A 144,179-nucleotide genomic window follows, 5' to 3' on the forward strand; every position below is an offset into this window, starting at 1 on the left:
TAGAACTCATCAATTCTTGTACATTATTCAATAATTGGTCAAGTACCTGTGACCCAGGAGTTGCTGATGTGACATTGTCCTTAAAGAAATAATATTTTGCAAATAATTCATGACACCTGTGAAGAATTTTTGGGGTCCTAAGTGGTGGAGACAGATTGTGACTGTATTTACTGATTTTTACTAGAAAGTTGCTCAACTCACTACTTAACCCTTGCCTAAATGGTTGTGTGTTAGCACATACAAATTAAGTGTACATATCAGATTTAATTTGTAAGTTTTATTGGTTGTTATAAAAAAAAAAACTTTCATTTTGGCCGGGTGCGGTGGCTCACGCCTGTAATCCCAGCACTTTGGGAGGCCGAGGTGGGCAGATCACGAGGTCAAGAGATCGAGACCATCCTGGCCAACATGGTGAAACCTTGTCTCTACTAAAAATACAAAAAACATTAGCTGGGCATGGTGGCAAGGGCCTGTAGTCCCAGCTACTGGAGAGGCTGAGGCAGGAGAATCGCTTGAACCTGGGAGTCGGAGGTTGCAGTGAGCCGAGATCACTCCACTGCACTCTAGCCTGGGCAACAGAGCGAGACTCCGTCTCAAAAAAAAAAAAAAAGAAAAAGAAAAAAAAAACTTTCGTTTTAAGAGTAAATCTTAGAAGTGATAGCAATCAACTGCCAAATAATAAAACCTTGTTAATAAAATATTAACAAATCGAAGGAAAAAGCTCTGAGGTTTTTATTAAAAATTGTATACTTGTATCTACCTTTATTCTTTTAAAGAGAAACAGAAAGCCTTGTCTTTGATTTTTAATAGTAAATATGATGAATTTGTATTAAGTGAAAGAGGTTTTTAATTTCTACTTGTGTAAAACATTTACCTCCCTTAAATTATAGTCATGAAAATGAAGACAAAAATCAAAATACAGTCTCTGCCATCAAAGTCAAAGAACATGATCTTTTTTTATCTCCAGGTTAATTTTTAGTGTGAAAGCAAACTATCTTAAGCACAATCACATCCTCTTATAATGGTGAAATTCACCTTGTTTTGAGGAGAAAGGTTGCTGTGGAACTTCTTTTGAGAATTGTCTATTCATGTCCTTAGCCCACTTCTTTGTGGGATTATTCTTTTCTTGTTAATTGGTTTGAGTTCCTTGTAGATTCTGAATATTAATCCTTTGTCTAATGCATAGTTAGTGAACATTGTCGCCCACTCTGTGGGTTGTCTGTTTACTTTGCTGATTATTTCTTTTGCCATGCAGAAGCTTTTTAGTTTAATTAAGTCCCATCCATTTATCTTTGTTTTTGTTGTGTTTGCTTTTGGGTTCTTGGTCATGAACTCTTTGCCTAAGCCAATTGTCTAGAAGAGTTTTTTCGATGTTATCTTCTAGAATCTTTATGGTTTCAGGTCTTAGATTTAAGTCTTTGATCCACCCTGAGTTGATTTTTGTATAAAGTGAGAGATAAGGATCCAGCTTCTTTCTTCTACATATGGCTTGCCAATTAATCCACACCATTTGAACATTTGAATCGGGTGTCCTTTCCCCACTTTACTTTTTTTTTTTTTTTTTGCTTTGTCGAAGATCAGTTGGCTGTAAGTATTTGGCTTTATTTCTGGGTTCTCTATTCTCTTCCATTGGTCTATGTGCCTATTTTTATACCTTTCCATGTTCTTTATGCAGTAGATTGTATTTTGATTCTTATGGTTATTAAACACAGAGCCTGTAGCTACTTGGCTGTTGTTTGTTTGTCTAGACACAGGGTCTTGCTGTATTGTCCAGACTGGAGTGCAGTGGCACAGTCATAGCTCACTACAGCCTTAACCTCCCAGCCTCAAGTGATCCTCCCACCTCAGTTTCCCCAGTGTGTAGCTGGGACTACAGGTGCATGCCACCATACCCTGCTAATTAAAATAATTTTTTAGTAGAGATGGGGGTCTTCCCTTATTGCCCAGACTGGTCTCAAACTCCTGGCTTAAAGTGGCCTCCCTGCCTCGGCCTTCCAAAGTGCTGGGACTACAAGTGTGAGCCACCATGCCTGACCAAGCCTGCAGCTACTTGTAACCCAGTCCTGTAAATGCTCAATGGTCCTGGTCTTTGCTCTTTGGCTATGGCTGCTTGCCAGCTAGTTTGTAAGCTGCATTGGCTTCTCGGCTCAATACATTTATCTTACAAACTCATTCTAGAGCATAAAAAAGGTATATATTTTTTCTACCTACATACTTATGGCTATCAGCTCACTAATCCAGCTCAATTATCTAGATATCTTGTTGGTATGCATTTATTACCCATGGCCACCTGATCCAAAGTGCTGATGTATTTAGTATCTCTTCAATGATAAATTAATTTTATGTATAGCAAAGACTAGTTTATCCCCTAATTTGATTAAGAGATAGAAAATCAATTAATGACAAGCCATTCACTTACTCTGGTAACCTTAAAAGTCAGTCAACATGCATGTTCTATGTTCTTATTGAATTTAAGGTATTATCTCCAGGAAATTATCTGAATTGCCAAATTCACCTAGAATTGCTAGAATTAGGCAAACTTATGTTACTACATGTTTCCTTCCTGTATATTTTTCCTTCCTGCCCCCTCTCTTTTATTCTTTTTCTCATTTCATCTTTTGAATACAAAGTAAATAATGATTACATTCCATTTACATGGTCACAAGAAAAATATCTAAATTTCATCTATATACTTGGAAACACATCATTACCAGTCATAAAATGGGAGCTAATATTCATTGTAGTGCTAATTGCTCTACATGTGCTATTTCATGGCCATTCTAGGAGGAATGAATACTATCATTATGAGTCCTGTTTTGCAAATCGGCATAGAGAGGTTAATTAGAGTACCCAAGGTCATACAGATAGTAATAGTGACATCAGGATTCACTCAAATTATCTAACTCCAGAGCCTAGAGCCTAGGAGTGCTCATTCATGTACACACAAACACACACTCTCTCTCTCTCTCACACACACACATATATACTATGTATATTAACATTTAAACTTCATAATAACCTTTAAAGTAAGCACAAAAGTGTATTCTATACAAATAGAAAAACCGAGGCACAGAGAGATTAAATAATTTGCTCAAGTTAACACAATTGATAGGTAGACAAACTGGGAGCCCAAGCATTTTAGCTTCAGAATCTGTGCTTTTAACTGTTATAGTCTTTCTCTGTGAAAAATGATCATAGCAAAAACATGCCATTTCTAGCAATAAATATGTGTCTATATGGAGACACATTTGCAGAAATAGAATGTACCACAAATACACTTATTTTTGTTCAGAAGCATCTTTATTTTCCATCTCTATTGCCAATGTTTTTTTATTTTTGTAGTACTTTTCTTTATACACTTAAAGGTCTAGGGTACATGTGCACAACGTGCAGGTTTGATACCTAGGTATATGTATGCTGTGTTGGTTTGCTGCACCCATCAACTCATCATTTACATTAGGTATTTCTCCTAATGCTATCCCTCCCCCAGTCCCCCACCCCCCGACAGGCCCCAGTGTGTGATGTTCCCCGCCCTGTGTCCAAGTGATCTCATTGTTCAATTCCCGCCTATCAGTGAGAACATGCAGTGTTTGGTTTTCTGCACTTGTGATAGTTTGCTGAGAATGATGGTTTCCAGCTTCATCCGTGTCCCTGCAAAGTACATGAACTTATCCTTTTTTATGGCTGCAGAGTATTCCATGGTGTATATGTGCCACATTTTCTTAATCCAGTCTATCAGGCAGTTTCCCAGTGCTGGCAAAACCTGTACACATTTGTATTACACAAATTCCACATATGTTTCTGATTCATCCCAGTTATTAGTAATTAATATTTTTGCTGGTCTTTACATTTACATTTGGCTTATTTATTCTAAATGAGAATCAAATACAAAGGGAAGATATATTTGGGGTCTGAGAATGGAATTAAGGTGGATGGCAACTTCAATTTGTGAAATGATATTTAAAGAAAACTTAGTTAGAAAGATATATTAAAACACAGTCTATTCACACTCAGATCACATTCACAGTATGAGGTGCTAATTGATAAAAACATGACATTGATGACAACAGATTAATTCCAGATACAGTCTCCATAATATTATGACTAGAGGAGCAGTAATGAACTTTTCATTGTTATTATGCAGTAGAGAGAACCATAATTGTTTCACCCAGTGTGACTATTTGATTAATGTTTGTCATAGTCTCCATTCCCTACGTTCCATATTCACTCAGATACTAGGCCTGTTTTAAATCACTAGTGTATGCTCAATGTTGGGCCCAGAGAAGGCCCTCAATAAATAATGAATGAATGAATGAATGAATGGATGAATGAATGGAGGTATAATAGTGACTGAAACTTAAGTGCATAGAAGCCTAAATTCAATCCCCCACATACCACATATGAAGCCAATGGCACCAAGTTTAAGTTTATCTCACCAGATGGAGGGCCAAACTGGTACAGTAGCTCCTACCTTGATGGAATGGCTGAGTTATGACCAGGAAGACAACTGTGACCAGAGCTGGCAGCACCTGGAGACATTCGTCTCTATTTATTCCCTGATTCAAAATAAAAGAATCACTCCTCAACTGAAGCTATGACCCTGTGGATTACTCCTTCCTCCTTGACACTGTTTCTTTAGTTGGCTCCCAAGACGCCACATTCTCCTTGGTTTCTCCTATCACACTCTTCGCTCATTTGGGTTCTTTTGCTGGTTTCCCTTCTTCTTCCCCACTTCTTGTCTTTTCATTCTTTTAATAGTGTCTTTAGAAGAGTAGACTTTTTAAGTTTTAGGAAGTCCGATTTATTATATTTTTATTTTACGGAGTATGTTTTTGGTGCTACAACTAATAAATCTCTGCCTAACCCAAGATCACAAAGACTTTCTCCCATGTTGTCTTCAAGAAGTTTTACAATTTTCAATTTAACATTTAGGTCTATGATCTATTTAGAGTTAATTTTCATGTATGGTGGAAGATATGAATTGAAGTTCATATGAATTAGCCATTGAGAAAATATAAATTAAAACCAAGATAACTTATCACCACATATTAAAATGGCTAAAATAAAAATTGCTGACTATGTCAAATAAAAAAATAAAAATTGCTGACTCTATCAAGTGCTGGTGAGGATGTGGAGCAGCCCATACATTGCTGGTGTGAGTGCAAAGTGATGCTGCCACTTTGGAAAAGAATTTGTAAGTTTCTTGCCAAGTTAAACGTGCATTGCCATATGACTCAGCAATCTCACTCATAGTATTTACCCTCAAGAACTGAAAACTTATAGTCACATGAAAACATGTATATGAATATTTATAGCAACTGTTTTTATAATTGCCAAAACTGGAATCAGCCAATATGTCCTTCACTGGGTGAATGGACAAACAGTTGTTGACACATACAATGGAATACTATTCACCAATAAAAAGGAATGGACATTCAACAACATGGTTAACTCTCAAGGCATTATACTGAGTGGAAAAAGCCAGTTCGAAAGTTTACATAATATATGATTATATTATATGACATTCTCAATTATAAAATAGGGTGATGGAGAACAGATCAATGGTTTTCAGGGAAGGAAGAAGGGAGAAACATGACTCTAAGGAGATAGCATGAGAAGGATTTTTGGGGTGGCGGAACTTTTCTGTATCCTATTTTATATGAACCTATACATTTGCCAAAATTCATATAACGATACTGAATAAATAATGAAAAACTGCAAATCTAATAGAATTCTTATGCTCATAAATATGTTCAGTTGTGCCTTGGTACCTTCTTTTCTCTGGCAATCTACTCATATCTGAAAGTAAATGGAAAACTAGGAATTGACTGATCAAAATTGACATTACTAATGAAGTATCAGAGATATATATTAACTTGATAAGATTAATTTTAGTAGAAACCGGTTCTTCTACAGATAATTTTAGCTTCATTCTCATTCTTGTATTTATTCATCTCAGAAATATATATTGAGTGCCTACTATGGGCCGGGAAGTATTTTAGGTACTGGGATAGAAGAGTGAAAAAGCAAAGTCCCTGTACTCACATATCTTACTTTCTACTGGAGAGAAATGGACCAAAACCAAAACAAATAAAAAACACACAAATAAGTATAGGGAACATCAGGAGTAAGAATTCCTGTGAAGGAAAAAGCAGAATGGAGGGATGGAGAATGAAGATGGTTGGGAGAAAGAGAGAGTTGCTATTTTAGAGGCACTGGTCCTGGAAGGGGCACCAAGAAAGTGATATTTATCTTGGCAAAAACGTGACAGAAGATATGGCTATCTAGATGTTCCAGAAGAGGGTAGAATAAGGACTAAGACCCTGAGGGGATTCTGGATCTGAGGGGTTCACAGAACAGCAAGGAAATGAGAGCAGCTAAAGCAGCATTAGGAGGGAAGCTGTGGCAGTGTGGTGGCCATGGGTCAGGTCTCACAGTGTAGTCCATTTAAAGAGTGAGTGAGATGCAAAACCACTCGCAATTTTAAAGAACAGATCCATGATCTGAAATGTGTTTTAAAAATAATTGCTCTGGGCTGGGTAAAGATCAGATCTTAGGGTGGCAGAGAGATCAATTATGGTGCTATTGAAATTGCCAGAGTAAGAGATAATGATGACTTGAACTAGGTGGGGATAGAGATGATCAATAGGTTATCAAATTACAAAGCACATTAGCATAAAGACTTACATTACATAAATATCTCAGTGTAATAAAAATATTAAAATGCTAATTTTTGTTCCTCGATAGCCTAGTTAGCATTCTGTAACAAGGCATTCATTTTTCTCAGTTTGATTTTATTATGAAATTATTATGTATTTTTCTTATTTGCAGTATTAGGTTAAAGGATAATCTATTTTAAGTGGAAAGGTACAGCATATATCAAGATCTCTATAAAAATCCAAGGCCATATTTTGGAAGTTATATTAAATATAATAATGACATAAGGAGATATTTGGAAAAAATGAGATTGATGATTTTCTCCTTGTATCTTACTGGAATTATTTGAGGATAAATAGTTTTTTAAAACAAGCAAGACAAACAAGATCCTCCTCACTGCCAAATCAGTGAACTTCTCAATTTCAAAAGAACTCTTTAGCTACTGCCTAGAGCCATTTCCTCATTTTTGATGACAGCAAATGAGTGGTTCATTTTCTGTTTTACAGTGTTATGCCCTTCAGCAAATTCTGAATAAAACTGCTGCACTTGTTTGGTGAGAACTTTTTCAACATTTCATGCTGAACATATCCACTGTTCATAACCAGAGCAGATAAGTTCAAAGACTAAAGGCAACTTTCGAAACACAAATGCAAAATAAAATGAAAATATAATAATATGAAATCTTAACATTGATTTGCCAATGATCTGTCTTGAGTTGTTTATAAATCTGACCATACCTTTGCAGTGCCAACCCAGGCTGGCAATAAGACATTTAGGACCAAGATTCCGAACAATTCATGCATGTTTCACAGGCCAAAGTTCAACTCATCATTTAAAACTTTTACTCAAGACCTTATAGAATCAAGTCATGCTTTCTACAAGTCAAAACATCTGCTGGTGCGCTGTTCACCTCCTTGTAAACATTGCCTAATGTATGGAGAAAAAAAGTCATATAAAACAAGGTAGTCATGATAACTGTTCAACACTGTCAGCATAGTCAAGAGTCACCATTTCTCCTGAATATATTTGGTGCTGCTTCTATTAAGCAAAATACCTTCCAAACATAAAACTCTGCTATTTAAAATTCAGGCATAAAAACATTTTCCTGGGGCTAATTTATATTTAAAATCTCTACCAATGTCTATGTGTCAGCACTCAACCATGACTTCAGTTTACTGTCAACACACAGATAGACAAAGATCGTGCATAGACCATATTGATCAAATTATTTCTTATCAGAGTCTCATTGAAATGCAAAATGGTTAGTACTTAGAAAACCATATAAATCAATTATCCTAATCTGGAACTTGCAGACAGAATGTCAAATGAAATTTTAAGGTCTTATTTTATCTGCATGTGAAATTGAGAGCTGAGAAATATGAGTTTGCTAAGGATATTTTTGGTTTGTTAATGACAATAACAATGCATGCTCATAAAAAATTATTTTGTCAGGTATGAGTAACTTCTATGGACTTTCTCATTTTTAGCTCATTTATAATAACTTCTAATTCCTGACTTAAACTATAAGGTAGAAAAGATGACGTGGGAAAAGAGAAGAGTAGTTCAGATTCAGTGTTTGAATGTGAGGTGTCTGTGGGACTTTCAAGGAGAGATGTCCAGGAAGCACTGAACTTGTGCATGTCATGGTTTAGGAGATAAATCTGGGCTAAAGATGCGGGTTTGTGTCAAAGGATATTGGTGCTAGATGCAGCTATGTATGTGGAAAAATAAAGACATATGAGGAAGAAAAGCCCTGGGCACACCAATGTTTATGGGATAGTAGAAGGGAAGTCCCTGAAGAGAAGGGAAAATAGAGGACAAAAACAGGGCATGGTGTTAAGGCTAGGGAGGAAAGCGTTCAAGGAAGGGAGAATGGCCAACAGCATTATCAGAGGATGCTGAGACATCTGTCTCATGAATTTGACTAGTCTAGGTACTTCATATAAGTGGAATCAGACAATATTTTTCCTTTTGTGGCTGTCTTATTTCACTTAGCATATTATCCTCAAGTTTCATCCATGTTGTAGCCATATGTCAGAATTTCCTTTCTTTTTGAGGCTGAATAATATTCCATTGCACCAGTATGCCATGGATAAGAATTCTTAATGTGCATCTGGTAACCTAAACTTTATGGAAATACTGTCTAAAAAAGTTATTAAAAACTGAAAATTGAATTTTGATTGAATTGGTTGAAACAATTGGAAGGTATAGAGTCCTGAAACTACAAACTAATTTAGACAGTTTCTGATAAATAACATTTGTACGTTCTCTAGCATAGAACAGTTAATACTGGGAGAAACAAAACAATAATAAGAGTTTAAATTATATGAGTATATGATTATTCAGATAATTTTGGTCTTCTTAAATGCTGTAACAGTTTTTTTTTTCCTTTTATACCTTTATTTGCATACTTATCTGGTTCTTTTTTTTAGAAGAAATTCCTAGACATAGTATTACCAGGTCCAAAGTTGGGTGTGTGTGTGTGTGTGTGTGTGTGTGTGTGTGTGTGTGTGTGTAGTTTTTCTTTGCTTGTTTCTAGTTTTATGGAGTTTTCTTTTTTTTTTGAGAAAGACGGGTAGTGGTTGCACAACATTGTGAATATACTGATGCCATTGAATTGTATACTTTAAAATGATTAATTGTATGTGAATTTCACCTCAATGAAGAAAAATGCTGTAATAGTGGAAATTTTCTTTAAGCTTGGAATTGAGGTTGTATTTTTACTACAAATGTCATATCCCATGTGTTGGTATACAATGCTGGTACATTTATAATTAAATGGATTAATATTATAGTTCATTATTCATAAAAACAGAAGGAAATGAGCTTTTTAGAGATACCTTTGCACATATGGTTCTCTCTGCTCAGTATCTTTTCCAAAGTTAGTTCATCCTGCAAGGCACAACTTATTGCCATTTTCTTATAAGAGTCTTCCTCATCACATAAAAATAAGTGTTTCCTTCTTTTTATACTCTATTATAGCACTTAGCCTCTGCCTGGTTGGGTCTGTTCCCTCTGCTGAACTGAAGGTTTCTTGAGAACAGGATCATGCTCTCTTCCCCTTTGTATTTATCAATCACATAGTATATATACAGTCAATGCTAGTTATGTTAAAACTTACTGTATATAAAGCATTGAGAAATGTCCTTTGGTTGACAGTCACTGTTCTTGAAACACTTAGATATAGTCAGTATAGATCGACCATTCACACATGAACTCACTTAAGGACAAAGGCAAAACACTTATCCAATGCAAAATTATAAGCAATAGAATAAGTTGGTTATAACACAATTATCTGTAAAATACCATGGGTGTGTATCAAATTATTTCTCATGTAACAAAACACCAAACAGAAAGAATTAATGTGTGCGACCAAATATTGAGCCTTAGATGTGGCTAGTTTTAAAGATCTGAGGATAAAAACATGCAAAACAAGACATTCTGGAGATAGAAAAACGACAAAGGGAAGTGTGTCATGGGATCCTGGAAAACAGATTCTTATTAGGGAAGTGGGCAAAGATAATCTGGGTCTCTAGAAAAAGATTAGAAATCTCTGAAGATGTGAATAATGGCAAAATGCCTGTAATAGAGTTACAAATTTACTCACATCTCCACTCAGATTTGGAAAGAAAATGTTGTCTCTTCATTTCTCTGTACCAGTCAGATTGTCTCCATGATGTGCACCTACAGGGTAAGGAGAACAAAAAAGGAAAAATCTAAAATATAGTCCCATTTGAAAAACTAAATCCATTAGAGTATTAGTCCCTGGTAAAATGAGCAGTATCTTAGAGGCCCTCTTCTTCAGCCATTATCTAAATGGTATTTGCAGTTTGGGAGCATACAGCTTATTTGACATCACAGGGGCTATAGGAAGGGGTTACCTCCTAGGGCCTCACTGGTTTGTGCTGTGGGGCAGCACAAGCCAGTGAGGCCCTGATCTGCTGTATGGGCCAAGTGGCGGTGGAGCATCTGTGCAGTGTTCTCGCATCTGCTGAGAAAGTGCAAGCTGGGGGAACTCAGGGTGTGGACATTCTGGACTTGGTCAGGGCACAGTTTTCTTCCTGTTGACTTAGCCCCTCCTTAAGCCTCACAACCATTTGGCTACACAGCCCCTGAGCCCTGACTTGAGAGTTCTCTAGACCAACCTGACTCTCAGTTTACTTCCACCTGTCTCCCTCAGGGCACACAGGTACTTGTGAGTCCTATCTCTGACCCACAGGAGGCAGATTAAAGGAGGAAGCCACACTCAGGTCTTCTTTTGGTCTACTCTCCACCACCAAGTGATCTGCTCTATTGGGCCAGCCAAATATGAGAGCCTTTGGGGGCATCTCATTCCATGTCACACATCTTCTCCCATGAGGACTTCAGCCTGGAAAGAGGAGATCTAGACACAAGGGTCTCTCTGGCTTCCTCAATCTGCCATTCCCTTTCTCTTCCATTCAACTCTTTGGACCAACCAGACAAGATTTTCCTTCTTCCTTTTTGACTAGAACCTCTTTTTCACAAAACTCTGTGATTAATCTTGCTAGGCCAGCTTCTAGAAGTTTTAAATGGGAAAAAAGGGAATTTAGAAAATCCTCTCAGATATATAGTTTTCAAGGCTACTGTCTGTCAGCACACTGCCTTTTAGAATATCTTTCCTTCTCTGCGTTTTTGTTGAAATTCGCCTAATTTCCACTAAATTCCCAAGTCCGACTATGGGAAAAAAACATTCACAAGGAAATATAAAAAACATAAGCACATTAGATTTCTGAAAATATTATGTCCATATATTATACCTATCCCCCTAGAACTCTATTCTTTCTCTAACTGGAAAAATATATAGATTATACTCCTGTGCTCTCTGAAATTTTCCTTAAGAGAAAACTGAAGTTTGATTTCTGAACTTCTAATGCACTTTCTTTTCATTAATTTTTCCATGTTTATAGATTCTTTCTGGGTAATTAATGTTACATTCCTTAGTTTTCTAATGTTATAAAAATATGTTTACTTTTAATTATTAAGCAGTTCATATTAATTTGGGAATCTTAAAGATAAAAGCTAACTGAGTTAGTAAAAGTTTTGAATCAAATATACTAGCATTTAAATACCCTCTTTGAACTCCATTGGGTTTATTTATTTTCTTTATGACCAGTTCAGTTCACAATGCTGATTTTAATCCAAATATTTGCCTTCCAAGATGCTGGTTCTACCATTTATAATCCATACTGTACCTCTTTGTAGATTACTGCTTGGCATTGCTGCAAAGTGAAAGAGAATTTAATTTTCCTGATGCTGTTTGATTATATTTACCTACTGAAGTTTTCATTGTGAAACAAGCCCTATGAACATTTACAGAATGCATGTTTCCTTTTTTTCTAAACTCTTTCTAGTAGAATTGGTTCTACACCAGTTGTTTTTAAACAGTGGAAATATAAATGTATTTTTGTCAAAAGGAAAAATTTGAGAGTGTACATGGATAGCTTCTGAGAAGGTGGATCAAAAATTCAATTATGTGATTTCATCAAATAAAAAAGTAGTAGACACAGTTTTTACTCTAAGTACCAGTCATATCAATGGGAAAGGATATTTAAACTACAAGTTATAGACATAAATTCATTTTAATTATTGTGCATTTTCCCTTACTGTTCTATCAGATTACCATGTATAGCAACTTGCCATTCAGCAGTTACTCATTTCTAAGGTTGTAAATGTCGAGAAATACCAGACTATCACCCTGGACTCTGTAGTGTGATTGTTTAATGTGTATGTGGTTTCATACCCAAATGAGTCATTCTGCCAAGAACCTTGAGAATATCGGTCTAGTCTAGACATTTCAATCTTAATGATTGATACTCAGCTTTGGCATAAGATTATGCATCATTAGAAAGAGGATGTAGGTGTAAAATGGTTCTGTGCAAATACAAACATTATATACTTAAGCCCACAAAATCTTGACTAGTCATTTCCTCTGCTAAACCTTTCCATTCCCACTATTTTTTAAAAATCATCACTTGTATCACCAACTGCTCATCAGTAAACCTCATATCTCTAGAATAATCTCTGCTGTCGTATTTGTATTTCTAGCATATACTATGATGTCTGACTTAGTAGCTTCATAAAAATCTATTGAATGGGCCAGGTGTGGTGGCTCATGCCTGTAATCCCAGCACTTTGGGAGGCCGAGGTGGGCAGATCACCTGAGGTCAGGAGTTCGACAGCAGCCTGGCCAACATAGTGAAACCCCATCTCTACTAAAAATAAAAAATTAGCTAGGCATGGTGGTGGGCTCCTGTAATCCCAGCTACTCAGGAGGCTGAGGCAGGAGAATCGCTTGAACCCGGGAGATGAGGTTGCAGTGAGATGAGACCATGCCATTGCACTCCAGTCTGGGTGACAGAATGAGACTCTGTCTCAGAAAACAAACAAACAAACAAAAAAAATAACAACAAAACAAAACAACCTGAAAACCAAAACCAAACCAAAACAAAAAATGTATTGAATGAATACTGACTTCAAGGGACTCAGGAGAAAGCCATCTTGTATGTACCTCTGATATTTTCATCCAACACTTCTTTTCCTCAATCTTTTTCCTAGGTATTTCTACAGCTTCTAGGGTTTTGTCACTGTTCCTCACAATGTTCTCCTATTTTGTCAACCAGAAGATATAATAGCTCTGAATGGTCATATATATGTTACTGTTATCAGCGCTTTTGTTTTATAGGAAAATTGAAGAGAATTGGAGATTTTAAATTTAGGAGAGTGTCTTTGGGAATATCAGTCAATTGAGGATGAATAAATCTGCTAGTGATCATCATACCAATTCATATGAAAGTTTTAAAAAACTGGATATCAATTTCACCGCATGCTACTCTTTGGGGGCTCCAATCTTTAGAAGAGTTTGGACTCAACTTGGTAAACACATTTTGAACCCAGCACACCTCTCAAGAAACATCTTGATGAGCATGATATAGAGGGCATACCTTGCCAAAGAGTAAAGATATATATTTTATCTTTAATGAGAAAAATGCTGATTTTTCATGGGATAAGAACAGGAAATCCTTTTAGAATCATCAAGGGCAGCATCAAAATGGGAGATATAAGATGGAAAGTTTGATTTGCCTAGGAAGAGGAGAGTAAAAATGCTGTTTGAGTTTTGAGATTTGGAAAGAAAAAATGCCCACTGCTTTGCTTGAGCCAAAATCAAGGCTGTAAGACAGCTGATATGTTCAGTTGTTAAATTATAAGCAATTCTATACTGGTTGGTATAATAGCTGCTATATTTACCCTATTCCTTTTCCTGGAAATAGGAAAAGGAGTAAGAGTGGTCTTTGGGTTTGGGGATTTGGAAAGAAAAAATGCCCACTGCTTTGCTTGAGCCAAAATCAAGGCTGTAATACAGCTGATATGTCCAGTTGTTAAATCATAAACAATTCTATATTGGTTGGTATAATAGCTGCTTTATTTGCCCTATTCCTTTTGCTGGAAATAGAAGAACTTCCAGTTAAGTAACTAATTGGTGAATGCTCAGGAACTTCCAGGACCCTTTCCCAGCACTACAGCTTGCTTTAGTCCTGTTTCATCTATACCCAGATTGTGTTAGCCCAGCTGGAACATTCTGAGTTTAGGCCTGCCAAACATGAGGTGGTAGAGTTCCTTTCATGGCAAACCAGCACCCAAGATAAAAAGCAGGGCTTCCGAGGACCCAGCCCCAGCCACTCTGCCAATGTCCAAGCCTGAGGTCAGCTTCACCCCTTACAACTCTAGTGCTCCACCAGAGGGATTCTGCAGCCCCCCACTTCCTCAGGCATAACTGCCATCATATTTTGAAACCATCTGCCTGCAGAAAACAGCAATCCATGTCCATAGAATTGGTCCACCACAGCCAAGTCCTCATAGCCTGTGCTCTATACTTCACACCCGTGAAGCAACAAGGAGTAGGAAGATCTTCAACCTAAACAGCTGAGGTGACTTTGGGGAACAGTCTACCATGCATAACCCTGGGAGAGGCCTGTATCCACCCAAGCCTAAGTATTACTGGTAACTTGGCCCACAACTTTCCAAGGCTAAACTTTATTCTCTTTGACAGGCAGGGCATTGAGACAGGAACACCGCAGTCTGGACTGAGACATCAAACATGCAAAAGCACCTGTGAACTGTGGAGAGTTAAGATATATTACTTCTTCCTGAAGTGTACTTAGACAAAATATTGAAAAATAAATAATCATGCTCTCATTTGGAAGAAAATTCTTTGCTGTCTGTTTTTTTTTTTAACATTGATCAACTTTCCTCTTGATCTCAATAATCTATTGCCTTTTTTGTCTAGCTTTTCACTATAACACCTATTTCTTAATGGTCATTGACCTCCCAAAGATGTCCATGACCTAATCCCAAGAACTTGTCACTATATGACTATATTATGTTACATGGCAAGAGGTTATTAAGGTTGCAAGTAGAATTAAAGTTGTTAATCATCTGACTTGAAAACAGGGAGATTATCTTGGATTATTTGCATGAGCCCAATCTTTAAAAGCAGAGAAACTTCCCTGACTTTCTGGCCAGATAGAGAGACTTGACAACAGAAGAATGGCCAGAAAGATGCAACTTGAGAAGGATTCAACCCACCTGTTATGGGTTATACGTTTGTATCCCTTCAAAATTCATTTTGAAACTTAATCCCTATTGTGATGGTCTTAAGATGTAGGGCCTTTGGGGAAGTGATTACAACATCAGGGCTCTGTCTCTGAGATAAATGGGATTAGTGCCCTTATAAAAGAGGCTTCAGAGAGCTGCATAGTTCTTCAATCTCTTCTGTCAGGTGAGAATACAGGAAGAAGGTGCCATCTTGGAAGCAGAAGATGCAAGTCCTCACCAGATGCTAAATTTGCTGGCACCTTAATTTAGGACTTTCCAACCTCCAGAACTGTGAGAAAAAAATTCAATTATTTATAAATTACCCAGTGTATGGTATTTTGCTACAATAGCAACAATGGACTAGGACACGACTATTGCTCACTTTAATGATGGATGAAGGGGACCATGAACCAAAGAATGTGAGCAGCTTTAAAAGGTGGAAAAGGCAAGAAAATGCATCTTCCCCTAGAGCCTCCAAAAAGGAATGCAGCTCTGCTGACACTTTAATTTTAGCCCAGTGAAACTTGTGTTGGACTTCTAACCTATGGAATTATAAGATAATTAATATGTTTTGTTTAAGCCATTACATTTTTGGAATTTGATACTACAGCAATAGAAAACTAGTATACCAACTATCCCTGCCCCAACCCCACCAATACCAAACGAAATAAGTTTATAATACTAATGACACTACTCTCTTAGGCCGCATTCTCTGAAGCAAAGAAAGATGAAAGCTGTCCCTCTGAATTATCTTTCATTTGGGAGACATTTGTTTTGTTGTTGGTCTCTGGTCACAATAGCCAAGATTTGGAAAAAGCCAAACTGAATAATGCTGTGGTGAATGGGCTTGCAGATATTTCTTGAATATAGTGATTTTATTTCCCTTGGATATATACCCACAGTGGGATTGCTGGATTATACAGCAATTCTTTCCTAATTTTTTGAGGAACCTCCATACTGTTTCCCATAATGGCTATACCAATTTACATTCCTATTAACAGTATACCAGGGTTCCCTTTTCCCATATCCTTATCAACACTTATCAGGGATGAGGTGATATCTTATTGTGGTTTTGATTTGTATTTGTATTTTATGATTTTGATTTGTATTTGTATTTTATGATTTTCTTGATGATTAGTGATGTTGAGAACACTTGCATATATAGTATCTATTGGCCATTTATATGTCTTCTTTGGAAAAAAAATGTCTGTTGAGGTCCTTTGCTCATTTTTATGTCTCTTATGGTCCTTTGGCCATTTGTATGTCTTCTTTGGAAAAAATGTCTATTGAGGTCCTTTGCCCATTTTGGGTCATTTGGGCTTTTGCTACTGAGTTGTATTAGTTGCCAATATATTTTGGATATTAACCCCTAATTGCATATATGGATAGCAAATATTTCCAATGATTTTGTTGGTTGTCTTTTTATTTTGTTGATTGTTTGCTTGGCTATGCAGAAACTTTTTATTTTGATGTAGTCCCAGTTGATTATTTTTGCTTTTGTTGCCTGTGTTTTTGTTGTCAAATCCAAAAAATAATTGCCAAGACCAATGTCAAGGAGCTGTTCCCTTCAATTTTCTTCTAGGAGTTTTATGGTTTCAGGTATTATATTTAAGTCTTTAGTCCAATTTGAGGTTATTTTTGTGCATGGTATAAGATAAGGGTCCAATTTATTTTTTTTGCACGTGGAAATCCAGTTTCCCTGTTTCCCCAACATTTATTGAAAATTAATGGACCATATATGTAAGGGTTTATTTCTGAGCTCACTATTCCATTCCATTGGTTTGTGTCTGTTTTTATATCAGTATCATACTATTTTGGTTACTATAGGTTTGTCATGTAATTTGGAATCAGGAAATGTGATGCCTCCAACCTTCTTACTCAAGATTACTTTAGCTCCTCAGAGATATTTGTGGTTCCATGTGACTTTCAGAATTGTTTTTTCTATTTCTGTGAAAAATGCCATTGGGTTTTAATACAGATTACACTGGATCTGTAGATACTTTTGCGTAGTATGGACGTTTTAACAATATTAATTCTTCCAACCCAGGAATGCAGAATATATTCCCATTTTGTGTCTTCTTCAATATCTGTCATCAATATTTTATCATTTTCAGCACACAGAACTTTCACATCCTAGGTTAAATATATTCCTAAGTATTTTATTTTTTGATGCTATTGTAAATGTTCTGTTATTTTCACATAGTTCATTTTTAGCATATAGAAATGCAACTAATTTTGTATGTTGATTTTGTATCCTGCAACTTCACTGAATTAATTTATTAGTTTTAAATTTGAGGGGTAGAGTCTTAAAGGTTTTCTCTATATAAGGTCATGTAATTTTCAAACAGAGATAATTTTGTTTTTTCATTTTCTCTTTGAATATCTTTTATTTGTTTTTCTTGCTCGATTGCTGTAGTAGGACTTCCAGTACTATATTGAACAGAAAGTAGTGAGAGTAGGCACCCTTGTCTCAGGTTCCTGATCTTAGGAGAAATGCTTTCAGCTTTTTACTATTAAGTATGATGTTAGCTGTGGACTTGTCATGTATGGCCTTGTTATATTCCTTTTATACCTCATTTGTTGAGGATTTTTACCATGAAAAAATGTTGAATTCTATAAAATGCTTTTTCTGCATCTATAAATGTAATTATATGACTTTTATCCTTCATTTTGTTAATGTCGTGTGTTGCACTTATTAATCTGCATATATTGAACCATCCTTGCATCCCAGGGGTAAATTCCACTGGTCATGCTGTATGATCCTTTCAATGTGCTGTTAAATTCAGTTCACTAGTATTTTTCTAAGGATTTGTGCTTCAAAGTTCATAAAGAATATTGAACTAATCATTTCTGATAGTGTCTTGTTATTAGGGTAAGGCTGGCCTCATAAAATGAGTTTGAAAGTGTTCATTCCTCTGCAATTTTTTGTAATAGCTTCATAAGAATTGGTATTAATTCTTCTTTAAATATTTGGTAGATGTAAAAAACCTGCAGATGTACTGCCTGAATCTAATACAGAAGTTGAAATTATTTAAAAAAATTTTTTTTCTTATATGTTTGGTAGAATTCTACAGTGAAACCATCTGTTCCTAGACTTTCCTTTTTGGGTCATATTGCTTACTGATTCAGTGTCCTTACTTGTTTTTGGTATGTTCAGATTTTCTATTTTGTCATGATTCAATCTTCATAGGTAGTACATTTCTAAATATCCATTTCTTCTAGGTTATAGAATTTGTTGACATAATTGTTCATAGTAGTCACTTACAATCCTTTGTATTTCTGTGGTATCAGTTGTCTGTCTTCTTTTTCATTTTCGATTTTATTCTTTGATTCTTTTCTCTTTTTTAATCCATCTAGCTATAGGTTTTTGAATTTTGTTTTTCTTTTCAAAAAACCAACTGTTTTGTTGATCTCTGTATTGTTTTTCTAGTTTCTATTTCATTTACTTCTGTTCTGATCTTCATTATATCCTTCCTTCTTCTAACTTTGGGTATAGTTTGTTCTTTTTCTAGTTCCATGGGGTGTAAAATTAGAATATTTGAGATATTTATTTGTCTTCATGTAGGTATTTATTGCCACAAATATCATCTTAGAAATGCTTTCGATGCATACCATAGCTTTGGTATGTTGTATTTCCATTTTTGTTCATTCAGAAATTTTTTGATATTTTCCATTTTGATCTTCTTTGACCAACTGATTGTTCAGTAGTGTGTTATTTAAATTCCACATAATTTTACCTTTTCCATTTTTTCTCCTATTATTGATTTCTACTTTCAAACCACTGCGGTCAGGAAAGATACTTGATATAATTCCATTTTCTTAAATTTGTTAAGGCTTGTTTTGTAGCCCAACGTATAATTTATCCTGGAGAATGTTCTGTGGGCACTTGAGAAGAATGTGTATTTGCTACTGTTAGATAGAATGTTCTGTTTATGTCTATTACGTCCATTTTGTCTAAAGTACAGTTCAAAGCCCAATGTTTCCTTATTGATTTTCTATCTAGTTGATGCATCCATTGTTGAAAATGAGGTACTGAAGTCCTCTACTATTATTATATTGCTGTTTATTTCTCCCTTCAGATCTGCTAATATATGTGATATGGTTTGGCTATGTCCCCACCCAAATCTCATCTTGAATTCCCATGTATTGTGGGATGGACCTGGTGGGAGGTAATTGAATCATGGAGGCAATTCTTTCCTGGGCTGTACTCGTGATAGTGAATAAGTCTCACAAGATCTGATGGTTTTATAAAGAGGAGTTCCCCTGTACAAGCGCTCTCTCTTTGCCTGCTGCCATCCATATAAGACATGACTTGCTCCTCCTTGCCTTCTGCCATGATTGTGAGGCCTCTCTGGCCATATGGAACTGTAAGTCAATTAAACCTCTTTATTTTGTAAATTGCCCAGTCTCAGGTATATCTTTATCAGCAGCATGAGAACAAATACAATGTGCTTTATATATTTAGATGCTCCAATATTAGATGCATATATATTTACAATTGTTATATTCTCTTAAAGAATTGACTTCTTTATCATTACATAAAGATACTCATTGTCTCTTATAACAGTTTTTGACTTAAATTCTATTTTGCCTGAATAAATATAGCTTCCCTCTTCTCCTTTGGTTTCCATTTGCAAGGAATCTTTTTCCATCTCTTCACTTTCAGCCTATTTTTGTCTTTAAAGGTGAGGTAAGTCTCCTTAATCAGTATATAAATGGGTCTTATTTGTTAAAATTCATTAGAACACTCTGCTATTGATTAACTTAATCTGTTTATATTTAAAGTAATTTTTGATAGGTAAGAACTATTTAAATCTATTGGCATTTTGTTGTTTTTGGATTGTTTTGCAGATTTTGTTCTATTCCTCTTCTCTGTGTTCGTGATTTTATAATGTTGTATAATGGTATGCTTTGATTCTTTTTTCTTTATCCTTTGTGTATCTACCATAGATATTTTTCTTTGTGATTATCATGAGACTTATATAACACTTTTTATTGTAGTATAGTATCAGTCTATTGTAAGCTGACAATAACTTTGATTGCATGAAACAACCCTACCCTTTATTCCCCACCCTACCTACATTTTATGTTTTTTGATGTCACAGTTTACATCTTTTTATATTGTGGATCCATTAACAAATTATTGTGTCATTATTACTTTTAATGCTTTTGTCTTTTAACCTTTATACTTAAAAGTGATTTACTCACTATCTTTACAGTATAAGAATGTTCTGAATCTGACTATATATGTATCTTTGCCAGTAATTTTTATGCCTTCATATGACTTCATGTTACTAATTAGCAGCATTTTATTTCAGTGTGAAGAACTCCCTATATCATTTTTTTGTAAGGCAGTTCTAGTGGTGATAAACTCCCTCACTTTTGTTTGTCTGGGAGAGTCTTTATCTTTCATTCATTTCCATGGGACAGCTTTGCTGGATAAAGTATTCTAGGTTGGCAGTGTTTCTTTTTGTTTTTGTTTTTGTTTCTGTTTCCTTTTAGCACTTTGAATATACCAACCCACACTCTTATGGCCTGCTAGGTTTCTGCTGAGAAATTTGCTGATACCGTTAGATTCCTAGATTCCTCTGTATGTCACAAGGTTGTTTTTTCTCTTTCTGCTTTCAAAATTCTCTTTTATTTTTTACAGATTATGTGTCATTGAAGACCTCTTTGGTTTGAAGCTGCTTATAAACTTTTGAGCTTTATATTCCTGGATATCCATATTTCTTAGCAAATATGGGATGTTTTGAGCCATTATTTCTTTAAAGAAGGTTTCTGCCCCTTTCACATTCTCTCTTCTCCTTCTGTTACTCTCATAATGTGCATATCATGCCACTTGCTGGTGTCCTACAAATCACTGAGGCTTTCGTCACATTTTACTTTTTATTCCTTCAATTGGATAATTTCAAGTGACTGTCTTTGAGCTCACAGATTCTTTCCTCTGCTTGATCAAGTTTGCTGTTGACACTTTCTATTGCATTTTTCATTTCATTCATTGTATTCTTCATTTCCATAATTTCTGTTTGGTTCTTTTTCTTGATTTCCATGTCTTTATTGACCATTTAGTTTTGTTCATGTATTGTTTTTCTGATTTGTTCAGTTTTCTATGTGTTCTCTTGTAGCCCACCAAACTTTCTTAAAATAATTATTTTGAATTATTTGGCAATTCATAGACATCCATTTCTTTGGAATCAGTTATTAGAAAATTATTTATACCTTTGGTGATATTGTGCTTCCTTGATTCATGTTTCTTGTTCCTTGCATTGATGTCTGCCCATTTGATGGAGCAGTCACCTCTTCTAGACTTTACAGACTGGTTTTGGGGAAAAAGACCTTCACATGGAGGTGGGTGCAAGAATGCCATGTAGGTGGGGTGTGACAATTCCAGGTTTGCTGAAGGCACAGTCTCTGTGCAGGTCTGTCAGCTACGGTCAGCATCAGCAAAGGTTGCAGTGGTCCTCAACAGCCAAAGCTCTGGGTGTCTGCAGTGGTGGCAAGGACCATTGGGATCCTTGATGATAAAGGCTTTTGGGGTCCACTTAATCTCTTTTTCTCCCACAGGGGAAGTTGTGGCCAAGGGGATCACTCTGGGTGCCAAGGCTGGCTCATGGACGCTCATGGGGCAGTGGTATCAGTATCTGATGCATGGCATCTTTGGAGTGTCACAGAGTTGGGGTCTAGAATGTAGGCATGAATGGAGGAACTACAGCTCCAGAGTCTGTGATAGTTGGTGGCATGGGTTTCCAGGGCTACTGCAGCAGCATTGGTAATATTGCATGAGGCTTGGGTGCTTATGGAGCAGCTAGGGAGCTAGAACAAGAAAACAGGCATGTGCAGAACTACAGCAGCTCTGGAGTTCAGAATGTGGATGCTCCTGGTGTGGCAGTGACTTGCTGTCCTGGGCACATGTGCTCACAAAGCTGTCACAGAGCTGGGGTCCAAAGAGTGGGCATGCACAGAGCAACCACAACTCAAGGATATTGGGTACAAATAAACCTACTGTGGCAGTGGCTCTGGTGTCCTAGGAATAGGCGCTCAGTGTGGCCATGGAGCTGGGATCTGGAGCATGGGCATATGCAAGCAGACTGCAGACTGTTGTTGCAAGGTATGGAACAATATGCCTATGCACATACCTGCTCTAGCAGTGGCTCTGGTGTCTATGATGCAGGAACTCAGAGAGAAGCCATGGAGCCAGGGTTAGAGCAACAGTAGCTCTAAGGTCTGGGGTGCCAGCTGGCCCACAGCAGCAGTGGCTTTGGTGTATGAAGCATGTACATGTGTGATGCAGCCATAGAGTCAGGGTCTGGAATGAAGGTATGCACACAATGGCCACAGCTCTAGGGTTCCGGGTATGCATAGGGTTGGTAGGGCAGTGATAGCCCCAATCCTAGAGTAGCAGGAAAGTGGCTCCTTCTTGGCTAGAGGGTTGGGGAAGCAGCTCCCTCTCCCAGGAGGTGCACAGTGTCAATTGTTGCTGGTTACCTTAGTGGCAAAAGCTGAGGCATCCTCTGTGTAGCAGGCCACTGTGATCCATGCAGATGAACATTAAGGGAACCTCCATTGCCAAAGCTATGGGGAATCCATGGCTGTGGCAGGGTCTACGGAGGTCTTTAATGGCAAAAGCTTCCAGGTCCTCTGAAGAGCAGGCCACTGGGGAATGCAGTGGCACCTGATGCATGACTGACATTGGTAGTCCCTGCTTTTCTTTGTTACTAGCCATCTTCAGATGTCTCAAGTATACTGCTCTCTCCAGCAATCCTTTCTGTGCTGTTATTATCTGTTTTTTACTTCACTATGTTCCCACAGGTTTTTATTTGTACTATTAAGCCCTTCCAGGGCTATTTTCATTTGTGAATAGCGGTCTGTTGTTTCTGTGGGGGAGCAAAGGCTGGTATCTCCTACTCTACCATCTTCCTGATATCACTCTTATTACTTCTGTTTTGAAGGAAGCAGCAAAGTATGATGCGACAGAAATTAAAGAAATCAAACTAACAGGCTGATTTCATATCCTGACCTGGTACAGAGAGAGCTTAAAAATATTGTCAGAAAGAAAAATCAGGAATATGGTATCACTAAAGTTTGCTGAACAAGTTAATTACTTGGAATTACCAAGTAGATTTATAACCAGAAGTGATTTTTTTGAAAGATTAGATATTTCCTTTACAGACTGAGAAGTAGGCACTATGACATGTGGCCTGAATCTAGGCCTCATAACAACCCAATAAATCCAAAACTGGGCATGCCTCCTGTTAAAGAAACCACATCTAACATTATCCCCTTCCTTTCCAAGCCTTCTGCCTCTGTGCTGCTCGTGCTTGTCACCCTCTTAGATCAGACAGTAAGAGCTATACCCTGGCTCCTAGTCTCTTACTCTTCTCACCAGCCCACTTCTAGCCATCAGTACTCTTTTCAGAAAACACAAATGTGATCTGATCTTTCCCCTGCTCAACATCCTTCAATTAGCAACTCGTCCATAAATAACAGCAGGTAAACTCTTGTGGTTGGGATTTAACTTCTCTAGTGTGTGGTTCCTACTTTGCTTTCCAGCCTTACCTCCTGTTTGTAATGTGCCCTCCACTACCACTAACAACTTCACCTCCAATATACTCTAACTGCAAGTGTCCAAACATTTCTTGCATCCTGCTGCCTCTGTACAGAATAGAACAAACTTGATATTTTTAATGGGAAATTCAGGGTTTAGTCCATCATTCACCAACTTTGACTTGGTACAAGTCACTTTCCCTCTCTCTTCCTTGATTTCATTGTCTATAAATAGGAAACTAGGAAGCATATATACTTTACAGCGTAGTAGTCAGAGTCAAAGGAGAATGATGGTGAAAGCGCATTTTAAGTTGTAAATTCACTTCTGGATGATAGTTATAATAAATATGGCCATTCCCCTTCCCAATTAGATACTTAGCTCCTGTAGGTAACTGCCTTGTCTTCATTTTGATATCCCAAATCTCGCAATAATATCTCCTCAAAACATGTGTGCTGAATTGAATGAAAACATTCTGTATTTTAGGTCCTAACAATTACAACATGCATCATTAAAGGTTTACAAGATACAGGACTATGGAGGACAGAATTCTCACACCCTCACAAATCAATTTTAAAGAAGCCTACAGATGAAAGACTCCATCTCAATAATATGCATTCTGTTTTCAAAAATTAATTAGGTCAAAGGAATTAGCACTATTATGATAGGTCTTATTATTACTACTTTTCTTATGCTATTTCTAATAATAATACTATTTACAAGGATCCTGGGAGCTACATAATAGGTAAAGTACAGAAAAAGTCAATGACTATTTTGTAGAAATTTTCACACCTTTAGCATTCATAAGATCCATGAAGTATTAGCATTCATAATTCATAAGATCCATGAAAAAGTTTTCAAGATGAATTATTTTTAAACTAAAGGGTAAAAAAATGAAGGAAAATTGAGAGGAAAAGAAGATAAAAAGAAGAAAGAAGCTGCCTTTGTTCATTCTTAATTGTATAATTGCATTGTATATTACAATTACCCTTTCTTTCTTTACAAATGGTACTGTCTGAGAAGGAAAGAATCGGAGAACATAGATTTCGAAAGCTAAAAGTTTCCTTATGGGTTATCAATTCTGCTGTAGTTTGGATATGGTTTGTTTGTCTCCCCAAAAATCTCTTGTTGAAATTTGATCTCCAGTGTGGTGGTGTTGGGAGATGGGGCCTGGTGGGAGGTGTTTGAGTCTTGGAGGTGAATCCCTCATGAATAGATTAATGCCTTCCCTCAGGGGTGAATACATTCTCACTTTCTCAGTTTGTACAGAGTTCTTAGTTCTTAGTTCTCACTTCTTAGTTCTTAGAGAGTTGGTTGTTAAAAAAGAGCATGGTACCTCCCTTCTTCTCTTGTTGTCTCTCTCACCATGTGATTTCTTGCACTCAGGCTCCCCTTCACCTTCCACAATGAGTGGACGGAATCTGAGGTCTGTACCAGATGCAGATGCCAGTGCCATGCTTCTAATACAGTTTGTAGAACTATAAGGAAAATAATCCTCTTTCCTTTATAAATTAGCCTCAGGTAGTCCTTTATAGCAACACAGGATAGACTAAGATAAACTCTGAACTCCTTATTTTTCAAATGAAGAAACTGAGGCATAACGATGATACAGGAATGGCCCAGTGGCTTAAAATCTAACAGCAGATTAACTTTCTGCAAATTGATTTGACAGTTATCTTTAAATATATATTCCTTCTAGAAAAGCAGACACTGCTGCTTCTGTCTCATATAATGGTCTCTTTATTTCCTATCGAGTCTCTCCAATGTGACAGGAAGTGGTTTTCCTAAAGCTATGATTAATAGCCTCTATGGTTTGTGAGGCACCGCAACTACAATGCAGGGAACAATACTCTAGTGCCCTCACAGTTTCTGAGCCTCCCACAGCTACTAATTTACTATGAGGGAGTAGTTTCTAACTCAAGAAGATTAGATTCTTCTTTATTATATCAGTATCCTTTTATTTTGTTAACCTAATGCCCTTAACATTTCCCACCATTATACTTCTTTCCTTTCTTTTATACCCAAAGTCCTTAAAATAAGTCGTGTATGCTTACCACCTCCTTTAACTTTCTCACTGTTTAATCTGCTTTTTGGCTGCTTTCCATATGCCAATATTCTGCACATCAGGGACTTTCCTTTTAGACGAATTCAAATGTATTTCCTTAATCTTCTCCCTCTTGATTCCTTGGTCATATTACACAAGTTAAACTATTGCCCTTCTTGAAACTCTTCCATAATTTGGCTTCTATCATCCTGAACAACAAACTTTCCGACCAACACTGACCACTCCTCTAATTATAACTTATCCTCTTGTCTCTTTTCTGTGGGTATTTCTAAAGCTTACTGGTCTTGTTGCTCTCTTCTCTTGGCAAATTTATCTATGCTGATGGCTTCAGTGACCATGTCAATGTTAATGATCCCCAAATCTTGGTCTTTATTCCTGATCACTCATGAACATTCTAATCTTATAACTCCACCTGTTCTCTTAGATCTTTGCTATATGCTAACTTATGTCTAAAGCCAAAGTCATTGTCATACTGACTAAATTGTGCTCCTCTCCAATATACCATTTTAAAAAACACTAGAAATTTCTTTTTTTATATGTCAAACATATAGTCATCTTTACTCCTACTTTAAAATGTATTTGAAGAAAGGATTATTCAATTGTATTATTTATTCTTTGTTTTCTTGGTAAATGCCTTCCTTTCTATTACCTGTTGTCATTACCTGCATCCATTCACCCACCCATCCATCCATCCACTCACCATCATGCCCTGGTTAATCTTCCTCCAGATAAACCTACTTATAAGTGATCTGTACAAAAAACCCGCAGTGCCAATTTTCACTTGATTAAGTATATTAAGTGTTCCTGAATATATTAAGCAGTTCCATCTGATATAACTGTTAGTTCTCATCTGCCTCTAACTTGAATTCTCTCTAAATTAAGCATCATGTGCCCTAGGCTGTGCTCTGTTACAAAAGGGTGGGATCGGTACAGCTGATAGCAGCTGCACTACGTCCTTTGTTTGTTCTTATTTGGGTTGGGAGCAGTTCCATGGGGAATAAAGAAGGTGGAGAGAAACATCCCACTACAATGACAGTTTATTTAATAATGTCCTCGTGCCAAGGTCATCCTCACTCTTATGAAGTATTAATTCAAAATCTCTAGTTGTCATTTCTAGATTTTGCCAAAGAGTTACTTCCCTTCATGAGGCACAGCTTCCAACAATGTAGAGCCCTTGGCTGCTTTACTTGGAGAGTCTGGCTTCTGTGCCAAATATATGTATCATTCTGTGTATTTTCTAGCTGCAGTCTCTTTAAAAGCCAACTGTGGGTAATCATCTCAGGGAATAGGCATCTATGTTGTAACCCTTGAAGAATGTTAGCAATCTTTTATTTTTCTCCATAATTTTAAAGTCTTGTTGTTTCATAAGCTTATTTATTCTCTGACTTCATTTGGCAAATATTGTTTGACAAATATTCTTGAGCTACTACCATTGGATACCAGGTATTTTGTTTGGTTCTGAGAATAAAATGTTAAATCTAATAGACCCAGACTGTGCCTTCATAGAGTGGGGAGGACAGATACCGGACAAACAATTACAAAGAAGTTTGAGGAGTATAATGAGGGAAGTACAGAGTTCTGTGGAAGCACTTGGTATTAGCATAGCTATCTCAGTTCCACTGCTTGTTGGCAGAGAGATCATAATAAAGTTGCTTAACCACTCAAAGGTTCATTTCCTCGTATGTAAAATTGTGGCCAATAATAGCACCTGCTTCATAGATTATTTTTATTAGGATTAAATTTTTTAAAAACACATTTAGCGCAGTATTTGGCACATAGTAAGTACCCAATAAATGTTAACTGCAATAATAAAATAACATTAATTTTACATTCCAAATCATTTTATTGCATTAATTTATACTTCTAAAACTTTAAAGTCAGTTTTTTAAATTCTCGGCAGCTATATTTTTTCACTTCTGACTCAAGGCTTTTAAAACTTCTTTATGTTTGTCTATTAATTCAGTTCCTCAGGCATTATTTTATTCAACAAATATTTATTGGGTGCCCACTATATACCAGACTCTGTGTCAGGCACTGATAATAAAATGCTGAGCACAACAAATAGGATCCTTTCCCTGAGGAGCTTACAGTCTACTGAAACGGATGGGCATTAAATAAACCATCACAGGAAGAAGTACAGGATCACAAATGGTCTCAACATAGGTGTAAGTACATTTAAAGAAAAAAAGATAATAGCCTTTAACAGGGCGAAGGCAAATGAGATTCAAGCTATAAAATTAGAACTAGTCCTAATGTCATGAAAATATTATACTTTCTTCTAAAGCCCCAATCCTAAAATAATAAGGATTAATCTTAAAGGCTAGAATATGTGTTTCCAATAAGCTACTTCTTTGCTCTATAAGGTAGCTGAAAAAAACATACTATTTATTACTATTTTGCAACGGGCTACATTATTCAAATAAGGACAGTTTAAACATGGTCACATCATTTAAAATGATAGCTACACTAAAACTCTGTTAACATTAGAAATATACTATTCTATTTCAATCCAACAATGCCAGCTGCAACATACATGTTTGTTTTGCCAGTGAAAACAAGCAGACACATTAATGAATACACTGATGTTTTATTTAATTTGTTTCCAGGCCCCAGCTCAAAGTGCTTTAAAATGTGGATTCTGGAATCTACCCTAACTGTGAAAACTGTGGCCAGTTACTTAGAATCTCAGTGCTCAGCTTCTTTATTTAGTAAAGTGGGGTTAACAATAGTATCTACCTGAAGTGTTAGAAGAGAATGTGACATGTGCCAGGTGTGGTGGCTCATGCCTGTAATCTTAGCTCTTATGGAGGGAGAGGTAGGAAGATAGCTGGAGCCCAGGAGTTTGAGACTTGCCTGGACAATATAGCAAGATCCTGTCCTCCAAAATAAGGAAAAAAAAGAGACAAAGAAGAGAATGTGACATGTATTGAGAACCCAGTAATACTAGGAATGAAATGGTAGCTATAGACGCTAAGCTTAATTTTTTTCTTTTTATTTTTCTGTTTTTTTGTTTTGTTTCTTTTTGTTGTTGTTATTTTGTTTTGTGTGTGTGTGTGTGTGTGTGTGTGTGTGTGTGTGTGTGTGTGTGTGTCAGAGTTTCGCTCTTGTTGCCCAGGCTGGAGTGCAATGCCGCGATCTGGGCTCACCGCAACCTCCGCTTGCTGGGTTCAAGTGAGTCTTCTGAGTCAGCCTCCCAAGCAGCTGAAATTACAGGCATATGCCACCACACCTGGCTAATGTTGTATTTTTAGTAGAGATAGGGTTTCTCCATGTTGGTCAGGCTGGTCTCGAACTCCCGACCTCAGGTGATCACCCCCACCTTGACCTCCCAAAGTGCTGGGATTACAGGCGTGAGCCCCCATGCCCGGCCTCTAAGGTTAAATTTTTAAAAATGAAGGATATGACTTAGGGTGACCAGCCTCCCTAAGTTGCTGAGGACTGTAGGGTTTCACCTGAGGAAGAACTTCCAGTGAGTCTCGTGAACCAATGATGAAATGTATGATGAATCAAGAATCATGATAAATCTAATTTGGGATACTTGAGGGTCATGAATTTTAGTCCTTGAATTTTGATTGGTTAACAATATTTTAGTGTTTGCCATATCCCAGAAGCACAAAGCCAGGGAATAATAAATGGCGCCTCAAGCACACCTAGACCAGTCTACTCCTTCCTAAAATAGGCAGAATTTACCACCTATGCTTTAACAAAGGCTTGAATAAGCATAGCATTTAGAGAGGAGAGTTAAAGGTAACAGAGAGACCACTGGTCTTTAGATATGTCCTAAGAGCATCACAATAGGTATAGAATGGAGAATAATGCTAAATTAAATTCTGGCATTCTTGCTTTTTTCTTATTCTTCTCATGGGAGGTATATATATTATCTGATGTATTGCTTCCTTTATAAACCTTGAACCTTAATATGGTGTCTAGCAAATGTTTGGTTTTTAACAAAAAATTGTAGAGTTGAATATTTCTTAAGGCTGAAGAGATAAACTTTTTATATTCATTTTTTTCACTTTACAGATCAGTGCCTATTGCAAATTTATAGATCAATTTAAAGAGAATTAGAAAGTTCCAAAGTTTGTTGTCACACAATTGACTTTGCAGGTTGGTATTTATTTTATCAAACATCACTTACATGCCCTTTACAAATCTAGCTTTGGGAAATTACCGTGGTTAGTTTTCTTAGCTCATGCTTCACAATGTACGCAGTTTTGCCAATTGTTGTAATGTCAATATGGGAAATATAATATGCTAAATACAGCTACTGTATTTAGCAACTGTTCCAGTAAAGCATTCTCCAGCTGTCTGGGAGTCACAATCCGTAGTCTTAAATAGATGTATCTGTCATCAGTTTCATTAGCTTCGGATTATATGTGTCATCTGTTGGTTTTGGGTGTAAACTGGTGTGTGCAAATGTTTTTCTCATAATATATTTTTTAAAAGGCACACAATTCCCTAGATATTCATTTTATTCCACAAATTCAGAATCCACAAATAATTTTGTATTTCAATTATATGTTATATTCTCATTTATTTGATCTATTATTTATTATCATCATCTATTTCATTTATTATATCCATTATATTTTCATTTCTGATGCCAGAATCCACCTGTGACTATTAAAGATGTAGAGAGGTCTGTTTGCCCTACATCATTCCCTAGTTCTTGCTGAGCATGTACTTAATGGGAAGCTGCAGCAGAGGATTGGGACAGCCTTAAATTGTTGGGGAAATGGTAACGGAGAGTCTATTTTCATCAAATTGAGAGGCTGAGTGATTAATGTACATGCAATAAACTTAATAGATTTGAGGCAGTTTGCACGGTAAGTACAGATGGGCTAATGACATACAAAAGTAAAAGGAGAAAATCTTTATTAAAAGATCCTACAACACAGAAATGCATAAGAAAAGACATAGAGTTTAACCCTGAGCTTCCTTGTTCACAAGGGTAAAAGAGAAAAACAGGACAGTTACTTCACTTTAATTGTTTAGAACAATGACTCCCAAATTAGTACTCCCTAAGGAAAGTTAAAGACAAGTAATTAGGACCTAGGTGTCTCTCATCCGTGAGACAAACAAAGCAGCTCCATGTTCACCTGTTTTCCATATTAGACCAGTTTCCATATTAACAGCGCTGGGGAATGAGAGAGGGGAAGGTTTAGTTTGTAGTACCTGAGATTTCTGGGGTGTAAATGTACATACTATGTCCAGTTTCAAGCTATCAACATGACATAACCAACCACAATGTTGGGAAGAGATGCGCACAGTTGACTCTCATGAGGTAAATTCTTGTCTGGATGACTGATTGGCCTCTTTAGTGCATCCACTGTGTAAATTACAATTAATTACCAGTGATATGTTGATCACTCCAAGTATATCTCTGGCTTCTCTTTCTCTCCTTAGCCTTTAGAATCATTTTCTAATTAACTATTGGATATCTTTATTTTCAGGTTCAGCAGACAATTTGTACTCAGTATGTCCAAAACCAAATTCACTCCCCCATATACACACATATACTCCTGAATTCCCTCTCTCTTAATGGCATCATTATCTGCCCAATCATTGACAAGGAAACATGGGAGGTATCCTAGAAAACTTTACCTTCCACATCAGTTGAGCATCAAAGACTATTTTTTTACCCCAAAAATACTTGTCAAATCAATCCTATTCTCTCCTTCTTTATCTGTAATCCTTTAGTTCAGACCTTCATTTTTGTATTATAATAACCTCCCTACTGGTTTGACCTTTTCCCATTCATTTCCAAAATTTTATGAAATTTTTATGAAAATTTCCAAATTTTCCCATTCATTTCCAAATTCATTTACCAAATATGGTTTGTATAACAAAACACTCATTGAAAACTACTCAATGAAAATCCACGGACCTCACAGACACTAAAATGTTTTGCTACAGTTTTCTTCCAGCCTATTTTTTCATTTTCATCTGCTAATGAATCTCCTATAATAAAGATGTTAAAAAATAATTTCTGCTCCTTCTCAACCACAAGCTTAAGACAGATATCACAAATTAATCACAGCCAAGCTTTCACATGGAATAAGGATATAGCTTCAGAAATCTCATCATTCAACCATGGCTTTCAAGCAGCTACCTACACACTCACAGGAATTTTTTTTGTGAAAGGCAGCATACTTGGCACCCATTTATCCTCTCTTCCACTTTTTATACCATAACAATACTTGTCATTCAAATGACACACCATGTGGAATTATGCCCTCATGCCTTTGAACATGCTATTCCCTTTACCTGAATTATCTTCCCCATTCATATTTTTCATATATTTACCTTTCATCTTTCAAATTTTCTCTCAGGTGTCACTTTTTCTTTGACATTTCCATGACACCATCCAATCCCCCAAACTCCAAGGAAGCTAAACCCTTTATCCTCTGTGCATTATAATTATCTATAGGCTGACTCCTCAACTAGATTGAATTTTTGTAGAAAAGGAAAGTATCTAATTCATCTTTGTTTTCTTAATACCTAACATATTTCCCAGGACACAGTAGGTTCATAATAGATGATTGTACAATTATTGAAATATACAAGAACACACACACCAACCTGCCTCTAGCCCATTCCTCACCCCCAATTAATCTCCCTAGACTAATTAGTTTTAGATGTTTATAAAGTGTAGAACAAATATCAGATCCACCTTTAGTCCCCATGATGACTTTACTACTAGTTAAAGTAAGATGTGTAATTTGGTACTTCCCATAATAGATTGAACTGGTTAATTCCAAAGCATTCTGGCTCAAAGAGATGAGGAGAATCCAATAAGTCAATAAGAAAAACCTTACTTCATCAATAGGAACTAGATAGAAATATAACTCTAAAGCTCTATATCCTTTCTATGTCTTTTAAAAAGAAGCAAAAACATTGAGGCTATAAAATATAGAAAACATTTTTAAATCAGAAAGAAAGAAATATATACATTTCAGGAAGATTTTTCTACCACTGTATATAATGCTATGTCTAAATAGGATTTTCTTACAAACTTCTGAGAATTAGAAAAAATCACTTCTTGAGTATTCTTTGGAATTGTCATTTCAATGGTGATGAGAAACATGCATTTGAAAGACAATATGAATAACAATATGCTTTGTCTAATGTCTGCTCTCAGTATTTGACTGGTATACTTGGAGGAAATCCATGAAATATTTGACCATAAAATTGTCAACACTGCAAGAGGATTTTCCTTGCCTGATGTAAGGTTGCCAGATATTTAGTTTGAACTCAACTATATGGATAAATAAGAATCTCCATCTAAGCTATGAACAATTATTGTCCTTGATTTCCTATTCCACATCACCAGCAATGATCCTAGGTTCTTAAATATTCACCACAGAAACAACCTAAGTTTATATATTTTGCAGTATAGACTTTTTTTTCCTTCTCCTTCCAAGGCTCATTTTTTTAATTCATTATTTTCTCATTTCTTAAATCAGAGATTCTTAGGATGAGTTTATGGTGTCCATGAACCCTTAACACTACATATAAAACATGCAAAATATATGTATATTTTTCTTGGGAATAGTATAGTTTTAATATTTTTTACAAAGGTATGTGCACCAAAAAACCCATGAAAGACTGATCCATTAAAAGTTGCTTTCTGTTCAATATTCCCTCTTGAACAATATTTTCCTTTTATTATTTGCTATGTGCTCAATCTCTACAACTGTGAGAGCTTCATTTCCCATTTATATTTAGATGATATCCTGATTATGGACAACAGCTACCACACTCAGACTCGCTCTTAAGCTCCAGATCTGTATTTCTAAATGCTACTGGACTGACCCCTTAACCTCATTATGTCATTCCAAAATAATGACTGAAGGCCAATTCATTGGATTTGGCACTGGAAAGACAAGGCGGCCTGCCTTCAAAGACATTTTTATACAACTATCCTTTACTGAGCACATAATATGTTCTAGGAATTGTGCTAGGTATTTTACCTTAAAAATTGCATCCCATTGAATTCTCACAACAAATCTGTGAGGTTTACAGATAAGGAAATTGAGGTTTCAGAGAAATTACATAACCTACTTAAAATTATGTAATAACTTAGTTGGGAAGACCAAATTTGAATTGATTTTGTCTGTCTCTAGGGTCCAAGTTTTTATCACTATGTACTTCTTTTAATAGTTCATGGTTGGAAGCAGGTCATTGCGATAACATTTACACTATGGCAAGCACAGGATCACCTACTACTTAAAAATCCTCTGCAATTACCAGTGGCCTCAATAACCAAGTCCATACTCTTTAGCTCAGTTTATAATTTGGCCTCAACCTACATCTCAGTCCTCAATTGCCAGCATATTCTCCATCTACAGTCTAGCACCCAGTTACACCAGACTACTGATCCTTTCTTCAATACATCATGTTCTCCTCTCATGCTTCTCTGCCTTGTATATGTCATCCAGTAGGCTGGAAATTCATTTGTCCCTCTTGTCTTCTTAGGAGAATTATTTTATTTTCATAACCTATTCAAATGAGTGTCACCTTCTAAGTAATTCACTGAGGCAAAATTAGTGAATTTGCCTCCCTGTTCTCCTATAACACTTATGCCCTTACCATAGGGCTTGGATGTAATCATTTGTTTACTGATCTTTCTCCATTCCTAGATAAATCCCTTGGGGAGAGGAGCTATGTTAGGTTTCTCTTGCATCAGCGATGGTAGTGCATTACCGAGAACATATGGCAGGGTATTCAGTAAGTGTTTGTATAATGAATAGTATTCAAGCTTTATCTGCCTTTGATGTTGAGCATCTTTATAGAGACAGAAAACCTCAATATAATGTATCTTTGATATGGCCATTTTCTGTATACATAAATATCATTTAAGTAATATTACATAAATGCTCCACAAAATATGGATAGCTTTTACATTTTTATGTATACTTTTGACATTGTTTTCTAGAAGTTTGACTTTAACTCTTCAATTGTTTGACCAGCTGACACATATACGGAGAGGAAACTATTATATGGGGCTATGAATAAGGTGATATTTTCTAACTTGCTTGCTTGGTAAAAGAATTTTTTGTGTAAGAAATTAGATTTCAGAAAAGTCACAATTAAAAAAAGAAAAAAAATAAGAAAAGACTTGGAAGAGGTATGAGAAAACCCATGACAGTATGTTCAAGAAGAAGATGGCAATGATTAATGTTGGAGAGGGGTGCCAACGTAATACAATGGGAGAAACAATAGTCTTTTCAGCAGAAGTGCTGGGACAACTGGATATCCAGATGCAGAAGAATGAAGTTGTACCCTTACCTCACAAAATTTACAAAAATTAACACAAAGTGGATCAAATATCTAAAATGTAATAACCAGAACTACAAAACTCTTAAAAGACAATATAGAGACAAATTTTTATGATTTCAGTTTTGACAATGGTTTCTTAAATAGGACATAAAATTGATGAAATAACAAGCGATGATTTTAAAAAATTGGACAAACGATGATAAAAGTACAAGCAGTGATAAGCATAAGCAATTATAGAAATTACATAAATTGGACTTTATCAAAATTAAAAACTTCTGTGCATCAAAGAACACTGTCGAGTATAAAGAAAACCCACAGAATGGGAGAAAATATTTGCAAATCACATATCTAAGAGTCTAGTATCCAGAACATATAAGTAACCCCTACAACTCAATAATAAAATAACCGAATTTAAAAATGAGCCAAGAGTTTGAATAAACATACCTCCAAAGACAATAAAAAATGGCCAATAAACACAGGAAAACATGCTCATATTATGGAAATCAAAACCACAATGAAATATCACTTTTTCCCTACTCAGATGGCTACAATAAAAGGGACAACAATAACAAATGCTGGGAAAGATGTAGAAAAATTTGGACTTTCATATGTTGCTCATGGGAATGTAAAAAGGTATAGCCACTTGGAAAACAGTTTGGCAGTTCCTCAAAAAGTTAAACATATAGTTATCATATAACACAGTAATTTTATTCCTAGATATATACTTAAGAGAAATGAAAATACATGTTGTCACAAAAACTTGTATATAAATATTCATAGCAGCATTATTCAAAATAGCCAAAAATAGAAACAACCCAATTGCCCATCAACTGATGAAGGGAATAGACAAATGTGGTATATCTACACAATGAAATAATATTCAGGCATAAAAAATGAAGTATTAATACATGCTACAACATAGACGAACCTTGAAAACATGATGGTAAGTGAATGAAGCTAATCAAAAAAGACCATATATTGTATAAGCCACCCCCACCCCGGCCTTTTTTCTGAGATGGAGTCTCCCTCTGTCACTCAGGCTGGAGTGCAGTGGTGCGATCTTGGCTCATTGCAACCTCTGCCTGCCAGGTTCAAGCGATTCTCCTGCTTCAGCTTCCTGAGTAGCTGGGATTACAGGCACCCGCCACCATGCCTGGCTAATTTTTGTGTTTTCAGTAGAGACAGGGTTTCACCATACTGGCCAGCCTGGTCTTGAATTTCTGACCTCAAGTGATCTGCTCACCTTGGCCTCCCAAAGTGCTGGGATTACAGGCATGAGCCACCCCTCCAGCCTTTTATGAGCCTATTTATATGAAATTTCCACAATATGCCAATCCACAGAAGCAGAAAATAGATCAGCGTTTTCTAATAGCTGGCAGAAGGAGGAATGGGTAGTGACTGCTAGTGAGTATGGAGCTGCTTTTTGGGATGATGAAAATGTTCTGGAATTAGTACCGATAGCTTTGTAATCTTGTGAATATACTAAAAACCATTGAACTGAACACTAAAGTGATAAATGTTATGGTACATAAATTTTATTTCATTTTTTCAAAAAGTACTTTTTACATAGCATTGTTGTAAGACTAAATTAAAGAAAGTATGTAAAGTGCACAGGACCTGTAATCGATAAATACTAATTCTTATTTTTTTTTAAAGGATCGAATGGTAAAGATGGCTTTCATTCATTTGGGGGAATTAAAAATAATTAGTTTATATGAGATATGGAAAGAGGATACAAATCTGTTAAAATATTTTTTTAAAAATACTTCGTATAGGGCTAATGAATCAAAGGGACCACTTTATCCACATTTTCCTGACTAGTGAAATTTGCGCTAATGTAGGTACACCAAGCTGTACTTCTTATAAGTATCACTACAATAACAAACACCTAGGGATGGACACAGCACTCCATCCAATAACTGTGTGAACTCATTACCAAATTATTATTATGACTAATATGTTGGTTGCTATATCACATAACAGATATGAAAAAATACAATGTAATCACAACAACGTCAGAGTTTCATATCATCGATAATAGAGCTACTGGCTGTAGCAAAAATATTTTAAATTATCAAAGCTAACCTATAATCTTTTCACAGGTACAATATGTAGTGGTGAACATTTAACTTTAAATAGCACAGCACATTGTAAAAGTCACCCTATGTCATAAGAAGTGTATATAAATAATTGTTTATGATTCTACATCCCTGAAAAATGTGCATGCTGCACTAAATGTTTAATGTGTCCTTGACCAAAAGGGAATACAACATTAATTTTGTTTTGAGGACAAGTGGACTCCAGACAAAAATAGGTAACTTAGGTAGATACAACAGTTTTAGAAAATTCTGTTCCTGAGGTGGTGGGATTTTTAGGGAACTTACCTTTCTCAAGAACATAATTTCAAAAGACACTCTGTAAATTCATCAAAGTTTAATAATGAAGAGACACAATAAATGTTATGAAGTTTAGTGGGGGATACTTTGGAAGTGAATGCCAAAGATTACAATTTAGAGAAGACCACAACCAAGAAACAGTTCACAAAGTTTTAGTTGAATGAAAAATTTAAAAATTTTAAAGCACATCCAACTTCTTCAAACAATTTGTTTCTTCTGAGATTCCAGGTTTAATTTTGGTTATCCCATGACAAGTAGTTCACAACACTGGGAAAAGAAAGGAAAAAAAAAGAAAAAATATATTTTATTTGCATAGTACATATTTTTAATATTAATTTACATATCTAAGAATGTTTTCTTCTTAGAGCTTTCATTCTACTTTTGTTTTATATGTAATTAAAATTGAAGAGGATTTGACATCCCAAATCCTTTTTAAATGTTTTTCTGTATATGGTCAGCAGAAAACACAAAATATAGTGATCCTTCCACCTCAGTCTCCTAAGTAGCTGGGACTATAGGAACGTGCCACCACACCCAGCTATTTGTTTATTTTTCATAGAGATAGGGTCTCACTATGTTGCACATGCTCCAGCTATCATTTATTGACTAATTGTAACCTTAATGAAATAGTTCCTGATTTTTAGATTTACCTCCAATTTCCCCATCCCATCTTAAATACTACCACAAACTGTTCTGAAAACTCTTTCCTAAATACACATAAGTTTCCTTCTCAAGAACCCATAATTTCTCCTTGTTCATCAAATCAATTTTAAGTATCAATCCTAAGATACCCCATCAACTAATCTAACTTTGCTTTCTTATCTAACGGCATTTTCCCCATTCCCTAACGCATACCTTCCACTTCAATCAGACTAATTTTCTTCATTTCCTCAATATGTCAGATTCATACTTCTCACTTTATCATGTTTAATTAGAAAACCTACTTGCCACTTACTTAAATTGTACCCATTCTACAAGATCCATCTCATGCAGTACTTGCTTGTGCCATATGTTCTTCACAATAACTTAAATTTTATCTTGTATTGTTTAAGACGTTTAATCAATAAGCCACATTTCTCATGTAATTGAAGAATAGGCTGGTGAAATCTTAAGTGCTTAATCAATGTGCATTGAATTGAGCTAAATTTATATACTTAACTTGAATTTATATGCTTCAATATTGTACTGTTGAGGTTAAACATCTTTAAAATTACTTTCATATTATTTTATATTATTTGGTCAATCCCAAGTTTTCTCAGCTACAGAGCTCATGAGGTTGAGACCACAGTGAGCTGTAGTTGTGCCACTGCACTCAGCCCAGGTGACAGAGCAAGATCTTGTCTTAAAAATAAATAAAAATAAATGACAGATGAAAACTTTATTCCATCGTATGATGTAATTTTACATATGTGGAAGTAAATGAATAAGCTTTCATGCACAGAGCACTGGAAATTTTGATGTAGTTTATTCTGTCCAATATATAAAATTACCTAGGAAAGTAATGAGCACTTAGTGTAATTCTCCTGTTTTCTGAGTTCACCTATTGAGGAAAACTGAAGAGAGTTTTCATAGTCAAGGTTCAGCTGAATTTAAGTCCTGAGGGATGAAAACTAAAGTATATACACACATATATATTTTAGGAAACTTTCTTAGGAGATACACACACACACACACACACACACCTCCTAAGAAAGTCTCAAGGGAAAAAATGTCAGTGGGATGAGCCCTTTTAGGAGAAGCAGAATAAAAGACTGATTACAAATCAAAAAGCCAAAGAAGAAGCCACAGACAGAAATGGAGACAAGATCCAGAAGCCAGGCTGAAACAGGAGGGCAACAAATCAAGTCAGGAAATAACTGACATGAAGCACATCGGTGCCTTAATAGTGGCTGAATATGTGGGCTAGTTTAAAGGTGAAAAAGTCTCTTGATGCCATAAATATAACACATATTTCTAAAAAGAAATTCATTGAAAAGGGGGAGGAGAATTATTTTATTCCTTTAGAAAGTATAAGATCAAAGCACAGAGCAACATTTTTCCAAATCTGCTCAAAATCTTGCCAGACATGGTGTTATGTCAGTCCACTTCCACTTACAGAATTAGCCATAGTGCTTCTAATTATGACCACTGCAAAAAAAGTAAAAATACTAGTAAAATGTAAATTGAAGTGAAAGCTATTCATTTATAGGAAAGGTATCATACAAACTCACAGACATTCTTAGAACTGGAGATTTATAAAATTTAGGTACCAATCGAATATGCAATTGTTTCTTCTGCATTATTTGCCCAGGAGAACCAATACTTCACAAACTGTGTTTAGACTTTATTAGCTGAGCAAAATTAATGACAAGAGAATGCCACCAGACAATTTTGATAGTTGCTTTTCCTATCATGAATACTTATCTTTCAAAAGAGGAAGCAATGTTAAATAGGCTTAATATGGTTTAATCCTCTCAAAGACTTTGTAAGGTATGAATGAAACTTGCACATGCGTGTCAGTTAGGTTTTAGTACAGGAAACAGATAAGTTTCAGGTATTTCAAGTAAATAGGGATTTAAAACAGGGAATAAAATGCTTACTAAATCTTTGGGAAGGCTAGAGAGAGGCTCTAGGCTGGGAATTCAGAAATGTTTCCATAACACTGTAGAACTGACTTATTAGAGAAAGATGACCTTTGCTTCAATCAGAAAAGTGGGGACTTCAGAAGTCACTATAAAATTTATTGACTTCAAAAACACACCACTGTAGCCACAATTAAGAGATCAGGGAGCCACTACTGCTCACACCCCTACAGCCTCTCAAACCCTAGAACTTGGATGCTGGAACTCATCACAGAAAAATCATGTTTCCACAATCTCACTTATTAGCAGAAAACAATGGAAGCAGCAGGAAGATGACCTCCACTTGACTTTCGCTTCCAAATCTCAACAAGTGCATCTAATTGGATGAAACTTATTTACATTTGGAAGTTTAATGGCACAGGAATCGGGGAAATTTAGTTTTTAGCTTTCCAGCTGCTGTAGTATAGAAATACACAGTATGGAAAAGTGCAAATGGTTGCCAGTTGGCCATATCCACCATACTGAGATTCAAAGGTTTTAGAAATTTCTTATCCAAGGTCACAGAACTTGTGAGTGCTAGAGCAACAAACTTGAATTCAAAGATTTTGGCCACTTGCCCAGTGCTCTTTCCACTACATCAGTCTACAGCACTGATTACTCTCTGAAGACATTTGCCAAAGGAGACATATTTTCAAATCTTGTGCTAATTATATTTTTCACTGAAGCATTAATTCAGGCATCTGTGAACATTGTTACCTTTTAGTCTTATGTCAAATCTAGTTCTTCTTCCAAACTCAGACTTAATCTTATTTTACAGTAATTACAGTTAAACCAACACTGCTAGGGTTTAATACCTTTGAGTATTTTTCTCAGCAGGCTTGCTGCTTAATCCATTTAATGTCAGAACAACACAAACCTTCTTATTAAAATGGGGGAAAGGACATTATTAGAGACTGCATTAGTGGTTTTTTCTTCTTTGGGGTAAAACCTACCAATATGGCAATATTTGCACCTTATCTTTATTTTGTTTTCTGCTGACCACATACAGAAAAACATTAAAAAAGGAAAGATTTCAGATGTTAAATCCCCTTGAATTCTAATTACACATAAAAGTAGAATGAAAGCTCTCTGAAGCAAATATTCCTAGATTTGTACTTTAATATTAAAATAAAAAATATGAACTATGCAAGTATTTGGACAAAATGAAAAAATATAATGCCTCAGTAATATTCATATTCAATTAAATCATCACTTTCATTTCAAATGCACTTTAAAGTAATTTGGGGAACATATTTTTAAATGTACATACAATGACCTAAGTACAAAAATTCCTAACATATACCTTAAGAGAAAAATAGAAATTACTACCTAACACTTCTGATTAGACTTAAGCAATAATACTATGTTAAAATTAAAGAGGTGATTAAATTCATATAAATAAAAGGTACATATCATGATTGTAGTTAGAAGAGATTTGATTGCGCTCTTTAAACAAGGAGATAATTATTGTTCAAAAGTTGTTAGATCAAGTGGATCTAGTAGTTTTGTGCTAAGAGCATATAGAAAAGAATATAATAAAGAAACAATGTATGTGGTTGTTAAGGATCAAATAAAGACGTTATCAGAGTCTTGTGTAGGTTAGATTACATCAGTATCACAGATTATTTATCTCCACATATTCATTAGATACAGAATGTTAACTTTATAAGAGTTGGCAAATTTTTAAATCAAAAGGAACTATTGTATTCAGCACACAAAGCAGTGAAGGCTGTGATTAACCTCAAGAGAAGTTTGGGGTGCTTACTAGAGAAAACAATTGATCCTGAGATTTTTCTGAACATTTCTATTTGTCATTGGAATCCGTCTTTTGTAAAAGACTGTTTTCACTCCTGAAAGTCATTATGTACTCTCTCTGTGTACACACACACACACACACACACATATACACACACCCCTCTATATATAATATACACACATATAAATGTTGAGGGGTATATTAGAGAGATCACACAATAAGGCTTTTTCCTTTGCTTTTTACATAGGAAACTAAAATAATAAGTTCAATTTAACTTCTAAATTCATTCAGATTAGAAAGAAAAATAATTAAAAATTGTGATAGTATTTTTTTTTGTTGAAGGATCTTTTACATTAAAGTCAGCAGTATTATTTGGTAAGTGGGCTACAGAGTAGAACTTAAAAAATATATCCCTATCTCAGTTATCCCACATATTTAGTATCTTATAAGAAATGACCAGGCCGGGCATGGTGGCTCATGCCTGTAATCCCTGTGCTTTGCGGGGCCGAGGCAGGTGGATCACCTGCGGTCAGGAGTTCGAGACCAGCCTGACCAATATGGTGAAACTCCATCTCTACTAAAATTACAAAAATTAGCTGGGTGTGGTGGCATGCACCTGTAGTCCCAGCTACGTGGAAGGCTGAGGCTGGAGAATCGCTTGAACCCGGGAGGTGGAGGTTGCAGTGAGCCGAGATCGCGCCACTGCACTCCAGCCTTAGTGACAGACTCAGACTCCATCTCAAAAAACAAAACAAAACAAAAAACAAACAAAAAGAAATGACCAAAGACCATAAGTTGTAAACTACAGAAGTTGAAGTTACCTTTATAATGATTTTATATATATGTAATTATATATATTATTTAATGTATATATGTTTTTGTGTGTGTACTTGCTTTTTAAACAGACTTATGTTGGACATATATTTCAATGTCAAAGACAGTGCTTTTCATTATTCTTTAGGTAAAATAATGAGGTGTACATGACTCTAGTAAGAGCTAATTGGAAAATTATAATGTTTGACACTCCTTTACTGTTTTGTTTTCTTATTTTTTGACTATTAATTAAAAGGATGTGTAGAAAACATGAAAAATTAAGTATTAATTTCATGGTGACAGATATTTGCCATCTATTTTTTCTGAGCATAACATATAGTAATATAGAACTCAGAAATTACTGGCTTAAATCAATGCTATTGTTTATTACCAAATTAACCATTATTATTCTAGTCATCTACTGAGGAGTATAGTTTCCAAATAAAACTTAAATTGCCACTTAGAGACTTGACCCTAAAGATGTAATGACATAAAGTGCTCAGTTTTGAGAAGTATATTTCACTTTGTGTACTGATGGATTTTCCTCATCTTGTTGAGCAGATACTAAAAGGTAAGAAAAGGGCTATTAAGTTACAGCTATTAAGTACTATTTCTTATTATTATTGAAAAAAATATCATCTTTAGGTTGACTGATAATGACATTTCTTTTAGAAGGACTGAGTGTTTGTGTGCCTAAAAACCACGACCTACTTCATAATTGGCTAATACCTTCAGTATGAACAAACTTTTTAAGAATAAACTGCTGTATGTGAGGCTATTTCTTTTATCAATATTTCATGTAGGGCATGTTTATAAATATTTGAGAAAATTCTATCAGAATGTCAACCTTTTTTATATCCTAAAATAGGCAAATACTAATTAAAACAAAATGGTCTGGGGGATTGAATTACCCTCTACTGACCTCCATTTTTCTCATCATCTTGTTAATGCAGTTCTTACTGAAATTAACATTTGTCTGAACTGTTCAAGATTAACTTAAAAAAATCAAAGTTTGCATTTTATATCATTCATTTACTTTACATATACAATCAAAGCACTCTAACAGGATACAGATTGGTGTTTTTACTAATATAGGTGTATGTCGACTTTCTTTTATAGGGGAGATTTGCTTCAAAGAATTATACAAAAAACTGGCATAAATATGACCACTCACAAAATGTGTTTAAATAAGTAAATAATATGGAAAAATACAACACAAATATGTAATGAATATTTGAAAACCCTGGTTTCTGAAGAGTTTAGATATTGTTTACATTATAATCTACTTGGTATTTCTTTAAATACCAATGTATCCCAAAATAATTATTCGATTCACATGCTTTTCTCTGAAACATATTTGTTTATGTAATTTATTTAAAGGCTCAGATAACCAAAATGAATTCAACCTAACGCAAGGATTAAAAGAATGTAAGAGGTCTGTCCAAGATCTGGGAATACATCGAATCCTTCCTACTCATTTTCATCAGAAGCCCTCGCCTCTGTGAAGACAGATGGGAGCTCCATCTACATTCAGGCAGGAAGGCCACTCAACTAAAGTTTAAGGTTTTACAAGGAAAATTCCTACAACTTGCTTCAGGAGGGAAGGGTGGAGAACATTCTGTTTTACAGGACACTCCACCCTCAGCTATATCCCCTTGATTAATTATGTAACCAGATCTCCTTCATCAACTTACCAATCAGGTAATGGCAGGTATTTCTGATGCTTGGTATGGGGTCTGAGTGAGGAGGGTCCTAAAAATATTACTTATGCAGCTGTTTTGCATAGCATTAAAGTGAAAAGCTTTAACTTGCAGTACAAGTTAACATTTGTTCCAGACTTTTTTTTAAGCTATTATTTTAGCATGTAAGCCTTATAGACATAAATCCTGTCTACTGATACATTATAAAGTCTTAGAAAAGTCAGTGATTATATACAGGAAAGTAGATAAAGGAGAAATTTCAAATGCATAAGAACAAGCAAAAAGGTATTCGTAAGGTATTAGAAACTATTAGCATTTTAGTATAAATAACTGGTGAATACAGCAAAATGAATAATTTGTGGTTAGTATAAATCAGCTAAATTCTTGAAATGCACAACTAACTACACATATTCTTCAGCCCACGGAGGCCATACGATGGAGATTTGGGATTCTAACTTTGTTTTCAAAATGGAGAAGTGCAGAAACTTTGAATCTTTTAAAATTTATCTTCCATCTGTTTCCTGTAATATCAAGATTTAGAGCAAGGTCTGAAGCTTTATCTTACGTAAAAGCTGAGTGCCTAATATGTATCTGTCCTGACCTCCCATGGAAACAATTATCAGGCTTCAGATATTTTGTCTCTCAATTTTTTAACTTGAAAGTACATGGCTATTTATTTTTGCACTTATTTTTTGTTTTTATTGTGCAATTTTTCAACATATGGCAAAGTTGAAAGAATACCACAAATGTTTGTATACCTTTCATAATTGTGTATATATGTGTGTATATATATATGTGTGTGTATATATATGTGTGTGTGTGTATATATATATATATATATATATATATATGAATGTTGCAGCATGCATTTCCTGAGAATAAGGATCTTCTCTTTATTCTAGAGGTATATACCTCTACAGATGATAGAGGTATATAACCACAATACCTCTATCACCTGTAAAATCCCGATTCCAGGACACAACATAGATAAATTAAATAAAAATTTTTGTAGTGGAGCCAAGGATCCGTAATTTTTACAGTTCTCAAGTGACTACAATATGCAACAAATGTTGAGAACCACTGTCCACACATTAATTAAATTTGTTAAATATTTTCAGTAAAGAATACATTTTGTTTCTTAATATGAATAAGAATGATAGCCTTTTAAAGTTTAGCAAATCTAAATTATATATTTTAGGTCAGCATTTTACAATAATTTATATTTCCTTAAGCTGTTCTTATCAAGTTAATAATTTTCTTTGTTAAATAAATGTATTTTATCTTAATTTCAGTTCTTCTATATCATGATTTAAAATGCAGAAAGTATGTATTATGTAGATTTCAAATATATTTATCTCCAAAGTTAAATGGATTTTAGTAAAAATGATATTTATACATATATATTTTAATAAAATGTTTAATAAATTAGACATGAATCTTAGCATGTGAAACATAAAACTTTTTTATAACTTTCCCCATAATCAAACTTCAAATTCGTGAGAATTAAAAGTCCGGAAAGAAAGAAATCGAAATCCAAACTTACTGCATGTTAACATTTTAATAATGTACTTTCATGTGTTAAAAACCTAAATGTTTCTTGCAACAAAGCATTATCCATAAGTGAATAAAAATAATTTTGACTAATAACAAATTATTCCTATCTTGTAGTTTCTTTGTCAGAATTAAGATTAGCATTATCTATTAATTACTTCTCTGTGGCTTCTATGACACTGTTGTATCCAAGCAAGTAAAGAAGACATTAAGCATTTAGAAACAGCCCTTAGATGTCTATGTCTGTTCTTCAGTGTTAGGAGTAAAAGCAAGCAATGTGTAAACTGATTATTTTTAATAAATGAATCAGAACAGTTCAAAGTCAGATAAGTTATACATTTTAGACTGGGGCAGAAGTCACAAGACCCAGATTCTAGGCTATGATTAGCAGGGCACTTGATCTCTCTGGGCCTGAAGTTTCTCACCTGTTAAATGAAGGATTTAGTTATGCCAAAGGTCCCAAACTTTCTCAGTTCACAGCGTTCCTAGTGTCTCAGTAATTTTTTCATGGTGTTGCAAGCTAAAAGAAACACCTAACAGTTCCATTTATTAAACAGTTAAACCCAAACTTATGTTTGTCTATCCTAACAACTTAGTAGCTATTTAAAAAATAATATACATTAACATTTTTTATTCTTAATGGGATGTGCACATCTGTTGGGCACTTCATAACTTCTCAAACTTTGGAATAAACTTGGAAACCGCTACCCTCATTCCTGTTCTACAGTAATTTTCCCACAGTCCTTGTGTTTTATTACAGCAATTTACAAAAACACAGCCTCACAAAGATACGATGTCAAAAGGAATGAAGTACAATTTAATGTGTAGAAGTTCTGAACTACCTCAAGATAGTGGTTTGCACGGTGTCCAACCGATGTCACTGTGTTGGCCTTGAAAATTTAAAATATCCCATGATAGTGCCCCTGTGAGTTTGTTGTGGTGCTCCTGGGGTGCCTCAGTACATAGTTTAGGAAGCATGGACTACCCTCTGTAAAATACTTCATATAGCTACAATGTGTGTTGTAAACTGTAAAAGACAATTCTGAGGGCCTGAAGTAAGGAGCTGCAGAATTGAAGAGGAGATTAAAAAGTGATACATGCTCAGTCTGCATGAAATTCCCCTTCCTCCCCAGGTCACCTATAAAATGCCTACCTATGCCTCAAAACTCAGCTCAAGCTCCCTCAGGGTAACCTCCCCTTACCAAGTTAAATCCACCTATTATACATTCTCACAGTATTCATTTCACAGTACTTGTCCCAGTTGTAATTATACATTCATTTGTGTAACTATCTGGTTAATTCTTGTCTCTCTCATTAGAATGTAAGCTCTAAGAGGAAAGAACATGTCTGATATCACTACTGTAACCCACAGTGTCTGGTATATTATAGGGGCTAAAATCTTGCTTAGTGAAATGAACTGTGATAGAATAGGTTTAGCATTCATTTTGATTATTTTCCTTTATTCAAGAACAGCTGATATTTATAATAGCATTCCTAAAACATTTTTCTCATACTATTTCGCAGGAGAAAGAAACCCATACACATACAGCTGCATCTGAAACCTCAGAAAGTAAGCTCAACCCAATTGATTAAAAGGATGTTCTTTGGATAAGGTAATCAAATGTTCACCGACTCTTATAGCCAAATTAATTATTATGAGATAAAAATCACGTAACTACAAAAAAAAAAAAAAACTGCTCACAAAAAAGTTTTTAAATCTTTGCAGATGGACACAAACCATACTTTGAGAACCATGTTCCACAGTGCCAATACAGGAAGTTTCTAGATAATGGCAGCTCATTTTTTAAAAATGGCACTACACTATACTGTATTCACATGCCAGCAAAAAGGTTAAGGTAAGTTCATGTCACTATTAAAATAAAATGAATTCTGGGAATTTTGTTGATATTCAATTTTAATCTTAATTATGCAAAGATCTGTTACTTAACTAAGACTATGTAACATAATACAGCATATGACTTCTGGATAATGAAAATAATCCTAAAGTTAAACATAAAAAAATAAGGGTATGAAAGTCAAAATAAGGTAGAAAATGACTGCACCAAATAGCCAACAACCTTAAAAAGGGTAGGATTTTTTTAAATCACTAAATTAAGATTGGTTCATTGCATTTAGTACATCTCTTTTATGAAGAGGAGTTATAAGCTACAGAATCAATAAATTATGTTTTGATATAAATTTTTCACCCTTAAAGTTCCTAGCTAGGAGGAAATTATTCTTTTACACTTACACGTTTCAGATAGAATGGCTATAAGTAAGCACAGATAAATGAAGAAATGAAAGAGAAGGGAAAAATAGAGATGGTTGATTCTGCCTCTGCAATTGCTAATTCATAAACATCAAACTTTCCCAGTGTACACTGTCTTCTTTGGGAATTTGCTCCATCTTTTTCCTTAAACTGAAAGGTGGCTTACTGAGGCTATCACTTTCCTAAAGGTCTCCCCAATACTGCCTAGTTATTTTCTCTTATCACAGGATACAGGGTGGATGTCCATCTACTTCCTTGTTGTCACTTCCCAGATCACTTTTACTTTATGCTCTTCTAAAATTAAAACAAAGATCATCGACCACAAAACACAATTGTTCTTTTGTAGCTCATGCTAGAATACCCTCTGTTACATCTCCTTCATCTTTCTGATCCAAAATTTAGTAGCCTACTATATCTCACCCACTGTCCTTCTTTCCTCCAGCTATGGTAGAGAACTGCTCCTCCAACTTTATGTACATTTGAATCACCTGGGAGTTCTTGTGAACTTCGGGTTCTGATTTAATAAGGACACCCAAAGAGTCTGCATTTCCTGTAACTCTCAAAAGAAGCTGTGGAGTACTCTGAATAGCAAAGCACTGTAAGTGCTGTTTCTGTTAGTATCTAATCTATTAGTCCTAATCTCCCATTTATGCTTTGGCACTCATTCCCTCCTGCTTTCGCTATCTTAATATCTATCATTCCTTCACTGTTCCCTCAGGTTCCCTACATAGTTTATCTCTACCCCCTCTAAGCTGCTCAGTATCGCCCATTAAAGAACTAAACCAAAACTAGAAAACCCTCATTTAACCCTTCACTCCCCCTACATACCATCTGATGTGGATGAGAGCATCCACAGCTAAACTTGGAAGAAAAATTGTCTGCTTGAGGATGCCATTTTGTTATCTTCAGCTCAATCCTGTACCCACTTCAATGTTATTTGCAGGCCCATTACCCCAACACTGCATTCACGAAAGTCATCAGTGACTACACATTGAGAAAACAAGAATGACATTTTCAGTTCTCAACTAATTTGAATTTCTCAACAGCATTCAATATTGTTAATTACTCCCAATATTTTTCCACATGGTCCTCCATGACACAACACATAATAGTCCCCTTATTATCTATTTTCCTGTCTATTGTAAAGACTTCCCCCGCACACCAAAAAAGGTCAAGGAAACTCCTAGCCTTCAAGTCTCAATTCAAATCTGGCCTTCTGAAGCCTCCCCAACTAGGAAAATATACAGTCCCATTGGTTGTCTACCAGTTGTCTACCAGTTAATTGTAATTCTTAGCCACAAGTTAGCTGACCCACCGTCTCTCAAACAGGTGAAGTTAAGCTCAATATTTGGCATATCTTGATATACTTTGTACAGTCTAGCTACAATAAGTTTGCCTATGCACGAAGATGGCTACCGGCGGGGGGGGCGTCCTTACGTCCTACGTCATCACGTGCCGGGATGAGGGTGGGGCCCTCAAGGAAGATGGAATGGAATCCAGATGGGCGGGGGCAAGCAGGACGGGGCGGGGCTACGCGGGATCTGGGCGGGGAGGGGCGGGGCCGGTGAGGGGTCGGGGGTGCTCCTGCTATTCAGCCGGTGCGCGCGGCGGCGGGAGGCAGTGGCTGGGGAGTCCCCTCGACGCTCTGTTCCGAGAGCGTGCCCCGGACCGCCAGCTCAGACCAGGGGCAGCCGTGTAGCCGAACGGAAGCTGGGAGCAGCCGGGACTGGTGGCCGGCGCCCGAGCTCCGCAGGCGGGAAGCACCCAGGATTTGGGAAGTCCCGGGAGCAGCGCGGCGGCACCTCCCTCACCCAAGGGGCCGCGGCGACGGTCACGGGGCGCGGCGCCACCGTGCGCGACCCAGGCCAGGATTCTAAATAGACGGCCCAGGCTCCTCCTCCGCCCGGGCCGCCTCACCTGCGGGCATTGCCGCGCCGCCTCCGCCGGTGTAGACGGCACCTGCGCCGCCTTGCTCGCGGGTCTCCGCCCCTCGCCCCCCCTCACTGCGCCAGGCCCAGGCAGCTCACCTGTACTGGCGCGGGCTGCGGAAGCCTGCGTGAGCCGAGGCGTTGAGGCGCGGCGCCCACGCCACTGTCCCGAGAGGACGCAGGTGGAGCGGGCGCGGCTTCGCGGAACCCGGCGCCGGCCGCCGCTGTCGTCCCAGCCTACACCGGGTTCCGGGGACCCGGCCGCCAGTGCCCGGGGAGTAGCCGCCGCCGTCGGCTGGGCACCATGAACAGCAGCAGCGCCAACATCACCTACGCCAGTCGCAAGCGGCGGAAGCCGGTACAGAAAACGTGAGTGTCCCGAGCGCGTCCTCATCGCGGGGGCTGGGCGCTCAGGCACGCGGGTGCGGGAGGCAGCCCCACCCCGCCCCCAAATCCCTGCGATCCTGGGATTAGGTCCATTCCCGGCACTGCCCGTGGAATCGAGGTTTGGAGGCCGGCTGGGAGACAGAGGACTTGGATTCTCCCGTTTTCAATGATTGCATTTTAAAAATTGTCCTCCCACCCATCCTCTTCCCCCGCACCAGTGCATACACACCCTCTCACATTTGCAACTTTGTTCTTTCTGATTTGGTCCTGATTTGTTGACAGCTCTGATCTGCCTTGGGCTAATGGATTAGTTAGTATAAACCTGTCTTGAAATCTCCTTCCACTTTTAATATCCGCATGGGTTAGGTTAGAGGACGGTCTTAATTCTCATTCTTCGTAGAGTTTGGTAGGGCGAGATGTTTTAAAGAGCTAAACACATGCTGACTTTTACGAAGGGGCTGAGTGCCTCTAAAGGTACTTTTTGGTCCCCACCAACTGGCTTTGTGTTGCGCTCTTACTTACTTATTTGGCAGCAATTTTGTAGCGCTCATCGTGACCATATCGGTAAAGTGGATAGAAGTGGTAGCAGGTGGGAGGGGATGCAACGGACAGGATACGGTGGAGGATTTGTATTCTGCAGACATCTTTTTCGGAAGCTTGCTTATCACTTTTGGGGTGGCTTTAGGGTCTGTAAAATAAAAGATTTAGAACTGCATTTGAGAGAGGTTTTCATTCTTAACGTCTATCTCTAATTCTTTTCCCCTTCAAAGTTTTCTTCTAGTTGAGTGAGTACAAACTTGCTTTTGTCGTTGTCGGTTGATTTTGGTGGAATATTTGTGTGAGATGGCCAATTTTTTGTGTGTGTCAGAAAAAACTATCCGTGCTCAAAACATTACCTGTTGTGAGGTGGTTGTATTCATGTGTTTATTCCAATTTTTTTATTTCTAGATCTCTGAGTTACTTTACCTACATGTGTTTCAAGTTTTCGTAAACAATTTTAAGAACTCTTAAACGTCTTCTCAGACCAAATCAGAAGTGTGCGTTTTGCTTAGACTCCAACTATCACTAATGGGAACCAGAAAAATAACACTTTAAGATTTACATTTAAAACCAGTTATTGGTTTAAAGTTTCATTCTAAAATTTTAGTTTCCTTTCAGAATTTCAGTTATCATAGTTCTTCAGAACTATACTTATGAATTGGCATTAACAGAGGATAATAATCTATAAATAGACTGATTAAAATTTAGAAGTTTTATGGTACAGTGTGTCTTAAGGGAATATTGTCAAACCAGCAGTTTTCTACCTTGGCAGTTTGAGACATCGGTTTATAATACTTTTAATTTTGTAGAATGGTTTCTTATATTAAAGCATGTTTGTCTTATTTGACATTGTCATTGATGGTTAAAGTTGGGAGGCATCCCAAATGTCTGTTCTATGTGTTTATTAATATAATAATACACTTAGCATCATATATAATAGGGGTGTCATGGGTTTTTATGTGTATGGTGAGAAAACATGAAGATCTCCCTGATGTTTTTTTAAGATACTGGGTTTCAGTTAGGGTGTTATCAAAGGACCTGGATGGCTTTGTAAACAAAAACAAATGCCATAATTTTGTATTCATTATACAGTTTAACATTTATGGATTTTGGTTATTTTGCGTAAAATGTACTTTTTATTAGATTATCCTAATATTATACTTACTTAGTCTTTAATATACTTGTATTAATTTCCTATAATATAACAAAAGTATTTTTTCCATTCACCCACATTTTGTTAGCATAGATGTTTATCAGATCTCTGCTGAGCACCATATATTGCTTCTAATCATACAAATGCCTTAAATATTACCAGCTTGCTCTGTAAGAAAAGGCTAGTGCTGGCATTTTCATTATCAAGTGAAAGTGTTTATATAAATTATTTTTACCTGAATGAAAAATTGTTAACTTTATAATGCAGTTAATCAAAGTTTATTTTAGAAATGAAGTCATTGAACTTGGTATTAAATTTGAGTTTTAAAATTAAGCTACCAGTTTGTGGCCTAATGAGCCCCAAAACATGCCAACATTGGGGAAAATAGATCTTGTTTTGAGCTGAAAATGCTATCCAGACCTACTTAACTTTGACCTCTTAAATGAGAGCCATTTTATTTTATTTACAGATAAAATATGCTGTAGCATTATTGTAGGACTGTTTAAAAAGACAGCCAATTAAATATAAATTTTATGGAATATAAGTATTCCATAAAATTTTGGAGTAAAGTAGGTGACAATTGTAACCTGAAGCTCTTTCAATCTTGAGTTGAATTTATTAAGAAAAATCAACCCCCCCTAGTGGCGGCTCTCACATAGAAAATTATCTTTATTAGTAGGAAATACATTTTAAATGTATTCAATTTAATCCCACTGAAGTATCTCCAACATAGTAGACTCTCAATAAATATTTTCTTTCTTTTTGGAGTAATGAAAGTTGGGAAATTAAAGGCTCTGAAGCAACTTTACGTCCAATTCATGTTCCTACCTTCAAGAAGAAAATATCGAAGATAACTTTCATTATAGAATCTACTATAACTTTGCTTAGACTGTTGCCCCATACTGAGTAACCCTACTCAGAAAAAGAGAACAAATCCTGTGTTTATTTTATTCTCTTTGGAAATGAAAGTGTTTGTTTATTTTGTCTCATGAAGATAGTCAAAAAAGCCATTATAGAATTAAATAGAATGTTTTTCCCTAGTGATAATTTTGGATATATTTTTGTATTTTTAAAGTTTTAATCATAAAGAAAAAGTTGTAATGGATTTCACCTTACCTGTACATAGAAAGTTAGCACTGAATGTTGGCAAATAATAGGTGTTGAGAAAAGGGGATCTACACTTTAAAATGATACCAGCTGTAGTGGTGATTAAGCCATTATGAAGTGTCAGAACTGGAAGTCACTTCTGAGCCTTAGCTGATCTTTCTTTAAAATGCATACTGATAAAAACTTTTACTTTTATTAACATATTAATAATATAAAAGCATTGTCTTGCTATTCTTTTTAAATGTCATGAATTTCATATATGTAATACTGAATTGTATTACTTACATAATGCTCATTAAATGTTTTCTATAAATTTATGGTGCCATTTTTAAAATAGCATCTAAAATAAAAGAATGGGTCTTTTCATTTACACAATTATTTCTCCATCATTTTTCTTTCCAATAGCTTGATTTAGATAGCATATACATAGTAGTTATGGACACTTGCTTATTAGAACTATGAAATGAAGTAAGTGAAAGTGTTTAGTTATAGGTAACATTAAACGGCAAAAAGAGGAAACAGGTATAAATTGAAAGCACTGGATCTAAACTAAAAAATGAGGTCTAGTTTCTTCACTGTTACAGATCTGGGCAAGTTTCTTGACCAATAAAGCACGACAGTCAGCACCTGTACTGCTACTCTCACAACTAAAACAGAACAACAACAACAACAACAACAACAACAACAAATATATATATATATATAGTGAAGACTGCTAAAGATATAAATGAAACAGAAACGTAAATTCTATTCTTTTAGCTTACATTATCACAGAACAATCAATTCTCCCGTGAAACAGTAAGAGGCAGTATACGATTATGTTCTCAATTACGGCTACTGCTGAAATGTGCTACTTCACTGGTGAATAAATTTACATAGTACGTGCTTACTCATGTATTTAATTAAGACAGTTACTTAGAAGTAAATACCATACAAATCTTTTACAACAGTACCTTTCTACTTTTACGCTTCTTGTAAAATTGATATTTTGCTAGTGGCTTAATATGACAAAAGATGACTGTTTATTAGCACTTATTCTGATACAAGCTTGCCCAGTTCTTTACATCATTTTCTTCATTTTTATAATAGTACTAAAGAAAGGTAGTATTATTTAAGTTTATAGATAGGGAACTGAGATTCAAATTCAGAGTTGCTCAGGTAATGAAAAAGAGTTTGGATATTGGATCCCAGGTCTTTTTGCTTCAAAGCTTGTGTTCTTACTGACTTGTGTTCGTACTGTCCAGGTGAACAGATTCAGTGATGCATACAGTACAGCCATATCCTAGGGATTTTCACTGTTTCTTCTCAGATAGTGTTATGGCTGAAATAAATTATTTGTCATTTCCCATACATAATTTGTACTTGCTCATCCCCATACTTGTGTTTTACGTCCTTTCCTCTTAGAGTCTTTTCTCCTGTCTTATTGATTTGCTACCCACCTCCCTTCCTCCTTAAAACATTGTTTTTAAAGGCTGCATAATACTCTGTTGTACTAATATTCTATAATTTTTTAACTGTTTTTCTTTTGGGAGGAAATTTTATTCCCAACCATTTAATACTTTAATATTTCAGAGAATACCCTTGGGACATGTACATTTTTATGCAAATTTATTTTTTTAGGAAAAAATTCCTGTAAGGGAATTTTGGGATAGAAAAGTATGTGTTGTTTGAAGGTTGAACCAAATCGTACACTCCAAGAGATAGTATCAAATTAAGAAAAATTTACTAATTACATTCCATCATCAATCTGGGGATGTGACTATATCTTTGCATTTTTGCTTAAAAAATATTATTGTCAATTTCATAGGCAAAAGTGTGGTTGGTAATTAAAGTTGTATGTTGGGATCATGGTTATGTATAGGAGAAGCACTTGTATTTGCAGATTTTCTACTTAGGGTGTCCTTTACGTATTCATTTGTTTTGTCTTAAATTTTTCAGTCATCTTTTAGTTTGTTCTTTTTACTTCTTTCTATTGAAATATTGTTTTAAAATGTATTCCTATTAAATAATACTGGCAGATTTCAAAAGTCAATTATATATGTGGCATATCTTAAGTATAGCATGTGAGGCCTTATCTTTTGATGTCTTACTGTGGTAGTTAGGGATTTTAGTGCTCTCTTGTCTCACTTTAACCTTTTTCACCTTCCTCCATCCTCCCAATATATTTTATCACAATTTTGGATTATATACACATTAGCGTTGTATTATTTTTGACTGTATATTGTTTACTGTTTAGCTAAGTAATATACTGTGATTACATTTGCCTTCCTGTTCTATGCTATTATTGATTTCTTTTCTACCATCTTCCCGTTTATTTGCATCTGGGTTTAGCTGTCACTTAGGTTCATCGGAGACAGAGTTTGTGTTTCTGGCTCCTGCTTTTCTTGTTTTGGTGTGGTTTTCTGGAAGAGAAGGGTAGTTGCAGAAAGCTAGGTATTCTACCGTCACGGAAACAGAAGTGTCTTGCCTGTATTTAAGACCTGATTTAGATGCCACATCTCCATGAACTCTTTTACAGCACCTGTGTTACTGAGCAATATATTATGCTTGATTTTGCCATGTTATAAAATATATTTCCTCCTAGGAGGAAAAAGAATGTCTTTAAAGATAGGACTATTATTTGTCTTTGAAACTACCAGAGCTTCCCAGTACAGTACCATGCACTTAGTACATATTTGAGATGTACTAATTTAACAATTAACTACCACTTAAAATTTTTTTGGTAATGTTTTAGTGATTCTGGTAAGGCAGATACATTTTATGCGGGTTCAAGGGGGAATAAAAATGTGTATTTGCGTAGAAGAAGGGGGAAAGGGAAACAATGAGTTTTTCAGGATTATGGAACTAATAGTGGTTTCTAGGCCATATTTCATTTTCCTGATTTTCCCTGCTAATGTCTTGTGCTAGAAACTATGCTGTTTATATCTCATCATCTCTCCTCAGGTATAGCAAACAAAAGGGAAAGGAAAGAACTCATCACAATTATAGGGCAGCAGCAGGAGGGTGGCAGAAGATTTCTGACTCATTAAAAGTGGCTTCCAGCCAGAATTCTCAGAAGTTTTTGTAGATGTTTTTGACTCATATAGGGAAATAAAATATCCAGCTGTGTTCAGCCTGACAATGAAGTTGGGATCTATTTGTGCTGTGTGTCACCTCCATTACATTAAGCACATAGTTTATGATTGTAAATATTTGAAATTTATATTCAGAGATAAATACGGATGCACTGAAGCTGGGGGAAGGAAATGAAGAATGAATGGGGTTAAGAGTTGGGCTTTATTGGGTGTAGGTAGTATGGTAGGGGGATTTTACTGAGGAATACTTCAGATTTCCTAGCTGTTAGATGGAGAGTAGCACCATAGTGCTGAGAAACGGGTGCCCAACTCCAGGGGAATGTGAATGGAAGGGCAGTCAGGTACAGGGACTGGAAATAAAGATAAACAAGTTATGGGTAAGTAGACCAACGCAGTAAGAGTAGATTAAATCACCCCGAGGAAAAATCCGATAGAGCAAACTCAGTACTGTGAGAGGTAATCTCTTGTTAAACAACGTCACTTTAATCTTATAGGATTACTGAAACCATATCTTTGCATGTCATTTTGAGGTTTTATAATGAATATTATATAAAACAGTTATATTTATGAGTAAACTTGGTTAATTTTTTCAGCTTTACTTCAAACACTGGCTACGAATGATGAACCTTATAGACTTTTTTGATGGAGATGTTAAAAAGGCTTTCAAGATAGCATTCAGACTGGCATTGGGCATACTGTTGGGCCTGTTACCACCAGCAGTTAAAGCTTGCAGGGCTTCTAAACAGAAGCATGGCATGCAGTCAGCTGGAGTCTTGATTTCATAACAATTTTGATTACAGATTGGGACAAGATTTTTGAGGTAAAGGTTTCAAAAAATAAGTTACTCCTTTGCCTGACCAACATCATATGGTCTATTTCAGGAGATGTTTCCAGAGCTCCCAAATCCAATCTTATAGGGATGTTTATTTATATTTCAAACAGGCTTTTCCTTAAATAATGGTTAGCAGTGTCCTTTCTTATAGATTCGAAGACAATACAAAAGTAAAAATATTAGCATAATCCACGTCAAGTGCAGTTAATGTAAGATTACTCTATTTTTAATTGTTCTGTATATCTTCAAGATGTATGGATCAATATTAAATATTTTAACAAAATCTGTACATTTCTCACAAAATCAGTGAAAAAGTGGGTCAAATGCATTACCTTTGTTAGCTTTAACAATCTGACATTTTAAAAGCTTCAAATCCAGTACATCTGAATTGTTAAGTTCTGAGGGTACTTCTTAGCCCTGACCTTAATTCCTCTGTGTATTTGACTTTCTTCTATGACCTCCAAAATATTCTACCCTGGTTTTTTTCCTGTCTATCATTTCTTCTCTGTGTCTATGCCTCTTCCATAGCCCTATACCTAAATGTTGGTATTACTGAGGTCTATCCTCAAGCCACTTTTTTTCCTTTTCTGGTACAGCTCTCATTAGGAAATGTAGTTGTTCTTCCGAGCTACAAATCACAGAACCATTTGCAACCTCTCCTCACTCAATGGTTTCCTCTTCCTTACTTCCTATAGTGAGTTAGTTTAGTTCGGTGAACATTTGAGTCTGGCTTAAATCTCTCTTCAAGCCAGTCCTTTCTTAACCTCACTGTCACTGCCTTTGGTCAGGTTGTGATCATTTCTTTTCTTGGCACTTTTGGTCAGCAAACATTAATTGAGAGTCCACTCTATTATGCTGGGCATTAAGGATACAAAAATGATTTAAGCTTACATAGAAATAAGGGTGTTAGGCAAACAAGTATAAGCATTTATGTTACTTGACAATGGAAATTCGCTCTCATGTTAAATATTTTGTAAGACACATAGTAATACATTAGAAATGTAGACAATTTTGCATTATGAAAAGCAAGCCTCAGAATCTAGTGTGAGGCTGAATATTGCAAAGAGCCAGCACAAGACAGGCAGCAGTACCACATGGAGGGATACCTTTATGTCACTATTAGTTCTCCCTATGTCATAGCATGTTGCCTTGTTTCAGCGTTTGTGTCACTCTCTTCTCTCCAGTGTTTCATAATCATTACTGGAAAGCCACCAAGAGTGCAGGACTGGATTGTATACACACTTTCTATTTCTGTGAAGTTGTTTGTATGGAATATTCCTTAATGGAATCATTATATTAGACATTTGTATAAGAAGTCAAATGGGGCAGAGTTGCTAATCCATTGTGAGGTAGGTCAGGGAGGACTTCATGAAAGTGATCTACTTGAGCGGGGACTTGAACCCAATGGGACATAACAAGGAGGTTGTATGAAAGCACTAAACCACATGTTGTAACTGTAAGTAATTTCTTAGCTCTGGGGTAGAATAGACAAAAGCGGCTTCAATAGAAGAAATGAAGCCAGAGGGGTAGATGAAGCTAGAAAGATCATGAAGGATTTTGTGTGCTAAGCTAAGGAACATGGACAGTTCAGAGCTACTGAAGGAGTTTAATCAGAGGAGTGACACAGTCAGATTTATGTTTTAGAAAGAAGTTCCTGGCATCCCGGAATCCTAACTTCAGTGAACCCTGCCCTGCTTTCTGTATTCTCTATCACCAGAGTCAGCTTGGTGAAACACAGGCTGATCTTGTAAATCTCAGCTCAACACTTAAGAACAGATGCCTAAGTCCGATTTCTGTCGTTACTTTGTTGTCTCCTCTATCTTGAACATTTTTGCATCAGACACCCACATAGCTCACTTCATTTTACTCATGTCTGTCCTGAAACATCACATCAGAGAGACCTTCCTAGGCTATCCAAACCAGCATCACGTCTGTCACCCCTTAGTTTCTTACCTTGCTTTATTTTTCTTCTTAGCACTCACTGCCCTAAAAGTTATATATTTATTTGTTTATTTCTCCATCCTCCACCTAGGATGTAAGCTCCATGACAACAGGAGCTTTTGTATATTTTGTTTACCTGTAAGTGTTCTGTGCTGGGCACTTGATAGGTGTTCAGTATTTGTTGAAAGAATGTGGCCCCAACCATCTTTCTTCTTTTCTCTCTTTCACCCTGTGCTTCTCCCTTCATATGGGGGAATTCTTACAGTTCACCAATCCTTAGTTATGCCTCTTCATGAAATCCTGTCCCTCACTCAAGATCCATCTCAGATACCACCTTTTCTGTAAAATCTTTTTTCAAGCAGTTGCTGCTTCTGCTTAGCTCCCATAACACTTTTTGAATAGTTAGGAGAAAAGTGTTTACCTGGGCTGTACAGGATGTGACGGATATAAATAAATACTTGTCAGCAAGTTATTAATTGACCAGTAGAGAATTACACAATGAGGTAGACAAGCATTATAGGTAAAGTTTGAAATTCAGTTGGTTAAGTGGAGAAATGAAGTAATTAGGTGTGACTTGAAATTTGTTTATAAATGCAATATGATTAGGGGAAAATAGCTAGGGGAACCATCACCAATTTCTATTATATACACAGTTGTACAGACAATCTGGAGAAGGTATCTGTTGATACATACATACATACACACACACACACACACACACACACACACACATACACATCATTTTACCGATGTATTACCTTTTTTGTAGAAGTATTTACTTTTCATCTTCTTTCTGCCTAAAGTATTACTTCTCCACATACATCATTGAAAAGAAATTATCTAGAAATGTTTTGATTGGGTCATATTAATAGCACTATGCCCAGGCCAATTTCTACTTTACAAAAGCTGATATAATTCCATTTGAATTGTCAAAAATGTCTTTGTTGTAAGAAAACGCTGGATAATTACTTTTCTGGCTAACAGGAAGGTATAGAGGTATAAGGTATAAATTACTTTGGTTTTCCAGTTCAGCGTGGGTATCTGATGATCTTTAAATTCACTTTAAGTGATTAATGTCTGCTGTGAAATCCTGGCTGGGGTCTTTGTGTGAAGTTATTCAACTTTTCATTTCTGAACTCATGTTCCTCTTTGACGCATAAGTGTCTTTCTTCTCAGGTGAAAATCATGCTAAATTGTTTAGGGTTTCATTGAACTTTCTAATTGAGACACAAGCTACGAAAGCTAATAATTAAGTATAATTATTGTCTACATGTAAAAGCAAAAGTTGCCGGTAATCACCATTAACCTCTAATATTTGCCAACAAGAAATGTAAATAGCAAAAGTCAAATTTATTCTTCTTTTAATATTTGAGGACCACATTAGATGGCTGGAGGACCATCTGCAGGTGCCAGAGGGGCTTTGGGACATTATCTCTAATGAGTTGAAAGTAGATAAATACAGGAAGCTGGTGATATGAAGATAAATACTTTATTTAGGGTTGTCCCTGTTTATTGACAACATCAATGATGCTGAGATGCTTCCTGTGGAAGATAGCAAAGGAAGTATGATTTTCATATAATTTATCACAAATTTCTCTTTTTAATTTTCCACCAAACAATGGCTAATGCATCTGAGAGGGGAAAAAAATCCCAGTAGATCTGTTAATTGGGAATCACTGTGCTACAAATGCATGAAGTATAAGCAAACATTTTCCTATGATGAGTTCATAAGCTTTTTAATGAAATATTAGGAAGAATTTAACCCATTCCCTGTTTTTCTTAAGATGTGAAAGGAAGATTTTAGAAAGACTTATGTAAACTTTAAGTAGACTTTAAAAGTTTGTTGTGTTAGAGAAATATTTGAGGAGATGTTATAATGCAATAGAAATTTTTGCTTTATATTTTTAAAAGGATTTTTTATGGTATTTTGTTTGTTTTTCAGAGTAAAGCCAATCCCGGCTGAAGGAATCAAGTCAAATCCTTCCAAGCGGCATAGAGACCGACTTAATACAGAGTTGGACCGTTTGGCTAGCCTGCTGCCTTTCCCACAAGATGTTATTAATAAGTTGGACAAACTTTCAGTTCTTAGGCTCAGCGTCAGTTACCTGAGAGCCAAGAGCTTCTTTGATGGTAAGACAGAAGGGTTTAATTTGTCTACAATAACTTATAAAAAATACTTGTATTAGATATAGCTGTTTCTGTGTTAATAACTACAAAAATTAGCCGTATTTGGAAAATTTATTGCTGTATAGTAAAATTTCAGTGGCAAAGCCAGATTTATAAGTCTTAAAATCAATTTTCCAGTTTTATTCACCCAACAGATGCAGCCACTGAAATGATGCATGGTATCATTCTTTGAAAATCATATATTTAGAAGTTACACTCAAATTGATTATGTCGAATTCCAGTTTCCCTTCTACTTCAATATTTAAAAGTCTCTCTTTTTAAAAAAAAAAAAAAGATAAAACACCATCTTGCTGGATTTTCTGTGTTTTCATAGACATGTCATTTTATTTATCCCTCCAAACTTATGTATATTTCTAATCTTTTTTTTTTTTTTTTTCCGAGGCAGACTTTTGCTCTTGTTGCCCAGGCTTGAGTGCAATGACACGATCTTGGCTCACTGCAACCTCTGACTCCCGGGTTCAAGCGATTCTCCTGCTTCAGCCTCCCAAGTAGCTGGGATTACAGGCACCCACCACCATGCCCAGCTAATTTTTTGTATTTTTATTAGAGATGGGGTTTCACTATATTGGCCAGGCTGCTCTCAAACTCCTGACCTCATGTGATCTGCCCGTCTCAGCCTCCCAAAGTGCTGGGATTACAGGCATGAGCCACTGCGCCCGGCCTATTTCTAATATTTTACATTAATTGTATACCGACTGCAAGAAATATAATTAAAACATGTTTTTCACTAGAAAGAACATTTGATTGTAAGAGTCAATAGAATTTGATTTCATTCTCTATTGTGTCACTGAAAACTGTTTGTCATTAACCAAACCAGGTAGCATCCCCGTAGCTCAGTTTTCTCAGCAGTAAAGGTTAGGGTTTTGAGCTAGGCGGCTGGATGATATTTGTTACCGTTAAATTGCAATGGAAGTTTTTGTTTGCAAATGATGTTTCAGTGCATTTTCTCATGTAAAATTAATTTTTGATATATCTTTTATCTGTCTATAAGGCAGAAATAGATTTTTTAAGGAAATGGTCTTTTTAAAATATATAATTTTACTAACCATAGCAAGTTAATGATAAAATCTCAGTGGGCTATGTCAGTCAATGCTTCTTATACATTAATGTGCTTACAAATCACATAGGGATCTTGTTAAGATGCAGATTCTTGTTCAGTAGCTTTAGGTGTGTCCCTAGATTTTGCATGTCTAACAAGCTCCGAGATGATGCTGATCCTGCTAGTCTAGGTCACTAGGAAGTGCCTAGACAACACGTTTATAGATATTTGACTGGTAATTTGTGTTTAGAATATTGCAACAGTTAATTTCCCTTTAGATTTATGTTTACATAATCTGATGTGTTTCGTCTGAGCATCTTTTTATTGATTTGCTTGCTTGCTCTCCTATCTTTCTTTTGGACAAAAGCTATTTAGTTTAACAGTTGTGGTCTGGGCAATATACAGATTTGAGGATAGTGATTTCAGGAAAGATTATATATTTCAAAGTTTCATAGTACACAAATTTTCTCTGACCTATATAAAAAGTGTTTGAATTTTCAGTTGCCTCTATACCAAACCCTTCATCTTGGGAGAAGAGTTACGCAGTATTCAGTGATGGTCTGTAAGTATGTGTGTATTAGCTATAGTCATTTAGCTGACATAGTTGGAACTAGAACTCAGGTTTCTAGATTCCTTATATTGTTTTTCCTGACCAAATAATACCTATTTTTTTTCTGGGAACCGTCGCATAGGAAAGCACTGAGGATTTTTTCCTAGACCTGTGGTTCTTAAAAGTGTAGTATCCAGACAGGCAGCATCAGCATCACCTGGGAACTTGCTAGAAATGCTAATTATTGGGTCCAACCCTAGACCTATGGAATCTAAGGTGGTGGGACCTTTGGTGATAGGGCTAGATGCATGTTGAAGTTCAGGAGCCACTGCTGTAGATTGTAACTTCAGGCCTCCTCCCAGCGTCACGGAATGCTGTCCTGATCCCTAGCATTTACTCACATGCTGTGCTTAGTGCTTGACCATGTGGTGGCAGATTCTGTGATGTGTAAGACGTGGTTGCCACCCTTAGAGATTCTGGAGTCTAGAAGCCAAGGAGGCATTATTCCCTGACTCTGATAAAGCTTTATTGACTTGAGTCATTTTACCTTTCCAATTCTTGTTCCTTTGTAATGGGGAATCAAATTATATATGTTAAAAAGAAAAAAAAAAATGTATAGGTTTTTCCTCTGTTTAGAAGTAGTACACGTGTGTATCTAGACAGATACATATAAATGTGTGTGAAACACACATATATAAACAGATATATTTCTATATTTAATGTCTACATTATGTGTGTGTGTTCATGTATGTATACACACAGACACATACATGATTAGATAAGTGTCCTATTATTCAATGCTTCAAGTAAAGGAGATCTCACAGTCTATCTTATAAAGCATGTCATAGTTTAACACAGGGTTCATCATGGAATTGTTAAAAACTTTTTTCTCAGCTCTTCATTAATGAGTTTGTCTATTTTTTATTCTGGTTCAGTGTATTTGACAGTAGGATCTTATTACCTATTTGCATGATTCCTTCATCAACTACATTATCATTATCTTTAACGTTAGATTCTTTTCAAACTGCATTGTGCGTAAGAATTACCTAGAAAGCTTTTTAAAATGCAAATTCGGAGGCATGCCCCTGCTGATAACAAGTAAGTTCTGTGTAAAACCCAAGAATCAGTATTTTAACAAGCATGTTACGGAGTCTGAGGCAGTGATTTAGCCTAGCTTTGATTATGCCCTGAACAAGTTAATTTTTGTTTCTTTGCCTTCAGAATGACAAATGCAAACATACAAAATTTAAAGAAGTCTATAAATATTTTTGCTTGTGTTTTAGTGGTGTACATTCAGCCTAAGCAGTTTCTTAGATTGTTTGATACAGAAACATACAGTTAGATGGAAAATGAAAATAATAAGGTTTTTTTTTAATCCCCAAATTTCCTCCAGACTACCAGTGGTCTGGAAAGGCAATGCAACATTTCAGAGCACACAGAGAATGAAATTATAAGGGTAACCCTTATGAACTGAAAAAATGGTAGATGCAAACGAAGAGATTTGAAACATGCTAACAATGATTAGGATTTTTGTGTGCAGTTGGACCCACTCTTCCACTATTAGGGAAACAGTATAGCGAAGCGAAGGGAAGCTCAAAGTGAATAACAGGATGCAAACAGGGGGTGTGTAAATTCCTGCGGAAAGAACAATATAAACGAGTAATCATACAATCTTGTTAGAAAGGAAACTCAAGTTTTACTGTAACAATAGATATTTTTCCAAGAAAATACATCTATTTATTGCAAGTTTAAATAATCCAACTTGGATGGATCTTCTTAAAGTTTGGAACCATGACTATACTGCTGCTGCTGTCTGAAAAGCAACACTATAAAGTTTTAAGTACTACATTAATATCTATCCATTTCTAATTAATTAAAACATTTTGAAATATAACTGTAAAATACTTGAACAAGGCTTAGCAATTTTTCAGTTATAAAGTTGAAAATAGTTTCTTTGACATGATTTAAGCATTACATTTAAATATATTATCTCTGAGATGGAGGGTATTTTAAAAATTTAAGTAACAATGGTTACAATCAATAATAGTTTATTAATAGAGACTAGGATTTGGGTGGTTACAATCTAATCTTTGAAACTGGTTGATGTGAAGAGAAAGGATTGTTTCCTCCTATATCATGTCTCTCAAAATTGTTAAACAGTGTACACTGGGCTTGTTGATCAATCTAATCAGCGTTGTAATGTTTCATTCCTAATTTCAGCATATCTTTAATACAATTTTTAATGAGATTTCCTTACTATTTTTTGAAATGCCCATTATTATGTAAATATTTTGTTCAAATTATTCTGTTTTTATACAGCTGCCCCAAAATTGAGAATTCGGGAATGACTACTTTTGTTTTCTGTTTACATATAAACACCTAATGAGCCTGACAAAATGGAGCTTAGGGATCCGAGTTTCTAATTTCAAAGTCTTGCATTTGCAGCTGTCATAGGGAATAGTATTATTCTAGTTATTTTTAAAACAAGGTAATGTTAGGGAAAATCTAAGTCTTGAATCATTATACACGCTTAAAATAATCACCATTTTATAAAATGTAGAATTATTTACATGTTAAAATATTTTCATTCATTAAGCCTAAAAATGCTGTGGGAAGAGAGGATAATAGTTATATTATGTGATGATCTAACATTTATTTGACCCCATTGTTTATCATGGATCTTTCTTGACTTTATTTTAAATTAAAAATTACAAGTGCTCTGTTCTTGGTCTTCCTTTTGCAGATGCTTTAACAGTTCATTCCCAGTTCATTAGGTTTTCCAAAGAGAGCTATTGTGTTTATTCATCTTCAGCTTGTGCATTTCTCCGAATTTCAGTTGTTTTGGTATCTCTCTAGACCAGAACATTATTCTTGAAAAACAAGTATACGTACATGTGTATATGCAAAGAACAAGCTTGAACAAGCAGTAAAAATGAATTAAGTAATGCACTTCTAAGTGTTGATGTTTTATAAAATCTAATAGATTTGTATGTCTGCTTTTTCATTCATGAGAATTCTATAATTTCATCTGCTTTGTTGTAATTTTAAACTTTCTGTGTGTCAAGTAATTTACCAAAGTTTCAGTATCATAGTATCATAGCAAATGTTATTTCTTAATTCTAGGACTATCCAAAGTAGGTTTGTTTGCATAACAGTTTAGCACATTTGAAATCACCAAATAAAGTATTTGTTGAATTTGATTTACCCATGGCATTATCCATCTTAAATGGTGATTTAACTGTTATCTTTTTTCCTAATTCACATTTTAAAACATAAAACTCTAATTACAATATTCATGATAACTTTCACAGCTAAAACTATATAAACCTAGGTTCTTTTAAAATTTTAATTTATGGACTTCATACAATAAAACCCCCACAGATTTAAACATGAATAAATACAAAGAATAGTAGTGCATTCTTATTGAATGAATATACAAATCCTGGCTCTCATATTTAATATTGTGACCTCTTTGGTTCAGGAATTTAATCTCTCTTTTCCTCAGATATCCCAATTTACAGTATAAGATTTATTAGATTATATGAATAAATTAATATGATAGAACTTTATATAGGATACTTTTATCTCTGCTTTTGTTTGCTTTGACAACTATTTTAAAGAACACAGTGACAAATATCTGAGATTCAAACAATCTAAACTCATTGCATCATATATTATGTATTTTGCTGCTTTCCTGTCTCTTTTAAATTTACTGATTTAATGGATTTCTCTTTGATCATTACCTAGTCTTGCATGGCTCTAGAATCCCTGATTATTTGGCCATGAACAGGTCGTTAGTCATCATTTTTTTCTTTTTAGGGAGACTACCGTGGGCTAACATTAAAATCACCAACTTTCAGCAATTTTCCTTTTTTAGAAAATTTTCAAATACAGACATTTAAAAATCTGTAGTTAAGTCTTAAGATATTTCGTGAGGGTTTGTGATCTGGTTAATGGAAATGTACACCTTCATGTTATAGTGTTTTATAAAACATATTCACATATAATATTAATTATATTAAAGTCTGAAGAAATTTTTATTTGTTAATATTTGTATATTATTTTTAAATCTTGCTCTTATAGCCTTATGACTTTTCAATCAATGAATTTTAATGAGTAACTCAAATTCGTTTATTTGCTTATGGCTGGAGATTTAGATTTTAGAGTCATTTTATCGTCAGAATAACATTTTAAGCCATTAAAGTGAATAAAATATTCCAGGGGGAGAACATGTAGAATAAGAGGAAAAGTACCAAAGATAAGATGTTTTAAGGATGAGCAGGGGTGGTAAAAAGTGAAATCTGTGGAGTATGAAAGTATGCTAAGGTGATAATGAGTTGACTTAAGATACCTTCATTTGATGTGTTCTTAAATTGGAGAGCCAGAGAGAAAACTGTACATGAAAGTGAAAACTGAAATGAAATGAAAGTATAAACTGAAATGAAATGAAAGTGTAAACTGAAATGCAATGAAAGTGTGTACAGAAAAATAATAACACTAGAGAAGGTGATTTCTGTTCCTTGTTTGTCCATAGAGGCCAAAAAGCCATTCAGTTGTTAGCAGTGGGAGATTAAGAGGGAGACAAATGTCTGGGCTCTGTGGCTCATGCCTGTAATCCCAGCATTTTGAGAAGCCGAAGCAGGAGGACTGCTTGAATCCAGGAGTTCGAGACCAGCCAGGACAACGTAGTGAGACCTGGTCTCCACACAAAATAAAAAAATTAGCTGGGCTTGCTGGTGTACTTCTGTATCCCAGTTATTCGTGACACTGAGGTGGGAAGATATCTTGAGCCCAGGATGTCAAGGCTGCATTGAGCCATGGTCGTGCCACTGAACTTCAGGAGTGAGACTGTTTCACACACACACAAAAGACGGAGACAAGTAGTCTGATGGGATTGGTTGACATAAGGAACCTTAATGAATTGTACATACTGAATTCTTCATGTATTTTCTAGCCTGAAATTTTCTCACACAATTGTCAGTTTTACAGAGCATTCTGTTGTCAGCTGGATTTTTTTTTATCGTGTCTAATTTCTGTGTTATGGAGACATTTCATCTCTTTATCTCAGCATGGTAGAGGGAGATTGTGTTTTGTGATTAAAGCACTGACAGCAGGAGCTGTGGATGCTAGTTCAGTTAACGAATCTTGTGTTTTTTGATAGACTTTAACCTCACTGTTCCACAGGGTCTTCATCTCAGCATTTTTGATAATGATGCTTGCTTGCCCTAATGTATTAGGTTTGTAGTAAATTCTAAAAATGAGAGATCTGTGAAAAATTTTTATAATTAAAATTGTTACTGTTATGGAAATCATAGTTATTTCCTGCAGAATCCTGATATTTCACTTGTTTTAATGGAGAATTTTCTGTTTTTTTTTTTTTTTTGAATATGCATAAGGGCCTTTACGGACCTGGTATTAATATCAATTGAGAATCCCTTTGTTTAATTAATTTCATATTTTTTATTTAGAGAAGGAAATTTGTTAATAAACTGTTTTTCCCCTTTTGATATAATACATAATAATTTACTTACATATACTGTTTTCTTTTATCAAAAGTGGCACATATTCCAAATCTGGACACTTGGAAAAGTGTGATAGCTTGCTTTGGTGAGGATAGAAATTTTGGGCATTGTATGCTACTTGCTTTATTGGGATACATGTCAAATTTTCTGTTATTGCGCTATGTCTTAAGATAGGTGCTTCAGCTTTTGTGTTTGTAAAATTGTTATTATTTCCCGAAGACATTCACAATAATAACTGTGCTGAACAGCATGGAATGATAATTTTAAGAAGTATGAGGGAATTCAATCCAGAACATACGTGAGTTATTTTCTAAATCCTGAGGTTCTAAGTCTCTGTTTCTCAAAGAGTGGCACCTCATTCTCAGCATCACTGGGGAACTTGTTACCTATGCAAACTGTAGAGCCCTATCCTAGACCTACTGAATCAGAAATTCTAGAGGTGTGGCTAAGCATTGTATTTTAAGCCTTCCAGGTGATTCTAATGTCTGTGAAAGCTTAAGGATCACTGCCCTCATTGAGTATTTACATTATGTTACTTAAAATGCAATTTAAATACTACTCTTGTATATATGAAAAGCTAAGTGCAACTCATTCCCCACTGAAAAGGTCAATTAACTGCTCTTGTTCCATTTATGCAGAGATTTGTCATATAGTTATAGAGGAATTGTATAAAACTGAGTGCGTACCAATGAGTAACTGGAAGAATGTTAAACATCTTTGGAAGTCAGTTTTTATGTAAGAGTTTGGATAGAACAAACTTTTAAGGACTTTTTGAGCTGGAAAATGATGTTTCCTAGATTTGCTAAAAAGACAGTAACACTAGTTTCTCAACCTAGAATCATAAATATATAAACTAACATTTGCATTTTAAAAAAACTGAATATTCTTCCATTCTACCATGGTGATTAGAAATTTGTAGGCAGAAAAACAGTAGTCTCTCAGTATATTAGAAGGTACTAGACTATGTAGGCCTAATCTCTGTTTCCTAGGAATTTAGAATGTAACATAGTTTTCTTTAGTTTCTTCCCTCCTTCCCTCAAAAGAACGCTTCTTTTACAAAAGAAAACAGTGTATTGGAGTGAAACATGTATGTTTTACCAGTAGGTGTGTAGCAGAAGCTCCTTTTAGGTACACTTAATATATTATTTGGAAATACCCATCATAGCAGACTAAACTAAACTGGGAATGTTTTTCTTAAATTTAAGAAATACTGCGTTACTTAACCCTTTCTAATTTATAAAAGTTTATGTGGTTGGTTGAATTTTATAAGTCATAGCTTTGCTCTCCTTTATGTTTATGTCAATATGGGAATGGAATTGAATTTTCCCTGCCAAAGTAGTAAAGGGGATGGTAAATATTATGAAATTAATTGAATTTATAGCAGCAGTTAGGGACTAAAAGGGGATACGCTTTCCCTGGCAAGACTTTTATCATGTCATCTTTCTGTTTAAATGCAAACTATAGTAACAAAATACAAAATGTAGTTTACCACTATTCGGTATTCCTCATGAATTTTTTTTTCCTTGACCAATTCAAAGCATGTGACATGAAGAGATTTGGCATTTAGGGAGCAGGGGAAATCTGAGCTTAGATGTCTAAGGAAGGAAAGTACCATATTAGGAAACATGGATATGGTTAAATGCATGTGGGAATAAAACTTGAGTCATCTGTGGTATGACCATTTGATAATGCTGTGATGTATTTGCACTCTAAATTCCATCATTTGTTAGATTAAATTCTTATTTGTATTGTATGACTCCTTCATAGATATTTCAATGAGGAAATAGTGGAAATATTTTGGTGGTTTACTATCTTAACATTCTACTGAATGTTCAGAGTCTGATTCTCACACTTTGGAAAGTGGTACATATCCTCACTGATGGGGAAGATTTTAACAAATGCCCATTACGGTACAGCAGATACTTCCCAGCTGGTGACCTATTTTCAGATACTACATTTTGTTTCTGTGGACTGTCATAAATTTAATTCCAGTGGTGTAATATTTAAAGTGTCGTTATACGTATAATTTATGTAACAATTTACAGTTTTGAAGTATAGTTGATCCTTGAACAATGTATTAATAACATGAACAGCCAATTAATGTGTCTTTTGTATACGTATTATATACTGTATTCTTAAAGTAGGCCAGAGAAAAGAAAATGTTATTAAGAAAATCATAAGGAAGAGAAAATATATTTACTATTCATTAAGTGGAGTGGATCATCATACAGGTCTTCATCCTCATTGTCTTCATGTTGAGTAGGCTGAGGAAGGGTTGGTATCTTGCTGGCTTGGGAGTGGCAGAGGCACGTAAGTGGACTTGCATAGTTCAAACCCATGTTGTTCAAGGGTCAGCTGTACTTTCAAATGTGTCACATAGTTACCATAGTAATCCTATTAGATACTAATTACTGCTTTCCACTTAAAGATGATAAAAATACTCAGTTACCTCCTTAGGGGCACTTTAATTGTGAGTTTCTCATCATGGTTTGAGGGTGTATAAAGTCAGCATAGACTTCGTTACCTCTGTCCTTGATTGTCAGTGATTGATTCCAGGCATTACCCTGGTATTGTACATGTTATTTTAATCCTCACAAGAATTTGTCTCAAGAGGTAGCATTGTCCTCATTTAAAGATGAGGAAACTAAAGGTCAAAGGTGGTTAGCAAAGTGGGCGGTGGCTAATAATAGCTCACACACTGAGGTCTGGCTACCTGAGTTTTTGTCTAAGCTCTGCCACTTAAATCTCTATGACTCTGTGAACATTTTCTCAATCTCCTTAAGTCTCAGCTTTCTGATATATTGAAATAACAGTGTCAGTCTCATAGAACTATTATGAAGATTAAATAGGATATAATACGTGGAAAGTGCTAGGTGTACAGTGTGTGCCCAATATCACATATGAGTACTAAGTAAGGTCACTCCAATGGTAGGAAGCAGCTCTTGTGACAGTGTCTCATGTCACTTTCTTACTCATTGCTTTCTTTCTAATCAGCACAAGCAATATATACATGAAAATGAGTAGTATTGATAGAGCCTCTAGTAATTTACTAAGTTAGAGGTAGTAGGCATGAGAGCAAGAAATAGAAGAAAAACTTCATGCAGGGGTAGACATTACATAGTTTAGGCTGAAAGGCCGTGACATAAAATGTTTCCTGAAAAAGCACAGCAGTGTTTTTTAAGTGATTTTAAAAGTCCACCCTTCTCAGACTCATCTTTGCACAATATTTACTTCAATTATTTACCAGTGATTAACCTTAAACACAAGAGCAACAGAAATATTTGCATATTTGTTTTTGGTAGAAACCTCCAGTGATCATTCCCCCAAATGAACTTGTCACTTTTCCTACTTATGTAGTAGTTACACATATTAAATATCATCCTTCCAACATTTGGAATTATAAGCATTGTTGTTTAGAAAGAATTTGTTCTTTTTATTTTTTCTCTACTTCAAGTTCCTGTAATACTTTAATTAAACCCTATTCTGGTACTTAGTATTTTTGACATTGTTTTCTAGTTATTTCCATAGCTTATATACCCTACTTAAAGACAGGGTCTGACTCAAGTGTCTAATTACATTGGCTAATACCCCCAGTACAAGCCCAAGAACAAATTATAAATTACTCTAAGATGAATGGTCTCTTTCATTGCTTAGTCATCTTCTCAGTGATCAAGTAGTTATCTCTTAATATTTATGTTTTTCTACTGCCAATGACTCTAGGTGGAACTAATATCAATTGTGTTGATTAAATATTAATTTTAAGAGATTCCAAACAATAATTTAGATATATAAAGTCTGACACTGTTATTGTCCGTTTTTAGGCTTATTTCATAATGTAAGGGTTTGGCTTTGTTGTTTTCTTTTTAAAAGCAAGTGTTACTCATGCTTCATACCAGAGCTTTTAGAAAAGTAACAGAATATAGTTGACTCTGACATTGTATGGTTTTAGTGCATTCAAGCAAATGTGGCCATTAGTAAGCAAGCAACAACATAACTTACGGAATAGAAAGGGAGAAAAGGCCATTCTCTCTTCTGCCATTCTCTCTGTGTACAGATTAAACATTTCCTTTGGTCTTGATGAACTGTTAGGTCAGTTTACCTCAAACTGTTTTTTGGCCTAAGGAAATCTGTTCTCTGGCCTTTTGAAGTTATATTCAGAGACCGTGCTTTTGGCTGTTTCTTGCAAAGAGATATGTTTTAACTTCTGCAAAGGCCAGAATGGCATGAGATTCTGGTGTGACACATTCACTGATGATTTACCAGGAAATACACTGCAAATATGAAAGACTGCAGACAGGTTTTATATGTGGAACTCTGCTCAGACTGAGAGAAAGTCTAGTTATTAGTAAATCTCTAGTTTTTTCAGAGCTGGATTATTTTGTCACATAAAAATACAGTGAGATAAATATTAAGAGGACTGCCAGAGTCAGTTTTATTTAATGGTTTCTCTTATTCAAATATCACAGGTTAAAAAAAGGTCAGAAAGTGGCAAGTATCTAAAAGATTATGCTTTATAACCAAGCAATCCATAAGCTCTGAGAAATATTTCTACTAATTAAAGCTACTGTTTGTTGAACAGTATTGATCCACTATGTGTCAGAAACTTTACATAAATTCTCATTACTCTTCACAACAGCCCTGCAAGATGTGCTTTAAAATTTTTTTTTTAATTACCACCTCACATATTAGGAGACAGGCTCAAATAACTCCCACTTTTAGTAAATGTCAGAGGTAAGATTTGAGCGCAATTCTGTCAATTACCAATATCCACATGCTTTTAAGTGAGATAATATTTGAAATTGCTTGGCAAAATGTTTAAGTGGTAGCTATTATTATTTCTATTCAGCTGCGCTTCCTCCCAGACTATAAATACATACATACCACACACACACACACACACACACACACACACACACACACACACACACACAGTGAGAAAAAAAAAAGAAGAGATAGCATTATAACATGACACCTCCAATAGTAAGCATCCTATCATGCCATCAGACTTTCCTTCACATATATAATCCACAAGCAGTTAAAAGCTATACCAGAAAAGCCACTTTACAAGATGTAATACCTAGGAGTAAATATAAAGATACCTGTGCACATCTTTTTTGTAGACAACTTTAAAACATTCTAGCAGGACAAAATATAGACTTGAACAAATGGAAAGAAATGTATGTTCTTGGATAGAATGATTCAAGATTATAAAGACATTAATTCTCCATGAGTTAATTTATAAATTTAACATGAACCTATTAAATAGTAACAGTAATTAACAGTTTTTACCCAAATGCTGGACAAGAAGATTCCAAACATCAGAAATCCGTCTCTCAATAAGGTGTATAGTTGCTTTTTTTCTCCTCAACACCATCAGTTCCCTAATATTTAGATAAATATATAAAAATGTTGGATTCATTTTTATAGGTTACATTATGGAGAACTTTAGTCTCCTAAGAAAGGAGGTAGGAGTGGAGAGGAGTGTTTGTAACAGTGTTGTGCAGTTCTTTGAAACTCCTAAGTTTTGTGACAAAATTATATCGTGAACTCATCAAAAATTATTTTTAACAATCTGTCAGCTGACAACTTGACTAAATCCTTCAGTTTTGTTACTAGCATAGAATAAGGAGCTACCCACTGGCAACAGGATTACTTACCTAGTATTTATTATTTACCTTGTTTTACCCAATTACTAAAAATACCAGTGGATGCCAGTATTACAAATTGTCTTTGGTGTTCAGAAGTTTTCTATTATAGCTCTTTACTCTTGCTTACTTTTAAAACCATTGTTTTTCCTTTTTTTCCATAGTTGCATTAAAATCCTCCCCTACTGAAAGAAACGGAGGCCAGGATAACTGTAGAGCAGCAAATTTCAGAGAAGGCCTGAACTTACAAGAAGGAGAATTCTTATTACAGGTAAATTTTAGTAAATATAGTTTCTTACACTAAGGACAGTTGTAAATGGAAAATGAATTAATAAGTCTTTTAGTAATTCCCTGTTTACTTAGGATTTGCTCAATGTTTTTTGCCACTTTCATCTGAACTGCGATAGTGAATGATGCTTAATACATGAAAAAATGGAATTATAGTCATGCACCATACAATGATGTTTCAGTTAACAACAGACCACATATGCGACAGTGGTCCCATAAGATTATACCATATTTTTTACTGTAATTTTTCTAGTTTAGATACAAAAATGCTTACCATGTGTTAAAATTGCCTACAGTATTCAGTATAGTAACATGCTGTACAGGTCTGTAGCCTTGGAGCAATAAGTTATACTGTATAGCGTAAGTGTACGGTAGACTATACCATCTAGGTTTGTGTAAGTACACTCTATGATGTTTGTATGATGATGAAAATCACCTAACCACATATTTCTTTGAATGTGTCCCTGTTAAGTAATGCATGACTGTATATGAAGTAGATTAGTTAGAAGACCGGTCAACCCCTTCTGTTGTGTTAATATTTCTTCAAACAGCAAGAGCTCCTAGAGTATTTTAGAGGTTCTAATTTAAGATGTTGAATTTATATATATTTTTATGGAATGTATCTCTATTAAAATTGTTAAATGCATTTCTTAAATAGTTTAAAATAGTTCTTAACCCAAATTTCATTTTGCCAATATGTTATAACTTACATTTTATTTTAGCAACTGTTTGTGACTTATTAACATACTAAAGATTTTCTCAACAACTCCAATCCCTATTTTTATGCTTCAGAATTTAGTTTCTAATTTGTCTATGAAAGCATTTTGAATCTTTTTTTACTCTTTTTTTTAGAATTGATGCCATGATTGATTCTCACTTAAAATTCTCAGATAGTTATTTTGTTGAAAAAAGATAGAATAAAGATGTGTGCCATGTGTGCTGTCACCGCTATGTGATCGTTATCAGTTTCACCCACTGAACTGACTAGAAAAACTTCACCGTTGTTACAAAAAGTAACCCTAAGTTTCGGTAACTCCACTAGTTCATTCAGTGGATGGTGATGTACCTAATAATATAACATTTTTATTACAATTGTGTAATCACATTCAAAGTCCTGTTAGCAAAAATTAACTTAGGTTAAACAAAGTAAATCTATTAAAGCATGAGTCCTCCCCTAGCCCCAACTGAGGATCTTCATGTATATGTAAACCCAAACATAAAGACTCCTTATGCAGGTCATAGGAAAGCATTTTAATAATTGCTGTTTAAGATGATTAAACACACCTCTTGGGTTTTCTACTAAGGGCCTAATGAAATCCTGTATTTCAGGTGAAATAGACAAATATGTACTGATTGACGTAACACTTGGCAAGTTGGTTTAAATTATGGGCCATTTTTATTTTTTTCCCAAAACATTTAGGCAAATTGTGTACATACCCTATGTCAGGGAAACAGAATAACAATAATATGAATGCAAAGCTGTAAAGCTATAATTATATGGACTATATATATTTTAAATTATCTGCAAATTGGTAGCCCTTAAGAAGTTAAAATAAACTTACCTGTTTATATTGAATACCATTTGTAGATTGCTCTCTTAATAGGAAGACTCACATTCTCTATGATTTTCTTAGGATTGTGCTTATATGTTATCTTTTTATGAAGAAGATGACTAAAAACATTATAGATATGTGAAAATGGCTGTTTGATTATATACAATTGCATAATGACATCTGACTTTATATTGCAACCGACAGTCATCAGCCAATTACCACTACAGTGTGAAAGATGTTACCAGAGGTTCTGTATACCATATGGCCTAAAACTTTTGAGGAGAAATATTTTCCTTTGCTTAACAAAGGCATATGAAGAAAATGTTACAAAAATTTTTGTTAAAGGCCAGATGCGGTGGCTCACGCCTGTGATCCCAGCACTTTGGGAGGCCAAGGCGGGCAGATCACGAGGTCAGGAGTTCAAGACCAGCCTGGACAACATAGGGAAACCCCATCTCTACTAAAAATACCAAAAATTAGTTGGGCGTAGTCGCGGGTGCCTGTAATCCTAGATACCCAGGAGGCTGAGGCCCGAGAATCGCTTGAAGCCAGGAGGCAGTAGTTGCAGTGAGCAGAGATCACACCACTGCACTCCAGCCCGGGTGACAGTGCGAGACTCCATCTGAAAAAAAAAAAAAAAAAATTATTAAAAGTTTAAGACATCTTTCTAGGTTAGCTTCAATTTATTACTATTTTACAAGGAATAAAAATGAAACAATGTGAATAACTGTGTCTTTATTTACTTCACATGTTTATTTCATAAGTTTAAAATGTATCTCTTGCTATTTAATACTGTTCTTGTTAAAATCTTGCAGCTTTGTTTTTCAGTGACAGGAGTTGAAATTTTATATAACAGTATTGCAGTTTCTCTGAAATAATAAGTGAGCTTAACAAAATTTTCAGATAGGTTGAGTGAATCTTTGTGACTAAAAGAATGATGATCTCTTTTATTTAATTAGCATATTAATTCCTTCTGTTAATTTATTGAGACAAATCAATACAAGTAATAACCTTGGGTCTCCTGGTACTTGAGATCATTTGAGATATATAAAAATTGATATGCATCTATCCTTTCTAGATTTTTATTTCTGATAATAACATTTGTCTAAAGAGATTTGATAACTGTACTTAAATTATCCTTCTGTCTTCTGGCATGTGCACCAATGAGTTTATTGGAATGTGACTAAATTTGTTTCACTGTTTGAAAAAGTATGATGTTCTACAAAATAATATGAATGTGATCAATGGATAATCTTCCCTAGAAGCAGATATTTTCAGGATGAATCAGTGCAATGACGGATATGTAGTGTTACTGGCAAGAGAATTTAAGAATATTCAATTTTGGATGTGTTAATCATTAACTATTCAAGTTCTTATGGGTAGAATCACCATTGTTTATCCTAAGGGAATTGCCAGGTATTACATATAATATTTACAGTCAAAAACCTGAGGGCCTGCTTGTGGTTAAAGGGACATGGATGGAGCCGGAGGCCATTATCCTTAGCAAGCTACCACAGGAACAGAAAAACCAAATACCACATGTTCTCACTTATAAGTGAGAGCTAAATGATGAGAACACATGGACACACAGAGGGGAACAACACACACTGGGGCCGTTTAGAGGCTGCAGGGTGGGAGGAGGGAGGGAGGATCAGGGAAAATAACTGATAAGTACTAGGCTTAATACCTGGGTGATGAAATAATCTGTACAACAAACCCTCATCACACAAGTTTACGTATGTAACAAACCTGCACTTGTACCACTGAACTTAAAAGTAAAAAAATGGAACAAAACAGTCAGAACCATGCACCAATTTGGGATCGATAACACATAAAGGCAGCATGTCATGTTATTTAAGTGAGTACGCTTTGGAGCAAGACTGAATTTATCTCCTGGATCAGCCATTTTCTGGCTATGTGACCTTGGGCAAGTTACTTTTAAAGGTATAGTCCTTGACCTCAGTTTCTTCTGTTGTAAAACTGGAACATGGCACTTACCTCACTGGGTTTTTGGGAGAAGAAACCACTCAAATACATAAAAAATTTAGAAAAAGGAATACTAAATAATAGTTGTTATCTTTGTAGTCAAGTTCTCAGAAGTATAATATAGATCAAGAATCTTGAAGGTGGAAAGTAATTGGAGTGGAAAGAGAGACAGTCACTGTATTTCATTTATTTCATCTGATAATGAAGATATCGACTGGACTATATGTGAGCATCATAAGCACTAGGGCAAAGACTTGTTAACTCTTAAATCCCAGTACTTAGCATACATATCTCCTCTTGAGTATGTAATAGTTTATTACGTGTTGAATAAATGAATCACTATTATTTATATAGCTCTTTATAGTTCTCAAACCATGGTGATATAAATCTTTATTTGCTCATTTCTACAACCATATAACATTGTATCTTATTACACTGAGTGCTGGCTCTGTGCCAAGCATTGAGTTAGGTGGGATATCGTCATTATATCTACCTGATGAAGTGCCAGTTTTTGAAATAACACTGAAGCCTAAAAAGCGGTAAATAGCTTAACCAAAGCCACACAGCTAGTAATAGACAGAGACAGGAGTCCAGACAAAATCTGTCTGACTACACAGTACAATTCTTAAACTAAACCATACTGTGTTTCTCCTTACATGAAAAACAGGGTGTTAGAAGACATGAGCTGTGATCACATAGTAAAGAATAGATCAAGTACCAAATTGAACTCAAGGAGAAAATAGTGAGGGCTTGTAGAATTAAAATATATGATAATAATAAAGTGATCTATGATACTATTGTTATCTAAGAGGAGAATAAAGGTATTAGTTGATATTGGACTTGAATTATCCAGTAATAGGAAAAGAGACTATAACATCCAAACTAAAGAGTATGGGCTAACAAAAAATAATGGACCCAAAGCAGGCAAAACAGAGAGAAAAAGAAACATTATACATATGAATGTGCTGTGAACAAATAGAAATAACACATATAAAATGATAAATTTAGGTATATGTTCATAATGACATTAAATTTTACTGGACTAAATTCACTGTATGCTTGCTTTACATGTGTATTATATTTTAATTACATGTATATTATATATATATATATATAGTGTTTTCCTATAAAAGTCTTAAAATGTTCTGTGACTTAAAATGTTAGCATCAGTGCTTGAAATGTCTTTGTACAAGAAGAGTTTTCTATTAATGTTCCCAGTTTAAGAATCTAATCAACATCTTTGCCTCCTGTTTCCCTCTAAAAAAAAGCAGTGTGATAGACTATAGTGAATGATGTCTAGTTTGTTTTTTAAAAAATATATACAATATATTTAAAAGAGAAAATCTGAAACATGAGGAAGAAGATGGATTCCGTATTCTACCAAAGTTATTCTGATTGAGCATTAAATTTAGCCATTTTTCCATAGACAAATCAAAAGGTATGAATAGATATTTCTTAGTCCAGGAGTGTATGTTTTGGCTGTGTTTGTGAAATGTGATAATTTTAACTATTTTGAAGAGAAGAATTTTCAGAGATAAAAGTAATAACCTTTATCTGACGGTCAATATTAAGTCATATTACTAATTTTAGAACTTCCTTTCCTTGTAGGCTCTGAATGGTTTTGTATTAGTTGTCACTACAGATGCTTTGGTCTTTTATGCTTCTTCTACTATACAAGATTATCTAGGGTTTCAGCAGGTTAGTATATATTATTTATATCATTTATATTATTATATCATTTACTTTTTATATATATTTAGGACACAGTTGGCCATTTGTATTTATAAAGTATCAATATATGCTGTAGAATACAGTATGTATTTGTAGCTAATAATTTTTTCTAATATTAATAATTTACTGCACTATAATTCCTTTAAACCTTTATGTGATTCATGGTTACTGTGTTTCTTCTTTCGCTTATCAAGAATCTCATATATAAGAAACTTACAGGCACATAGGGTCTGGGGAGAAGATACAAAATTATTTGCTATCAAATAACTTATGGATAGCAGAGGATATATGACAACTATGAAATTAATGAGATGCTGTTAAAAAGTACAAGTAAAATCCTATGATTTATACCTTTAATTCTGATTTATGTGGATTATGGAAGTTATCCTAAATCAAATGGTATATAAGCTGACCTAAATAATGTGTAGCAGGTGGGTGGTCAAGAAAACATAGGAATATTGAAGTACTGTAAGCATTAGACTGGAAGTCATTGAAGGAAACAAACGTGTCTGACTTGTTTGATGTTATTGAATGAACAGTGAATAGATGGAATTATAAATATTTGATATATTTGAAGGACAAGAACATCTTTTATGGTTTGAGAACAGATTGTAACATTTGAATGCTTGCTATTCTCATATATCTGGTTCTCAAATTGTAATGTGCACAAGAATCACCTGAAGACCTTGATAAAACTTGGTCATCCCCGTCAGCCCCATTGTCAGATATTCTGAATCAGTAGTTCACAGTGGGGCCCATGAATTTGCATTTCTATCAAGCTCACAAGGCTGCTGGTCTTAATAAGTTATATAGACTAGAGCTTCGACTGTATTATATACCCAGTGGAAACCACTGAAGGGTTTTGTTACAGGGGATGTGTATATTTCAACTTGTGTTTCAGATGCAACTTCCGGAAATTGTGTAATGGTTGGCATCAAGAGGATTTAATACTAGAAGATTAGGTTCCTAGGAAGATTTAAGTGTAGATGACTAAAGTAGTGGTATCTAGCTACTACTGCTACCACAAAGTCTAAACTCCTGATTTCTTGCATTCTAAAGAAAATACATTAATGTCCATAGAAAAGCCTGTTTGAAGCCTAATGTATTATATAACTGTCTTAATCATGATTTGATATTGTGATTTATATTAGTAAGAAAATCAGAGAGATTAGCCATTTTCCAATCCATTTTTTTCTCGCATATACACATGGATTTTTTTCCTAAAAGAATATTCATATCTGACGCAAGTGGTAGATTAAGACCCCATTTTTAAAACTGCACCTTGTGACTTGCTCATGGGTATGCAGTCGAGACAATGGATCACTATCAAACTGTTTTTTAGTTGTTTAGGATAGAATAAAATAATATAGAATACACAGTATTATCTCATGTAATAATGGTAAGTGTTTTGTGAAACTTTTCCATGTGTTTATGTCTGTGCACACACCTGTGACAGATGGAAATGTATTTTTTATCATAACTTGCAGTTAAAAAAAAGGAAAACTCTGGTTTAAGCACTAAGGGCTCAGCACCATAGTAAATGGTGAGAGGCAAGAGGAGGAAAGTGGGTTTCATATGGTAGAGGCACAATCCCTTGCTCTTGTGGAGTCTACTTGGAGTGAAAATTTTATATGAAGAAAATTTTAGAGAACAGTGAAGGAAATACATAAAGAATACCATTAAGCTTAGAGAAGTCAAAGAGGCCTGGGGTGGTTAGGAAAAGCTGCATGGAAGAGATAAGAATCTAAAAACTAACAAATGGATATGGAACAGAAACAGATTTTAATATGTTGCATTTAAGGAATGGGGATGTGACTTATTTGAGCAAGAGCATTCATGTTGGGAACTGATGACAAGTAACTTTTGGCTTATCTGTTGTAGTGCCAGTCTCTCTAGCTTTTTCTACCTTAGGTTCTATCTTAGGTGACTAGGGAATTTTAGGAATCATTCAATTCGTATTCATCACCACTAGCAAGCACCCACTAATCTAAATAGGCTTTAAAATTAATTTAGCCATATTTTTTAATCAGTCCTTTTGTTGTATTCCTTGTATCTTTTTTCTTTAGTCTGATGTCATACATCAGAGTGTATATGAACTTATCCATACTGAAGACCGAGCTGAATTTCAGCGTCAGCTACACTGGGCATTAAATCCTTCTCAGTGTACAGAGTCTGGACAAGGAATTGAAGGTAAGAATTGATGGTACAAAAAATAGTGTTGGTAGTTTTTAAATATGAGTCTGTGAAAGGAGGCTGGGAACCTGTAGGGTCATAGAACTCCATGATAGGGAAGTAGTGGAAAGATGTAAAGTCTGCAATCATAGGCCACAGCTAGGTCACAAAGAGCCTGATGAGCTAAGGAATATTTTGGCAAATGAGAGCCATTAATGAGTTTCAGGCAACAGAGTATTGCCATAGTCAGTAACATATTTTATAAAAATAAGTAGTACCTTCATGAAAGATGGAAGGAAGGTACAAGGTTGATACCTGAGTGCATGTAAATTATTGTGTTTAAAATGCACCAAAGAAAAAAGTAAGCTAGCATATGCAGGTATAAAAATGCTTTTCTCAATGCAAAAAATGTTTTTGGAAATTTGTTAAAGTGTTAAGAAAACAAAAATGCGTTAGAAAATATGAAAATTGTTGACAGTGATCGCTCAATAAAAATTTTAAAAAATATGCAAGTTCTATCTGGTAAAAGTGATATTTAATAAACTTTTAGTTTCTTGTCATTAGCTCTTTTGAAAATGATTTTTTTGTATTCAGAACACAGACTCCAGTTTAGAAACTAATACAAATTTTACCTAATTCAAGTGCTTAATTTTACAGCAAAATGGAAAGTAAATTTTGTTTTGCCTTTATTTCTACAGAAGCCACTGGTCTCCCCCAGACAGTAGTCTGTTATAACCCAGACCAGCTTCCTCCAGAAAACTCTCCTTTAATGGAGAGGTGCTTCATATGTCGTCTAAGGTGTCTGCTGGATAATTCATCTGGTTTTCTGGTAAGGTACAAAATTTTATGATACTGGCTTTTACTACTGTTACAATAAAAGCTTGAGGCAAATTTAATTTAGCAAAATATAATTCAGCAGAGAACTATTCCCATATCAGGCAACCCTCAGAACCAGAGAGCTTCAGAGAGCTCACTTAAAAACATGGGCTGGAGCATTTATGAACAGAAAATGCAAGTGAGGTACAGAAATGGCTTGATTGATTACAGCTTGGGATTTGCCTTATTTGAAGATGATCTGATTAGTTGGCCACCTGTGACTGACTGAGACTCAGCTATTTGGTTACAAAAGTTTAATTCTACTGTTAGGCTTTCCGTTAGCTTATATAGTAAATGAAGTTGCAATTCCTTGGTAAGGACTTAAGGAGCAGAGGCATCTTCAGCCCAAATTTAGTTTAACATTAAGTTATAGAGAAAAAAAAGTTAAGCCAATTTTCTTTGGTTGTTTTTGATTTCAGCTTTAAAAATCTGCTACCAAATAATTTGATAAAGGAAGGTAACATTTTAAAGTAATTATTTCTGATTTTGACTGTCTTCTATAACTCAGAAAACTGCTCTTTAGGATATAGTAACAAAGATTGAGTGAAATAGCATGAAGCCTTGTATTTTGAGTATTTTAGGATTTTTAAGGTATGAGAGAATTATGTAGCCCTTTTTTAATAGGAGGATGCTTACCATCTTGGGATTGAATGCCTGCTAGACAGAAAAATTATGGCCTTTCCATATGTCTCAAATAACTGCCACATAGAAAAACGATTGTATATTCATGATTGTGGAATCATCATTTGATAGGAGATGCTGTTTTCTTGTTACAAAGTCTGAACACCTGCATAGGAGTTGACTGTAGGGAGCAGCTTAGGATTCCTCAGAGTGGACTTGTCTGTTATCTCATTGTATCCTTAGCTCATGTTACCAAGTACAGGAGAAGAAAATACAAAGTATATTGTATATTCTTTTTGTGAATAACAAGGAATTTGAAACAGATAATCAAATCTTAAATTAACATTACCAAGCAATGATTTTTGTTTATGTGTTTATTTCTGAAGAGGATTTTGCTGACCCAGAATCAGAATTGTGCTTTGAGACAGTTTTCCCAGTATTATTGCTCATGAACAATTAGTATGTAGAGTCATGTCCTGCATAATGATGCTTTGGTCAATAACAGACCATGTATATGATGGTAGTCCCATGAGATCATAATGGAGCCGAAAAATCCCTATCACCTAATGATGTCATAACATTGCTCACATGTTGATGGTGATGCTGATGGAAGCAAACCTGTGTTGCCAGTCATATAAAGTGTAGCACATACAATTATATATGATACATAATACTTGAAAATAAAAAAAAATAAATCACTATGTATTTACTATTAATCATTATTTTACTTTATTTTTAAATTTATTATACTTTTAATTATTTTATTTTAATCATTGTTTTAGAATAAGGTTAACTGTAAAACAGGCTCAGGCAGGTCCTTCAGGAAATATTCCAAAAGAAGGCATTGTTATCACAGGAGATGACAGCTCCATACATGTTATTGCCCCTGCAGACCTTCCAGTGGGACAAGATGTAGAGGTGGAAGATAGGATCATTAATGATCCTCACCCTGTACAGACCTAAGCTAATGTGTGGGTTTGTGTCTTAGTTTTTAACAAAAAAAGTTTAAAAAGTAAAAAAATTAAAAATTAAAAAATAGAAGAAAGCTTATAGAATAAGGATATAAAGAAAGAAAATGTTTTTGTATGGCTGTACACTGTGTTTAAGTGTTATTACAGAAGAGTCAAAAGTTAAAATTGTAAAAGTTTATGAAGTAAAAAAGTTACAGTAAACTGTGCTGGGATTACAGGCATGAGCCACTGCACCTGGCCAAAAGGAAAATATTTTTTATAAATTCAGCGTAGCCTAAGTGTATAGTGTTTATAAACTCTATAGTAGTGTACAGTAATGTCTCAGGCCTTCACATTCACTCACCACTCACTCACTGACTAAACCAAAGCAACTTTCAGTCCTGCCTACCTTGTTTACAATAAGTGCTCTTATACAGGTATACCATTTTTTGTCTTTTATACTTTATTTTTACTGTATATTTTCTATGTTTAGATACACAAATACTTACCATCATGTTACAATTGCTTTAAGTATTCAGTACGATAGCATGCTGTACAGGTTTGTAGCCTAGGAACAAAAGGCTATACTGTATAGCTTAGATGCGTAGTAAGCTATACCGTCTAGGTTTGTGAACCTACCCTCTGATGCTCACAGGATAATGAAATTGCCTAAGGACACATTTCACAGAACATGCCCCTTTTGTTAAATGACATGTGAGTGTATGTCTGAGGTGGAATATCTGTGTGCAGGAGGGTCTTTTCCTCCTTGTGCTGCTATTATTTTGATGTCAGAACCATCCCTTGGACCGGTTGATATTGTTTTAAGCAATTAAATATATCATGTTCACTTTTAAGTGCCTTTGTTTTCCCTGTCTTCTAAATTTCTTCCATATCTTTACTCAGTAGGGCTCTGCATTCTTTATATGTTTTCATGATGATTCATTTTAGTGTCCTAATAAAATTATATTTTGCCTCTATAGAAAAGATTATGAACTATGCAGTATGCTATAAGCTGTGATATAGTTCATGTATGCTTGAAAATGAATGTTTACTTTAGGACTTTATCACCATTCAGGATATATTGATTGCCTGGTGTACAAGGAGCTGTGTGAGGTGAAAATGATAGGGTAATGGCAAGCTTGGAAAATGATATAGGTTTTCATGTTATGACCATTAGGAACAAGGAGTGGTTCACTTATCCCTTTAGAATATTTTTCATATTACTCTTTGAGATAGATTTAATGGGCGTCCCATGGAGAGAGGAGTGAAAGAAACTAACAGTTCTCAGCTTCAGGAATATTTATGGAATTATCAAGAACGCTAGAGGCAGCCATAATGGAGCCTTTTAAAAAGGCACTATTTTATATTGTTAATTTTAATGAACTTTTTTGTTGTTGCTTTTTTAAGGCAATGAATTTCCAAGGGAAGTTAAAGTATCTTCATGGACAGAAAAAGAAAGGGAAAGATGGATCAATACTTCCACCTCAGTTGGCTTTGTTTGCGATAGCTACTCCACTTCAGCCACCATCCATACTTGAAATCCGGACCAAAAATTTTATCTTTAGAACCAAACACAAACTAGACTTCACACCTATTGGTTGTGATGCCAAGTAAGTGAGACTTTTTCACTTTTATTTTATTGGATGTACATTATGTTTCAGTAAGTCTCTCTTAGCATGTAAAACATACAGTGTATGTAATATTGTTTATTATTAGATTGGCTATTGTCTTATATTCTTCCAGTGTAGCCTTTTACAGTAAAATAATTTAATCAGGCTCACAAATCATCTTTTTAATTTTTTGCAATACTTGTCTCAAATGATGATGTTCTTATGTATTAGTAAGGTTTATTCTTCTGATGACATTTATGTTGGTTTGTTTTGCATTTTTAAATGGCACAAATGTTATTTGATTTCTAGCCCCAGGAGTTTTAGTAACTTTCAGAAAATTGTGAGCAAGAGTCTGATATTAAACATTTATATCATATCAAACATATCAGTGCTTTTCTCCTTTCTAATGTGAGAATGCAGAGAGGTAATTAGAAAAACCTTCTTCCCTAAAAATAGATTATAAAAACATTCCAGATTTTTATTAAAGATGTTCTGTTACCCATACATCTGCTCTATTAGATTCATTTTTAGCATACTAATTTCCATGGATTTATTCAGGAAAAGAAAATAGGCTGAAACTGAAATTTGCAATCATAAGCAAAGAAGAGCTGTTTACATGGATGTGTTTAATTTCACATCTACTTATGTGAAATTCTAAATGTGAACTAAAACATGTTGCAGAAACTAGCGTAAAACCAATGAATTTATCTTGGTTATTTCATTTATGTTAAATCTTAATCCATTCTTATTTTACCTTTTTTTATTTTAAACAGAGGAAGAATTGTTTTAGGATATACTGAAGCAGAGCTGTGCACGAGAGGATCAGGATATCAGTTTATTCATGCAGCTGATATGCTTTATTGTGCCGAGTCCCATATCCGAAGTAAGTTGTAGTTCCTTATGAACATGTCAGAAAAAAACGGCATATACTGTTGTACATGTTTCAAATTCTTACGTAATGTAAAGTGTTTAAGTAAAGTATATGGATAAACTTCTACTTAGTAACATATCATTATGATTAACCAGGGCTACACTCTTTGTTCATTAACTTGTCTACACCTGCCATGTAGAAATATTGTTGTTTAGTTATTAAAAAATGACCATTTTGGCCCATGAAGTTTTGCTTGGGAATTTTTTAATTACATCGTTATCAATTCATAAATCTATGTTAATATTGTAACAATAATAGTGTTAATAATTCTAGTTTAAAATTATAAAGTATTAGGCTGTAGGAAAATATTCCCTATTTAAAATGAAAATAATTTTTTAATCTTTTTTTCCCCAATTTATGTTCTCTCTATACTTTCCTGTGTTACTAGAATTGTCTGGTACATAATCTTCCCTTTAACATTTAAAATAATAAATTTAAAACAACTCTGAAAAACTATTTCCATGCCTCTTATTATTTTTTGTTTAAAATTTATTGTCTTTGGGGATAAAGGAAATACATCCAGAACTATGTCACAAGAGCTTTGTTTTAGGAATAATCTTTACTATATTGATTTGGGGTTTGATAATTTAATTTTTTAATTTTATTTTAGTGATTAAGACTGGAGAAAGTGGCATGATAGTTTTCCGGCTTCTTACAAAAAACAATCGATGGACTTGGGTCCAGTCTAATGCACGCCTGCTTTATAAAAATGGAAGACCAGATTATATCATTGCAACTCAGAGACCACTAACGTAAGCACAAATAATGTTTCCTGTTTTAACAGTTTCGTTTTCATAAGTCCTCTTATGTGAAAGCATAAAAATAATTCAAGCAGACTTTAGTCTGTAAATAAAAATTGAAAAGTTTAAGTAATTCATCTACAAAGAAGAGCACAGGTGAGAGACATTGAGAAGATAGAATTGACGAACTTGATTGAGCAGGTACATGTGCAGAGCTATAGAAAGAATAATAAAACTCTAGGGTTTTATCCTGGGCATATGAAAGACACATGAAAAGCTAGTGTCATTGGTAAAATAAAAGAAAAATATAACAATGCTTTATTTAGAATATGTTCTCTAAACCTAGCAGTGATTTTAAGAGTTTCTTGCATATGCTGCAGATGAGTCCTTTATCAAATATTTGTATTGCAAATGTTTCCTCCCACTCTGGAGAATTGATTTTTGTCTGTAGCTTCAGGTAAGGATTGATTCCCCCCAGCCCTTATACGTATACCCAATTGACCAGTAACATTGAAAAGATGATTTACTGAGAAGGTCATTGTTTCCCCGCTGCTCTGTATTTTGATCAGGGGATTTTGTCTGTGGTTCTCTGTCTGGATTGTGGTGTTCTGTTAATAGCTCCATTAGTGCAGTTGTCTATTTTGTCTAGCATTACACTGTCTTAGTTATTCTATCTTTATTATAAATTTCCATGTCAGAGTGTGTCATTTTGTTTGTTTTGCCTTTTTTGTTCTTCAAGATTGCCTTGGTTCTTCTTTGCCCTCTATAATTCCATATACATTTTAGAAAGCAGTTGTCAGAAAATCTGTTGAGATTTTGAGTGCAATTACCTTGAAACTGTAGATCATTTGGGGAGAATTAACATCTTTTTAATACTGAATCTTTGAGCCCATGAACATGATGAATGTATGTATGTGTATAAGTACCCATGGAAGTACATGAGTATGTGTGTACCATATGTATATGAGTGCATGGGTATGTGTGTACCTCTACAAATTTGTCCCTTCTGCCTTGATCAATGTTTCTAGAAGGCACTTTTTAAAATTAGATTTTATTAGTCTTTATTAGGATCCAATTTTTGGTTTATTGATTTTTTTTCTATTTTATACATTTGTTTTCAATTTTAATTATGTCTGCTCATTATTATTTTCTTCCTTCTACTTTCTTTGGGTATAATTTATCATTTTTTGCAACTTTAAAAAAATATATACTTATATATATATCAGTTTCCCTTTAAGTGCAACATTACAACCCTCATCTTTTGCTATCTTATTTTTATTATTTAATTGAAAATACTGGCTAATTTGTTTTTATTTTTATTCATGAATTATTTAGAAATACAGTGTTACTGTACTTTTTGGTGTTTGGGGATTTTTCTAGTTGCCTCTTTGTGATTGACTTTTAGCTTAATTCCATTGTAGTCAGAAAATATTCTCTGAATGGATTTCAGTTTTTTTGAAATTTGTGGTGACTTATTTTATGATCTAATACATGGTCTATGTTGGTAAAATATCCCATGTAATCCTATGAAGAATACATGTTCTGTCGTTTGGGAGTATCTTATTTTTATATATCAGAAGTCTAGTTTGTTAATTGTGTTCATATTTGTATACATTTGTTGATATTTTATGTGCTTCTGTTAGTTACTAAGACATTTTGTTTTCATTTATTACTGAAGGGGGGCATCTTTTTACATCTTTCTATGACATTTTTCTTTTATAAATTACATTTGTATCATTTACCTGTTTTTCTATTGAGTTGTTTGCCTCTCTCTTAGACTCTATTGGAGCTCTTTATTATGGATATGAAATTTTATAGTATATTAAATTATAAATACATTATGTTACAAATATTTTCTTTAAGAATTCTATTGCAAAAATACAAATACTTTAATATTAAGTAATTTTCATATTATTATGCCAATCTTTGTCTTTATAGCTTCTGGGTTTTATTAAAGAGGTTAGTTGTTTCAGATTCTTAACTTTCTAATTCCTAATTTTTTTATTTTTTTATTATTACTATTATTTTTGAGACAGGATCTTACTCTGTCACCTAGGCTGGAATGCAGCGGCACAAATGTGGCTCACTGAAGCCTTAACCTCCAGGCTCAGGCAGTCCTCCTGCCTCAGACTCCAGAGTAGCTGAAGACTGTAGGCATATGCCACCACGCCCAGCTAATTTTTATTTTTTTGTAGCGGTGGGGGTCTTGCCATGTTGCCCAGGTTTGTCTCAAAATCCTGGGCTCAAGCAGTTCACACACATCAGCCTCCCAAAGTGCTGCAATTACAGGCATGCACCACCATGCCTGGCCCCTAAATTCTCGTAGTCTGTTTTTATGTGTAGATCTTTATTCCACACAAATTTATTATTTTTTTCTTTTTTTGCAGGGTGTCAGGTAGGGATGTAACCTGACCATGGAATTAACTAAGTTATTTTTAAAAAATTAAATCATTTAAATATGCTTGTCTGAAAAACAATTTTATAGCACCAGTCATGAGAATAATTGAGGTGAAAATAAAATATGTCCCTTTCTGAATTCAATTACAATGTATTTTGCTTTATGTTTTTCTTTTTTTAATTATTTTTATTTTAAAATGTTTGATAGAATTTTTTCTAAGACTTTTGTACACAATTTTAGAGATGAGGAAGGAACAGAGCATTTACGAAAACGAAATACGAAGTTGCCTTTTATGTTTACCACTGGAGAAGCTGTGTTGTATGAGGCAACCAACCCTTTTCCTGCCATAATGGATCCCTTACCACTAAGGACTAAAAATGGCACTAGTGGAAAAGACTCTGCTACCACATCAACTCTAAACAAGGATTCTCTCAATCCTAGTTCCCTCCTGGCTGCCATGATGCAACAAGATGAGTCTATTTATCTCTATCCTGCTTCAAGTACTTCAAGTACTGCACCTTTTGAAAACAATTTTTTTAACGAATCTATGAATGAATGCAGAAATTGGCAAGATAATACTGCACCGATGGGAAATGATACTATCCTGAAACATGAGCAAATTGACCAGCCTCAGGATGGGAACTCATTTGCTGGAGGTCACCCAGGGCTCTTTCAAGATAGTAAAAACAGTGACTTGTACAGCATAATGAAAAACCTAGGCATTGATTTTGAAGACATCAAACACATGCAGAATGAAAAATTTTTCAGAAATGATTTTTCTGGTGAGGTTGACTTCAGAGACATTGACTTAACGGATGAAATCCTGACGTATGTCCAAGATTCTTTAAGTAAGTCTCCCTTCATACCTTCAGATTATCAACAGCAACAGTCCTTGGCTCTGAACTCAAGCTGTATGGTACAGGAACACCTACAGCTAGAACAGCAACAGCAACAGCAGCATCACCAAAAGCAAATAGTAGTGGAGCCACAGCAACAGCTGTGTCAGAAAATGAAGCACATGCAAGTTAATGGCATGTTTGAAAATTGGAACTCTAACCAATTCGTGCCTTTCAGTTGTCCACAGCAAGACCCACAACAATATAATGTCTTTACAGACTTACATGGGATCAGTCAAGAGTTCCCCTACAAATCTGAAATGGATTCTATGCCTTATACACAGAACTTTATTTCCTGTAATCAGCCTGTATTACCACAACATTCCAAATGTACAGAGCTGGACTACCCTATGGGGAGTTTTGAACCATCCCCATACCCCACTACTTCTAGTTTAGAAGATTTTGTCACTTGTTTACAACTTCCTGAAAACCAAAAGCATGGATTAAATCCACAGTCAGCCATAATAACTCCTCAGACATGTTATGCTGGGGCCGTGTCGATGTATCAGTGCCAGCCAGAACCTCAGCACACCCACGTGGGTCAGATGCAGTGCAATCCAGTACTGCCAGGCCAACAGGCATTTTTAAACAAGGTAAGGGTGTTATCAAACTGAATTAAATCTTTCAGTGATTCTTTTTACCTTATAGACATGTTACACATTTTTTATGTCAGCTGATTTTAATCGGTTATCTATAGCATTCATGGAGACAGCATTTTTTATTATATCTGTGACTGCCTTTTTTTTTTTTTTACAAGCCTGTACTTTTTCCAGTATGTTACTAATATATCATTCACCTGATTCATGAGGGAGAAAGATATCAAGGAATGAAGCAACATGAATGTGTCCTTAATATAAGATGACCTAAATTACCAGGTGAAATTAGTTTTTAGAAGTATTATGTTTAAAATAGATAATTTGGTTTATTCTTTCTGGATTCTTTAAAAATTATATGGCTATTTAAAAATTCAAACTTTAAAAAATGTATTGCACTTTTTAAGAATAATTTCTTCAAAGCTCTATTTTTTTATATATGTTTGAAATTGAGTTAAACTCAAATTTAAGTGTGCTTTCTTACAATGCCTCTGAAACCCCAGATTAATTATATCCCTGGAATTCAGTCCTAGGCACCTCCATGTTCTCTAGCTATTCCTCCACATTACCTCCCCTATCCTCATTTCATCCTTTAAGGTAGAATGGCTTTCTTTTCTGGCTTTCTTAAAAGAGGTAACTCAGCTGGCTTTCTGTCATGGAAATCAAGCTTGATAGTGCATTTTTGTTGTTTAAATGTGTCATCAGAATCCATCTGGCAGTGAGCACACTTTAAATCTAAAAATGATCACTTAAAAAAAAAAAGTTGGCATAATGTCAGTAACTGCTGTCTCTGGCCACTCAGGAATACATCATGTTTGCATTTATGCTTTTTCCATTAGAAAATATTTAGTTCATTTTAAAGTATATTTAAGTTTAGTTTTAAAGAATATCTTAACTAAAATTAAGCTCCTTGACCCCTGTTTACTCTGTATTAGAGTATAATAATTAAAAGTATGACCTGAAGCTTTATCTTTAATTGTATTTTCTGGCTTTTTTCATACATTTTGCTTGTCTAATCGTATATGAGCTTTTTAATAGAAAAGGATGGTGAAAATTTTTCTTATTCTCATTCCTTACATCCTTCAATTATATTAAAATTGAATAATATTCAGTTATAGTCTGTCTCACAAAATTGCTATGAAAGTATATTTTACTCTTGAGTAAAGCAAATTGTACAGAAGTTAATTCTGTAAAATTACATTTCGAATAAGGAGTTGCATGAGTACCACATAAGTTCTTTGCAGTGTCTTCCCCTTACTACTTTTCACTGCTTCTTTGTAAATAACCAAATAATTCTATAGACCTACATATGCTCCAGAGTACATGTTATTGAGCTAAGACACTCAATATTGAGCCACTGAGTAGCTGTTCAGCACTTGAAATGTGGCTAGTCCAAATTGAGATGTGCTGTGTGAAGTACACATTGGATTTTTGGATTTTGAAGACTTGGCTTGAAAAAAGAATGTAAAATATCTCATCTTTTATTATTGATTTCATGTTGAAATGATTAGTTTTTTCAGTAGCCGCATTACAAAAGTAAAAAGAAACAGGTAAAATTAACTTTAGAAATGTATTTTATTTAATCCACTGTAGCCAAAAATTTAAGTTCTGTATGTGGCTCACATTATATTTCTATTGGATTACACTGCTCTGTACAGTATGTTTAAAGAGAATGGCTGACATGAATTGTGTTATGAGTAATGAGAAAAAATCATTTAAAACTCACCATTATCTGGGCAGGTAATACTAACTTTTTATTTAAAGAATTTACAGTGTTGCCATTCATTGAAGATACAGGTTATATGATTTTTACTATAGATTTTATATATGTTTTGGAGGATCTGTGAAGTAATTAACATTTTGATTACTGAAGCCAGCTATTTAGGCTTTACAAAGGTAGCTTTTATTTGAAGCAATTAAGGATATGATTTTAATCTGTTTTAAAGTTTCCAGAACGTCCACTAACTAAAATATAAAGGCTCTGTAATCTATAAAACTCTACAGAGCTATACATCTTCATGTCCTTCCTTTTTATTTTTCTTTTTTCTACTAGCAGTTATAGAAACCAAATTCATTGCAGTGTAAGAAAACAAGACAGAGCATTTTCTTTTGGTAACTTGATTCTGTAATTAGAACTATGCTTTCAGTAGTAGTCATTAATTAAAAGTATATTATGAATAAGAAATCAGTTAAGAAAATCATACCTGTGGTGTAATATTTTAGGAATATTTAGAAACATTTAGAAAATCAGAAGCTGCCTTTTTTGGAAAAGTTTTGCATTCCAGTGTAAGATTCCTGAATATAATCAATTCATTGATACCTATAACTTGAAACCTGGTCAAAGCAAACCTACTTATGATAGAGAATATTTAACTGTAATTCGTGACTTGTGCTGTTTGACCCATCAATTCCTACCTGACCCAAAGGCAATCTGAAATGAGACAGCTGCATCACTCATCTGTACCATATTCAAAATTTCCTGTCAAATTAATGGAAAAACAGGTTATAAATGCAACTAATACATAATATGTCCTCAGTATGTCTTCACTGTGTGAAAGATTTAAAATTTAGCAACAGTAAAGGAACTTGAAGTTTACAACTCTCAGGGGTAAGATTTTAAAAATACACGTTAATGTTATTTAATGGCTTAAGATACTTGGAAGATCTATTCCAATAAGTTGCATCACCATTTTTGTTTTCAGTTTCAGAATGGAGTTTTAAATGAAACATATCCAGCTGAATTAAATAACATAAATAACACTCAGACTACCACACATCTTCAGCCACTTCATCATCCGTCAGAAGCCAGACCTTTTCCTGATTTGACATCCAGTGGATTCCTGTAATTCCAAGCCCAATTTTGACCCTGGTTTTTGGATTAAATTAGTTTGTGAAGGATTATGGAATAATAAAACTGTCACTGTTGGACGTCAGCAAGTTCACATGGAGGCATTGATGCATGCTATTCACAATTATTCCAAACCAAATTTTAATTTTTGCTTTTAGAAAAGGGAGTTTAAAAATGGTATCAAAATTACATATACTATAGTCAAGATAGAAAGGGTGCTGCCACGGAGTGGTGAGATACCGTCTACATTTCACATTATTCTGGGCACCACAAAATATACAAAACTTTATCAGGGAAACTAAGATTCTTTTAAATTAGAAAATATTCTCTATTTGAATTATTTCTGTCACAGTAAAAATAAAATACTTTGAGTTTTGAACTACTGGATTCTTATTAGTTCCCCAAATACAAAGTTACAGAACTAAACTAGTTTTTCCTATCATGTTAACCTCTGCTTTTATCTCAGATGTTAAAATAAATGGTTTGGTGCTTTTTATAAAAAGATAATCTCAGTGCTTTCCTCCTCCACTGTTTCATCTAAGTGCCTCACATTTTTTTCTACCTATAACACTCTAGGATGTATATTTTATATAAAGTATTCTTTTTCTTTTTTAAATTAATATCTTTCTGCATACAAATATTATTTGTGTTTCCTAAATCCAACCATTTTCATTAATTCAGGCATATTTTAACTCCACTGCTTACCTACTTTCTTCAGGTAAAGGGCAAATAATGATCAAAAAAATATTTATTACATAATTTAGTTGTTTCTAGACTATAAATGTTGCTATGTGCCTTATGTTGAAAAAATTTAAAAGTAAAATGTCTTTCCAAATTATTTCTTAATTATTATAAAAATATTAAGACAATAGCACTTAAATTCCTCAACAGTGTTTTCAGAAGAAATAAATAGACCACTCTTTACCTTTATTGAAATCTCCATGATGATAGTTGAATGTTGCAATGTGAAAAATCTGCTGTTAACTGCAACCTTGTTTATTAAATTGCAAGAAGCTTTATTTCTAGCTTTTTAATTAACCAAAGCACCCATTTCAATGTGTATAAATTGTCTTTAAAAACTGTTTTAGACCTATAATCCTTGATAATATATTGTGTTGACTTTATAAATTTCGCTTCTTAGAACAGTGGAAACTATGTGTTTTTCTCATATTTGAGGAGTGTTAAGATTGCAGATAGCAAGGTTTGGTGCAAAGTATTGTAATGAGTGAATTGAATGGTGCATTGTATAGATATAATGAACAAAATTATTTGTAAGATAATTGCAGTTTTTCATTTTAAAAAGTCCATACCTTATATATGCACTTAAATAATTTGTTGGGGCTTTACATACTTTATCAATGTGTCTTCCTAAGAAATCAAGTAATGAATCCAACTGCTTAAAGTTGATATTAAAAAAAAGACAACCACATAGTTCATTTACCTTCAAACTTTAGGTTGTTTTTAATGATATACTGATCTTCATTACCAATAGGCAAATTAATCACCCTACCAACTTTACTGTCCTAACATGGCTTAAAAGAAAAAATGACACCATCTTTTCTTCTTTTCTTCTTCTTCTTTTTTTTTTTTTTTTTTTTTTGAGACAGAGTCTCACTCTGCCGCCCAAACTGGAGTGCAGTGGCACAATCTTGGCTCACTGCAACCTCTACCTCCTGGGTTCAAGTGATTCTCTTGCCTCAGCCTCCCGAGTTGCTGGGATTACAGGCATGTGCCACCATGCCCAGCTAATTTTTATATTTTTAGTAGAAACGGGTTTCACCATGTTGGCCAGACTGGTCTCAAACTCCTGACCTCAGGTGAGCCTCCCACCTTGGCCTCCCAAAGTGCTGGGATTACAGGCATGAGCCACTGCACTCAGCTCTTCTTTTCTTTAGATATGAGAGCTGAAGAGCTTAGACACATTTTGCATGTATTATTTTAAAATCTGATGGAATCCCAAACTGAGATGTATTAAAATACAATTTTCGGCCGGGTGCAGTGGCTCATGCCTTGGGGAGGGCGAGGAGGGTGGATCATGAGGTCAAGAGATGGAGACCATCCTGACCAACATGGTGAAACCCTGTCTCTACTAAAAATACAGAAATTAGCTGGGCATGGTGGCGTGAGCCTGTAGTCCTAGCTACTCAGGAGGCTGAGGCAGGAGAATAGCCTGAACCTGGGAATCAGAGGTTGCAGAGCCAAGATCGCCCTACTGCACTCCAGCCTGGCAATAGACCGAGACTCCGTCTCCAAAAAAAAAAAAATACAATTTTTATTTCTTTTATTTTTTTTAGTAAATTAATGTATATAAAAATGGCTTCGGACAAAATATCTCTCAGTTCTGTGTATTTTCAGTCACAACTTTAAACCTGTAGAATCAATTTACGTGTTGAAAAAAACTTGTCTGAAACATTTCATAATTTGTTTCCAGCGTGAGGTATCTAAGGATTTAGACCAGTGGTCTAGATTAATACTCTATTTTTACATTTAAACCTTTTATTATAAGTCTTACATAAACCATTTTTGTTACTCTCTTCCACATGTTACTGGATAAATTGTTTAGTGGAAAATAGGCTTTTTAATCATGAATATGATGACAATCAGTTATACAGTTATAAAATTAAAAGTTTGAAAAGCAATATTGTATATTTTTATCTATATAAAATAACTAAAATGTATCTAAGAATAATAAAATCACGTTAAACCAAATACACGTTTGTCTGTATTGTTAAGTGCCAAACAAAGGGTACTTAGTGCACTGCTACATTGTGGGATTTATTTATAGATGATGTGCACATCTAAGGATATGGATGTGTCTAATTTAGTCTTTTCCTGTACCAGGTTTTTCTTACAATACCTGAAGACTTACCAGTATTCTAGTGTATTATGAAGCTTTCAACATTACTATGCACAAACTAGTGTTTTTTGATGTTACTAAATTTTAGGTAAATGCTTTCATGGCTTTTTTCTTCAAAATGTTACTGCTTACATATATCATGCATAGATTTTTGCTTAAAGTATGATTTATAATATCCTCATTATCAAAGTTGTATACAATAATATATAATAAAATAACAAATATGAATAATATGTTTTAATGTAAATTCTTTCTGGTCCACGTAAAGGAAATTATTTATTCTGTAGTATTATAACTATGTTAGATGAGGGCAATCTACAATACTTAGGGATATGTTAAGTCAGTAATTCATAAACTTCTTAGACAATTTTGCCCCCCAATGTTTGACCTTTATCTGGATATAAAAAACACTCTCAGTAGCTTCATAAATTAAAATGCTTCTGAAATGAACTTTTTTAAAGCCCTGTGTTATCAGTGTAGTAGTGTATCTTAGATTAAAATCCAAAATCCTATTTTAATATTTTAAGAATATTTCTGAAGAAATTCGAAATAACCCTTGTTAGCTGTATTTTGTGCTTAGTTTAGAAAAACCATTGCTGATTTCTGTCACCATGAATGACTCTAGCTTGTCCAATTTCACCAGCTCTACCAAACACCGACCCAGGGATGTTGGCCACTGACAGGGCTGGATGACATCTCTCATTTCTTTCACTGTCTGCAGATGACCTTGCTTCCGTTTTTACTAATAAAATCGAGGATATCATCCTAAGTTTGTACCTTCACCTCAGCAATTCCTCTATCCTTGGACTTACCTCCAGTATGTGAAGAGGAGAGGTTCCTGAACTCCAGGGTTAGCCCCCGTCCTCTCTCGTTCTCATGCACACAGCTTCGACACCTGCTTTCTGAGAGCTCTCCTTCTCTGTAGGATTTCCTGTGAATAGGTCCTCCTCCATCCTGGAAAAAAATTACTTGAACCTGCACTTTCTTCTCTATTAAATTACTTCTTTACCTTCTTCCTTTGTAACAGTTTTGATCTCCTGAGATCTGGTTTTGTTTTCCATCCTTCCATTATACTGCAGTGTTGCGGTTCACTAAACTTCTGACCATAGGCTCTTTCTCTGTGGCCCTGCAACCATACTGATTACGCTTTCAATGAACTTTTTTCTTCCCTTCCATGACATTAGTTGTCCTATAAGCTCCTATTATCCCTTTTCTTTCCTTTGTTAACCACTCTTTCCTTCTCCCACCTGGAAGCAGGCTTAGTTTTGACCATTTGTGGCTCTTTCTGTACATACTGTCTAAGAAGGAGTGATTCAATGCCTTACCTCTGATTGACATTTGTGGAGCAATTCTTTCCCTGAGAGAGCAGCATAGCATAGCCAAACTAAACACATAGACTCTGGAGTCAGACTACTAGGTATAAATCCTGGCTTTGCCACAAATAAGATGTCATTGAGAAGGTTTCTTACTTTCTCTTAGCCTAAGATGCCTTTTCTGTAAACTAAGGCTAACAGTACCTGCCTCACTGGGTTGCTGGAGGATTCAGTGATTTATATAAAATCACTTAGCTGCCAGTAGCCAAAACTGGAATAATTTGAGCAACTAAATAAGTGATGATAGCATTAGATTACAGCACAAAGAATAAAGTAAATATCCATGAATCCATACTGATATAAATAAAATGGTTGAAAACTAAATGGGGAAGAAGGAGCACATCTTTCCTATAGAAGAATCCCAAATAATATTGGTAGCTACTATGCCCTCTGATGCATGAGCTTAGTTCTTCTCCCCTGGAAGTATGAGTTAGACTTAATGACTTGCTTTCAACGAATAGAGTACAGACAGAGAAGAAAATAACTTTACATTGTTGAAATCTGGCAAGCACTACTTTAACCAAGTAATCAAGGTTAACATCACCAATGAAAAGTCATGTTGATATAACATGTATTATCTGATATGATACTTTGAGAAGTGTACATCTCAAAGCTCCCTGATTTTCTTAAAAAAAACATAGCCTCAGTCTAATTATGACAAAACATCAAACGCAAATTCAGGGACATTCCACAAAATTTCTGAGAGGATTTTTTAAAGTGTCACTGTCACAGAAAGAGACTGAATAATTATCACAGAGCAGAGGAGGCTAAGGAGGCATGATGACTGAATTTAATGTGATATCTCCGATTGCATCCTTCATAGAAAAAGGGCATTACTGAGAATCTGCAGAACTCTAAGTCTAGTTAATACCACATCATTGTTAATTTTTTGGTTTTGACCAATGTACCATGGTTATATAAGACGTTAGAGGTACCTGGCTGAAGAGAGTAAAGGAACTCTATATCCTTTCGACTTTTCTGTAAATCTAAAATTATTCTACAATAGATTTTACTTTTTAATAAAAGTACAGTTTTTTATTGCGCCATAGCAAGTATCTTTATGTCTCTCATTACTATTTTCCTGTATCTTCACAACCTCCTCTTAGTTGGAGGTAAAGCTATACATTGACATCAGTCCCCATTAACTACTGATTTGATGAATATCTTTTTTTTTTAATTTAAGTTCTGGGGTACATGTACAGAATGTGCAGGTTTGTTACATAGGTATACACGTGCCATGGTGGTGTGCTGCACCCATCAACCCGTGATCTACATTAGATATTTCTCCTAATGGTATCCCTCCCCTAGCCCCCCACTGGTGTGTGATGTTCCCCTCCCTGTGTCCATGTGTTCTTATTGTTCAACTCCCACTTATGAGTGAGAACATGTGGTGTTTAGTTTTGTGTTCTTGTGTTAGTCTGCTGAGAGTGATGGTTTCCAGCTTCATCCATGTCCCTGCAAAGGACAGGAACTCATCCTTTTTTATGGCTGCATAGTATTCCATGCTGCCAGTTTTCCCAACACCATTTATTAAGTAGGGAATCCTTTCCCCATTGCTTATTTTTGTCAGGTTTGTCAAAGATTGGATGGTTGTAGATGTGTGGTGTTACCTCTGAGGCCTCTGTTCTGTTCCATTGGTCTATATATCTGTTTTGGTACCAGTACCATGCTGTTTTGGTTACTGTAGCCTTGTAGTATACCACATTCTCTTTATCCAGTCTGTCATTGATGGGCATTTGGGTTGGTTCCAAGTCTTTGCTATTGTGAACAGTGCTGCAGTAAACATACGTGTTCATATGTCTTTATAGTAGAATGATTTATAATCCTTTGGGTATATACCCTGGAATGGGATTGCTGGGTCAAATGGTATTTCTAGTTCTAGATCCTCGAGGAATCACCACCCTGTCTTCCACAATGGTTGAACTAATTTACTCTTCCACCAACAGTGTAAAAGCATTCTGATTTCTCCATATCCTCTCCAGCATCTGTTGCTTCCTGACTTTTTAATGATTGCCATTCTAACTGGCATGAGATGGTATCTCATTGTGGTTTTGATTTGCATTTCTCTAATGACCAGTGATGATGAGCTTTTTTTCATATGTTTGTTGGCAGGATAAATGTCTTCTTTTCAGAAGTGTCTGTTCATATCCTTCTCCCACTTTTTGATGGGGTTGTTTGTTTTTATTCTTATAAATTTGTTTAAGTTCTTTGTAGATTCTGGATATTAGCCCTTTGTCAAATGTATAGATTGCAAAAATTTTCTCCCATTCTGTAGGCTGCCTTTTCACTCTGATGATAGTTTCTTTTGCTGCATAGACGCTCTTTAGTTTAATTAGATCCCTTTTGTCAATTTTGGCTTTTGTTACCATTGCTTTTGGTGTTTTAGTCATGAAATCTTTGCCCATGCCTATGTTCTGAATGGTATTGCCTAGGTTTTCTTCTAGGGTTTTTGTGGTTTTAGGTCTTACATTTAAGTCTTTAATCCATCTTGAGTTAATTTTTATATAAGGTATAAAGAAGGGGTCCACTTTCAGTTTTTTGTACCTTTGGTGTATATATCTGTTTTGGTACCAGTACCATGCTGTTTTAGTTACTGTAGCCTTGTAGTATAGTTTGAAGCCAGGTAGCATGATGCCTCCAGCTTTGTTCTTTTTGCTTAGGACTGTCTTGGCTATGCAGGCTCTTTTTTGGTTCCATAAGAAATTTAAAGTAGTTTTTTCTAATTCTGTGAAGAAAGTCACTGGTAGCTTGATGGGGATAGCATTGAATCTATAAATTACTTTCAGCAGTACGGCCATTTTCACAATATTTACTCTTCCTATCCATGAGCATGGAATGTTTTTCCATTTGTTTGTGTCCTCTCCTTTCCTTGTGCAGTGGTTTGCAGTTCTCCTTGAAAAGGTTCTTCGCATCCCTTGTAAGTTGTATTCCTAGGTATTTTATTCTCTTTGAAGCAGTTGTGAGTGGGAGTTCACTCATGATTTCACTGTCTATTATTGGTGTGTAGGAATGCTTGTGATTTTTGCACATTGATTTTGTATCCTGAGACTGCTGAAGTTGCTTATCAGCTTAAGGAGATTTTGGGTGAGATGATGTGGTTTTCTAAATATATGATCATGTTATCTGCAAACAGAGACAGTTTTACTTCCTCTTTTCCTATTTGAATACACTTTATTTATTGATCTTGCCTGATTGCCCTGGCCAGAACTTCCAATACTATGTTGAATAGGAGTGTTGAGAGAGGGCATCTTTGTCTCGGCCTGAAATTTTCTTTTTTTGTTGTGTCTCAGCCAGCTTTTGATATCAGGATGATGCTGGCCTCATAAAATGAGTTAGGGAGGAGTCTCTCTTTTTCTATTGCTTGGAATCGTTTCAAAACGAATAGTACCAGCTCCTCTTTGTACCTCTGGTAGAATTCAGCTGTGAAACCGTCTGGTCCTGGACTTTTTTTGGTTGGTAGGCTATTAATTACTGCCTCAATTTCAGAACTTGTTATTGGCCTATTCAGGGATTCAACTTATTACTGGTTTAGTCATGGGAGGGTGTATGTGTCCAGGAATTTATCCATTTCTTTTAGATTTTCTATTTGTGTAGAGGTGTTTATAGTATTCTCTGATGGTAGTTTGTATTTCTGTGGGATCAGTGGTGATATCCCCTTTATCATTTTTTATTGCATCTATTTGATTCTTTTTTCTTCTTTATTAGTCTGGCTAGCGGTCTATTTTGTTGATCTTTTCAGAAAACCAGCTGCTGGCTTCATTGATTTTTAGAAAGGTTTTTTGTGTCTCTATCTCTTTCAGTTCCGCTCTGATCTAACTATTTCTTGTCTTCTGCTGGCTTTTGAATTTGTTTGCTCTTGCTTCTCTAGTTCTTTTAATTGTGATGTTAGGGTGTCGATTTTAGATCTTTTCTGCTTTCTCTTGTGGGAACTTAGTGCTATAAATTTCCCTCTACACACTGCTTTAGCTGTGTCCCAGATATTCTGGTACGTTGTGTCTTTGTTCTCATTGGTTTCAAAGAACATCTTTATTTCTGCCTTCATTTTGTTATTTACCCAGTAGTCATTCAAGAGCGGGTTGTTCAGTTTCCATGTAGTTGTGCTGTTTTTAAGTGAGTTTCTTAATCCTGAGTTCTAATTTGATTGCACTGTGGTCTGAAAGACTGTTTGTTATGATTTCCATTCTTTTGCATTTGCTGAGGAGTGTTTTACTTCCAATTATGTGGTTAATTTTAGAATAAGTGTGATGTGGTGCTGAGAAGAATGTATACTCTGTTGATTTGGGGTGGAGAGTTTGTCTTGCAGATGTCTATTAGGTTCACTTGGTCTAGAGCTGAGTTCAAGTCCTGAATATCCTTGTTAATTTTCTGTCTTGTTTATCTGTCTAATATTGACACTGGGGTGTTAAAGTCTCCCACTATTATTGTGTGGGAATCTAAGTCTCTTTGTAGGTCTCTTGCTTTATTAATCTGGGTGCTCCTGTATTGGGCGCATATATATTTAGGATAGTTAGCTCTTCTTGTTGCATTGATCCCTTTACCATTATGTAAATGCCCTTGTCTCTTTTGATCGTTGGTGGTTTAAAGTCTGTTTTATCAGACTAGGATTGCAACTCTTGCTTTTTTTGCTTTCCATTTGCTTGGTAAATATTACTCCATCCCTTTATTTTGAGCCTATGTGTGTCTTTACATGTGAGATGGGTCTCCTGAATATAGCACACGGATGGGTCTTGACTCTTTATCCAATTTGCTAGCCTGCGTCTTTTAATTGGGGCATTTAGTCCATTTACATTTAAGGTTAATATTGTTATGTGTGAATTTGATCCTGTTATTATGCTGCTAGATGGTTATTTTGCCCGTTACTTGATGCAGTTTCTTCACAGTGTCAATGGTCTTTACAATTTGGTACATTTTTGCAGTGGCTGGTGCCAGCTGTTCCTTTCCATTTTTAGCGCTTCCTTCAGGACTTCTTGTAAGGCAGGCCTGGTGGTGACAAAATCAGCATTTCCTTGTTTGTAAAGGATTTTATTTCTCCTTCACTTATGAAGCTTAGTTTGGCTGGATATGAAATTCTGTGTTGAAAATTATTTTCTTTAAGAATGTTGAGTATTGGCCCCCACTATCTTCTGGCTTGTAGGGTTTCTGCTGAGAGATCCACTGTTAGTCTGATGAGCTTCCCTTTGTGGGTATCCCAGCCTTTCTCTCTGGCTGCCCTTAACAATTTCTCCTTCATTTCAATCTTGATGAATCTGATGATTATGTGTCTTGGGGTTGCTCTTCTTGGGGATTATCTTCATGGTGTTCTCTGTATTTCCTGAATTTGAACGTTGGCCTGTCTTGCTAGTTTGGGGAAGTTCTCCTGGATAATATACTGAAGAGTGGTTTCCAACTTGGTTCCATTCTCCATGTCACTTTCAGGTACACCAATCAAATGTAGATTTGGTCTTTTCATATAGTCCCATATTTCTTGGAGGCTTTGCTGATTCCTTTTCATTCTTTTTTCTCTAATCTTGTCTTCATGCTTTATTTCATTAAGTTGATCTTCAATCTCTGATATCCTTTCTTCCGCTTGATCAATTCAGCTATTGATACTTGTGTATGCTTCACGAAGTTGTCATGTTGTGTTTTTCAGCTCCATCAGGTCATTTATGTTCTTCTCTAAACTGGTTATTCTAGTTAGCAATTTGTCTAACCTTTTTTCAAGGTTCTTAGCTTCCTTGCATTGGGTTAGAACATGCTCCTTTAGCTCAGAGGAGTTTGTTATTACCCACCTTCTGAAGCTTACTTCTGTCAATTCATCAAACTCATTCTCCATCCAGTTTTGTTCCCTTTCTGGCGAGGAGTTGTGATCCTTTGGAGTAGAAGAGGTATTCTGGTTTTTGGAATTTTCAGCCTTTTTGCACTGGTTTCTCCCCATCTGCATGGATTTATCTACCTTTGGTCTTTGATGTTGGTGGCCTTCGGATGGGGTTTCTGTGTGGACACCCTTTTTAATGACGTTGATGCTCTTCCTCTTTGTTAGTTTTCCTTCCAGCAGTCAGGCCCTTCTGCTGCAGGTCTGTTGGAGTTTGCTGGAGGTCCACTCCAGACCGTTTGCCTGGGTATCACCAGCTGAGTCTGCAGAACAGCAAAGATTGCTGCCTGTTCCTTCCTCTGGAAACTTCACCCCAGGGGGGCATTCACCAGATGCCAGCCAGAGCTCTCCTGTGTGAAGTGTCTGTTGGCCCCTCCTGGCAGGTGTCTCCCCCTCAGGAGGCACAGGGGTCAGGGACCCACTTGAGAAGGCAATTTGTCCCTTACCAGAGCTCGAACACTATGCTCAGAGAACTGCTCTCTTCAGAGCTGGCAGGCAGGAATGTTTAAGTCTGCTGAAGCTGCACCCACAGCCACCCCTTCCCCCAGGTGCTCTGTCCCAGGAGATGGGGGTTTTATCTATAAGCCCCTGACTGGGGCTGCTGCCTTTTTTTCAGAGATGCCCTGTCCAGAGAGGAGGAATCTAGAGAGGCAGTCTGGTTACAGTGGCTTTGCTGAGCTGAGGAGGGCTCCACCCAGTTGGAACTTCCCCATGGCTTTCTTTACATTGTGAGGAGAAAACCACCTACTCAAGCCTCAGTAATGGTGGGCACCCCTTCCCCAACCAAGCTCAAACATCCTGGGTCGACTTCAGACTGCTATGCTGGCAGTGAGAATTTCAAGCCAGTGGATCTTAGCTTGCTGGGCTCCGTGGGGGTGGAATCCGCTGAGCTAGACCACTTGGCTCCCTGGCTTCAGCCCCCTTTCCAGGGGAGTGAATGGTTCTGTCTTGCTGGTGTTCCAGGTGCCACTGGGGTATGAAAAACAAACAACCTCCTGCAGCTAGCTCAGTGTCTGTCCTAAAGGCTGCTCAGTTTTCTGCTTGAAACCCAGGGTCCTGGTGGTGTAGACACCCAGGGGAATCTCCGGATCTGTGGGTTGTGAAGACCATGGGAAAAGCATAGTCTCTGGGCGGGAGTGCACTGTTCTTCATGGCACAGTCCCACATGGCTTCCTTTGGCTTGGGGAGGGAGTTCCCCGACCCCTTGCATTTTCCAGGTGAAGTGATGCCCCACCCTGTTTCAGCTCGCCCTCCATGGACTGCACCCACTTTTTAACCTCCTAAAACGTTCCTTTCTTCTTTGATCTGCTAACATCATCCTTATCAATGGCCGTTCTTGGTTTGTTCTCATAGCTTCTACACATCAACTATAATAACCTATTTTTCTGTTCCAACTAAGTACAGCCACACCTCAGACTTTGAGCATTTGTAACTGCCTTACCTCTATCAACTTAGTATCTCCTTTTCCAATCTTTTCTTCCTTGTCCAACTAGCTCTGCACCCTCCTTGTGCTCCTTGAGTATACGTTGTTTTTTCATAGTCCAGCAGCCTGGACCTCAGTTTCAGGATTTCAGAAATATTTTTGCTTATATCCTGGACGTTCTCACTTATTAGTAACTGCTGATCCAGTCCATGGCCCTGGCCAAAAACACTCTGTTTTCCTTATATGCAGTCTTGCTAGAGAAAGACACAAAACAGAAATAATTGGCTTCACCACAGTCTTATCATGTCAGTGGCAGAGACTGACAGTTGCCTACAGAGATATCTTCCCTTCCTTAGTAAGAGAACCCTGACTTTTCACTGGTTACATTGAGGAAATAAAAGACTACATTTTCCAGCCTCCTTTGTAGATATACATAACTAACATAACTTCTGCCCAAATATATGAAAGCAAAAATTTTGTATAATACTTCCAGGAAGGCTGCTTAAAGGGACTTAATACAACTAAAATGAGCAATTTTTGCCTTTCTGCTTTTCCTCTTTGTAACCAACACATATGTATCTAGAGAGCCACCAGCCACTTTGAACCATGATGACAGAAGCCATGAACTAGGATGGTGAAGAAAAAATAGAATGAGCCTGGTTTCTCATGACTTGGAACTACCAAACGGTCAATCCCTAGTCTGCCTACTACCTCTGGGCTTCCTGTACATAAGAGATAAACAGAGTCTCTGCCCCACCACCACCCCTAGGTATTTTCATCTCATTCTAGAATAACATTATCTCCAACTTGACTGAAAACAACCTGAAATAATCTTCAGTTTTCTACTTTATGCCTTTGTATTCCTTTCTATCAACTATCTCCTCAGATTTTCCTTACCTCTGACTTTTTGTTGCAAATTCTGCCATTAAATACATGAGTTTCTTCCTCTTTTTTTCTAAAATATGTTCTTATTATGATTTTCTTCTTCTATAATGGCAGAATATCTCCAGTTTTTATATTTTTATTTTTTCTGTTTTTTAATTGATATATAATAGATGCAGACATTTTCAAGGTCCATGTAATAATTTGATGTATTCATATAATCAAATCAGGATAATTGGGGCATCCATCATCTCAAATATTTATCTGCTCTTTATGCTAGGAACATTCAAATTGTTCTAGCTATTTTGAAATGTATAATAGTGCTAACTATATTCACCCTACTGATCTATCAAACACCAGGTCTTCCAACCCTCTTCTAAAAGTGAAATACAACTACCACTAGATTTTTCTTTCTTTTTTAACTTGCTATACATTTGAAAGAGCAGCTGGCTAAGACACTTTCTTTACTTCTTTACCAACCTCTGTTTCTTAAACCTTCCCAGTCTGAATTTATTCCCAATTTTCTAGGTACAAATGGCCTATTAAGTCAAGAAATCTTCATTCCTTGAGACTTTCTTACTTTGGCTTCTGTAACATTGTACTCTCCTTTTTCCTGATTTCTGATTTACTTTTGGCCCTCTTTCTGTAATTCTTGAAAATCATTAGTATAATCTTAAAATGCAATTATTAGACTAAGGAGGCCTGCCCCAGACTACACTGTGACCCTGACCGCACTTCTGACTCTCACCTGAAAAGCAAAACTGCCTCCATTAGGCGAACTGCCCTTCTCTCCTAGTCTCCTAGTAGACCTTTAAGATATCAAAACTTTCTGAATAAAGTTGGCCCCAATAGCTCTCCTGTGCTGTTGAGTTTAGACTTAAAACCCTATCCTAGGCACAGCCAGTCCTGCCTCCAGTTCTCACCCCCACCCACAGCCCCACCACCACCATCTTGGGCAGATCCAGACCCTGGGGGGTCAGTTTCTGACACTAGTCTCTCCATCTCCAGCAAAATTTCTCAAGGGGTAAGATGGGCCACACTCTATCTGTGATGTCTAAAGTATACAGTCAAGCATGAAACAACTCATATATTAAAAAGAACAACCAGAATTGTGGAGAAACAAATTCATATGTATAAGAATCTTATAATTCATACATTATAAGAACCGGTGGTTAATATATTGAAAAAGAGAAGAGTGATCTGTGATATGATTACAACCTTCAAATAACTGATATTCTAGCATGGAAAGTGAAGATTCTCATTTGGGGCCCAGAAATTAAACCAGGATCATTGATAAAAGTTAACAGACCTTTACCTTAATTTAAAGAAGACTATCCTTTGAAAGATGACTGGAGATAAAATAACCTGCTTTATAATGTAATGATCTTGTTTCTAGAAATGATCACTTAGAATTCATAAGAAAATAATTCAAAATTCTAATGTGTGTTATACTTTATCACTGCTAAGTATCCTTCTACTTCTGAGACTATAGAGTTGCATAAACTTCCATCTTAGATGTGATCTTTGAGATAATGTATTTTACACCCGCAGCATTATGTTTGAAAAATACAAAGGCCTAGAGACTGTTTTGTGCAAGTATCATTGTCTGTGATAAAATTATTTCATGAATTCTCAGCTTGGGTCTGAGTATTCATTCTACAGCACAAGAAGTTGGCTTTATTCTTAGGGAAAACAACATATTCACACAATTTTATTTTTAGCTTTGATAAATAAAATTTTTGTTTTCCTTTTATTCAGAATTATGGTTTCACCCTCCTTTCAGGTAAAGCGGAGCATCCCAATGCTTGTGGAATGTCTACAAATTTATCTTCAACTCTATTTTCCCACAGTCCTGTATGGTTACTTAATATTTTTTACTAAAAGGTTAATGTCCTTTAAACATTTTTAAACTACATATTTCCTGACATCTGACAGTATCAATATCTAACTTGGGGACTTCAGCATAAAGATTAGACACTGTGACTAAAACTTGTGTTTCAGAATTAGGTTAGCTTAAATTCTTTTTTCAAGTGTATTAATTTCTACTGTCTTTGAAGATATTTGTCTTCCTCCTTATGGAATCAACTGATATGTAGAAAATTCAGACTATCTTTGAATAGGAAGATTCACTGCATGTAGAAGAGAATAGAAAATCTTACCTTATTGTGAAGAGCTGTGGAGATTTTACCCTACTTTGAAGATAGCAAGTTAGCCAGTCACAGTTTGATGGATGCTGGCAAAATGACATGAGACTCAGAGGCAAAGGAAGTTTATTACTCACAGCAATAGCATTTGTGTTGATTCCCCACAAGGCAACACAAAGACAGCCAGGTGGCATCTACACATGCAATTCCAGGAGAGAAACCCCGAGGTTAGGGTTTTGTAATGGGCGGAATGCATACCTGATCCTTTGCTCTGAAGAGGGATACTATCTCTGTCTTTTAAGGCTGCTTACTATACAGACATCCTTGAAAAGTTTGCTCAGATAAAAACCAGTCCCTCTGCTCACAGGATGTGCAGAAACACGAGATTCATGGGGAATTGTCTCCATCTTTTATCATGACTGGCTCTGCCTGCTCTTTCAACTAAAATTGCCAGCCTATCCTGCTCTCTTGACTGCATCCCAGTCTAGACTGCAGAGGCAACTGTTATTTGAGATAAATAGCATGGCGAATCTGATAAAATTCTCTGTTCTCGAATTACACCACTCTTACTCCCCATGGAAAAACCTTTGAAACCCTGACTCGAACACTTGGCTCCAAGTCTTTATAAAAGGCAATATGCCGTGATATTTAAGATTCAGGGAAGTGTATGCTAGGTTTGAATTCAGGCTCTGCTCCCTTGCTAGATATGTGATTGAGGAGTTTATTTAACTGTTCTGTGCCTTTGTTTCTTCTTCTGTAAAAAGAAGATAATAAAATGGCCCTACTTCATAGGATCTTTATGGGAACCAAATGAGATAATGCATTCAACTTGCTCAGCACAATGACTGGTACGTGATAATTGGTGCTAAAGAATTGTGAGCTCCTGTTATTCGGTGAGTCTGTATTAGAGTAAAGCCAATCTGGTATAATGAAATACCAAAAAAAGCATTCTTTAAACTTTAGGTGTTTATTTGTCTAATGTAGGTGGCCTCTGCTCCACAAAGCAAACCCACGTGGTGAGGCAACTCTTTTTCATTGTCAATATGCTCCCAACACTGCCGTTTCTAACCAGGAGGAAGGAATGGGAGGGATGTGTGCAGGCCAAGGAGCTGTGAGAGAACAAGTAAGAGCTTGGTACATATCACTTCTGCTCACATTCTATACCCATGAACATATTCCCATGGTCACACCTAGCTACAACTATAGGCCTGACTACCATCTGTCTGTGGAAAAAGAAGAAACAGACTTTGGTGGAGAATTTAAAGGGCCCTCAAAACTAAGTAGCACCTCTCTTTTTTATTTGAATTTTGAAGCTTTTCAGAAATAACTTGACAAAGCATAAACAGATAAAGAAGGGGGAGAAAAAAGTCATCATTATGTTAAAAACACATCATCATTATTAAACATGTCACCATAACTTAGCCCGAGAGCCAAAGGAGGATGGCCCACCCCATTCCCCCAGCTCCAATCTAAACCTAAGAACATACTATTCTGGGATACTCTGACTGGAAAGAGCCAACCTACTTTCCATGTCACTGACTCCTACAATTCTAGATAGACAAAAGCGGAGAAAGAGACCAAGTTCTTCATACCCAGTACCATTGATAGATTTGCTTCACATATTTGAGGAATGTGGACAGTGGCTGCCACCCACTTTGGCCTTCTACCATGGGGAGAATTAAGTGATGATGAGAAGGGCTATTTCCCTACACCCCTTCACAGGACACGTGAAGGGTAGGCTCGTTTACTCAGCCCACAGCTCTGAACCTCTCATGGAAGGGGGAGCACGCAGGTCAGCAGGTGCAGGAGCAGGAGTGAACAAATGCTGGAACCAGCCAGTTGCTCCTGTCAGGCGGAGGCAGGTTCTGTGCAGGCCCTGCAGAAGCATCTAAGTGTGTTACAATGCTCTTTTAGCTCTGCCATCCAGGAGGGGGTATCTGTGACCCTGGGACCCCAGAGGGCATGTGTTACAATCAGGGCTCTTTCAGCGTTTGCCATCTGTGGGAAGCTACGCATTAACCAGCTCAGTGGAGGATCAGGGTGGCAGCCTTTTACACCCTGCCCTCTTGGTGCCCACGTTCTTCTCTGACATCCAGGAAGAATCAGGTCACACAAATGAATTGAAGGGTGGTGTATGTGGAGGATTGTATTGGGTGGGAGAAGTGGCTTGCAGTGGGCACAGGAGCTGGAATGGGAATGGAGTGGAAAGATAATCTTCCCCCGGAGTTCCACCACCCCTGGCCAAACTCTTCTCTAAAATCCCTCCATCAAGCCATTTATCTGACATCCGGCTGCTGCTTCTCTTCTTTCCTTCTCTGCCGCTCCTCTCTGCTCTCCTGCCAGTGGTGCTTGGGGTTTTTATGGGTACAGGGTAGGAAGTGGGGTAGGCCAGGGTGGTTTTGGAAAAGGCAACATTCAGGTGGGAAAGCAAGGATGTGAAGTTCTCATTTAGGGCTGCGGGTTCAGGCATGAGGGTGGAACCCTTGTCGGGGACCCCACCCTTTTCTACTTAGTATTTCTCTGCCTCCTGTCCTTTTTAATGAGTCAAGAGGCTAAGAAAACTTATCCTTCTTCATGGAAACCTCATAATAGGAAAAATACTTTTCTATCAAAAACATCACCTCCACCACCACCACCATCATCATCATAATTATAAGGCAAATTTACCGTTTTACCCATTGAGTAAAAACTTTTCCTAAGGGTTCTTTACATTGCCCATTATTCTATGAGGTGCAGAAGTCAGAGTTCAGACTTAAAATATACTTGTCCTTTCTGGAAAAATTCTGTATAATTTGCTTCCTTCTTGTACACTTCCAGGAAGCATAGAATTCAATTTTTTACTTATATGCAACAGCTTCCTTCTGCCTTTATTTCAGGCAAAAGTGTGTGTGTTTCTGCCTTACTGGTATTCCTACTTCATTTGTTACATCCCTCTTGATATCACATCCTTTTTTAAAGTTTTAATGTAAGCTGCCACATATTCTTTTATGGTAGGATTTAAATTATCCAAATAAGGATGCAGAAAGTAAATACAATGATGTAGAGAGATTATTGGAAGTGAACTATGCTATCCATGAGTGCTGTTAGATAAAATGTTGGCAAATAAAGCTTTGCAGCCTTTACAGGAGATGAATTGGCTCAGTGTAGAAGTAGTGCCTCAGTAATGGGATGATGGCTATGAATAATGGTTTCAATCCTGTCTTTCCAGAGGCTGTCATTTAACTTATGGTTATTTGCAATGTCTATGAAATTCTTTGCTTTTTGGCCTCTTTAATGTTCCCAGTCACAGTTGTCTTAAATCATCTGTTATTTCCTATTCCTATTATCTGTTTTCCTTGCTGGACCAGAGTAAACCAAAGTGACCCCAATTGGAAAGACTTGAGAGAGTTCACTGGGTGAATCCATGTGAAGCATCCTCTTAATACCTTTATAAAAATAAATGGGTGAGACTGTGGGGAGTTTGTAAGTCCTTCCTTTTGTAGGTGGGGTCATATTAAAACTTGAGTCATTATTACCAATTCTCACAGGGTGATGAGAAAACTCAAGTTACACACTTAGAGCTGAGGAAACAAAGGCTAAAAAAGCAAAGTAGCCTGTTCATGTCACACAGGTAGTGGTGGAGAGAGATCTAGGCTTTGCACCTGCTAATTAAGAGCTCTTTCAGAGAGTAGACCTAAGAGCATCATGTATGTGCTTTGCTCTGTTTTTCTGCCAGTTGCTTAATTCAGGTTATTTCGTTTACTCACTACATCCACATGAGGTTAATACAAGTACCCTAGTCTTACACATGATTAAGTTAGAAATACTTTTTTAAAAAAGAAATCTAATGTTTAAAAGGCAGTTTTTCAAAAAAGCCATAAAGATGACTAAGATAGCTGAGGTAGACAGAGGAGGTACTAAGCATGTGTGATTAAGTTAAGGACATTGAGATGGGGAGGTGCTAATATAATCATAAGGGTCCTTATAAAAGGAGGGTAGAGGAGGGGATGTGATAACAGAAGAAGAGGTCAGAGAGAGAGAGAGAGTTGAAGATGAAATGATGATGGCCTTGAAGATAAAGGGTCACAAGCCAAGGAATGCAGGCTGCCCCTAAAAGGTAGAAAAGGCAAGGAAACTAATTCTCCCTTAGTGCCACCGGAACACAGCTCTATCAGCACCTTGATTTTAGTACTGTTAAGATAATACATTTGGGTTTTTTAAGCCACTAAGTTGTGGTAAGTTGTTACAGCACCAATGGGACACTAATACAATAGTTACAGATCTTAAAGAAGCCAAGAGATGCATTTACTCCTCCATCGCTAGAGAAAAATAGGAGAGCTGTTTTCTGTACCTCTCCCTGGCTTTGATAACTTCTGCAGGGGAAGACCAGGAAGGTCTGGCAGCACTTCCTGTCCCTCCTCTCTGAAAGGCAATGGAAGGGCACCGTGGATCAACAAGGCCGAGAGGAGAGACAAAGAGGGCAAAAATCTTCTTTATCGAGCTCTCGGGCGAGGTTCACTGGTCCGCAGGGGGAGGGCCAGGGAAGTCACGCTGTGCCAAAGGGGCAGCGCGCTTTTATGGATGCTGGGTGAGGAGTGGGCGGGGTAGGGGCGGGGTCGGTTGAGTTTCGCACTTCTCAGTGTGACACGCCCTAGTGGGCATGAGCGTTAGTCGGGTTGGCGGGAACAGGAAAGGTAAACCCGGAAATGCTGAGTCAGGGTATCCGAGGTGGCGATCGCCATCTTGGAGTCTTCACCGGAGTCCAATCACTCTCCACTCTCAGATGCCTTGGGACCTACAAAAGAACCTCCACTTGACGAGGCTGACAGTTGTGCCTTCTGGGCTCCAGCCTTGCCTTGGTATTGCAAAGAAATGTGGAAGAATAGCCAACTCACAGTTTCATTACAGCCTTGCCTTGAACAGATGTTTAGCTCATGTCAGAAGCCAGGAAATGCATCGCTTACAGCCCCACATGTGTTTCTGCAAAAGGGTCCTGATAAATGTCTGGTCTTTGCAATAATCCTACTAATTGGCCCGATTCCTGGAAGAAAAATGGCTGTATTACAGTGGGTTAGACATTACATAAACAATGTCAGTTACACATCTTTAACTGTTAGTTCTGCATTTAAAATTAACAAAGCTATTTTGGGGACACTTTTTACAGCTATACATCTTAAGATGTTTGTATATGAAAAAAAAAACCAAGTTTGTACCTGTATCATCATGTTATCATCCAGTAAGCTCTAAGAAAAGACAATTAAAAGAGAAAAGTGACCCAAAACTGTCACAAAAGCTCTTCTTTTCTGGACATAGTGCAGCATATATTTGTTCATAACTTTATTTGCACAGAAATTTTACATCCATTATCAGAATTGATTGTGACTACTACACTAGAAGGTGAGTTCTTATGAAAAAGGGTGAATCCAACATTATTAAGTACCACACAGCTAGTAACTGGTATCTTTTTTTTTTTTTTTTTTTTTTTTGATGGAGTTTTGCTCTTGTTGCCCAGGCTGGGGCGCAATGGCGCGAACTCGGCTCACCACAACCTCTGCCTCCCGGGTTCAAGCAATTCTCCTGCCTTAGCCTCCTGAGTAGCTAGGATTACTCAAGTCATCTGACTTCCAAGTTCAAACTTTTAAAAATATCTCATGGTGGTCTTTGACAGGATACCATAAGTGTTGAACCATTGGTTTAACTACATGCATCAAGGATATACAATTTCCCTTAGTTTCTATGTTCAACTATGGGCTAATCCCAAGGAATAAGGCAGGATTACTGTTGTAGAATCTATTGAGGAGTTATTATTCCCATGGTTGAGGAAATTGAGAATAGAATGTGAGATAATTAATGCTTATTCTGTCTGAAGTGCCTCTCATTTGTATAGTAAATTAATATAACAAAATGTTAGAATGATTTAGCTATTTAGCTGACCAATCTTTCAGGGGGTTTCTCTCCTTGATTCAAGTGAGATATGAAATTAAATGTCTCTCATTGGACATCAGTGCCATCTATTATAGGACATTCAAGATGACTCTCTTTGTTCTTTCCAAAATTCCATCTTTTCTGGAAAATTATGTGTGCCTCTGCCACTTACAAAATTTACTCTTACATTTGTGTACGTATCAAAGAAAAAGCTTAAATTGCAAATTGGATATTTAAAAAGTTATGAGAATATTTCAGTTTAAAATGAAAACACAATACTTGGATAATAGACTCCCATATTTTCCTTCAATTTGCAAACTACAGCATTTAAAAATTCATTTCAAAAGTCAAATTACCCAATGTATTTTATAGTATAGAAAGGAAATTTCACTTCTGAGTATCACCCATGTGCCAGACATTTAATAGATAATAAATTTTTACCAGCTGTTTGGGGTTTTGAGGAGGCCATTCTTCCATTGTACACTTGTTTGAAGTGTAGATATACCAGAATTCTATTCTGGCCCTGGGCGTGCAAGAACACTGAGTTAATGTCCACTGTTCCTGTAACATTTTTCACTATGACATTTTCTTGGTGATTTTAATCTCAATAGTACATTGAGTCAATATCTTCAGAAACATTCTACAAAATGTTTTTCAATATGTGTTTTACAGAGTATCAATCACACAAGATGTTAACATGCAGATTTCATTATCAAATAAGTTTGGGAAACACTGGGCAAATAAAAGTTAATCAGATTCCTTTTCTGCAGGTCTCTAATGTATTAATACATGTTGTAATTTTCCAAAAAGTGGAATTTGGTATGCAATATTTTTCAAACTCATTTGACACTGAAACCATTTTCAGAGCTTATCACATGGTGCTAGCATTCCAAGGAAAATACTTAAATAAAACCTGATTTATGATAAAAGATCCCAGGCTCTTTTCTTGTATGATCCCTGTGGCCCAAAGTTCTTATTTAAGATAGTCTTTGGAATACAAATGATGCATCTGTCCACGTTAAACTTATCTGACATTTCTCTGCCTAAGCACGGAGATTTATAAGAATTTCCTATACTCTTCTACCCCATCCCCCAATCTAGCTTTTCACCGTGTGGAAGAGTTTAATGTTATCTCCACACCTAAAGTATATAATCTTTATAAGTGATATGGTCATTTCTCCACATCACTTATAAAGATATTCTTAAAATTTCTTCCGCTCAAAGTTGACTATCAGATAACTCTTTGTGGTTCAGCTCTATCATTTGGGCCATCTGCAGAAAGTGTTTCACTGAGGTTTGTTGTGTTGTGTTTGTCTTAGTTTCCTTATGAGACATATTACTCTATTTACTCTAGGGTACATAGTTAAACCTCTTAGAAAAGATCCATAGGCCTTTTATTTAAGTGTTAGAACTAAGAAAACAGCCTGTTTTCTCCCTAACAAATTGTAAATGATTCCCTTTTTATTTCGAACACCAGGAAGCTCAAAACCAAATCAGGACACAACTAGAGTAATGAATTATGTCCTTACATGTCTGCACAATTGTGTTATCATTTCACCTCTCACCAGCTTGTGTTAACCTGCTACTCTCCACTTTCTCTGCTGTTATTTTGCATTTAGATCTTCTGTTCATGCTACATACAATTTTATTTAATGTATTCTTGTTCTAATCAAATTCAAGTCCTTCTCCATCCCTTCTGCCCCCAACACACACACACACTTTTTGAGAATGATTTAGAAAAAAGAACAAACCAAAAAATGTAAAGAAGGGAAGAAAAATTATTCTGGTCACAACCCTGACTAGCTAGAAGCTGTGGTACTAGATATAACTGATGCTGAGAGAGCATTTAACATTCATAGTCAATTTGGAATTCACGTCAGTAAAGTTCATAGTAGCTGATTCTTTTTCTGATTTTATGATGGTGGCAATATACCCATTAAAGGATCTAGAATCTCCAGTTCTCCTTAATTGCTTTAGTTAAAAATCCATGAGAATTTTAAAAGTTTGACACAAACCATCAATACAGTTATGAATGGTGTAAGCTGACTTTTTGAGGCAAGCATAGCATTTCCTCACCACTTAAAAGGAATGCCCCTTTCATCTCTATGTAGAGCAAGGTTTTCTTCCTCAGCCCTATTTGTGCTACAGAAGTCTTCTGTGTAGAAAAGGCTGTCCTGTGCATTGTAGGACATTCAGCAGCATTCCTGACTTCTACACCTATAGATATCAGTAACACGCCCACCTCCAGGTGTAATAACCAAAAAATGTCTCCAGACATTGTTGAATGCTCCCTTGGAATTGAGAGGAAATCGCCCTTAGTTGAGAGCCACTAATAGAAGAAGGAGCACTTTCAAAAGGACAGAGTTTGCTGTGTTGAAGAAAGTCCAGGAAATGGACTTAAGTGGTAGTTTTCTGAGAAGTCCTGTGTCACATCTGTGTCTTTCTCTTTTCCAACTGCCCCCATGAAATTAATAAATGGCTGCTTACTCTGTAGAGTCGATCACCTGGCACAATGTGGCAGTTAGAAGGAAGCCACTTATTCATGCAGAGTCCAGAGAAGAAAGGCCTTTGATACAATAAATTATATGCAGTGAATAACAGTTTGTAGTATGTTGATGACTAAACAGTGGTAGGATTGGTAATATTATATAATCAAAAATTGTTCATCTTTATTGTTTCAGCTTACAGAAATAATATATGTCCACTGTACAAAGTCAAGCATTAATAAACATTCAAAAAAATCTACAAAAGTAGCACTTGCTATTGCAAAAATTTCAGAGTAAAGGAATGCGCAAAACAAAAAGCAAGGCCAGGCATAGTGGCTCACACGTGTAATCCTAGCACTTGGGAGGCCGAGGCAGATGGATCACTTGAGGTCAGGAGTTTGAGACCAGCCTAGCCAACATGGTGAAACCCCATCTCTACTAAAAATACAAAAAATTAGCACAGTGTGGTGGCACGTGCTTGTAATCCCAGCTACTTGGGAGGCTGAGGCGGGCGGTTGGTTGAAGCCAAGAGGCGGATGTTGCAGTGAGCCGAGATCGTGCCACTGCACCAGAGTGAGACTCCATCTCAAAAATAAATAAATAAATAGATAAATAAATAAAGCGAAATTACCATCTCCCTAAGCCAGTCTTCAAAGGTAGCCATTTTGAATGACCTGTGAATATGAAGGTATTAATACATACCTTCATATTCTATTTGTAAGCAATCATTTCAATGTAGTGTGTGTGTGTGCGCGTGTGTGTGTGTGTAGCTTTTTCACTGTTAAGGTGTTGATTGCATGATTGTATATGTAATTCAATTTTTTTTACAAGAATATGGATAGTGATTTAATGTATTCCTGCAACACAAATTATCTAACCTATTCCCTATTAATGAGAATTTAGGCTGTTTACATTTTTTTACTATTTGACAATGCAGAAATAATTATCTTTGTATGTGCATCTTTGTGCACTTTTGGAGACATTTTGGTTCATTAAATTCTTAGTATTGGCATATCAGCAACCAAGGATATGTACATTTAAAATATCTAAAAATAACTGCCAATTGCTCTCCAAACAGTTTAGATTGTAACAAAGCAAACTCCCAATACAGTGCTTAAAAATTCATCAAGTAGTAATGACTGCTTTATAATTTTTACCGTTGTGATAGAAGAAAGACTGAGATTCTTTTTTTAAACATATTTTACAAATTAAATAATAATAATTACAGTTTCAGAGAGGTGATTTTTTGCCCAAGTTCATAGGAACAGTGAGTGGCAGAGCTGAATCACAATCCTGGGCTATTTGACTCCTAAGTATGCGCTTTTCTTTTCTCCAGTGATTCCCAAGTCAGCAGATCACTGGAAACACACACAGAGCTTTAAAAAACACAGCTTTGCTCCAGCAGAGATCCATCTGCATTTTTTAAGTTCCTTGGTTGACTCAAATATCAGTTCTATCTCTAATTAGATATAAGAAAGTGTTATAAAGTTAACATACTCAGTAAAGCAGGCTGACCGGCTGGAAACTTAACCTGTATGTGTCTCTTCCGTGGGTGCCCTTCATGGAGGGGCAGGAGGAGTGAACCCTGTGGCTCTTTAGCCAGGTATGGAAGAGAAACATTCTCCTTCTAGGAGGTGGAAGGGCTAGTCTTTTCTATGTCTGAGGTCCAAACTCTTCCTAATGGGACAGTGGGAATGGAGTAACCTCACCATGGAGTGAATCCATCAGTGGAGGGCTGCCCTGGCCAGGCAGGAAGCTGAACATATGTGGGACTGCAATGGCAGTGAATCAGTGTGAGCAGAGCCTGACATGAGGAGCAGCACGGGGTCTGCAGTAGCCACCAGTTTGGACACCAACCCCAGGCCTCCAACCTCACCATCTGCCAGAGGCAAGGCTCAATCCTTCCGAATTATTGAATGATCAGAGAGAGAAAGTAATCTGGACTTTCTGCCACTTGATGGTTGGCAGCTGGGCCTAGTTCTAATTTGACTTGGTAAACAAAGAAATGTGGCATTATTCACAACTTTAGATCACAGAGCAGTTTACACTGGCAACCTATACAATAGTAAACATATTTTTCCTATACCCTAGTATAGGAAAATATACTAAGTTCAGTAAGTTTATAGTAAGTAAATATAGTAAGTTTAGTAAATATAGTAAGTTTATAGTAAAAATAACTTTTATTTTTCTACTTTAATTACTCCATCTTTTTCAAAGGAAAAGTAACTTTCAAGGTCCCTCCATTATTTTATAGGAACAGAGGTGTGGTGGAGTCGGTGATTTGGCTTGCAAGTGTGATCTTGCAGTCTCTTGGTCTTTTCTATTTTGCATGTGTTTGTAAATTTTGGGCAACCAAATATTTTATTTAAAATATTAGGTTATATATAATGAAGCATTTTTGTATCCTCACATGTAGTCTAATATCCAAATATGTATGTTTTTCCAGCTCTGAGGTATAATTATTGAGGTATAATTAACAAGCAAAAATTATATATATTTAAAGTGTACAATGTGAGGTTTTGATATATGTGTGCAGTGGGAAATAATTACAGCATTCAAACTAAGGCAGTCTCTTGAATGCACCAAAAAAAGGAAAAGTACTATCTCCCCAAATCACTTGCCAGAGGTAGTTTTTGAAACAAGTTGAGTTGTAGATCACATTTTATCTTTGTGAGCTGTCCTATAAGATCCTCCCACACCCAGCCTGTCTATATTCAGACAGTGTTTGCTAGAATGTAGCTGGACAACCTCTACTTCAACACTCCAGTGAGGTGGCCAGGGGCCAGGAGCAGTGGGCATGGCCCAGGAGCTACCCCTTGGCACTCCCAGGCAGAGCCCACTTCTGCACACTGTGCTGGTTCTGAGTAATGGGTTAATTTATACACAATGTTCAGCCAAACATTGAGGCAGGGAATGCCAATGCAAAGAATTGGCCCAAGTGCCAACCAAGAGGCACACCCCTTCAGTAGGCTCAGTTTCGAGGTTGGAGGTGGAATAGCATAAGAATTCAGTTACTGTTTATTAACATAGCTCTGTGCACCTCTGGCATCTACTGGCCAGAGACCCTCTGGGTTTTACCCTCAGCAGGACAACCCAGACTGTATGGATTGTGTTTACACTGGAAAAAAAAAAAACATGATATTCCCTACAATGTGAGAAAAGAAGTTAGAGATCTTCTCATCTTCACTCCTTCTCTATAGAAATGACAGTACTGAAGCTTAAGAGGTAAACCAACTTTCCCAATCCAGCATTGCTAGTCATAAACAAATCCCCACATATTTTGATAAGAATAAAATCCATTTTATTTGCAATCTCAAATATTAGGACTTTATTACCATGGAATGAAGATCATTCCGGTACTTCTTGATCTTGAACATGTGTGGGAATCCCTGAAGAATCTTGTTACAATGCAGACTCTGATTCTGTAGGTCTGGGTAGGGCCTGAGATTCTGCACTGTTAACAAGCTCCCAGGTGGTGACCCAACTACTGGCCTACGCTTTTGAATATTGAGCATTTATAGGCAATGCCTTGCCTAGTGTGGGTGGACTTGAGCCTCTGCAAGAAAGTATGTAGGGCTTTCCACTGTGAATACCTTTCCTGGTATGGTGAGGAGTTCCCATCAAATAATTCTTTTGCTATGCCTAAGAATAGCACAAGAATAGAATTTCATGCGAGTGCTTTCTTCAGAAATAAAGTAAAATTAAGAAGATGGATGATTTAAATGTTTTATATTTCTGTAAATGCACAAATCATATTTCTAAGTGTCCTTGGCAGAGGAACCTTATCATAGTTAAGAAAGTTTACATCTGCATCTCCCACTCAGTCTGAGCATGCTTTACTTCCTCTTAAGTAATAATCGACATTGCAAAATTGCAACTAGGCAACTAGCAAAATGTTCACAGGGAACACAGCTGCTAGCTTTCGCTCATAACAAGCTCCCTTCCCTAACCCATGTCATTCCCTACATGAGCTTATTCGTGGGTTTCGCAGCCTTGGCACTACTGATGTTTGGGGTCATTGTTGCAGGGGCTGTCCTGTGCACAGAAGGTTGTTTAGCAGCATCTCTGGACTCTCCCCACTAGATGCTGGTAGCACTCCACCCCCAGTTGTGACAAACATAAATGTCTCCAAACATTGTCAAATGTCCCCTAGGAGACAAAATTTCCCTTGGTTGAGAATCACTCCTCTACAAAAATAATTTATACTACGTTGGAAAGGACGACTAGCTTAAAACATTGATTTATATAGTTTCAGATTGGAGAGAGAGCTTTACTGCATTTGGGGGTCACACACTGAGACAGAGTCTCACAGTCACCCAGGCAGTGGCATGATCATGGCTCACTGCAGCCTCGACCTTGTTTCTACAAAAAATAAAAAGTTAGCTGGATGTGGTGGGGTACTCCTGTAGTCCCAGTTACTCAGGAGGCTGAGGTGGAAAGATCCCTTGGGCCCAGGAGGTCAAGACTGCAGTGGAGTTGTGATCGTGCCACTGCACTCCTCCAGCCTGGGTGACAGAGGGATACCTTGTCTCAAAAAAAAAAAAAAAAAAAAGTTTCCTATTCTTTACTCATGACTTCTCAGCCATGTAGCTAAATTCTGGAACAGCTCATGTGTACAGTCAATGACAGTAAGTCCGCTTACAATACACTCCACATCACTTTGAGAGAGAATGTTTTACTAACATTTAACTGACAAAAAGAAGAGAGAAAGAGCAATTAATCAATCAGGTATTTGCCTAAATGCTGAACAAAAGTGATCTACTAAAATAACCACTTGTTCTTAGATCTGTTGTATTGCTGTTAAGGGAACTGTGAAGTAAAACACATATTAAGTACTTCAAAATTCACTTCTTGTTCACAGATTCTCTAACATTGTTAAGATGTGACAGCCTGAAAACATGTCATGCAGACACTAGTTATTTACTGTACTAATATTAATAACTGGAGGCCCTGGCACAGGGCCAGAGTGAAGGGACCTTTTCTATCCTCTTTTTTACTGAAAGGGAGGAAAAGGCATTCTCTCAGTTCTAAGCTGGAGGTGGCATCCATCACCTGCCAATGAACAAGATCTGCTGCTACGCAGCTGCCAACACCCCTTCCATTCACACTCAGCTGATATTTATTGTACACCTACCATGTGCCAGATACTAATCTAGGCACCGCCACATAATTTATCTATTTTATTTTTACAATAACTCAGTACATTTGGGCACAAATGGAGAATCTAAGGAAAAGGATTTGGCTAATAATGCCAAGCCTATTTTACAGCCCTTTGCGCTTAAAAAAAATTTTTAAGAGAATTTGAATGGATTTTAAGTATTCATTATGTTCATTACATTCATTACTTACTTCCTTGCTTGATTTCTTTATGCAATAGATGTACTTGAAGAGTTTGGAAGCAAATTGCAGTTTTGTAAGTTGACTCACTTTTGAAATGTTTTAGTGTGGCTCCATGATATTTATGACTCATGCAGCAAATTTGCCTCTGATAAACAAAACAACCTTTAGTAAAATGACTAGCCACTCTATCTGATTTTTAATTCTGAATTTTAACTTAGTGGTTTCCTTATATATAACATTTTCTCAAGTCATCAATAAAATCTAAGCCAACAGTAGTTTGCATTTTGACAGCAATGAAGTAAACTTAGATATTTGGTGTAGGAATAAATATTAACACCAATAGTTCAACCAATCAAATGAAATGTACAGCTGTATGTCCTGAATGACGTCAATGTTTGTATTAGTTTCCTATGGCTACTGTGACAAATTACCATAAACTGAATGGTTTAAAACAATGAGAATTTTTTCTCTTATAGGTCTGGAAGTCAGAAATCCAAAATCAGTCTCCCTGGGCTACTGTCAAGGTGCTGGCAGGGTTGGTTCCTTCTGGGACGCGGGAAGAATCTCTTTTCTTGCCTCCATCAGCTTCTCAGGCCATCTGCATTCTGTGGCTCTTGACCTCATTCTCATGTCATCCCAACCTCTTGCCTCTATCTGCTGTTAGTCACCCTGATCTCCTGCCTCCCTCCTATAAAGACTCTTGTGATTACATTGGCCCAACCCAACAACCCAGGATCATCCCTCACCTCAAGAGCTGTAACTTAATCACACGTGCAAAGTCTCTTTGACAAAGCAAGGTACCCATATTCACTGGTTCTGAGAATTAGGACTTGGCTGTCTTTAAGAGGCCATTATTCATCCTATGACAACACTGAAACAAAACTCAAACTAAACTTAGTGAAGGATTGGTACAGAGCCAACTAATTACCTAAATCAGTTTAAGTAATTAAGAAATAGATCTGGAAAAAATGCAGCGAGTGATGAATTTTAATCCAATCTGCCAATACAAATCTGGGACTTTCCATTTTTATAAGAAACGCAGCAGTGAGATGAAAATAATCCTTAAAACATCACTGAAAGGCCCTGTAATTATAACTTGCTCCCTGGAAATTAAAGGAAAACTAAAAGAAGTATCCAGAAAACCCCAAACTTGGCTGTACTTATCACAGACATTGGTAAGTAATAATACTATACAACATTCACTTTGGATTATTATCTAGAAAAATTGATTAGCTTGACTGAGGCCATTATTTTTTCCCAGACCCCATTTATAAGCAATGCTATCTATTGATGAAAAGTTGTTTGAAAGCAGAGTGTGGCGTGGATCTCTTCTCCATAAGCAACCTGCTCTGACCACCCTGAATGAGCCTGATTAGATGCATTCTTTGCTAAGCAAAGGGCACTTTGTTTATTTTTATTTATTTATTTATTTATTTTATTATTTTGTTTTAGCACAACTTGCACAGTAATATTCAAGGAAAAATGTTTGAAACCAAGCGTCTCTGTCTCACTATGGAATGAAGTTAAACAGACATAGTTATGCATCTATAGTGCTTTAAGCAGGGGTAACAATAAAATACTTCAGTTAGATTGTATCAGTACATGCACTGCAAAATGCACTACTTATTTATTTATTTATTTGACAGGGTCTCGTTCTGTCACCCAGGCTGGAGTGCAGTGGCACCATCTTGGCTCACTGCAACCTCCACCTCCCGGGTTCAAGCGATTCTGATGCCTCAGTCTCCCAAGTAGCGAGGATTACGGGTGCGTGGCAACACGCCTGGCTCATTTTTGTATTTTCAGTAGAGACGGGGTTTTGCCATGTTCCCAGGCTGGTCTTGAACTCCTGGTCTCATGTGATCCGCCCACCTTGGCCTCCCAAAGTGCTGGGATTACAGGTGTGAGCCGCCGCGCCCAACCGCAAAGTGCACTTTAAATACAGTTGTATTTATCTTCCAACAGATATAAAAACCATTATAAACTATATAATGAATTGGCTCTACCAGTTTATTCAATAAATATTTAAACAGTTATTAAGATGGTAATTATATACTTTGAAGGAAACATAATAATGGATTTTATCCTTGAGGCTAAAAAGCACTTGTGGGGCTTTTGGTCTCCTCCTCTTGAGGAAATTTGTGACTGTTTTTAACCACTACAGTTCAGCAGAAATTATGCAAAATAATTGTCCAAAGTAGGGACAGAAAAAACCAAGAAGCTGAAAAGACCATGGATGTCAGGTGGAATAAACATTCACTCCCAGAGCCCCAAGCTGCCAGGTGAAAAGCCTAACTATCCTGAGGCTCAGAAGATATGAGGAAGAGGCCATGCCCTGTGGAGAGCCCAGGTGTAAGGTGTTAAAGTTGACAGTCTCAGCTGCAGCCAGCCTTCACGTCATTCCAGCCCAGGCAAGATCTATAAATGAAGAAGCCTCCAGATAATTCCTGCCCAGTACAATCAAGTCAGCTGGAGCTGCTACACTGTGGAGCACAGATAAACCACACCTGCCTTGCGATGTCCAAGTTTCTGACCCATAGAATCTGTGAGCATGATGAAATGGTGGTGTTACATGCCGCTAGGTTTTGAGATGATTTGTTACATAGCAAAGATAATCAGAAGAGTCTTTCAAGGCTGACCACAAATTAATGTAATGTAATGTCAATGAAACTTTTTGTGTTAACACAGAATTGTGACTGAAGCCACAAAGCTGACAAAGTGAGGTGTTATAAGTGTATCAACTCTCATTAGAGCTGCCCAAAATAGGGCCAGGCAAGAGCAGCAGCACAATGGGCCATTGTGCAATCACACCAGCCCCCAATGTATTTGACAGGACACTTATTTTGCAAATCTTCATTTATCGTTAAGTATAAAGAGGTGTTTGCCTCACCGTCAATGGTCAACAACCTAAGGTGACTTAAAAAAAAAAAAAAATACTGATACCAAGTCCCTCCCCAGATGGATTGAATCAGAGCTACTTAGGGTGGAGCCAAAAGGCTTGTTTTTTAAAGCTTCCCAGGTAATTCTAATATGTGTGTAGTCGGGTATGAGAATGATTGCAAGCAAAAGCAGCTGAGGGACGCTGTCCAAGGAGTAGGCTCAGTAGTACGAACTGCAAATACTTGAGAAGGGAAAAGTTCAGCCTTGTGCTGGAAAGTGGTTTAGCATGCTGGAGCTGGTTTTCTGCTTGGTAGCCCTACAACTTTGGCCCAACTACTTGGCCTCTGGGACTCAGATTCCTCCCCTTTAAAATGGTGCTAATAATAGCACCCACCCTCTGTGAGGAGGATGCTGTGAGGACAAAATGAGATCATCCACATAAGCCGTGAACCCTGTTCCTGGTAAGGTAAGTGCTCAATAAATGAGCTGCTATTAGTACAAGGTTATGTTGGAAATTTATGATGAAGTACTGCCATATAATGAAGTTCTTTTTAGTTTTTCAAACATTTCGTTAATGTACCTTATTTCAGCTATAGTTAGTATCCAAACAACTTTGCTAGATTGATCCACTTTTTATCAGATTTTTCTTGATATCAGGAAAAGCTGTGCTTTGCCTGAGCAACCACTTTTTCATTTTTTATTTTTTCTTAATTTGGATGCAATGAATCTCGCGGTCAATTTGTCTCTCTGCTTTGGCATTAGAAAACTAAACTGACCCAAATCTCATAACTGAATAAAACTGGCTGTATTATTCTCTCCTTGTTTTTTCCATTCCTCCCTAAAACCTCAGCTTTGATTTTATACTTTCATGCAACATGTATGTCTTTTTGGAAGGTGACTCAAGCACTTGGTAGGATGGGACCAAGCTAAGTTATCTGTATTAGGAGAGTTTTTCTATGATGAGGTCCAGACTAATAGGCAACTGGTTAATTGAAAAATGTGGTTAAAGCAGGGAGTCCTTAAAACATGTATACACACCTTAAATTTTTTTAACTTAAAACATACAAATGTGCATCTTTTAATTGATCTTTTGGTATACAGGTTGTTACAAGTCCTTGTCTTTAGAAAAGGATCTACTGCTAGAACTTGTCACTGTGTTTCTTGTATCTCCCACACCTGAAATTCGTCAACTACTATACCCACTTTTTAAAAGAGAATGAGAACTGAGACACTTTTAAAGAAAAGAGTGTAGAATCTTCCTAGAATGTTAATATATTCCTCCCGAATCTTTTACAATTTTCTTGCCTACATCGAATTCAAAAACATTTTTAATTACTTCCATTGTCAAAATATTTTAATACTTTTAACCAAATTTTCATAGAAGCAGTAAATTTCTTGTTGCATTTCATTTGTAATATTTTTATTCTCAGGTTTGGGACAAATAAATTGAATCTCAGGACACAACTCAACTGGTGTAAACAAAAGAGCTTGAGGCTGTCCATTAGCCTATTTGTTGTGAATGTCCATGTTCTGTCACTTTGGTCTGTATGTTTTGGACAGAGTGGGGAGTTTTGTATAAGTGGTTGATATAGAAAAATAGCGACATGAATAGGCCCATATAAAAATACATAGCTAAACTTAGCAATGGGAACATTCAGAGGTATCCAAATATAGAAGTATGTAGAGGAACACAAGTGGATGACCATGGGTTAGTACATCTGTGTAGATGGCTGTGTCCACATGTGCCCATGCTTTCCCATAAATGATTTTTATTCTCTTCCTCTCATAATATTGCTCTTGCAAAGATCTGACAGTACCTTTCATTTGGTTGCCATTTCCAGAATGAATGTAACTTTAGTTTTTATATTGGTTCCATGTAGTTCAAAAGTTGTTTCCTAAGCTGATGTTTACTGTTCTTTAATATTTCTGGGAATATTTTAGATGTTTGTCCAAATCTAAAAAAAATATAACACAGCATGCTTGGGAGAGCACACACATTTTATTGGTAAGAAACATTCTTTCCCTTCATGACTGTCTTTTAAAATTTCCTGATTATTGTGCCTCAATTATAGAGGAAACATTCTTGACTTGGGGGATTAGCTTCATAAACTCATGAATCTCCTGCATATGGTAGGTAGATTTAACACTGAGCAATGAAAACTACTAAATATTAAAGGAAAAGTGAAAGTTGTACCTCGTCTGCAGCCAACTGTGATAGGTAGCAACTTTGTCACCTGAGGCTTTCTAGAACACTCAGAAAAGGAGATTTGTTCTTCCCAGGGTGGTAAGGAAGGGTCCTAGTGATGGGTGTAAAATTCTTTTCAGGTGCACAATAAAAAGCATTAAGGCAAAAGCTTTTATCTGATTACCATTAAGTAAATCAGGGATTTCTGTAGAAACTTACGTTTCAGGTGTATCTTAAATATGATATTTGGGCCGGGCATGGTGGCTCACTCCTGTAATCCCAGCACTTTGGGAGGCCGAGGTGGGCAGATCACGAGGTCAGGAGATAGAGACCATCCTGGCTAACACGGTGAAAACCCGTCTCTACTAAAAAAAAAAAAAAAATATATATATATATATATATATATATATATAAAATTATCTGGGCATGGTGGTGGGCGCCTGTAGTCCCAGCTATTCGGCAGCCTGAGGCAGGAGAATGGCGTGAACCTGGGAGGCGGAGATTACAGTGAGCCGAGATTGTGCCACTGCACTCCAGCCTGGGCGACAGAGCGAGACTCCATCTCAAAAAAAAAGGAGTACAAATTGTCCAGTTTAAATAAGGTAATTTAAAACAAAGTAGCTTTCCCAAGATTACCAAATAATGAAGCACAGAGAAACCTGATTGGGTCCTTCCCTTCTCTTTATCTTTATTTTATCTTTATTCTTTAGATCACTTTATGGGTCCACTTCTGCCTATCTTAATGATTAACTATACAAGCTGAAAAAAATTGTAGAAATATATTAATAACTTATTTAACCATATTAAGTTCAATTACAAAGTTCAGCTGGTCTCTCAGCTCTGGGTGTGACCACAGATCACAAAGTTCTGAGAACGGCTGGGAAGCATGTCTAATAGATTGTGCTTTTCTATTAATCACACAGCTCTTAGTTCTGGGGTTTTATGATAAATCCTAAGGTTTATCCCAAACTACTTTCTTCCAATGCAGCTTTTGGTATATGAATATTCTATGGGTAGTATATTTTCATTAATAATGTCTATTAAGTATAAGTTAGAATACATGTCCCTAAATACTTTAAACATGTGGAGAAATGTTAAATCTTTAGGCAAATTACATACAAAATAGTCAATCATCTTTATTGTTCTTCCCCAGAGACCAAGGGATTAATAAGATATTAAATGGCCAATTTTAAGTATTGTGTTAAGGCAAAGTTGATTATAGTTCACAGAAGGAATGTTAGCAAGATGCGTAATTAAACATTATTTGGGTCACAGCCTAATAGTCATGGATTGAAGAGTGATAGTGACCTAATCTTGAAGTCTTAGAATTTAAAGCATGAAAACACTTAACAGCATTACTCTCTCAAGTGTGGTTCTTGCCTCCCAAGAAGTGCACAGGAGAATCTACTGGAGTACACGAGTTAATACCAGAACTTAGAAATGTAAATTTACATTGTATATGAAGAGGAAACAAGACAAACTTTACTTGATCCACTCTTCAACACCAATGCTATGGTTCATAGTGCATCCCTGAAGTCACAAGACATAGACTGCTTGTGAGGTGCTCCAAGGACAGGAAGGGAGCTCTACAGCCCAGAGTAGAGCGATAGAAGCATCTGTAGTCATTCATTACCTTCTAAAATTTAGAGACCCATTGCAGTTTACCTATGAAAAATTTTTGTTTCAATATTCTTCTAGATGTCAGGATAATTTTTTCTTGATTTTACAAATAAACTTCATTGCTTTTGTTTATATTCTAAGAATTTTATTCACTTAGTTCTGTAATAAGTCTGAAGACAAAATAGTTTAAGAGTCTGTACTTTATGTTTTATTGAAATGTTCCAAAATGTCATTACAACTTGCAGTTTAAAATGGTATATTTGAGCTTCATCAACCTTTAAAATAAATGTCATATCTTGAGTTTGAGCTTCTCTTCTGCATCTCTAAAATATATTTTAGAGAATTTAAAATATCATTGTCCCATCTTCCAAAGTCTGAACAACTTTGCAATGGATAGACCATCTCATTAAATTAGATCATTTAAAGAAAAATCCAATTTGATGTGTGTATTTAAAATACTGCGCCTTTGAGACAAACCTGGAAAATATATATATAAATATAGAACTGTTGAAAAGGTATGCAAATAGTCCACAACTTCAGGGTGTCCTGGAGGTGAGTCCTCATCTCATGAGACTTAGATAATGAGCTGCTCACAGACATACTCCGTGTACTTACTAAAAAAGAATGCTGTCTATATCTTTCATTACAGCTCTACTGTCAAAAGACTATGAATGTTGTCAGTTGTTCATTGTCAAGGTACAATGTCCAGAACTTCTTTGTTGAGTAAAGTCATAGCCTTCAGTTGGCAAAAAATGGTAAAAATTACTCCTAGGTTGTCTATTTTACTACTTGCACACAATAATCAATTGACTGGTGTTTGTCATATCCAAGGCAGAATCTGCAATAATGGACTCATAGTCGATGTTTGTTTATATCACTTAATGAGACAGCCAAGTGTAAAGGGGTTCCTGGAAAAACTCCAACCAGCCCGTGCAGTGGAAAGTGTGCACGTTGGGGTGGAGCCACAGAAGTTTGTGCCATTTGCAGCAGGGAGGAGCTTGGCCCTTCCTCTATCCTGGGAGGAACCTGGGATTTAATCTGCGAGGCAGGAAGGATATACTAGCAGGACTCACTCTGCTGAGGGTACCTGTTTCCCCTTTTCTTCCTTTTTGCCCAATAAATTGCATTTTCTCAACCTTGAAAGTATCTGCAAGCCTCATACTTTATGGCAATGTGACAAGGACCCCATTTTTAGCTGAACTAGGTAGAAAATCCTACAACATTTTGTTCATGTTTTCCAATTTTCTTGATTAATTCCCATAAGTAGTTGTGTATATAAGTTACCACTGTTTTTTGAATCCTGACTTTTTACTAGCAATCTTGCAAAAATAGATCCAAATCAGCAATTCATTTAATGATTATGTGATTTCCATGAGATTTTCTTTGAGGAAAACCATATTTTTATCATGCCTTTTGAAGAGCAACCATTTTTATATAAAAATAACTACAAAGATCATTTTTTAGCACTTGAAGATAATACCAAATGCTCTATTTATTATTCAAGATGCTTGTCTGATGGATTTTTATTTTATTTATGTGTAATCGAAGCAAACATGGTGTTCTTTATCATCTGTCCTACCAAGACTTCAGAGGTCCTTTTGTCTATAGAAAGCCCATATCTGTCTGTTTTATTAACTACTTTAACCCGTAAACTTGTAACAGCTTCAGAGAGGTTAAGAACTTTTGTTTTTTTGTTTTTGTTTTTGTTTTACAATAGAAGTATCTAAAAGAAAACTGAGTAGATAAAAATATTTAATATAAATATTCTTGTAAACTTTCCATTTTAATTAAAGTTTCCACACAGTGAGCCCCTTTTAACCCTGAACATATTCTGCTTTTCATTAAATGGTAAAGTCGAATAGAACTTCAGAGATCAGATAAATCCTAAAAATCCCTTAGGCAGAGCCAAATTAAAGCAAAATTTTACAGAAAGTGATTCCTCCCCACCCCACCGAAACATCCATTCCTCCTCCTCCTATATCCCCCAAGGTATACTTAATCCAAATCCCACACATATTTAATTTCAATTTTGTGGTGTAATTGCTCATAAAAATTTAGCTCAGTAGAGGTCAAAGCCTCTCCCTTCTTTTGTCAACGTGTGTTAACTTTGTATTACTTACAACAGAATAGCTCCCTTTTCCATAGACCTTCTATATCTTTAGTGAATTAACCTGCTGTGTAGTTCAAATCACGTATCTCTATATTGCCACAGCAGACAATCAGTGTTTAGAGATCAAGTCAAATCAATTTAAATACAAATAAATGAGAATAACGATACAGCATGATTACAAATGAATGTTTTCCTTTGGATCATTTATTACCATCTTATCAGAAAATAGACCAAAGACCAAAGTGCTTATTTCAGTGGGAAGAAATGTGATGATTCAGTGAGTTGCTCCCTACAGAATCAATAGAAAGCAGATGTCTTATTCACATACCCCTGACAATCTTGCAGTAAGTGCTGGTGCCTAGAAACTCTGTTTGTAAGATCATGTATAGCATGTCTGCATCTAAATGTGGATTTGTGTTACTGGAAATCATACATGAGGGATTGCTGCCCCACCCCCATTTCAACACTAGGTAAGCGGGATACATTTTGTCTATCATAACTCATTAGAGACAGAGTCTTGTTATGTTGCCCAAGCCGGCTCAAGCAATACTCCTGCTTTAGCCTCCCAAGAGGCTGTGACTACAGGCAAATGCCACTGTGCCCAACTTGTTTATTGTAACTTTGAGTCCAAATAAACTTGCCCTGATTTATGCACAGCTTTAATGTTACTACACCTAGCTTCTGTAATAAATATGCAACTTTAAGCTATTCTTATGCTTCCATGGAATATCTTACCTTGGTCAAATTAATTGCTTCCCAACTTAATCACTGAGAAAACAGAAAAAATAGAGGGCCAAGATAAGAATGACATATGAAATAGACTGTTTTAATCATGAAGTTGACAGAATGAGCCCTACTGGTTTTCTAGATTAAGGCCTTATCTTTGTTACTGTGAGCAATCATTTTGGGAAACTGCCATCTAAAGTACATGGATGAAAGCAATATTTTATTACTTATATTAACTTTTATTTCTTATTAAAAATTAATCCATGTCAATTATAGAAAAATAAGAATATTACAGTTAAGCAAATACAAGAAAATACACAGTAATCTGTAATCCCACCAGTAGGAAATAACCATGATTAGTTAGCATTCTGATACACAGGCTTCTAGACATTACAAACTCCTTAACCTAAGGGCTTTGTGCTACTGTTTCCTCTGCTTAAGATGTTCCACAGATCTGCATGTGGCTTCTTAATTCAGGCCTCAATTCAAATGTCACCTCTGAGGATACGCCTTCCCTCAGCAGTCCAGACGAAGCAAGCCCCAGCCCATCTTCCCAGTCATTTTCTAGCACATTACCCTATTTTATCTTCTCTAAATCCCTTAGCGGTACCTGCAATTCATTTGTTTGTGTTCATAGTATGTTTCTCTCCACTTCTGTCACCTGTTATCTCCAGAACCTACAACAGCATCAGGCACATTTTTGTTTTTCAGGAAATATTTGTTAGCCCGTTGACTGAAACTGACCATACCCATGAGCATTATTTCTCTGTCAGTAAATATTTTCCCAGAACATCTTTTGGTGGCTATATCCAGTTGCTACATGTGTATAGGTATATGATGTCATAAATTATTCTTATGAGTCTACAATTATAGGACATTTTGGTGGCTTCCAGTTTTTACTATGCTAATTGTATAGTGATAAGCATTTTAATAGCTACATGGGTACGCATATCCAGGATTATTTCCTTAGAAAAATTCCTAGAAGTAGGATGGCTGTATTACAGGGTATATACTTCTTAAGGCCTCTGACAATATGCATTAAATTATGCTGCAAAAATTTGAAACCCATTAACACTCCTATTGATGTAGGACAGTGAACAGTTATCACACCTTTGCCAATCCTTGAGTATTGTCATTTAAAAATCCTTGCCAGTGTTACTTTTAGTGTGAAAACTGAGTTGAAATGACAAATATTGCACGTGCCTGCTTGTGTCAGGCTAGCATGGAGGGAAAGTGATTAAAAGTATGTCTCTGTAGCAGGATGAGCAGCAGACAAAACCTCTCAGACACTGAATTGTAGAAGGAAGGGCTTTATTCAGCTGGCAGCATCGGCAAGCTACTGCCTTAAAATCTGAGCTCCCCGAATGCACAATTTCTGTCCCTTTTAAGGGCTCACAACACTAAAGATTTCACATGAAAGGGTCGTGATTGATTTGAGCAAGCAGGGGGTACGTGACAGGTGCTGCATGCACCAGTGGTCAGAGAGAAACAGAACAGGGCAGGGAGTTTCACAATGTTCTTCTATACAATGTCTGGAATCTATGAATAACATTGGTTTCTGGAGTCATGAGTTGATTTTTAACTACTAGGTTTAGGCCAGGCAGGCCCAGGTCCGGTTTTGGGCCTGCCGTGAGGCTGCCTGTCTTTGATTTTACTTCCTTGTTGTTTTTTCTTAAAACAGGTACTGAGTATAAAACAATATAACACAATATGAGAGGATCTCTCTTTTCTCTCATCTCAAGATTGTTCTTCAGGGCCTTCATCATGACATGACTTTAACTGAGCACCCTCTCACTGGCAACTAGACCTCATCTTGTTATACATCTTTCTTTGTTCTGAAACTGAAGCTGATTTGGCTCCAAATGAGCTGCCTTAAACTGTAAATATTATGCAATTCATTTAAGTCTAGTAATGTTCTAAACTTGGATCTCATTATTTTTTGTTAACATCTAAAAATTTTGCTAGCAGAAATACATCTTAGGCCAGAAACTAATTTGATTTGGCTAGGGTACAATCAGCTCTCTTTATCTGTGGGTTCTGTGTTCATGGATTCAACTAACCACAGATACAAAATATTTGGAAAATAAAGTGGATGATGGTGTCTGTCCTGAATATGTGCAGATATTTTTCCTTGTCATTATGCCTTAAACAATGTGGCATAGCATTTACATTGTATTCAGTTTTATAAGTAATCTAGAGATGACTTAAAGAATACAGGAGGGGATGTGTAGGTTATATGCAGACATCATGCTGTTTATTTGAAAGATTTGAGCATCCTGGATTTTGGTATCCTTGGAGGGTGGGGTTTTAGGACCAATTCCCCAGAGAAACTGAGGGAATTATTGTTAAATATCTAAAACTCTTCATAAGAAATGCAAAAACACTTCATAAGAATTGGGAAACAAAATGGGATAGAGAGCCCTTCCTGTGTATATAGGGTGTTCACACATTCTTTTGCTCAGTAATTCATTGACTTGGTGAAAAAAAAAAGCCAGCTGGTGCAATGGCTCACACCTGTAATCCCAGCACTTTGGGAGGCCAAGGCGGGCAGATCACCTGAGGTCAGGAGTTCTAGACCAGCCTGGCCAATATGGTGAAACCCCATCTCTACAAAAATATAAAAATTAGCTGGGCGTGATAGTGGGTGCCTGTTATTCCAGCTACTCGGGAGGCTGAGGCAGGAGAATTGCTTGAACCTGGGAGGCAGAGGTTGCCGTGAGCCGAGATCAGCCCATTGCCCTCCAGCCTGCATGACAGAGCAAGACTCTGTCTCAAAAAAAATAAGAGCCTAGCATTGAGTCATGGTAAAATGAACTGTGATATGAAGAACACCAAGAAATATCACAATTGATTCCTGAACCCAAATATACTCTTTAACTCTGAAAAATAAATCCCAGGCAGAAAAAAAAGTTTCACGGTAAGAATACTGGGCGATCTCAAGGTAGTTAATGACAGACTGAATGTTTGTTTCTTGGAACAAAGTAAGCGCAGAGGGTTTGGAGGATGTCGTGGTACCCGGCAGAAGCGGAGCTAGAATCTGAGCTGGGTGGCAATATTTCAATAAGAGTTAAAACCTCATCTATTCTTTTTTAGATAGTTGGTGGGCAATCAAAATCTGAACAGACCCAATTGGCTTCAGAAATAGTCAACATTTATTTAGATTTAGACCTTCCCTCATGGATTCCAAACAGGCTTTTCTGGTTTTGTCCCTTCAAGTATCCTGTGTTCCAACCAATCCAGGTGACTTAGTGGTTGTTCCTTTCCCACTGTTACCTTTGTGTTCATTGTTCTTCAGTCTTAAAAGTGTAAATCTTACCAAGTACTTAATGCCACCTTCAAAATACAATTCAGTCAGGCTTTAGCCAAATGCTGCCTTCCCTGTTAAGTGTCTTTTCTGTCCTCTGCTAGATCAATTCCCTCCTTTCTTTGTGGTAATACTTAACACATTCTGCCCTAAACAATAGTTACTGCTGTTCTTAACTTCAGTCCTCATTTGAATTTGAAACTTCCTAAGGACAGATAACATGACCTACATTTTAAAAATAATTGTTCCAATAATTTCCCCTCTTTTAAACTATCATATACTTGTTACAAAATGTTATAAGTATAAAGTCGATTGTCCATTTTTCCACCAAGTAAAGACGGTTATTTCTTTGTGAAATGTTTAATTTCAACCTTTTTCATGCATATTTTTGTCATTGTGCTCTTGCCAAATATAAGCTTCTGTACAATAAGAGCTAATATTAAATGCGGATATGAACCAGATACTGCTTTAAGTTCATTCATATGTTAATTAAATGTCTTCACTGGAACCATATGAGGTGGTTAGCATTTTTATCCCCCTTTACAGATGTAAGAAATGGCCCAGAGAGGTTATGTCATTTGTCCAAGGACATACAGCTAATATATGGGGATTTGCAAAATGGCAAGCTGGCCCCAAAGGTACCACTGCTTTCTAAAAGATTCAAATATCTTTTTCACTGGAAACCAAATGTTCCATCATGTTGGTGTATGGTAATTTACTTAACCATTTTCTGATCTTAACATTTAATTTGTCATTTAAAATGACACTGTCATTATCATTTTAATGACCCAAACTTTCTAAAAGATAAAGTAACAATCCAAGTGAATTATTCGGTCAAAAGATATTATTTGAAGGTCTATGATGCATACCACCAAATTGTTTTCCAAAAGAGTTTTAAAAATCGTGGTTCCTAGAGTAGTTCATGAGAGAGTATTGTAGTGACCACATATTACTAACACTGAAAAATTTTTAAATTTTTTTATGGTTGTTAATTTCATAGGTAAACTTATTGTCATAATATGAATTGATAAAAAAAACTTAGACAAACTGCATTGAACAGAGTTTAATGTAGCAAAGAATTATTCATGAATTGGGCAGCCCCCAACCAGAATAGGTTCAGAGAGGCTCCAGCATAGCTATGTGATGGAAGATTTATGGACAGAAAAAGGAACGTGACACACAGAAAGTGGAAGTGAGATATAGAAATAGACGACTGGTTAAAACCCAGTGTTTGCCTTATTTGAACACAGTTTGAATAGTTGCCACCTTTGATTGGCCACTTTGATTCACTTAGTTAGTGGATTATAACTAAGTTATAGTTCACTGTGTATGGAGAAACCTTAGGCTGAACTAAGAATATGTAAAGATGCAGCTTTAGGCTAAACTTAACAGTATCTCTTCCATTTCTAGTGGAGATAGATAATTTTATGCAAATTGCCTTTTTGTGTCTTTCTTTTGCAACAGTTCATTTCAACTCTTTGCCCATTAATTTATTGAACATGTTAGTGTTTTTTTCTATCAGCTTGAATAAACAGCTCTGTAATAGAGGTAATAAAATATGCCTGTTGGGATTACTACAGATTATATCTGTGTTTGGTAATTTGGCTACCTATTTCAGTTATTTCCAGAAATATAAATATTTAAGAATTTTATCTTTTGATTATTCAATTATAATTTATTCTACCTCTTTTAAATCTATGAAGCCCTTCTTCAAAGAGTTACCAAATATTCATTTCTAGTTTCTTTTAATTCTAAAGTAGATACAGCTGTTTTTTAACAACAAATTCTTATTCTACCTGTAACTGATATACGGATTTGGCAGTATAATTAGGAGAAAAATCAAAATTTTCAAAACATATATGTTTTCTCCAAATACATAATCAGTTAACACCAGTGGTTCTTAGTCACGTATGTGCATTTTGGAAGGTTCAATGCAGAGCCTTACAAAATCCAGGCACAGCATGAAAGATCATTACACTTTGCCTGAGACTTTGGTTTTATGCTATTGGCTGTGACTTGAGGAAACTAAAGTCATTGGCACAAAAAGTTGTTGGTGCTGGTGCATGGATTTTTATTCATCTCAAATAAAGTGAAGGGACTTTGAAATTTGGCTTTTCCATTTCTTCCAAGACTGTTTAATGAAAGATTTCTCTTTAAGAAGTGATGTAAAATGCCTAAGGAAAGATTTGGATGTTTCTACAAGAAAAAAAGTATATGGTATCATGGGCAGAGGATTTGTTGTTCTCGTTTTGTTGTTATGCTGCAGCAAATAAGTATTTAAATGACAACACAGCTCAGTCATGGTGGCCTCAGCATTGATGCAAAACAAGGAAAAACTTACAAAAGCTATGTAACTTACAAACCAAAACATCAAACGATTTTGTGCATATTAAATTGTCAGAGATATATTTCTGTAATCTTGAGGCCATTTTTTTTTTTTTAATTTTACTTCTGGTATACATGTGCAGAATGTGCAGGTTTCTAACATAGGTATACATGTGCCATGGTGGTTTGCTGCACCTATCAACCCATCATCTAGGTTTTAAGCGCTGTATGCATTAGGTATTTGTCCTAATGCTCTCCCTCTCCTTGCCCCCCATCCCCCGACAGGCCCCCGGTATGTGATGTTCCCCTCCTGTGTCCATGTGTTCTCATTGTTCAACTCCCACTTAAGAGTGACAACATGCAGTTTTTGGTTTCTGTTCCTGGGTTAGTTTGCTGAGGATGATGGTTTCCAGCTTCATCCATGTCCCTGCAAAGTACACGAATTCATTCTTTTTTATGGTTTCACAGCATTCCATGGTGTGTATGTGCCACATTTTCTTTATCTAGTCTATCATTGGTGAGCATTTGGGTTGGTTCCAAGTCTTTGCCATTGTAAATAGTGCTGCAATAAACATATGTGTGCATGTGTCTTTATAGTAGAATGATTTATAATTCTTTTGGTATATACCCAGGAATGGGATTGCTGGGTCAAATGGTATTTCTGGTTCTAGATCCTTGAGGAATCACCACGCTGTCTTCCACAATGGTTGAACTAATTTACACTCCCACCAGGAGTGTAAAAGCATTCCTATTTCTCCACAGCCTCACCAGCATCTGTTGTTTCCTGACTTTTTGATGATCGCCATTCTAATTGGCGTGAGATGGTATCTCATTGTGGTTTTGATTTGCATTTCTTTAGCGGCCAGTGATGAGATTTTTTTTTTCATATGTTTGTTGGCTACATAAATGTCTTCTTTTGAGAAGTGTCTGTTCATATCTTTCTCCCACTTTTTGATGGAGTTGTTTTTTTTCTTGTAAATTTAAGTTCCTTGTAGATGCTGGATGTTAGACCTTTGTCAGATGGGTAGCTTGCAAAAATTTTCTCCCATTCTGTAGGTTGCCTATTCACTCTGACAGTTTCTTTTGCTGTGCAGAAGCTCTTTAGTTTAATTAGATTTCATTTGTCAATTTGGCTTTTGTTGCAATTGCTTTTGGTGTTTTAGTCATGAAATCTTTGCCCATGCCTATGTCCTAAATGGTATTACCTAGGTTTTCTTCTAGGGTTTTTATGATTTTAGAAAACATCAAACATTTTAAATTATTTATACTAAAGTTGAACAATACTTTATTTGGAATATAGTAGAAATTTTAAATCTGCTAATATGGCTAGTTTACATGTAAGCATTATGAATGTTTGTGGAAATGTATGTAATACATACTTGTATGGCATATTTGTTATATGTGACTATTAAGCAATGAGACCATATTTAAATACTTGGAGAAATAATTGCATCAGCTCATAGTGACTACTTTGAAGGCAAAACATTCATTTGTATATATAAGTTCTAAAATCTTTAATAAAATATCATTTTATATAAATGTCATATATGCATAAAAACTACTGATCCATAATGTTAGCCCTTAAGTATTTCTATCAGATCTCCCACATATATTCTGCCCAAATTCTTTTATTGTAAATAATAATATAAGGCAAAACATTTGTCAGCCATGGATTAATATTTCTGGGTAAACAAATGAAGGAAAACCTCACTCCTCATAAGACAAAAATGAAAAAAAAACACCCAAACAAACTAAGTCTGAAGTTGAAATTGTACGTAAAATCCTATAAATAGAGAATAGATTTATTGTGACTCTCTAAATGAAAATTTTAAACTGAATACCCTGACATAGCTGATTACTTTTAATATTAGAGAATATTGCAAATCCTTTTGGAAACGCTGCCATATAAAACATACTCTAACATGTACACATCTAACACCTACACAAATACACAGGGACTGTGTACTCAGAAGTACAACAGATGAAAACTAGCTTAGGTGTGAAATTTGCTGAATGACTTCCAATCAGAAGTCTTTGTCAAAGAAAGTTCTCAGTGGTAGAAAAATCAAGGCATTTAATTTCTTGGTAGAACTTTTAATTTGGAACACAAGTGTATCATTCTCATAGCAAATATGATTGACTGTGGCTCATCCTCTGTATGTGCCCTTGCTTCCCTTTTCTATAATCAGGGTTGATTTTTGAGGAAATCTGTAACTTAAAATGGTCCAAACTTTATTTCCTCTAAAGACTTGCTCTGACTTAGAGTTGATTTAGGACTGGAAGTGCATAATTGGGCTCATTGTTTCCTGCTCCCATGATGTATTAAGAAAAAATTTAATGTATCCTGCAAGGATTAGCATAATTTTTTGAAAGCTGGACCTTTGCTTCTGAAACTTAAATTCTATTGTCTATTTTTCTATTCAGATTTTATGCAAGTTGCTTTTTATTTTGGAGGTCTTGCGATTCTCAAGTCAACTTGTTTCTTTGTTTACTATAGTGTCTGCTGTATAAAGTAGAATACACATTCCATGTGACCAAAGTCTCTGTCTTAGCTATTTCCATATTTCCAGTGCTTGTCATGTAAATATTTAATGAAGAAAAACATACTTTTATTTCAGTGATGTAATACTTTGCAGAATATTTTTTGTGGGTTGTCCCATCCCTGTCACCCAGCCTTCTAATGATCACTATCTGAATTTTTTACTTGAGAGTACTGAACACAATTCTTCTTTCCTAGACCTCAGTTCCTCCTCACCGTTGACAAGTGAGCCTCAAAGTATGGTTGGGTGAACCCTGGGGAGGAGGGGGTGTTCTGAGATCCCATCAGGAAGTTAATGATGTCAAAATTATTTTCATAACAATACCAACATGCTCTGTGCCTTTTTCACTTGTTCTCTCACAAGTGTGTAGTGGAGCTTTCCAGAGGCTAACAGGTGATATCAGTGCTCTGACTGCTAAAAGAACCAGGTGCTTGTGTACTCTTGTGTTTACAAAATTTCTCTGTTTTAATATGGTCAGTGTCAATAACTGTGATCCACATAAGCCTTTGAGATCCTCTCTGGATCTCACACATGACAATTACGCATGGTTTTTACGGGACACAAGCTCAGTGTTCCAAAGAAATAACTTACAGGTGGACTTTTAGAAATGCCATTCATAAACAGTGGATCTGTTGTTTGTGTACAAAATAAGATGTTAAATTAAAACTATTCTCTTGCCAAATTTCAGCAGAGGCCCCTAAAACCAATAAGTGCCAAGAAACCTAAGATTCAAAATGGGAGAGTAATACTATCTATTCAGGACATCCTAAATTGTGCAACTGATAGTCCATATCCAGATGATATAACATATTCTTGCATGAAAATCAAGGTAATAGGTATTCATTTGAAGCAAGTAGTAAATGTGTTATGTATTTCTCCAAGGGGGATGGGAAAGGAGTCTGTTTATTCATCTCAAATCAAGTGAGGGAACTTTGAAAGAAGACTTGGAGAACTTGTCATGTTTCTGCTGGCATGTGGAATTAGGGGATAGTCTAAAAATAGTCCAGCGTTTTGAGAAGGCAAACTGAAGAGAAAAAGGGCAGTCCTTCAACAACAGCAAATACAAGATGCATGCTTTTCGTCGGCTGGATAGGGAGCTGGCTACAAACACTCCTGAAAAGGAAAAGGGCTTCTGGCTGTGAGCACAGCAAACATTCGTTACTGAAGCTGAGGGGGCTCTCTAGGCAAATGCAGTGGGAGGTCTGGGAGGTAAAGTAGGTATAGAATCTAAGGAACTGTCAGAAGTGTCCTGCAAGAGAGAGTCAACTTTGTCATCTGCCATGACTAGTGGGTACCAGTGCCCTGTTAACTGTGCCAATCAAATAAGACTCCCCTTCATTTACTGCTTCTTCCTGTCCTCCTTTGTCCACCAGAAAATGCAGCTAGGAAGTAAGAGAGGAGGTGGTCCCAGGGAGAGAAGGAGCTAACCCCTCCTCCTTTCCCCACTGCAAGATCCCCAGCCTGAGGAAAAATATAAGTTGTAAGTTGGATGACAGCTTTGAGTTTTGATATTACGCTGGACAAAGCTTTTTAATACCTGGAAAAGGAGACTCCTTATTTAATACCCGCATAAGCTGTGAGATCTACCCCAAGATTCTCTCTAAAAGTGGGAGGATGGAGTCTACAGTATAGATTAAAAGAGATAGAAGTAAAATGAAAAAAAAAAAATTCATCTTCCTCTAGGACATAGGGAAGGCATCTTGGTCATGTATTCAAGTAGAATTGCTGAAGACATGCTAACTCCTGCTAAATGTATTTCAGCTTTCTTGTCCAGATTTTCAATATGACCCCGAACCTCTTTTCAGCATTGCTTCTCTTGAAACACGTGCTTATCTCTTTTTTCAACCAAATAAAACTCTTTGCTACCCCTACCCCCAACCTCTCCCACTCTTCTGTACACCTGTGTATATATATGATTTCCTCTTTCTCAGATTTTCCTATTTCTGCTAGTTGAAATCCCTTGTGACTTTCAAGTTCACTTCAAAAGCTCTTTTATAAAGCTTGTAAGAGAGAAACAGCTGGGATGGCAAATCCTAAAATCCTTTATGAGCTGCCAGTGGCAGATGACACCTCCTCTGTGGGATTTATTTTTGTGAGATTCACTGAAAAAAAAGAAAAGATAGGCTCCTGATTTCTAGATGGAAATTAGTAACAAATCCTAAGCTCCCTCCTGCTCTAGCACACAGAGATGGGGCCATTTGTACTTTACGCACTAAACTTATCCCTTTATTACAATACCAGGTTTAAGAAGTGCCCCATTTCCAAAGGGCCCCAAATGAATGCTGCTTCAGAACATGGGACACTCCCATAAAAGCTCCATTAGCCAAATGATGTGGAAGAGAGCACCACAAAGAGGAAATTTTTAACTCCTCCATCTTCCCATGGAAAGAATCTCCATTCATTGTTATAGCATCTTAAATATGCATATTTGAGGATTTAATTTTCTCCATTCTATACTCATTATATTCTTCTGTCTTTGGATAGGTGGTTTTATTCAGATTTTGATATTGGTTGTGATCATGGGAATAGCTCTCCTGTAGAGATTAAAAAGTGACACTAGCAAAGCCTTCCCTGACCCACTACAGTGTTAGCCCATTTTGCATTACTATAAAAGAACACTGAGACTGGGTAATTTATAAAGAAAATAGGTTTATTTGGTTCATGATTCTGCAGGGCAAGCAGATGCACGACCCCAGCATCTGCTTGGCTTCTGGTGCGGCCTCAGGAAGCTTTTATTCACAGCAGAAGGTGAAGGGGGAGCAGATGTGTCACAGGTGAGACAGGAAGCAAGACAGAGGGAGAGAGAGCCAGATTATTTTTAACAACTGGCTCTCATATGAACTAACAGAGTGAGAAACTCTCATTAGCATGGAGAGGGCACCAAGCCATTCATTAGGGATTTGCCCCCATGACCCAAACACCTCCTGCAAGGCCCCACCTCCAACACAGGGGATCACATTTCAACATGAGATTTGGAGGGGACAAACATCCAAACTATACTAACTACCTAGAGCACAGAAATATTTTATCTCTGATAGCACTTATATTATTTTTCCTTATAGAATTGTTATGGCTATATGCCTAGATGGAAAGACCATGAGGACATAAATTCTACAAAGACAGGGTCTCTCTTGTCTGTCTTACTAATATTTGTATCCTCTGTAGAAGGCAGCACATAGGAGATATTCACTAAGTATCAATGTTCATATAATTAAAATGCTGCTATATTACACTTCATCTTGAATATAACTTGGGATAAAATACGACTTTCTTGAACTACATTCCAGAGGTTCATTTATTGGTGTCTCAGGGACCCTTCTCTATAAAATAATCTTCTTTTAAGACTCTTAATATATGGACCCTAAAAAAGTTACAGTAGGACTCAATGAATCAAGTTGCTTATCACTTCATTATACATAGTACTTAGGAAGTCTGTTATCCATTGTGCAAGTTCTTGTGAAAGTACATGGGCCAACTTTGTTCTACAACTCTTATGCCAAGTTCAAAACCACAATATCTCAGCAGCTTTATTTTTCTTCCAAAACACCATAAGTTATTACACTATATTATGCATTGCATACTTGCCAAAGCATTTCAGCCAGACTTTTTTGTTACATAAGCACAAAAGCATCCAACACTAATAAACTCCTATTTTTCTTTCTACTTTTATGTAAATTCAAAGAATCAATGCATGTTTCTTATGCCTTTTGGGTAAAAATTAAACAATCACTAACACTTAAAAAGTATTGTTCTAAACCCAAATTGTGAGATATATTCCTCAACTGACTAAACTTTTTTCTTACAGATATAGTTTACTTGGTATTACTGAAGATTTGTAACAATTTTTCTTGGTAATACATCTGAAATGGTTGGCTTTATGGATCCTCTGC

General features: G+C 36.1%; 1 protein-coding gene and 1 long non-coding RNA gene across 3 annotated transcripts; one reads left to right on the forward strand and one right to left on the reverse strand.

The window, feature by feature from the left end:
• Window positions 1-37,691: 37,691 nt before the first annotated feature.
• Window positions 37,692-51,196, reverse strand: LOC104007120 (uncharacterized). The gene is made up of 2 exons (XR_002944579.3): window positions 51,082-51,196; window positions 37,692-37,822 (listed from the first exon to the last, which is right to left on the reverse strand). It is a non-coding gene; the product is annotated as an uncharacterized LOC104007120 (long non-coding RNA).
• Window positions 49,792-97,051, forward strand: AHR (aryl hydrocarbon receptor). Of its 2 annotated transcripts, none has more exons than XM_016957117.4 (11): window positions 49,792-50,541; window positions 61,149-61,336; window positions 74,314-74,420; window positions 79,585-79,674; window positions 81,774-81,897; window positions 82,578-82,708; window positions 85,734-85,936; window positions 86,710-86,819; window positions 87,478-87,619; window positions 90,213-91,494; window positions 94,197-97,051. In XM_016957117.4, exons 1-11 carry the CDS (start codon window positions 50,477-50,479, stop codon window positions 94,338-94,340), a joined length of 2,586 nt encoding a protein of 861 aa, XP_016812606.1. In that variant the 5' UTR covers window positions 49,792-50,476; the 3' UTR covers window positions 94,341-97,051. The 2 variants fall into 2 exon arrangements, with proteins under 2 accessions (XP_016812606.1, XP_003318385.1); XM_003318337.6 differs by having other exon boundaries at window positions 90,246-91,494.
• The last annotated feature ends 47,128 nt before the right edge of the window (window positions 97,052-144,179 follow it).

This window comes from Pan troglodytes, chromosome 6, assembly GCF_028858775.2.
Source record: "Pan troglodytes isolate AG18354 chromosome 6, NHGRI_mPanTro3-v2.0_pri, whole genome shotgun sequence".
NCBI classification, from domain to species: Eukaryota; Metazoa; Chordata; class Mammalia; order Primates; family Hominidae; genus Pan; species Pan troglodytes.

Excerpts from the sequence above, each read along its gene's own strand:
- AHR (XM_016957117.4), top strand. The coding sequence starts at position 50,477 with ATGAACAGCAGCAGCGCCAACATCACCTACGCCAGTCGCAAGCGGCGG. Across the intron at positions 50,542-61,148 it reads CGGAAGCCGGTACAGAAAAC|AGTAAAGCCAATCCCGGCTG; the intron begins GTGAGTGTCCCG and ends TTTGTTTTTCAG. Across the intron at positions 85,937-86,709 it reads CCTATTGGTTGTGATGCCAA|AGGAAGAATTGTTTTAGGAT; the intron begins GTAAGTGAGACT and ends TATTTTAAACAG.